At 39.2% G+C, this 144,179-nt stretch overlaps 4 protein-coding genes across 8 annotated transcripts in view; 2 read left to right on the top strand and 2 right to left on the bottom strand.

The window, feature by feature from the left end:
• Positions 1 to 60,813, top strand: part of LOC136759131 (DNA topoisomerase I, mitochondrial) — a 61,644-nt gene extending 831 nt beyond the window's left edge. Inside the window, exons 2-23 of one of the 3 annotated variants that reach the window (XM_066713990.1) lie at positions 1,533 to 1,688; positions 2,146 to 2,207; positions 4,868 to 4,909; positions 5,505 to 5,636; positions 7,214 to 7,292; positions 7,602 to 7,654; positions 11,440 to 11,559; positions 12,334 to 12,430; positions 13,560 to 13,696; positions 14,425 to 14,540; positions 17,291 to 17,412; positions 26,559 to 26,681; positions 28,275 to 28,462; positions 32,718 to 32,862; positions 39,182 to 39,325; positions 43,229 to 43,414; positions 45,958 to 46,026; positions 56,073 to 56,187; positions 57,450 to 57,577; positions 59,366 to 59,460; positions 59,988 to 60,137; positions 60,400 to 60,813. In XM_066713990.1, coding sequence (XP_066570087.1) covers positions 1,620 to 1,688; positions 2,146 to 2,207; positions 4,868 to 4,909; positions 5,505 to 5,636; positions 7,214 to 7,292; positions 7,602 to 7,654; positions 11,440 to 11,559; positions 12,334 to 12,430; positions 13,560 to 13,696; positions 14,425 to 14,540; positions 17,291 to 17,412; positions 26,559 to 26,681; positions 28,275 to 28,462; positions 32,718 to 32,862; positions 39,182 to 39,325; positions 43,229 to 43,414; positions 45,958 to 46,026; positions 56,073 to 56,187; positions 57,450 to 57,577; positions 59,366 to 59,460; positions 59,988 to 60,137; positions 60,400 to 60,502 — 2,475 coding nt within the window. In that variant the 5' untranslated portion in view covers positions 1,533 to 1,619 and the 3' untranslated portion in view covers positions 60,503 to 60,813. Of the gene's footprint in view, positions 1 to 1,532; positions 1,689 to 2,145; positions 2,208 to 4,867; positions 4,910 to 5,504; positions 5,637 to 7,213; positions 7,293 to 7,601; positions 7,655 to 11,439; positions 11,560 to 12,333; positions 12,431 to 13,559; positions 13,697 to 14,424; positions 14,541 to 17,290; positions 17,413 to 26,558; positions 26,682 to 28,274; positions 28,463 to 32,717; positions 32,863 to 39,181; positions 39,326 to 43,228; positions 43,415 to 45,957; positions 46,027 to 56,072; positions 56,188 to 57,449; positions 57,578 to 59,365; positions 59,461 to 59,987; positions 60,138 to 60,399 lie in introns of those variants that run through there. The other 2 variants (XM_066713991.1, XM_066713992.1) reach the window with 2 other exon arrangements.
• Positions 60,814 to 63,065: 2,252 nt separating this feature from the next.
• On the bottom strand, positions 63,066 to 65,561 carry hsbp1b (heat shock factor binding protein 1b). Its single transcript, XM_066713994.1, has 4 exons — positions 65,377 to 65,561; positions 64,419 to 64,485; positions 63,760 to 63,854; positions 63,066 to 63,398 (listed from the first exon to the last, which is right to left on the bottom strand). Exons 1-4 carry the CDS (start codon positions 65,419 to 65,421, stop codon positions 63,387 to 63,389), a joined length of 219 nt encoding a protein of 72 aa, XP_066570091.1. The 5' UTR covers positions 65,422 to 65,561; the 3' UTR covers positions 63,066 to 63,386.
• Positions 65,562 to 66,218: 657 nt separating this feature from the next.
• Positions 66,219 to 112,526, top strand: LOC136759130 (solute carrier family 66 member 2). 3 transcript variants are annotated; one of them, XM_066713989.1, is made up of 5 exons: positions 66,219 to 66,636; positions 73,812 to 74,097; positions 74,860 to 74,993; positions 98,995 to 99,211; positions 99,622 to 99,736. In XM_066713989.1, exons 2-5 carry the CDS (start codon positions 73,880 to 73,882, stop codon positions 99,704 to 99,706), a joined length of 654 nt encoding a protein of 217 aa, XP_066570086.1. In that variant the 5' UTR covers positions 66,219 to 66,636; positions 73,812 to 73,879; the 3' UTR covers positions 99,707 to 99,736. The 3 variants fall into 3 exon arrangements, with proteins under 3 accessions (XP_066570086.1, XP_066570084.1, XP_066570085.1); XM_066713987.1 differs by lacking the exon at positions 99,622 to 99,736 and adding an exon at positions 110,454 to 112,526 and having other exon boundaries at positions 66,231 to 66,636; XM_066713988.1 differs by lacking the exons at positions 66,219 to 66,636; positions 99,622 to 99,736 and adding exons at positions 68,335 to 68,482; positions 110,454 to 112,526.
• Positions 112,527 to 125,330: 12,804 nt separating this feature from the next.
• Positions 125,331 to 143,690, bottom strand: kcng4a (potassium voltage-gated channel, subfamily G, member 4a). Its single transcript, XM_066712521.1, has 3 exons — positions 143,308 to 143,690; positions 141,109 to 141,939; positions 125,331 to 126,437 (listed from the first exon to the last, which is right to left on the bottom strand). The coding sequence occupies exons 2-3, from the start codon at positions 141,856 to 141,858 to the stop codon at positions 125,643 to 125,645; spliced, it is 1,545 nt and encodes a 514-aa protein (XP_066568618.1). The 5' UTR covers positions 141,859 to 141,939; positions 143,308 to 143,690; the 3' UTR covers positions 125,331 to 125,642.
• Positions 143,691 to 144,179: the final 489 nt, after the last annotated feature.

Below are 144,179 nucleotides of genomic sequence, written 5' to 3'. Positions count from 1 at the left end.
GTTGTAAATACCATCCTAAATAATCAAATTGTTAAAGACAAGATGCCATTTCATGTTGACCACCTAAGCACAAACTTGTTTAATTAATTGATATGATGTTTTTGTAATTAACACCCTGCAGACCTCAAGGATGACAAACACTGTCATATCTGACTTGATAAAAGTATGACTACATGTAGTATTATTATTAGGAAGAAGAAAGGAAACATTATACTGTAATAACATTCTTCCAAGTTAAAGATGACCCTTCAAATCTGTTTCTCCAATAGCTTGGTGGACCAGCCTTGATTAAATGTATCAATTTTCGAAGCATTTTAATATGTAGTTAAATAAATGTTGCTTTGAAAGCATATTATTGTAACTATTGTATTTCTCCTTCCCAAATATATATATTTTCCTGACATGTATTTAATATCGTCACTGATGCATTACAATTTTTAATTGTCCTAAATTATGGAAACGTTTATTTTGCTGTATGGTTGAGTTGAGGATGTTTTGTAACCTTTGGCCCAGTTGACTAGGGTATTATACCAGCTTCATTCCAGACAGTGCTATTTCTAGAGGGTATCATTTAGCATCAGTGGAATCTGCAACATTAATTAGTGTGGTCACAAATTCTGACATTTAGTATCCAGACAATACTGGGGGGGGGGGACCTAATGGCCAAAGAAGGTACACAGATGTACTTATGTGAATCACTGCATGTCATCATGAGTCCACAGTGAGAAAGTCATTTGAAAATTAAATTTGGGTTTGATACAGATACTGATGCAAAGTTATCTCATGAAATGCATGGATTTAAGAACCTGTTACCACCATTGTGTTTTAGGGGCTTGTAGTGGAATTTGAAAAATCACAGTTGAACCATTATAACCATAATGAGCTGCTGCCTTAATATACACACACAATATTAAAATACATTCCATCTCTAAATCGTTTCGAGATATCTGCAATTAATTTAGATATATTTAAAAAGCACCTTAGATATCTCTAAATGGTTTGCAGATAGCTCTAAATGATCTGAAGGTATCTTGAAATGATTTAGCGATATCTCGAAATATTTGAATACATCTTGAAATGAATTAAATTAAATAAATGAATGAATTGATGATGAATAAATCATAATTTGGCTTGCCATAGTCGTTTCACGCATTACTTAAAAGTGCCACATATCATTTGTAACGTTTACCATAGAAAAGGTGCAGAGCAGTGTCAGTGTTCATATCGTTCACGCATTCATTTGGTTTGCCAAGGTTTCTTAAGTCTTAGCTTCACAACCTGGTTAATTAGAGTCAACTAATGAATGGTTTTATGACGCAGTAGTGTTCTCTAAATCACACTTCGATGCCAAATCCATTCCCGCAAGTTCCATCAACGCGATTTGCTACAGTAAACACGATCGTTTACTGCAAATCAAACCGTGCCGTTTACACTTTGCTTGCCCTCAACAAAACCCTATGTTCGTCCCTGAATGAAACCACAAAAACATCGCGTTACAGAAGCATTTGCATTTCTTCACTTGCCATTTTCAGATTGCTCATTATTAAAAGAAAAACTCGCAAGAAAGTCCCGCTGGCAGTGTGGACGAAGTTAAATGCCACGCCCACCGAGTAGCCCGGATGACGGAGCAAAATCAGCCTGAGCTGCTGCTGGGGAGAAGAGCCATTGCAAGATTCAGCTTTTTGTTGGTAGGTAAACGCCCTTACGCTTATCACAGTATGCTCTTTTATTAGCTATAAGCATCATGCGTTACAAAGATAATTGACTCCTGACTTGATGGCTTTGAAATACATTGGAAAAGTAACCAGTGTTTCTTCAACGATCAAACGGATACATTCCCAATTAGCCAGCTGATGCATTGAATTACCTGTTTTTAATCAATGAACTCGTGCACATCATTGGCAACACAACTGAGCATTTAAACCGTTCAGATTTCAAAAGTGCAGTGGTTTTATTTTGATGTCTTTGTCCGCAAGGACTGAAACAAGTGGACAAGTGAGTTTCTTACTTTTTCATACTTCTATATGTACACACGTGTAAAAGCATGCCCGTGTTAGGACTGATGTGAACTGGGATTAAGAGAGCTCTGTTGTGGGGGGAATGTCACGATTCTTATTTCTTCAATGAATTTTTCTTTTCTTTAAGTTGTATGAAGCTGCCTCTGTAGTACTCAACTTTGAAGTGAAGGAGAGGCGAACACCACAAAGGTACATGGTATTGTATTGTGATCTAAGTTTTTTTTTTTTTTTTTTTTTTTTTTTTTTTAAGATCTCATTATTAATATTTTAAGATAGAGGGTATGCTATTGAAACAAACCCCAATTTAACAATATTGGAGCCTCTTGCAGACATTTGCATCACTTACAACTGAATATGTCAAGGTTTCAAAGAGGTTGGAATAATCCTCATGAAACTGAGATCCAATGATAATACAATCACAATCCTCCATAAAACAACACAATAATACATACAAAAAAAAAAGTAAAATTATATATCATAAGGAACGATTTTATTTATTCGATAGGTTAAGAAGTATTTCTCTCTCTAGTTTTGGGGGGAAAGTAGCATATTTCACATTACTTTATAAGGATTTGGATGCATTAGAGTGCCCAGGTTCTTGAAATGCACATTTCCTTAAGAAGTAACTCAAATACTTATCACATCCATATTTAGCATTGAATTTAGTGAAAACTTAATTCATTAACACAAACCCGAAGGTACAGGATGTAAACACAATGGAAGTGAAGTAACAAGATATTAATGTATTATGTTTGGTTTTGTATAACTTAAGGAAGATGCATGAAATAGGTAGCTCTACTAAATACAAATTGATTGATTGTCAACACATTTTTCATAATCATAGCTGCTCTATAGAAGTTTGTCATTGTAAAACATGTCAACAGCAGAAGGAAACATTTGGCTTGGTTATTGGTTTTTATACTGTTGTTCCATCATAATAGTTTTTAATTATATTAATAAAGCCCCAGAATAACTAAACCAATGTTGAATTTGCCATTAGTAACAGCTTCTGAAGAGCAAGTGTGCGGTCATGTGGCCTGCTGGGCTCGTTCTTTTTGTGAATTAATCCTCTGCATGCCTGCCCCCCACCCCCGTGTAGCTCGGTTTATGAAATACCTACTTGAAAATGTAGGATCTAATTTTATCTGGATGCAGCAATAACTCCGCAATTATGATGTTTAAAACAAAAGCTGGAAGGCGTCAGTAAAACCATTTTCTTGCACTTCGTTAAGCCGACCAGAGACAAAACCACCACTGTAATTAAACCAATTAAGTCTTTGTCAGTCAAATAGGGATTTTGGCATTGCATAAAATTTACAGCACAATGGTCTCATCAACACTTACAATGCTTAGTTGGAATTTGCTACTAATTACCCCTTATTTAAACATTATGTTAATCCAAAATGTTAAAGAGTTTCACTGTCACCGTTGCAGCGATAAACAAGAAGCCTGCTTGTGAAATAGATAAATAAATACATACATACATACATAAAGTTTCTAGTGTTTGATGAACACAGATTAATTACCTGAGCAGTTTAGTTTGGAACAATTAGATAGGTATGTGTAATATTGAAGCTAAGCATGGCATTTGAAGGTTTGCATATCTAAAATGGCTTACAACACTTTAACAAATCTCACCTGCATACCAGCTGTTGGAATGTAGTGTTATTGTAGGAAGATGTTTAAGATGTGTTAAAGACTGACAATGGAAAGTGAAGGACAGGTGTGGTTTTATTTGATTGTGTTAAATGTGGAATTGCATTCTTTTCATTTGCAACAGGGGTCAATTTATTTGTATCCTCTTGCACAGGTACATTTCTCTAAGCCGAAAAGCCCCCGTTCATATATTTTGCCAGCTTGAATGTACTTTATCCCATCGTCATCGCTGACTTTGATGCTAAATAGCCATTTTACAAGGCACGTGTCTCTTTTTGCTATGATAATTTCTAGTCAAGGCATCAGCACAGACACGACAGCTTAGTAGGTGGTCTGCTCATTTCAAGGACAAGACTCCATAGATTTATGTATCCTGCATTTGATTAGCATTTAAATAGTAGGTGTATGCACTGAGGTTCATTCAGACATAATTGCTGGTATTTTAACAGAGAACAAAAGGGTACCATAGCCTTAGTGTTCCCTTGTATCGAAGTTGAGGGTGATGTATATGGATTCATACGTTTGTCTCCTTAGGAAACAGTCGGGAATACATTTGACTAGCAAGGCAACTAGAAACATTCAAACGGAAAATTCAGATTTCGGGTTGACAGGCTAGCCTGTTATGAGAGGAATGCATAAGGTCAGCAGCTTAATGTTCCCTTTGTATTAGGACTTTGATGCGTCTCCATAAGACGTTGAGTCTGATTACCGTTTGAGAAACTGAATCTCCAGCAGCAGTAGACTCTGATAATTAGCCCATGGAACATCTGTAGACTTTTAATATGTATTTATTTTTGCTTTGTTTTGTTTGATAGAGTAGGAAAGCTGTCATTGCTGAGGTGTCCTTTATAATACTCCTGATCAGTCATTCAAAAAGCCTACAGAGATCAAGTGGACAACTATTATCTTTTAGTGGTGTAATTAAGCTTTACCGAGAACAAGCGCTTTCAAGTAAGTTTGTTACTAACAAACAAACAAAACAACAACCTGGTAATTAGCCCTCTTCCACAGCCACAGCGTGAAAAGCTTTGGTTTGCCGGACTTTCAAAAATGAGGTAGTGGAAATGAACATAAGATGTTCAGTTTAAGTGTCGGGCAAAATAATCCCTCTGCCGCTCAGAAAGGAGAGGTTTATTTTTCGTTGTATTGTCACATGCTGTAATCTGTGTGATGGGCTAATTTTAAACTTTCAGGGTCACTGACTACAGCCACTACACAACGAGGCTTATCAAAAGGTAAGTGATCCATCATGAGACCGCTTATAGGCCGCTTGCTCTTTTGTCTTGTCAGGAACAGACACCGCCACTTGTCAGCAAACACCTTTTCATCTCTCCAAGGTCCAGACACTATGCTATCACAGTGTACATTGTCCAAAAAAGCAAGCCATTTGAATTGGTAACTCTGTGTTTCTTCCTCTAGGCCATGTTGGAAAGTATCCACATGATCAGGCATTATACAGCTTTTTGGGTTCACTGGTGATGGTGTTTTCTCTACTGGATCTCAATTTAAAAGGCCTGTAATCTTAGCTGTACAAAATCAATGTTGCCTTTGTAGCCATAAAAGCTGTTACATTGTGGATGCCATTGTGCAGTCTTGCCCAAACCAGTAAGCTGCCTTATTGCAGCCTTAATGTGACAGGATATCAATGGCAATATTTAGAGTGAGAAGCAGTAACAGACGAGTGTGCTCAGATGCTTCACCAAGGAAGTGATGTGGTGATGCCCTTGTGCCTGTCGGGGTGTTTTTAGCAAAGCTCTCTGCTGGGAATGTGGCCTTGCTGGATTGTTTGTGTTAATGCCAGCCTTTTTCTGTGTTTACCTTCATCTGAAGGGCAGCATTAGAGATGGCAGGTGAACAGAAAGGCAACAAAGGCAACAAAGGCCAGAAAGCAAAACTGAAGAAATCCAAGGACAAGAGATGTAGTGACAGTGACTTCACAGCCAGCAGTGACACTTCAAAGAGGTGTGTGTATATAGTGAGATATATGTGTGTAGAGTGTTTTTGTGTGTGTGTGTGTATATATATATATATATATAGGCCTATATATAAGAGACCACTGCAAATGTTTCTTAAATCTGCACCTCTACATGTATGGCAGCCATTCCATTCATATTTTTATTTGGAATTTGGGAGAAATGTTGTCAGTAGTTTATACAATAAAACAAAAATGTTCATGCCTATAAATAGTAAAACCAGAGAAACTGATGATTTTGCAGTGGTCTCTTCATTTTTTCCAGAGCTGTATAAAATAAATTTCCCTTACTCTGAAACCTTCCTACATTATACAAACTAGCCAGTGACAGTTTTAGGTGTTTCACCACTAGTGTGTGATTTTGAAAATTGAGCTGATTGTGTATAAACAAAACATCCTAAAATCGCTGGGGACAAATGGGCAAAGCTGTAATTCTAATCCAGGATGTGTGTGTTGCTTTCTTGCATTTTCTCAGGTTCCCCTGGAAATGCATTAATTTCTAGGTTGCAGGAGATGTATTTCCTCTTCCATCCCAAGAGCTAATGGCTGTGGGGATTTCGGTTTGGGAATGGGGGTAATTCTGAGCGATGACAAGACTTTCCTTCGTTATCAGACATAAAGACTGTAATCTGAATCGACTCCATTGGGCATTTTAATTCAGATGATTTTTCCCAACAGTGACAGCTGTACTGTCAACAATAATAATACCTTTCAGGGAGAGAGGGGGATAAAAGTACCAACCGCAACTGTAAATCTAATAACAATACAGAGTAGGAGGGCATATGCTCATTATACAAAGTAGGCCACTTCATCTTCATAAGAATAAATTAATTTACATTGATATCTGCTGCATTAGAAAAAAATAGTTGTACAGGATCATCCATCTTTCTTATTTCTAATTAAGCAGATGAAAGAGAATACAGACAGTAACTTTTTGACATCCACGCATTGGCTATGATTATTGAAAAAGGTCTGGGTGAACACAGGCAGGATACATCAAGATAGTGGTTTTACCGAGGGTAGGCAATATAGCACAGTTTTTGGAGTGAGCTTTGAGTTCACAGGATTTTTTGAAGTGTCTCAGGAACTGCAGACATAGTTTCTATAAAGCACTACCAAATTCAATTTGGGGGGTCAATACCAAGCACAAAATAACGGACTCACACAAGCAAAGCATTTGTCTCGTCTGTGATGTTCTGTTGAAAGCAAGTCAATTACATATTACAGTATGGTAAAGCTTAGGAAAGTGTAGATGTTATAGACCTACATTAACCTCAATTTCCTTGCAGTCTTTGTACTATATTTATATATTTTTTTCTAGTCCCCAAACTAGTCAAATAAAGGGAGGATAGTCTGGAAATTTAGATCAATTGTCATGGTTTAACAAAGTGAAATCAAGACTTGTGATGGTGTACTAGAAATTGCTAGTTCAGTGTGGAACAATAGGACACTGGACTAGTATTAAGACTAGTATTAGTATTAGTAATAAAAGCAATACAAATTAACTTTTAAAGGATTACCATGGGAATCTTGATTTAACAGGGTATCTATCGATTTTGTTTGCTAGTAAAAAAGGCAAGAAGGATGCAAGACATGCAGAGGAGGTTGAAAGGAGGGCAAAAGAAAAAAAGATGCTGACTAAGAAGGTAGGTATTCCTTTTCTTTTCAGTTTGATTTGATTCTTTCCACACTTGAAGTTCACTTTTAAAGATGTCTTATAAAAAAAAAAAGCTGTCTGTATCGGGGATTGTGTAATTAAGGAACTAGTTTTAGTCGAACAACGCGGGAATGTTGCTTCAGCGGTGCTGCTAACCTGTTTTAAGGGAAGACAAATTATGCCAAATTCCAGGCTGCTTATAAACCCAATGCTTCCGATTCTGTGCGTTACATATATGATCAAACCCTGTATATCTGTTGTCAGTTTGACTAATCGTAACATTTTCTTTTTCCTTCAGGTCAAGTCCACAGAAATGGAGAAAGAGGTTGTTGGAGGGGAGGATTTTGTAAGGTAGGCACTTCTGGCTCCTTTCATTTAGATTAGTCTGTACCATTTTATTTTCCTATTTCATTTCATACTTTTTACATTGGCTACAATTGTATATTTTCATATTTACTTGTATTTCTCTCTGATTCTAATCAATGTTGAAAGAAAATAATGAGCGCTTATGTATTTCAATGGATGGGTGCACAAATACATTGGAATAGCATTGATTGGTCTTTTTAATATAGTACTGGGTTCTAAAAGGCATACGATTTACTCGCGGAACATTTTCACTTACTTCACTTACTTCTGTGCCGTCCGTATAAATGGGCCTGGATGGGAGAGTGCACTTACGCGTAAAGGGAGGGGGTTGAGATTTATTGTAAATGAAATGTATGGATATATAAATATAATAAGAACATGTTTTGGCCGAAGGAAATGTAATGTATTACTTAAATGGTTGTGAAATGGGTATCCGTTAATTTCTGTTATTTCCTTGACTTATTTATGGTTGTCTGATTCAGTGTAGATGGCATAACCAAATGGAAGGAGTTAGAGCAGAGAAAAGTATAAATCCCAGCTGTATTGGCAAGGAGGCTGGGGATAGATACAGATCCTCAAACAACCTTGTGTTCTTTGGGTAAATCCTAATTGTGCCATACATTACAATAGATCATCTCGCTCAGAAGATAGATTTAAAAAATAAGTGTTTTTGTGCTTTTTCCTTTCCATCTCTTCATTGTGTCCATTGTGTAAATACAATGGTTCTGCTTTTTGTTTTGCACTACCAAACTAATTGTTGGAGACTTCCTTCTACATTAACTGCTTGATACCCCAACAATACCCTTGAGTATGCATTTGAAGTTCCCCATCCTTTGCTGAAGGAGATGCGATAGAAGGTGAAACGTTTTTTTTTTATATATTATTTTTTTCTAAATATACAATCCAGACGTGCTCTCAAAGACTGTAGAATATCTAGAATGAATTGCAAATAAGTAGACTGTTGACTGTCAAAGTCCTTTCAATTGTCTGACATTTTTAAATGTATAAATATATATTTTAAGGTCTTTGATAATGTATGGTTTACTGTATCGCTTTGGCCATACTGGGTTTTGTCAGGCTGTTATGGGCTGACTTATCACTGTTTTTAACTTTTTATTTTTTTCTCTCTAAAATCTAATGGCATTTTGAGTCCATTCAGTCCCTTTTTGTATCACCTGTATGTATAAAATTAGGGCTTTCATTTTGTTTTCCTTTTTAGCAGTACTTGTATGATGAATCAATTTTCTTTCCAATTCATCTGGCAGGTCACAGTAGTTTTGTATAAAGGGCATATGAAAGGCCCTCTTTATGAAATTAATGGCTTCTACACTGTATTGTGAAATTTCAGTTTGCGTATGAAAAAATAAGACCCTCGGGAGTTCATTTTTAAAGTTGTCCTTGGCCTCGAGCATTTTAATGTCTCTGGGAGCCCCCTAGGTGGGAAGTTGTAATTTAAAACCCATCAGAAAAGATGCTTTATGGTTACACAACCGAAATAATAAGCTTCCATTTTTTATATGAAGGAAAGCTGTTGGCATGTGGCTCTTTTATAAGGGCTTTTTTATGGCGTTATTTTTCAATTACTGCTTGCATCCGTGCAATACAACAACAAGGCCCAATTGCTCTCCGTTTTTACACCCCCACTGCCTGCACCTACCTCCCCACCTTTCTGCGCTCTCCTTGCTTCTATTTATTCTGTATTGTGCTCCGACGAAAGCTGCAGTAAAGTAGGCATGTGGAGCTGCCTTGGGGTTTGGCACATCTCTAAAAGAAACTGGATCGCTGCTAGATGCCAGGAGCAGGTTTCCATCCTCCTCCTTTCCAGCATGCACTCCTTAAGATGATGACTTTATCTTCGGGAAACTCTATCCCTTATTATCCCTGTGCAATCTCTTCCCTCTGCATTAAAGGTGTACTGGGGTTTGAGAAGATATCTATGGGAATTTTGGAATGACTTTTGTGTTTTTTGGGTGGTGTTTACGAACTCAATGGTCGCCACCAGCAAGGTTACATTTGCTGTCTTAATTGGAAATGTCTTGGTCTGGGCCTTTTTGATTTTTACGTGAAAGTGGACAAAGGCTGTACAGTAGAATTTATCGAACCCGATTCCTGTTGACGGCCGTCACTGTATGCATCTGTTTTGTGCTGTGTGGACGCTTACACTCCTAACTGGAACACAACCGGCCTAATGTCAGCTTTTCCAACTCAATTCCTCCAGGGCCCCAATGTCTTTCAGCCCAGCTCTCGGCTATTTAGTTGCTCTAAGTATGTGATTAAAACAGATTAATTTAATACCTCTGTCCCAGCTGCCAAATGTTTGGCGTGTACTGCAGTCAACACACTATTTGAATCTATCGATTTATAATACAAACTATGTATGTAGAAATTTTGAAGCCTAATTGAAAAAATAATTTGATTTCGTAATTAAGAGCTCCGTTAAATGTTCTTAATCTCATTTGGATAATTAAAGCATCCATGTGTTCATCCATCCATTCATGCATCCATCCATCGATACATGCATTCATCGGTTTGTTAATTTCACTAGATTTAAATAATGTGGTTTGCATGCTGCTTTATTGGTTTTGGTCAGATTTTGTACTCTCCATGCATAGAGTATTTCAGCCAAAACTAAATTGAATAAAGACTAACAGTGACGTGGCACAGCTGATGACTTCTAGCACTGCTCTCTGCTCTGAGGTTCATTGGAGAAGGAATGTGCACTAGAGCCTGTTCAGCCATTACTTCCCACTGCATTTCATCACCTCCATTTATATCATTGGACCAGCTTTTTCCTAGAGACGTTTTTGCTCAATAGTCAAGATCACTTTGACCATTCATTCAGTAGAGCATTTGAAATGATAGGAACATACAGAAGCTGGCACAGTCTCCTTTAAGCAACCATTTCCCTTTCGAATAACTCCTTTTTTTTTTCCAAGATCATGTTCATGCGTGACACACCTTCTCTCGGTTCACGGTGTGTCATTGACCCGTTTCTCTGCAGTTCATTTACTCAGTGATCTTCCAATCGGTGTGCACCCTCCCAGCATTTTAATCCCAATCAATCCATCAATTAGACTCCATTTGACAGCCATCAGGCTGCATCTCTGGGGTTGTCCATCAAAGACGGCGACCAGGAGGGCTCAGATTGCCACAGTTAATTACACTAGTTGAACTAAATATGTCAGTCCTTTTGACATTCCTCTCAGTGTATCGTTTTTTGTTGTTGTTGTTGTGGAGTTGCTGGTAACAAAAGCAGCTGCACACTTTCCCATTGCAAGTGTGATGGTGGTGATTGCTGAAAATGATGCTTCCTAATTAGAAAATGTACAGAGCCTATTTCAAGGTGAAAGACAGCCATGTTATTTTTATAAGCAGAATCTGCTTAACACGAGTTAAGTGTGACAGTTTTTTCCAGATTTTACCTACGTGCTTCTATAACTCTCTATAATTGCAAATGATTGATCATATCTTTCACAGCATAAACCTGGTGCACAACACCAACACACAATGGAAAGTTGAAAAATACATGACCTGCCCACACCCTCCCAATCTTATTTTAAAATCGTTTGCAAAATTAGGTCCCAAAAATTGCTTTTTTTATTTTATTTTCTCGGTGACAATGAAAACCGTGTTCAAGAACTGATTGCCTGACATCTCTCAAAGGGATTCGCTCACCCCATTAGATGTGTTTTTACCAAGACTCAGACCATCACTCCACTGGATATATAACTTGCTCTCTCAAAAGAGTGTGCTCATTTCTTAATCTTCAGTGTCGTTCAAGTAAAGATTAAGAGAGAGCCAGAAGAGGAGGGCTTTGCTGTAAACAAGAAGGCCAAAGGGAAGAAAAGACTCAGGGAGGAGGAACTGGTTGAGGGGCCCTCTTCTGAAACGTGAGTAATTGATTGACATGAAAGGGAAATGACCATTAAGTCCAATACCAGATGCCTTTAAAGGAGGTCACTTGTGTTTGCGTAGTTCTCTACATCATAATCCACATTGCAAGGAACCTCAGTAGATGTGTGTTAAGGATCTGATGAAAAGTAGTAGGACACTACGGTTGTACTGCTCATGGACAGCTCACTCCACCATTTTGGGCCAAGAGAGGAGAGAGAGTGAGCCTGGGCAGTCTGGCACTTAAGTTATGTCTAATCAACATTTTAGAGGAGCAATGGAGAGGGCAAGAGGGGATATAGGGAGAGACCAGAAAAAAATAAGGAGCAGTAAGAAAGGTTAATGGAATTTGCTTGACATTTCATTGTCCTTAGTTAATTAATATGAAGTATTACATTGTCCCTTGAAAAGGCAAGGGCAGGTAATACATTAGACAGTTTCCGAATCCATGTATAAGTTCACGGTTGGCATCTCCATTAAATACTTATTCAATGTCTGAAAGGGTAATACAGACTGTCCCAAGTGTATTGTATGGTGAGATATTACAATGCAAAATGACTTCCTAGGTGCATCGTAATTCTTGGGCAAATGTCCACATTCGCCCAGTTTGCTATATAGATGTATGCAAAGCCATTTCGGTCTTACCTAGGTTGTGTAAGTTTCATTGGGAGTTGAAAACGCACATCTCTTTCAAAGGTAGAGGATATTATTTCCTTAATTATTTGATTCAGTTTGATTGCTTTATGAATTCTACTTGTTCAACTGTTTTTCAGACAAGGAAAGAAAATCAAGAAAGTGAAGATGGAGTTTGAAGAGGGAGAGCCAAGGCCAGAAATGCAGAGTCAGAAAATGAAAGGAAAGAAAATGAAGGTAGATAAAGATTGGTGGATAAAGAGGTTTATTTCACACTCTGCTGTTTCTGTTTTGAATACATGGTAAGACACAAGGGTGGATCCAGTCTTTCAGGCTGACCAGGTCACTAAATCCCCGAAGATCCCCCGTGATCAACACTCAGGTGAAAGAACGCACTGGGGAAAAGTTGTTTCAGGTACACACATTGTATTTTAATTAGTACTTGGAAAAACAACAAATTTAAAACCTGATTGTCCATGATTTGTTTTGTTTTTTGGAACCTGTGAAGCAGTCTGTCTACTTCTGAAACATTAATCTGTAATTCTCTGTGTAGCATATTTGATACATCAATTTTGGAGCCCTGTATCAAATCAGTACTTTTATTTTCTTAAATAATCTGCAACAGTTGTGCTGCCGTTATACGGCAAGAATGTCCATTTGTATAGTAATGCATAGTACAGTCTGTTTAAACAACAGGTTGGTTTTCCACATTCTGGCATAAAATCTGTTTTCTGTAGATCACATCTTTTATGAGAAATATGAGAGATGGGTCCTACCAAAGGCTTGAAAAGTGTTGCATTCTGGCTACTCCCCGGATGTGAATGTAACTGTTTTGAGTTATTCCAGATGGGATCGTTTAAAACCATAAATGTAGAAGAGTTTAAATATTTATTCCAAACTACAGTGCAACATGGATAATTAAGGGTTTATTAATAATTTAGCAAGACAACCGATTCATTAGTTTGACTTAAATAATGAATTAGTTGTTTTACCAAGCCCAGGGAATAGTTTCACTTTTAAATGATAAAAACGGCCTTTATTGTTGAAGAAAATTATAGAACGAAGATTTGAACTTCCTGCATTCTCTTTATGTGTTAAAACATGCTTCCCCCACTCCCCCATGACATATCAATGGCCTGCTCTAATGTCCTTTTACATTTTAACGCCAAGCTCCTCTTCTCGAGCGTGAGGATTGCCTGTCATTGTGGAGATTGACACTGAATGGACCACAGGCCTTGTAAAGATGTCATCTCCAATGAAACTTTTGAGGTGACAGTGTTAACTCTGGAACAGGCGTACAGAGTACCCCCTCAGAACAGCACGGTGAAAAGCCTTTGTGTGTCTGTGTGTGTGTGTCTGTTACAAGGCAAAGAAAGAGAGGGAGGAACAACCACTGTCTCCCAGAGGAGGAAGTAAGAAAAAGAAGAGCAGAGAGGAGATTGTGGCAGCGAAAGCTTTGAAGATTAAAAAGAAAGAGGAGGAGGAGCAGCAGCGCTGGCGATGGTAAGGATGGATAACACTTAATTTGTCTGATGAACACAGAGTTTCATAATACAGCCGTTTCTTCATTAAGCACAGCTAGGCTTGCTATCCGCAGCTACACGTTTGGTAGGGTAATCGTTCCCTTTATCTCTGCAGTGCATGTAGGTCACCCTGGTGATGCCACGCTAGGGATGGTAGCCTCTGTGGGTACCAGGCCAGCCTGAGCAAGGTTCACTTGACCTAGGGATTTGAGTAGCAAATAAACTGAGGCATTATAAACATTCTACTAAATGCTCATCAAGGGCTGTTTCAACCGGGGCGCCCATTTCTGTGCATGACAGCTCTTTATTTCAAATGTATGTCGTGTTCAGCTAAGACCGTTTCACTAAATTGGATTAGTACTGACCGCGTTATGTGAGAAAAGGATTTTGTAGCAAGTTTTCCTTAGCTGGATTTGAGCGGATCTGGCTGGCATTGGTAGATTCTCCCACCCCACAAATGGTAGAAAATGGGTGTTTTTCCCAAGACGCATTTAAAACATAAATAAATACAAGTTCCCAGGTTCTAATGGAGATGAATGTGGTCTCAGTTTGCTAATTTAATTCGGCAAAGTTGCGACTCCACTGGAGTGAAAGGGTCTGGCGTTTCTGCAGTTCTGTAGAGGAGTGTCGCTATGTGCTTCTCCGAATCCTAACCTCTGTGCTCCCCAAGGCTACCGAGTGGCTCATCTGCAGCGTGTTTTTCTGCAGGTGGGAAGAAGAGAAGTATGAAGACGGCATCAAATGGAAATTTCTGGAGCACAAAGGACCCTTCTTCCCTCCCGAGTACCAGCAAATTCCCGACAACGTGAAGTTTTATTATAATGGTAAGTCATTAGCCCTCAAGAGCAGCAAAGTATCCCTCTCAATAGCACGCACAGTGGGACCCCTCTTGGCATAGAGGATCTTAGTCTGCTCGGGAGGCCTGGCCACAGTGCATCAGGGAACAAGTTGTGCAGAAAATGTCAGTCACATCTGGGTAATGCTTTTTCTGAAGGATAATTACATTCCTTTTTTTTGTCCTTCTGTTATTTCTTCTATTGCAGTTTTACCTCCTCAGAGGTATGCACAAATTGCAGGTCTGTATGAAAAACATTCATTTTTTCAAGGTACAATTAAACTATACATGTTATGCAAATCCATGTATTTACTGGTATAATAATAGAGAGGGAGGAAAAAATACTTCTCTTAATAGGATGGATGTTGTGCCTGCTTTTTGCTCATTTAGTGGAGTCTACACATTATAGTGGCATAAAAAATTGAGCCTTTACAATTGTATAATATACTCGGTATTGCCACCAAAAAACCCTTATCGGACACTTTTTTTTTTTTTTTAATGGGTAAAATGTATTTTTATATATATTTAAGGATCTAATAAACTTTTGCTTCTGTAAATGTAACAGATTATGCTTGTCCTTGTCTCATTCTAATGGGGGACTTGATATTTAATTGTAGCATAAACAACAACATATACAGTTAGGTCCATAAATATTTGGACAGTGACACAATTGTCATAATTTTGGCTCTGTACGCCACCACAATGGATTTGAAAGGAAACAATCAACATGTGCTTGGAGTGTAGACTTTCATTTTTAATTTGAGGGTTGTTACATCCAAATTGGGTGAACGGTCAGGTAAAAGTTGATCTTTGTCTCAGAATGCTAGGAAGAGAAGAGTATGGAGAAGGGAAGGAACTACTCGTGATCCGAAGCATACCACCTCATCTGTGAAGCATGTTATGGCATGGGCATATATGACTGCCAGGGGAACTGGCTCCCTTGTATTTATTGATGATGTAACTGCTGCCAAAAGCAGCAGGATTAATTGTGAAGTGTTTAGGGCTCAGATTCAGCCAAATGCTTGAAAACTAATTGGACGGCACTTCACGGTGCAGATGGATAATGACCCGAAGCATACTGCAAAAGCAACCCAAGACTTTTTTAAGGTGAAGAAGTGTAATGTTCTGCAATGGCCAAGTCAATGACCTGACCTGAATCCAATTGAGCAGCATTTCACTTGCTGAAGGCAAAACACCCCAAGAACAAGCAGGAACTAAAGGCAGCTGCAGTACAGGCCTGGCAGAGCATCACCAGGGAAGAAACCCAGCATCTGGAGATGTCTATGGGCTCCAGACTTCAGGCAGACATTGACTGCAAAGGATTTGCAACCAAGTATTGAAACTCACAATTTAATTCATTAGTTAGTTTGTCCAGATACTTTTGAGCCCCTAAAATTGGGGAACCACACATAAAAATGGGTGTAATTCCTACGCCATTCACCCAATTTGGATGCATCTCCCCTCAAATTAAAGATGAAAGTCTACACTTAAAACACATAGTTTCCTTTCAAATCCATTGTGGTGGCATACAGAACCAAAATGATGACAATTGTCACTGTCCAAATATTTATGGACCTGACTGCATGTATATATTCTTATGATGGTCCTTTGTCTTTTTATACCCCCAGTATTGCTCCCCAAAAAAATATATGCGAGTTCACAAAATCTGCATCAAAAAGTGTCCTGCAGATGCCTTGTTCTTCCAAACTCACTGTACAAAATTCTTAAAATATAAAATCAAGCAAGAGAGGACTTGTCTTCGAGGGGGCAGGGTGTGGAAGAAGGGTTTGCCTGTTTTCTTTGGTGTGTAACTATGGTGCATTGTACTGCAGCATTTCAGTACTTTATCAGTACTGTTGTAGTGAATTTGAGTTCAGAGCAGTGTTTTACTGCTGCTGTCGGAGAGGGTTCAAAGATCTACAGTACTACCAATGCCATTTATAATCACGCAGAGTAATTAAAGACCTTAAAAGCATATTCCACATAACCAGTTTTTCTGTAATGCCATTATATAATATAGATCGTATTTAAATCTAAACATTAAAATTTAATGTGGGAAAAGTTCAGCCTAGTTAGATGAGATTTTGTTTCGATTTTAGTAATATTTTAAAAGTACTTTTACCTGAATTCCTTAAGAGACTGACTGCCTTTAAAACTCAGTTTATGTGTATAAAAACTGAGGAGCAGGATTGGTGGTGCTCTGAGCTGTGTGTCAAACCCACCACTGACATTGCAGGGATGACATTTTACTTTAAAGAAAGGATTGGTCTTAAACTATATCTTGTTCAATGTATTCTATTCTATTATATGTAGTTACTTATTTATACCATGCAAGAGATTCTTTAATCAGTTTAGGTCAGCTGAAAATATTGATCTTGCAGAGCGAAACTCTATTAAACTTTTCCTACACTCCGTTTATCCTATGCAGCAGAGTGAACAGCCATACACGTCACGTTAGTTTATTCAGCCTTCCTGTGAAATGTAGCACAAGTTTAAGACCAAATATATATGTATTACAATCCTCAGCCTGCCGCATAGGCCACATTTGCGTGCCTGCTGAGTTCAGTGAATTGCTAAAAGACGTCAGAACCAGCTAAACTAAGCCGGATTTCAAAGTTTCATCGTACGCTTCAGTAGCAAATAGAACATTCCCAAGCAAAGGCTCTGCGCTCCTCATCGCATTAACACAGTTTGTGTTTTTCTCCTCTTTTTCTTTTGTTGTTGCTTTCATCTCTTCAGGCCAACCCATGCCTCTCAGCCGAGCCTCTGAAGAAGTGGCCGTCTTCTTTGCGCAGATGTTGGACCACGAATACACGACGAAGGACGTGTTTCGGAATAACTTTTTTAAGGACTGGAGGAAGGTGAGTGGACCTTGAACAGATGTGTGTCTGGCCAATCGTTGAACCCCCCCACCACCCCCCCGCCAACAACTGAGAATCTCCCGCTGTAAGTATATATGAAAAAAAAAAAAAAAGGATGTATTGCCCTCTACAGGAGCAGATGTCTCCGGCTGCACATTTGCAAGAAAGCTGTTACTCTTTCCCCGTTGTTGTTTAGACCTAATTACCAGCACGTTAATTGCTTCCAAGTTTTTTTTTCCAAGGCACATAAATGACTTTGCTCTGGCACTGTATACAGCCCATGGTGACTGAAGCATATGTTGGGATGCAGTATACAGTGTCTAGAAAATTGGGATCAAATTTCAGCACAATCTGTCTTTTGTTCACTTAATACAAGTATTTAAAAATGCAGACTTTTCTATTTGAAGTCTTTATTAAATGCATAATAAACGTATATAAAAATATAATCTTGATAAATCGGAAAGAGACGAGATTTGAGTAAGGGAATTATAATAATCTGTAGTGGGCCACCTGTAGTATTTTGCAATATTGCTTCAATTGATATGAAGTCTGGAGCTCATGATTTGTACAGACTTGTTCATTTTAAAAGAATCAAAAATGTCACAAACTAATTTCATTATTGTCATTATTAAGTAGAAATCTAACTGCGTTTTGTAATTACAAATGGTGGTAGCTTTGTGGGAGTGAAGAAGCCAAGGCTTTTGTTGTTTGTAATATAATGTTATTGTTTCCTCTTAAGCTCCAGACTGGGTGCACAATTGCCCATTAAATCAATCAATCAGTCCGCTATTGATAATTCAGGATATTCCCCAGTAATTCTTTATTGTGGGATATGAGACATTTTCCAGAAGGCAGAAATTTACCAGGAAACATTTTATGTAGCGTAGTGTTGGATTGTTTTCAGATTTTGATCAACATTTTCCCTAAAACGAATCGGTTATCTTTAGTCTTGCACCACTTCTACCTTTAATTTGTAAATGACTGAAAGCAATCATCTGCGTTATTAGTATGTCTGGGGATGTAGAGAGAATATTGTCTAAAAACTATGTGCATCACTTGTGGAATCAGGAGACGTGTTTTTTCCCCATGTGCTGGCACCTTGTCTATTTTTTCTCATTGCTGTGTCTTATTATATAGACTTTATTTTTTCAGCAAAAGAATAAATAGAAATCTATGTGGCAGCAATATATTTTTGTACACCATCTGGAGGGAAACTTACTTTTAAAAGAGTACGGACAATACTACGAATATTTAAAGATTCATAATTTGCAAAATGGCACATAAGCATAAATTGTACTTTAAATATAGATGACATTTACACTGTTTTACATACTTAACTAATTTTCTGGTTGAGGGTTCTGACTTTTTTTAAATAACATGTCACAAAGGTAATGTGAATAAATTACTAATTTGGAGTATTCTATTGGATTATGTTAACAATTATATTATAAGCAAGGTAATTAGTGTGTGTGTGTGTGTGTGTGTGTACACCTAGATATAGATCAATCTATTTATATCTATCTGTATCTACCTATATCAGCGGAGGGTTGTGAGTTCAATCCCAGGCGGGGATGCTGCTGTTGTACCCTTGAGCAAGGTACTGTACCTAGATTGCTCCAGTTAAAACATCTGTATAAATTGATAATTGTATGTGTAAATCAATTAAAAAGTGATATATTCTAACAATTGTAAGTTTCCCTGGATAAGGGTGCCTGCTAAGAAATATACATATATATATGAGAGAGAGAATTACTCGTACAGGGATTTGTTTCTTTTTCACTTAAAAATGTTTTTGTTTTCATGTTCATGATTGCGTTGGCTAAATAATACAACAATAGAGGGCTCCCTTTGGACTGAAATTGTCACTATTTCTTGTCACTGTGTAGATGTGTACAGATCATCTTGGGGGGCGGGGGGGGGGAAGTGGGTTGGGGCAAAGGTATGTGTGGTAGAGGGGTGAGGGAGGGAGGGTACGCTCAGCAATAACCTTCTAAGTTTAGAATTAATTCTGTATCATGCCTTTGGCTCTGTGTGTAGCTGGGAAATCATTTCTTGCTGCTTAGCACTGAATGCTCTTCAAAATACGATTTGTGTAAGGCATTGATATGCTAATCCAGACAACTTGCTCCCTGCAGATGAACAAATCCAATTAAACTATTTTATTATGAAAGAAACCCTTTCCTTGCTTGCTCTGCTGTGCGGTATTGCCGGGCTGTCACTCTCTGCAGCGAGAGCGAAAGCAAGTCGGTCGTTGTCTGTGGTTCTCTGTGATTGGCGTTATCTGCATTGGCATTCCTCAAAAATCAGATTATGGATTCTTACAGAGGACTTTAACAGGTCAAATGGATTTTAGAATGTGTCTGCATTGTCTCTTTTCCCTCTCTTGGGTTTGAATTGTCTCGTGGGCCAAAAACAAGGTTCTCAGCACTTAAATCCAAGTAATGAGGTGACAAACCGAAAAGAAAAACGTTGAAGCTTAATTAGACAACATAAACGTTTTTTTTTTTTTTTTCCTTTAAATGGTGACAAATTGTGATCGTTAATTTTTGTGTGTTTAAAGGAAAAATATTTCAGAATACAGACAGACATCTTAATGGTAATAAACTTAACATTTTCACTAATGCACTTTTTCCAATGGTTGATGAATAGTCTAAGTGGAAGTTTGTCAGATTGTTTTGTGCTGGAGCTGAATGGTACTGGCAGACAGGCTTGTTACCACATTGACTAAAGAATGCAGACTGCCTGGGATGTCCATAATAGGCAACTATATGCATCCTTGGAGCTCTACAACAGGAGTGCTCCTCATAATATAATCATAATTGAGCAACCCTGTGGTCAAAGCTTCCTGGAATTGCTGCAGAACAGTAAATTCTATTCAGTTGGGATAATTTGTGCTCACAGTCATTCTGTTTTGCCTGTAGCTGTGTGGGCACCTGTTGCTGGATATGATGATTCAATAAAATTGTACTTCTACAGAAATCAGATCCTTTCTCTGAAACCAAAAGTAAGTAATGAAAGAGTTGTTATGGGTCAGGATGTGTAATATGCCTGTCGTCTTTTAGGGAGAAATACAGAGATCCTGGTAAAAGGTATTCTTTCATCAGTTGGATCAAGTTGAATTCCTCCCGAGTGGCTATAGAGAAAGCAACAATGATTAAAGAGGATTAAGAACGTAGTTCTCTGATCTCAAAGGAGAGGTGCTCCAGTCTTTATGACCTTCAAATGGAAGACGTATTTGACAAAATAGGTGTAAAGAGATGTTTTGTCTTCTGTGTTTCTCAAAATGAGAGGGCTGCAGGGTTGCATCTTGTTCTGACCTCCCTTCAGCTGCTTTGAAATAGTCATCCTCAGTCCCGGAAGATGTTTTAGTGAGTTAACCATGCCGTACACAGAAAGCAAAAGTTCTTGAAATGTTTTTGTAACTGCTCTCCAGAATTTGGAAATTTAAAAATCCAGGGAAAGGCTTCATGTGGGATCTTGGGTTTCACAACATGACGAGTAGGCATCTCCTGCTGTGGTTACCCATGGAAGTCCTCAATGGCTATGAATATCTCTGATCGAAAATGCTGTTGGCTTAGTGGGATTTTTGAATAGAGCGAATACCAATCATGAGCTGAAATGAATGGCTTATGCCGGGGTCACACTACATGATTTTAAGCCCGATTTGGCCCTCACGACAAATCGGCCCTGATCATCACGACAAGCAGCCTGGTCGGGCGCGTCCCGCTACCAATGGTCGTGTAGTGTGAGACGGGCTGCGATGCCATTGCTCGCCATCCGATCTGATCATAAACTGGTCGGAGCCCCTGCAATTTTATTAAACATGTTTAATATTTACAACTCGATCGGCACCGATCGTGGAGAGTGACGTGATCAGCAGCCAATGAGAGCTGAGCTGACTGAAGAAGACAAAAAAAACGGGAAGAATAAACATGACAGGAGAATAAGATTTTCATACGTATTTATTACCAATGGTTGTTTCGGGGCAGGTTATTTTAAAATACTATAATACAGGGAAAATATTTTCAAATACTAATGCCAATTAGTATCTGTAATTGACCCAGGTCTACGTAAAATATCGATCCCTACAATACGATGCTCACACTGGGATGGGTATAGCCTGTGTGACGAACACGAACAGCAACAGCGGCTTGTGGTCGCGTTCTTTCTGCAGTTTTGCACAGATCTGCAGAAATCCACTGATCCCATTGGTGGAGCAGCACAGATCTGCGCGTAACTGCGGATGACTGCACTATATGACAGTATTCTGACAGTATATCCAGTTGCCAAAACCTCCCATGCCACTCTACTGTACTACTGTTCTCTATAGTGCAATATGATTTTTAAGGACGGCTAAGTGGCTGAGGCACAGATGCAGTCTTTGGATTGTTATGATCTACCACCTAGTTACTGTAATTCCAAATTCTTTTTCATCGTTGACTTTGAAAGCATTTCTGCTCCCTGCCGACCTTTCTTTTTTCATGTGTGTAGTTAAATTTGTCAAACATCAGCCCTTTTTGAGATACGATCATAAACTATTCGGTTCACTCGTATGTTCATTTAAGTTCTTTTAGTTCTCTGGAATTAAGTTATCTTGGCCACCAGTTGTAAAAGTAGTGTGCTAGTTCCTTCTGGAGGTTAACAGTTAGATGACTGTGTTGGAATGGAAGATCCTATCAGTTTTTTTTAAATCATATATATACACACACGCATATATACATACAATAATTAATAATTAGAGATATGTAAATCTGCCTACAGGAAGAATTACTGGGGAAAAAAATTTAATACAAGCTTTGGATTGCAAAAGAATTGAATTGAAACTGTGCTTTATGCCAACTTAAAAAGATCTGAATTTATATGTTACGCACATTGTGAAGCTGAGCTTGCAATGAAAAATTATAGGCATGTTGTAAATGTGATTTTGTCCAAATTGTACCATTCATCCAGTTATTGCTTGCTTTTTGTGTTTTCCCCTATGACTGGATGACAAATAGTTGTTTTCATATATTGGTGAAAGTAATGCACACCGTTACCTTGGTTGGTGGCAGTGATTGTGGGGGTTTTCTTGACATTTAATGATTGATTTAAAACACACACAAACATGATAACACTAACTCCTACATACGCCGTCTCTGTTTTCGCAGAACCTTGACAGTTGTCATGCTCGTCATTGGTTTGTTTGTCAGTTGCTGTTGTTTTTCACTTGAAGGATTTGTAGTTTTGCACAGAAGATATAAGTGCACATTCAACTGGACAAACTCCCTTTTGGGGATTGAATGGCTTTAAATTATACTTAACTGCATGAATAAATGTGCAAACAAGGTCAATGATCGAGTAAATTAGCATGAACGCCAAAGAGCTTTTTTTTTCCTTCTCTCCAGTAAGCTAACCAGCCAAATAAAATGTTATATAATTGATAAAACATTTCTAGGGAGTGACACTGGAAATGCAAAAGGATTCTATTTCCCTTATTAGAACCAGGCAGAGCCTTCATTTAATAACCTCTACAGAATATACTTTTTGTATTGGGTGGGGGTTAATGGGATTTTTAATTGGATATTCTTTATCCAGAAGTTGGTCTGCTGTAGCTGCAGGTTTAATGTTGATTGTAACTTTATGTGACAGCTTATACAGGCAGCTGATAGGGAGGTTGGGGGGGTTGGGGTTGTATGCTTAAGGTTTGCGTAACCCAGAGAGTGCTACAATTATACAGAGAGGCTGGCTTAATTGGAAAGTTAGTGTTTCCTAATGATTGCGGGTGCTGATGTTTTCATACAGACGCTAGTAGGTATCTTGTCTAAAACAAGTCATAATCTTCTCATATCTCAACTGTCAGAGCATTTGTATCTGTAGCAAAAAATGTATAGGCTGTGTGCCCTACACCACTGTCATATGTTAGGGGTGGAAAGCGCTAACCGCCGTGTCTCTCTGAACAAGTGTTCACTGTACCGAGAAGGCCGAGAAATAACCTCTGCTGTAGTTAGGGCCCAACAGTGTGCTAGCAGACTCCTGATCTGTACTGGCTGGCAGTGTTACAGCACCGTTGATTTAAGGTAATGACGTGTATATGGACAAAATTTGGCATCACGCTTGTACTTAATGCACAGGCGAAAGCAGACGTTTTGAACTGAGCTATATTTCAACATAGGATCTTCAGAATTTTTTTACGGCTGACCTTTTGCATTACTGATGATTTTATGACGGCTTTAAAGCAACAGGACTGTCTTAGACACCAATCAGGAGCTGAATTATAGTCTAACGGAAGCCTGGAAGAGGCCAGTTTGGATTTATGACCCAAAAGTGCAGTTAAAAAGGTAACCTGTCGGACATTACTGGCTTAAGGCATTTGGTTTTTAACAGACATTGTTACGTTCATTAAACTGGCAGGAAAATGAGAGAGGATCGTATATCTCCCTTAGTTGGTTTAATTGGGGATGGAACGGAACTGTGGGTCTATAATTTGCAAAAATAAAATGAGCTGTTTAAAAAGCATTTTCACACTTTAATTAAATCCGTGGCTTCTCCTGTTGGTTCCTCATTATGGGAATTCCACATGGGATTAAAAGCGCAAGGAAAGTATGAAAGCAGTGACAAGTATTTGTCCGAAGAGTTGGTGATTTTCACCCAGTGTGAGGCCTGCCAACCCCAGAGCCGTGTAATGAAGAATATTGTTAACAAAGGTAACTTGCGCTTGGCCCCACGGGAGTAGAAATGGCCCTCGAGTTTTGCCTGGTCAGTAGTCTAAGCTCAAATCCTGTGTAAAAATTGGAATTGGTAAGCAGATTGTCAGTGTTCACTTAGGGTCTGTTATTGCAGGGACTGTTCTCTAGTTGGGACCTTTGTTAATGGTCATGTCTTTTTTTTTGTGTGTGTGTTTTCACTCCCTGCTATTCTTCAGCTCCATAATGTCACCTTTTTCTAATTCTGGTTGTTCAATTTCTAGTCTACAGAGTTTAATGGATGGATGCCTGGTGTTAATGAACCGCACTCAATTGTGTGGAGGGTCTGTGGAGAATTGTGTAGTAGTTGCAGTGTGGGGTCTTCAGATGGTTTAGTTTACTCCCAGGACTCACAGGATCAGAGAGAGAAGATGGGCTAAATTGTCAGTGCTTATAGGTCAACTCAGCAGGATTTAAATTAATAAATAAGTAGTCACCAACACTACTAGTACGTTTAACTATATTGTATTCTGGAGCCCCACTTTCAATTTGTAAGTAAGGTCCACTCTGCAGAAGTGGCACTAAGATTCACCTTTTACTGCCTGCCCCTGAACCAACTCCTTAAAAGAGCAGCTCTGAAATACAGCACGCAAATGCTAAAAACACAAGATCAATTCCTTCAATAAGGTCTTCCCCTTTCCTTTCGAGATGTCTGTTGCTTGGGTCCTGGTTTTGTTCTAGTCGTTCTTCAAATAAGCCAGTGTAATTTAAACGCAATTTTAAAACCAAAATTACCTTCACAAAAATCAATTCGATTACAGGCGTAGGATACAGCGGGCTTTGTTTTGAAGTTAAAAACTAATACTACATTTCATAAAGTAGAAGCACTAAATCGGTGGAAAATATAAAGCAAACAATTGAATGTAGAACTCGGATCTTTGTTGGAAGGGAAAGCAAAAACAGTATTTTTTTTCTGGATTGAAATGTTGCTATACTGGCTGTAAAAAATAAAGAAAAAAAACAGCCCTATTTTAAGCCCCGGAGGGAATGGGAGAGAAGTCAGAAAGGAGTAATTTTCTTGGTGTCTACCTGTACTTTGCCGGTTGCAATGTACTGGATCTGTTGCTAAAGCCAAGTGGTTCTGCTCTTTACCTGCCTAATTGGTTTGCTGTAAAACAAGTAATAGGTATCATATTTCAGGCAGTGTAGCAGGACGGCTGCGTTTGCACTAATTGTGCTGGCGGGCTTTGAATTGCTAGTGTAGCGGCTGACCTTTTGCGGACCGAGGCCCAGATGGCATCCTCTGACAAAATTGGGTATTGATCCCTTTGTGGTGTGCATGCATTGTTTAATTTGAAATATCTTGGCCCCTGCGCTTTGGTCTCGTATTCTTTTTCTTTCTATTTTGTCTTGGCCGGTTGAGAGGGCGCACTGCTCTCTCGCTTTGAGAGCAAGAAGAAAGCTTTCTGCATGGCTTGCTTTCTCTCCATTGAGGCAGTAAGGCTGTGCTGGTGTGAGAAGGGGAAAGAGGTTAGGGATCAAGGCAGCAGTGGGCCACGTGGGATTTGTAAATGAACTGCCAGAGCAAGATCAAGGGATCCAGCACAGAGAGTAAAGAACTTTATAACTTGTCATCTGGCATATGGGTGACGGTGACATTTGGGCTTTGAAAATCATGCTCTGGGCTTTCAACTGCAAGCAATCTCCCATTCCCCGTCAATAGGTGTATTTTTATTTTTATTTTTTTCCTTTCTTCCTTCATTTTTTTTTTTTTTTTTTTAAAGTACAGTCATTGTGAAATTGCTATGGATTACTTTTGGAGGAGGTCAAAAAAGAAAAGGACTTTGTATTTTTAGATGAGTGGTCCAGAAAAAAAAAAAACACACTGCAGGTTGCAAAGCCCCTGAGAAGAAAGAAAATCATTTTAGGAAAGCCAATAAAAATACACCAGCAAAATCTATCAAAATGTGGTTCCCAGTTATTGTGAATTGAATCCTCTAAACCTTCGAGGCATAACAAGAGCATTCAGTGGTGACCTTTGCCTTGGGCTAATTTGTTCAAGTCGTTTCTAATAATATGAGTACCTTATTGCATACCTTTGGGAGCTGTAACACTGTAGCCAATACATAAAGACGGATATTTAGGTATTGTATTTTTTTGGAAACTATTCAGATATTAAGACTTGTATTCACCTCAAGTTCATAGGAGCAATGTCAGGGGAGAAGAGATTGTGTTTTCAGCATAAAAAGTTCTTTGAATGTATTGTATGTATTACATTGAATTTTAAATTAACCTAGAGGCTATGTGTGTGTGAAAATTGGACTGTCGCCACTCCGCACTCCCTTTATCCACTTGTGTAACACTTTTGTAGATGGCACATGGTTAAACATAAGGGTGAAACGGGTCAATAGGTCCTCCTTGCCAGTAAACAATGTTTTCCTTGCAAGTAAAAATGGGTCGGGCATGATATTTCTGTCTTTGTAGGAAATGACTTTGGAGGAGAGGATGGTGATCACAGACCTGGAAAAATGTGACTTTGGTGAGATTTTCACAATGCACAAGGAGCGAGTAGAAGCAAGGAAGATCATGAGTAAGGAGGAGAAGCAGGTGAGGGATGTGTCACAGGGGACCTGAGGGGTATGAACAAGTCTTCCCGAAATCCTCATTCAGATCCAAAGGTTGTGAGTGGGTTTTAGGAGTACTTTTTTCTTTTGAAATCCGGTAAACACACCTGCTGATGTTACAGGACCAGAAATGAAGACAATTGCTAATTGCTTGGCAATCAAACAAAGGCTTTATTGAGCTATGTATCTGCATACGTAGCCATTTAAATGACTATTTAAGTAAGTACAAACAGAAGAATACTTTTTTTTACATTGACAAGGGTCTATTTTATTCACATTAATGATAATTCTAAGAAAAAATTTCATTACCATAGTTTGAGTACAATGCTTAAACTAGAAAAACCTAAACTTAATTAGCAGCTAATTTTTGTATGTGGGGCTTTGGCCTCTAATCAGTCTGAATTTTCCTATTAAATCATGCCTCTGTTCTACAACACATGATGGTCAGAATGCAGGTAGTCATTGATTGAACTCCTATGGACATTGATAGGGAGAAATGCATTTCCAAACTATTCACAATTTCAGCCCATCTATGTGTGTGTATCTGTATGCGACTTTAATTCTTCAATTCCTTTGCTTTTGTAAACAAGCAAGAACGCAGATAATCTTCTCTAATATCGAAATGGCTTCAAGTGTGGTTCATTGAAATGCATATGTAATAGAGCAGGACGCGGGTCTGTGTGTCTTTTATGCTCGAGAGAGCTCTCTCTGGGGCCAAATTAAATCCGTCTAGAGACTGGATAGGTGACACGTTGCAGCAGGCAGCCATCTCCCGACTATTTCCCCGATTTGAAAAGAACGGATTCAAGCAAATTATAATGGCAGCCTACACCTTGTAAAAGGGGAGTAGAAAATAACCATTATATTCAGAAAATCATAGCAGGTGTACATGTGAAATGTATTCAAATGTTCAAACAGGGCTTATGGTCTTTTGAAAAGAATCCCGGAAATCCATAAACCTTTTCTCTCCCCTTTTTAATGTATATATTTTTTACCTTTTGATTTGTGTTTGTTTTAAGATCCAGACAGCAGAGGCAGGTTAAAAAGAGTAATACCCAGCAGTGTGCCTGAGAGCTCATTTATATCAGTGCATCCTGTAGGGTAATGAAAATGTGCAATGTATGAATGGGTTTTAACCAAAGCGCAATTAAAACTCTATAAAATCACAAAGCAGGAGAGCATTGTAAGGCGTGCCATTTAAGTGGCAGTGATTATAACCTCATACCAGCAAATCAAACTGATTGTTGCACATAAATAGGTTGTCACTGTTACCACCTACTAATTGCCTGAATGACAGCTCTGCTTGCGTCTGCCACTTAATAACCAAAGCTGAAGTGATGGAGGATTTGCTGGTATTTTTATTTAACACTGAAGAAAATTACCATATGAGAGACTGTAGTTCCCTATCTTGATTTGGCCCACCTGCCCCAAACTGCATTACAGGTGCAGATATTCTTGGATCTCACTATATATCTGTATGATCATTAGCAGATCTTAGTCCACGAAAACCCCTCCACGACAACTAACTGAGTGCAGAACTGTAACTGTACTCTGCACTTCATGTTTTCCCTGGTAGATAATCAAAGAGTCCAATCAAAAAATATTGGAGATGTATGGCTACTGTGCTTTGGATCACCACCAAGAGAGGATTGGGAACTTCAAAATTGAACCCCCTGGTCTGTTCAGAGGCAGGGGGGACCACCCCAAGCAAGGCATGCTAAAGAAGCGCATCCAGCCGGAGGATGTCATCATCAACTGTAGCAAGTAAGTCGCATCTGAAGCCAAGATGAGAGATGTGGATGCCATCGTTGACCCAGATCTTTCTTTTGAGCAACATTTGAGAAATATCACTTATCAGTGTTTTTTGTTCTTCTCCATCTTGCCAAAATTGGGAAGCATCCTTTCCTTCAGAGAAGTTGTCACACATCTTGTCACAGCCCCTTTCTGTAATACAAGCAGTCGCGTTACATCTCATCTGCGACGTGAACTAAATGCTGCTCCCAGGTCTTTAAACAGAAATGGATACATTACCTCGGTGTTTAGCTTTCTTTTTAAGAGGTTTCTTTAACTCACTAGGCTTTAAATGGCCATGCTCCCATCTGTTTCAGTGCTCTTTTAATCCCTAGTCAAGCACTTAGATTAGAGGATGCGGCAGACTTGCTATCCCAAGGATACCGTTAAACAACACTGACTGCAGTACTGACAGTAGTACTTTAGAGCAGTATGTAACATTATTAGTTTTTTTTTTGGTGTACGTGTGCTTATAAACTGTTCTTAAAACTACATTACAAACTAGTTTTAATAATTGTTATGCAGAAAATTGTCTGTAGGTGTAAATTCTGTTGCTTTAATATGTATATGTATGTTAGTCTACTTCAAAAACATTAAAAAAAAACAAAAAAAGAGTAAATAATTTTGACTTAGGAGAGCAATGGAGAACCTGAATGATTGCTGCAGCCCTTATTGAAATCTCAACAACTCCACGTGAACTGAAATGCTGCTGAAAAGTCTTCACCTACTGACAAATGGGTGTCTATTAATTGAACAAATGAACATTAAGCACCAATGAAGCCTCCCCTGGGTGACTCGGTTTGAATGTTGCAGTAATTAGTTCATTCAGCAGTTCCTGTGATCACCCAAAGTTGTAGATGACGGATCCGTGTGTAACCCACCACTACTTTAAGGCTGCAAGGTGAGGTACTCGTCTAGGTCTGGGTCCGAAGGAGACTGGTAGGCAGGACCAACATCCACCCCAAGGAAGAATATTTTTGCAGGTTGCATTATTTAAAGAGATAATTTAATCAAATAAATAAATTATCATTATCATTATCATCATTTCACAAAAGGTTCATCACATTTCATTGCTCAACACACATATACAGATCAACCTACTGGCCAGTATGTAAAATAATAATAATAATAATAATAACAACAATAATAATACATAATAATGAGATTCATTTAAAAAGTAAATAAAGTAGCAACAAAAATCTCTTTGAATTGTCCCTGAAAAATCTACCACACATTAGAGCACAATTAATTTAAGTAATATAACAGCTTTTTTCTTTTGTTAACTACTTACATTAAATCAGTCACACTAAACAAATATCTAAACAAACACGGTTCTTTCTCTCTCTCTCATATATATATATATATACAGTGAGGGAAAAAAGTATTTGATCCCCTGCTGATTTTGTATGTTTGCCCACTGACAAAGAAATGATCAGTCTATAATTTTAATGGTAGGTGTATTTTAACAGTGAGAGACAGAATAACAACAAAAAAATCCAGAAAAACGCATTTCAAAAAAGTTATACATTGATTTGCATGTTAATGAGGGAAATAAGTATTTGACCCCTTCGACTTAGTACTTGGTGGCAAAACCCTTGTTGGCAATCACAGAGGTCAGACGTTTCTTGTAGTTGGCCACCAGGTTTGCACACATCTCAGGAGGGATTTTGTCCCACTCCTCTTTGCAGATCCTCTTCAAGTCATTAAGGTTTCGAGGCTGACGTTTGGCAACTCGAACCTTCAGCTCCCTCCACAGATTTTCTATGGGATTAAGGTCTGGAGACTGGCTAGGCCACTCCAGGACCTTAATGTGCTTCTTCTTGAGCCACTCCTTTGTTGCCTTGGCTGTGTGTTTTGGGTCATTGTCATGCTGGAATACCCATCCACGACCCATTTTCAATGCCCTGGCTGAGGGAAGGAGGTTCTCACCCAAGACTTGACAGTACATGGCCCCGTCCATCGTCCCTTTGATGAGGTGCAGTTGTCCTGTCCCCTTAGCAGAAAAACACCCCCAAAGCATAATGTTTCCACCTCCATGTTTGACGGTGAGGATGGTGTTCTTGGGGTCATTCCTCCTCCTCCAAACATGGCGAGTTGAGTTGATGCCAAAGAGCTCGATTTTTGTCTCATCTTTAACACTTTCAAGCAGTTCTCCTCTGAATCATTCAGATGTTCATTGGCAAACTTCAGGCGGGCCTGTACATGTGCTTTCTTGAGCAGGGGGACCTTGCGGGCGCTGCAGGATTTCAGTCCTTCACGGCGTAGTGTGTTACCAATTGTTTTCTTGGTGACTATGGTCCCAGCTGCCTTGAGATCATTAACAAGATCCTCCCGTGTAGTTCTGGGCTGATTCCTCACCGTTCTCATGATCATTGAAACTCCACGAGGTGAGAACTTGCATGGAGCCCCAGACCGAGGGAGACTGACAGTTATTTTGTGTTTCTTCCATTTGTGAATAATCGCACCAACTGTTGTCACCTTCTCACCAAGCTGCTTGGCGATGGTCTTGTAGCCCATTCCAGCCTTGTGTAGGTCTACAATCTTGTCCCTGACATCCTTGGACAGCTCTTTGGTCTTGGCCATGGTGGAGAGTTTGGAATCTGATTGATTGATTGCTTCTGTGGACAGGTGTCTTTTATACAGGTAACGAGCTGAGATTAGGAGCACCCCCTTTAAGAGAGTGCTCCTAATCTCAGCTCGTTACCTGTATAAAAGACACCTGGGAGCCAGAAATCTTGCTGATTGATAGGGGATCAAATACTTATTTCCCTAATTAACATGCAAATCAATGTATAACTTTTTTGAAATGCGTTTTTCTGGATTTTTGTTGTTGTTATTCTGTCTCTCACTGTTAAAATACACCGATCATTAAAATTATAGACTGATCATTTCTTTGTCAGTGGGCAAACATACAAAATCAGCAGGGGATCAAATACTTTTTTCCCTCACTGTATATATAGCTTTACCTGCTCTGTGTGTTGTGACTGGTTTTAACACATGAATTAACTCACAGTACATCAAATAGTCTACATTGAACAATAACCAGATAATAGTGCAAAGCAAAACTTACCGAGATTCTCATGTGTATAACTTATTATTGGTAGAAAACAAAGGGTAAAAATATATATTTCTAGCGAAAATAAAATACTACTTTTCCACAGATAGTTAACTGCTTTAGTAGTTAGTTACAATAAATCTATTAATAATGATAATTTATTTTCAGTCAATCAGCGACAGTCATGTATTCACCACTCAAGTTAAGTAGATCACTCGCTTAGTTAAGTAGACTCCCCTCGAAAAGTGTTAAGGGATTATTAATAAGGGACTATCTACAAATTGTAAAAATAACCTGGGTTACACATGTCTGGTCCTTGTGTGCCCGAACACTTCTGGTTTTCACACCAGCTCGGTTTGTAGATTGAACTAGTTAATTTAACTGAACCAATTAACACCTTACTTAGGTCTAATGCCAGTAATGATCAAGAGACCACACCACCTTGCTGGATTGAGTCTCTCAAGGACTGCTGTAGAGGCACCTATGGATCACGCAACAGATTTTGTACTAATGAATCGCAGCACTTTTTATATGACGCTGTGTGTTTTAATATAAATGTTATCAAAACAGTGGGTCCATCATGTAATTTGTCTGATTGACCAAACAAGGTTGACTCTAATTTAAGAGTTCTCCTGGTCCAGCTAAACATTTCACCAAAATTTCAGCAAATTTAGTGTTTTATAGCTGGTCTTGGCTTACCCCTTTGGAGCAATTCCCTAATCTTTGGGGACTCTATGTAACCCAAGTCCAAGGAATTGAACCAGTGATTTCCACACACAATCTTGTGCAACCTTCACACTTTTCCCAGTTCACCCTGTGGCAATTCAGTCCTGCACATTGTGTATTTGTATAGTGTGATTAATATCCATTCTAGAAATAAAAAAGCAACAAAAAAATTAATGAATAAAACGTGATAAAATGCATATCTGTCGGTGCAGAACTCAGGATTGCGCATTGACTGGAAGTAATTATAGATGACAACTGACAGACGTTAAACCCCCAAACGCTTAGAAGCATCAGTCTCTTCATAATTGCTCCAGGGTCTCTAATAGACTGTGAAGATTATGCTACTGTGCTAAGAGAAGTCATCAAGTTGGGTGATAAATAAAGTACTTACTTGAAGGGTAGATGATGAGAATGACTGTAGTTGCTGGCCTTGCTTCATCCTGACAGAGATTCAAAGATCCCAGAGCCGCCGCTCGGGCACAAATGGAAGGAAGTGCGCCACGACAACATGGTTACTTGGCTGGCAAGTTGGACAGAGAATGTGCAAGGATCCTGCAAGTATGTCATGCTCAATGCCAACTCCAAGCTCAAGGTAAGCAGTGGAAATGTAGCTCAACGATTTTATTTTATCAATCCTTGGATGAAAGTAGTTGTTCATTCATCTGTACCTCTGTAAAATGCTGGCTGAATACAGGATTAGTCCGTTATCCAGTGGTGACCAGGATTTCCCAAGCACTAGTGCACAATATGCTATAAATGTTGAATGTTTCCCCTGCATGCCACAAAATAGAAACCCACGTAAACTTGGCTGGCCAGAGTCCTGCTCACCTGTCAAATTATCAGTGGGGGGGGGTGGTTCAGCCCTCCAGTTGATACTTCAGCTGTGCTGTTTGATATATGGACTTGCAGTGTGATAATAAGACCATGGCCTGACACTGTACATTTTAAAGGATGCATGCATGTTGTCCTCATTTTTCCTGCATCAGTATGAGGCATTTAAAAAAAATCCAAAATGCTATATCAATATCTATAAATATTATATTTGATATACATCTATATATAATTATATCTTTAGATTTATAATTTGAAAATGTTACTATGGAAATAGTGTGATTACTGCACTCATAATGTAACTGAACTCTGCATATCATCTTGTAACACTACATTATACCATCATAGTGTTTCACTCTGTTGTGACTTCCTCTAGTGACCTAAAATCAATTCTGCTTCAGTGCAGTGCATTACAGCGGTTTACATCTCCATAACAAGTCACCATAGAAGCAGTATGACATTCATTAACCTTACAAAGCAAAAAAACGAAACGACAGGAACAGATTGAGGCGTGATGTTCTCTGGGTGACAAACTCTTAGCGCAGGATAAAGATACGCGTATGCATTGCAGTGTTTCGGAGAGGGTTCTAACGGCTGTGCAATTTGAGAGCTCTCAGCATAATCAAATTGTTTATACACGAAGCTAATCGCAGGCTTGTACTCATTATCATATAATTTAATACAACTGCAATTTGTGCTGTTTTGCGAAAGGAACACCAGCGGTCAATCCTAATTCGGGGTGGGTGCGACTCTTGCCACAGTGGCGGAAATGCTAAAATATGCCTCCAGACAACCCCTTGAATTCAACAGCCACTCAAAAGGTCAAGTTAGGCTGGCAATGGAAATCAAAAATGCTTAAAGTTAATCTGACAATATAAAAAAGAGCACCCTTATCTGAATTCTGTTGCTAGTCTGATTTATTGTTTTTTCCTGTAGAATTAGTAGGAAATGGAAGCATATGGTGCAAACGGTTAAAACTATTTAAACATCGCAGAGGTCAAATCAGTTTAAACTGCTTAACTGTTGATCTTTATAACCAAGTTTTTCTACCCACAGAACTCCTTTCATATAGAGATCATATCATGATTTTAAATGACAATTTTTTAACTTTAAATAGGCTTTACGGTACACATTTTGATTCCAATCATGGAAAGCATTAGGACTTAGAGAGGAGGACAAGATTAAATAAGTCCTATCTCCATAAACTCCTTTTTCATTTTCATTTGTTATGGATTTACTTAATTGAACGGCTGAATTGCTCTCAATGCTCTGGTAATCTTTTTTCCCCTTAGTAACAGACACTATGTACACAAAGACAAAGGGAATATACACCACTAAGACACTGCGATTTAAATGGTACTCTTTCAGTTTATTTATTCTTTATAAACTGGATTCTCTCTCACTCGCTCTCTCTCTCTCCTGACCTTCTGAGTTATAGCTAGTCTGCTTTGTTAATGAAATGTGACAGAATTAGTGTCCAATCTCAACACCTTTTGGCTGTGCCTTATATTTCTTAGGCAATTTAACAAATCCATAATTGTTAGAGGGTGGAAATTAATACCATCTCTGATTGACTTTTGCAGGGGGTGGGAAGGTAGATTTAATAATTTTCCCTTTTCTTTTCAGCAATGAAACAGACATGTGTTCATTACTTTTTAATTGCTGCAGATTTGGCATATGCAGTCTATTAAGAACTCTGACTGACTGGTTAAAAATGGTGCAAAGTGTAGTTTGAGGCAGTTCGCCCTCAGTTATAACAATCTTCAAGTGTAATGGAAATGTAGGCTAACAGAGAATTGTATGAATATTCGGACAGTTACTGCACTGGGTGATTGACTTTCTGCTGAAAGGAATACAGTGAGGGGAAAAAAGTATTTGATCCTCTGCTGATTTTGTACGTTTGCCCACTGACAAAGAAATGATCAGTCTATAATTTTAATGGTAGGTGTATTTTAACAGTGAGAGACAGAATAACAACAAATAAATCCAGAAAAACGCATTTCAAAAAAGTTATACATTGATTTGCATGTTAATGAGGGAAATAAGTATTTGATCCCCTATCAATCAGCACGATTTCTGGCTCCCAGGTGTCTTTTATACAGGTAACGAGCTGAGATTAGGAGCACTCTCTTAAAGGGAGTGCTCCTAATCTCAGCTCGTTACCTGTATACAAGACACCTGTCCACAGAAGCAATCAATCAATCAGATTCCAAACTCTCCACCATGGCCAAGACCAAAGAGCTGTCCAAGGATGTCAGGGACAAGATTGTAGACCTACACAAGGCTGGAATGGGCTACAAGACCATCGCCAAGCAGCTTGGTGAGAAGGTGACAACAGTTGGTGCGATTATTCGGTCTGGGGCTCCATGCAAGATCTCACCTCGTGGAGTTTCAATGATCATGAGAACGGTGAGGAATCAGCCCAGAACTACATGCGAGGATCTTGTTAATGATCTCAAGGCCGCTGGGACCATAGTCACCAAGAAAACAATTGGTAACGCACCACGCTGTGAAGGACTGAAATCCTGCAGCGCCCGCAAGGTCCCCCTGCTCAAGAAAGCACATGTACAGGCCCGTCTGAAGTTTGCCAATGAACATCTGAATGATTCAGAGGAGAACTGGGTGAAAGTGTTGTGGTCAGATGAGACCAAAATCAAGCTCTTTGGCATCAACTCAACTCGCCGTGTTTGGAGGAGGAGGAATGACCCCAAGAACACCATCCCCACCGGGGATGAGGTGGAAACATTATGCTTTGGGGGTGTTTTTCTGCTAAGGGGACAGGACAACTGCACCTCATCAAAGGGACGATGGACGGGGCCATGTACTGTCAAGTCTTGGGTGAGAACCTCCTTCCCTCAGCCAGGGCATTGAAAATGCGTCGTGGATGGGTATTCCAGCATGACAATGACCCAAAACACATGGCCAAGGCAACAAAGGAGTGGCTCAAGAAGAAGCACATTAAGGTCCTGGAGTGGCCTAGCCAGTCTCCAGACCTTAATCCCATAGAAAATCTGTGGAGGGAGCTGAAGGTTCGAGTTGCCAAACGTCAGCCTCGAAACCTTAATGACTTGGAGAGGATCTGCAAAGAGGAGTGGGACAAAATCCCTCCTGAGATGTGTGCAAACCTGGTGGCCAACTACAAGAAACGTCTGACCTCTGTGATTGCCAACAAGGGTTTTGCCACCAATTACACCAAGTCGAAGGGGTCAAATACTTATTTCCCTCATTAACATGCAAATTTTTGAAATGCATTTTTCTGGAATTTTGTTGTTGTTATTCTGTCTCTCACTGTTAAAATACACCTACCATTAAAATTATAGACTGATCATTTCTTCGTCAGTGGGCAAACGTACAAAATCAGCAGGGGATCAAATACTTTTTTCCCTCACTGTATGTGATCTTTTACTTATTATTTTTTAACCAACCATTATGTTGCAGTGTTCTACATGCACTATTACTCTAGCAATGAAATGTGTACAGGGTGCTCAAATATAATGTATACACATTTACACACCATTAATATGTGCCTGTGTGTGACGGTCTGTAAATAATCATTCTCAGAACTCAAGGTGGGCATGAAAATGTGTTTTCTAAAATACATGTTGTACTTATCGGACACACAATCCAAGTTCCTCTCAAATAGATATATCGATGAGTACAGAGTGCACTTTTTATTGCAAATCCCTGTATATTAGACTCACCTGTGTGTTTGAAATCACTTTAGTAGATGGTATAAAATATACATCTAATTTTCAGTGGGCTTTTTTGTAATATAGGAGGTATGTCTTTGATTTTTTTTTTTGTTTTTGTTTTTTATATGTAAAAGTACACTTCATTTCACAGACATCATTGTAGATGGTGATATTTAAGTTTTAGTTAATCTTTTGTGTGCCATTATGTCCAGTAATTGGAGTGACCGCTAACTAGCTACTGTCTAGTTTTATCAGGACATTTTTTGTGGATCTCCTAACCCAGGATCATTAAGCAATTCTCATTTATTTATTTTTCTTTCAGCTCACACACACACACTACTCCGCAGATGGCACTAATTACTCAATCTTGTAATAAAGCCCTTTGACGTCCTTTATCATCTTCTATAGTACATATGACATGAAAGAGAATATTTTTATGATGAATGCTGGAACTGACCTAGTGCCTGCCAGTGCTCTGCCCTCATCTTCTCCCTGTGTAACTGAAGTTCATCTCAGTTTCTCTAAACACGCACTTTGGACACCGCAGGCTGCGTGTGAGGGACGGGGCAGAAGTAATCTGACAAGCCCCCCTCCCCCCCGCCATCGCCCCCTGGCACACCTGGCACCCAGCCACCTTTTCAGTTTCCATGGCACATGGTCATGTCTCCAGGGGAGGAGCATTATTAACAGTTAATTATATCAGCCCAGGCTTGTGTCAGTTCCAGTTCCCACAGGTAACTCGGTCAAAGCAGGAGACGTAGCGCAAGAGTAATGGGCCATGTAAGAAAGGGCCCCATGACGGCGGAGCAACAGATTTCTCCCCTCCATCTGCTTTTGAAGGTTATGTTATTCCAGGATGTTAGCTGTGACATTACTGCCTCGCAAAGAGAGCTGGCAGATGAATGACTGTGAGAAGATGACTGCTTTCATAAAGAAACAAACCAAACTTCTTTTAGTTTGCTTTTGTTTTGCTTTTGCTTACGACTGCGTGTGAATGAATCGGACGTTATTGACGGGATTATGCAGGGGGATTTCCTTGTGATTTTGCATTTGCTTAATTTCTTCCACAGGGTTTAAATATGCTAGGGCATCTAACTAGCTCAGATGTTCATAGCAGGACTTGGCGCCGTGTCTATAGAGTTGTGTGGTGGGCTGGTTGGAATCCAGATTGGAGTGAATGCCAATGCGAAGTGTGGGAGCGCAAATCTGGTCTGTTGTTTTCCTGCCTAGTTTGACACTGAGCCCCAGCGAAGCCAAGCAGCCAGGCAGTAATTTCTTGGGAGGAACTCAGCTGGTTACACCAAAGTTAATGTCATAGTTTATTGAGCCCATTAGCTGACAAGGGATTCCACCTCAACAATAACTTTCATCATCAATTTTCCTTACCATGCTTATAAAAGTACATTTGATCTGGTTTACACAGGTTCAGATCCAGGCATTCTCTTTTAAGACACCAGTCTCCTAATCAGGGTGGAATTGGATTTTAGTTGGCATGGGCATCCCTGGCATACCCTGAAACACCCATTGTCTTTGGTCAGGTTCTTTTGGGAGCAGTAGGAGGTGTAAGCATCCTCCAGCTGGCACTTTTAACTGTTGTTTTTGTCTTTCCAGTCTCAGAGATAACGAGTTTTGGACCTGAAACTTCTATACCTCCAGAGATGACTGTGTAACTCTAAATATTTAAATTTTTCGCTTGTGTTTGCCATATGCTTGCAACACAATTAGTTCCATAACTAGACATTTCATCATTCCAGGCATAAATGATTGCGTGGTGGAGAGCACAAACTTAGGGGATGTACATGTTTCATAATCATGTAGGCCATTAATTAAACTCTACAACCATAAATATGAACTACTTTTGAGACACCATTTACATGAATTTGAGAGCTTTGCATGAAAACCACTTTCTTAATGAGGGGAAACATTTTTGTCTTCAGTGACCAAGATGAAATGCACCAGCTTGGTTCTGTAAAATATATAAACCATAAAAGTTTCTTGACTTCAATAAAATATTTTATCCCCCCCCCCCCTTTCTTTCACAGATGTATTATTTATTCATTTCAATTCCCATTAAACCCTAATTTTAAACAGATGGTGTTTTTGTTTTAAGGGAGTTGAAGCAGAAAAAATATATTGGAAAGCCTTCTCAAGTTGTGAAAAAAAATCGTATTTTAATATTCAGATCCACATTCCGCATAATTTATTTGTCAGTCTTTTTAAAGGAGACTTTAGTAATTCTCAAGGCTGTAGAATGTGCTGGGACTAATGAGCTTAATGTTAAGGAATGTGCTTTTGTGTGGATGACACGTATAACCTGTGATAAAGAAGGTAAATGCACCAGGCATGTGTTACTAGACATTTACATGCCTCTCTCTCTCTCTTGGACAGGGAGAGAAGGACTGGGAAAAGTACGAGGTGGCTCGGAAGCTGAAGAACTGCGTGGAAGCTATACGGGCACAGTATCAGATGGACCTGAAATCCAAGCAGATGGGCATCCGCCAAAGAGCCGTGGCACTGTACTTCATAGACAAGGTGAGGGGCCCGGTATCGTCTCTGGGCGTTTCCTTTGTGGTAAACTTTCACCTCGACCATTACTCCTGGCACTCGTGTTTATCTCGCAGAGCTGTCGGACTTGTTGGTAAACAAATTCCTTCCACCCTGAACCCTCAACCGAAACCACACTCATAAATCGTATACAACCAATATTGAGGACGTTTTGAACCCAATAGAGATGATGACAGACTATTGCTGTTGCATGTATGTATAGTCAAGTGCTGAAACAGCCAAGGACACAGTATTACAGATGTCTTTTTACACATAATAGATGCAGAATAAGAAATAAAGCATAATCCTGTCAGTAGACTTTTGACACTAATTAACACTGAGTTGAAGGACATCGACAGTCACAAGAGTTGTCTCTGAACTTCATTGATGGCAGTCAAATTGAACTTTGTCCTCCCGTCTTCATAGAGCCTTTTCTTTTAAATGTAAACTCTTTGCAGACTCTTTAAGCAAAGGGGGATCTTGTAAGTTATGATTGCATGCTATGTCCTAATGGGAGCAGAAACCCCTTTTTATCCAGAATTGTAAAGATTACAGTATCTTGAAAATGACTTGATTAGTCCTTTCTACGTTTTCCTGTTAACCATCATTAGTGTATGCCGGGTGGTTTCTTATACATGACATGACTTGTAATGTAGTAATGAATCCAGTTGAGGAACAGCTAGCATGTATAAATGCTTAAAAGAAAATTACAATTGTAAATACAAAGAAATATCTCCAGGTTATGTGTTCATTTTCCCCCTGCCGCTAACCTGTCAAAATGAAAAATGTAGAATGAGAATACAGAAATGGAAAGGAAAAAAAAAATACTATTTTATTGCTTTACCTTTCTCTTATCTCTTTGTGTTCATGTTGCAGTTATTTTTGCACTTGCTATGTTTCTCAGAGAAGCCGCAAAGCCAGCAAAGAAGCCTGTTATTCACTTTCACAGGTCAACTGAACAGTACTGCTTGAAAATAAATAAAACTTGCATTGAGACTGTTCTGTTCCCTTACTCGTATAAAGATGAGGTAGTGTTTGCTTGATAAAATTGCACTCTGGAGCTGAAAGTTGAATGACTTGTAAATAAATAAATGCTCGCCATCTCCTCTCTGCTCAAGCACTATTGGAGGACTCAAATGTAAACAAAAGTGAACCCTTGGCATTTAATGAGTTAAAATCAAGAAATGGGGGGGGGGAGTTTGTTTGAAGTATGGCTGATACAGAAGCAGCAGGAAGTGTGCCGTGACTTCCTTCCCAAGTGCTTAGCCGTTTCTTTACCCACTTGTTCCTTTCAGGGCCTAGACTCTATCTGCAGCTTTAACAGCATGCTATCTGCAATCCTCTGGGCTACCATACCCAAGGGAAGAGTGGATATGGAGATCTATCAGTGCCTGTGAAACCAGAAATTAAACTCTTCCTTCATACTGTACCTCCTGCCATAGTATCTTTTAAGAGGACATGCGTTCAGTAGAGGTACAGCCAACAAAAGAGAGACCCTGACGTCTAAATACAGGCCTTGGATCTGTAGGCACAGGAGCTAGTGTTTGAAATGGATCATTGTTATTTGGATTGAGTTTTCTATGCAGGGAGGGTTGATTTTTTTTTTTTTTTTCCTCCTCTCTCCTCGGCTTGTTGCTTCACATAAAACTGATTGGAAACTTCTATGAAGAGTTTTCTTCCGATTTTTCACCTTCTAGATCAGAGTGGACACAAACCACTTTTATAGGTCTCTCTGCATCAATACCTGAAAACTGGGAAATATTGCTAAAATGGTCAACCTGTGCAGCCCAGGGAGGAGTTAAATTGGCTAGTTAAGGGCTCAGTTGGCTGTTTTGTTCTAGAAAATTACTCTAGATCATGCAGATGTTCTTCATAATTCACTATAGTCCAGGACCAAGGTCAATGGGATTTGGACTGACTTGCTATGTGTGTATTCACCTCAAGCTTTCAGCAAAACTAGTCTTATAAATTTCACAACCCTACCTACCTTCAACCACTCTCCATCCAGAATGAAGCCGCCTAAAACAAAATTACACGTTGGATTGAAGCGATGTGGGGGGGTGTGTTGGCATCATCGGGTCATTTTCAATTTAAGATGGAAGGGCTTTAAGCAATTTAGATTAGAACCACTTTGAGAATCACATCTGTCCCGCTTGATGTCAGTGCTGCAAAAGTGAACTGAAGAAGACAAATATAGTGATGTACAATGATTGTGATACAGACGTGGCCAGAAGTGTTCTTTCCAGTATCTTTTAAGAGGACGTGCGTTCAGTAGAGGTACCACCAACAAAGGAGAGCGAGAACCTGACATCTAATTATAGGTCTTGGTCAATTACTGGTCACAGATTGAAACCCCTTTAGATTGAAGTACTCAGCACTAATGGTGCTTCGAAAGACACTGAAAAGTAGATGAGAAACGCTGACCTGTGTTGTCAGCCACTAAACCCTGCTGTCCATCTAGGTCAAGCTACCGAGGATGCCTGCACTGCTCAGTTTAAGAACATGTACTCAACTGAGGAGTCGAGGAACTGCCTCTGACACCCATCACGAAGACCTTGTCTCTTATTTGAAAGGCAGGTGCTTATATTGCAAGAGTCATCTATTAAGCCAGTTCCAAGTTCTCAAGACAATGGGAAGTGACAGTGTCAGACACTCGCAGCAAGCTAAGGTGTGTTAATATTCAGAGGTCACGTGTACTAAAGAGCTACTTGCTTCCACTTTATGGGCGTACGCATGATTGTGGCTCAGTGTGTGCGGGGGAGTGGGCTTTCAATTGCTACACACAGGCCTTTGAAATGCATCTGAATAGGCCTGAGGTTCCTTTTTTGTCTTACGATCAATGGTCTCCAGCCCTGGCCCCAGAGATCTAGCGGTCTGTTCATTTTTATATCAACCAACTGTGTTAAATAAGAGAGCCATTTATTTCTGTAATAAGTGAAAATTAAGCTACTGATTTTAAGACCTGTAAAGCCTGCTGAATTAAAGCTCTGCAGGTCTTGATTTGAAGATCAGTGGTCTTTTGTAATCATAATAATAGCTTTGCAAATATGTCTTGGCAAACACCCTTATCTAGGGTGCCTTACACAGGTCACAGAATTTACATATTTCAAAAGAACATTTTACAAAAGAGCAACAATGCACATTGTGGTTTAGAAATGTGGGAAAAGTAAGTTAAGTTGATTTGTACATTTTGTATTTCGCTGTTATGACCCAAAACATTGCCACAAGGACACTAATGTTACGCCATGTGTCGCAGATTGCCAAACTATTATTGAATGAAACTTAATAATTGAATATAAATGTATAAAACAGTTTACAGCTGTGGAATTATTGATAGTCAAAATATTTGTTGTGCACGTCCCTAGAATTAATACTTTTCAAATGAGAGCAATAGTAGGGAGCTCGAGGTGGGGAGAAGGTAACGGCAAGTTAAGGAAGTAGGCGTACATTAAAGTTTAAGTTCCATGTTGTCCAAATGGGGATGGCTGAGATATTACAGGTCATCTATGAACAGGTGCATCTGGAGCAGACACCATCAATCAGCCTTTCAGGACTAAAGGCAAAAGGTGTTTAAGATTATTTATTTTTTATATATATATGATCACGGATTGCCATGTAACAAGGTATTGCAGTTTAGGAGATTTTTGGCTGTGTTCACCTCTTTCTCTTTCCCTTGTCCAAGACCTATCTGGGCTCAAAGTACATCAAATATTGCATCCACCTCCATTCATCGTTTTGCCCCCTCCCTATGAACAGATTACTTTGATTCAGTGAAAAGTAGATTTGAAGCCCTCACCTTGTGCTGTGAAAGGGATACATGTAGTTGCAGATGCATTTGAACCCAAGTCTGGTTAGCGGTGCTCAGTTGTCTACATGTAATGTCTCCTGCAGCTGGCGCTGAGAGCAGGCACGGAGAAGGAGGAGGGCGAGACAGCTGACACAGTGGGCTGCTGCTCCCTGAGGGTGGAGCACATCACACTGCACCCAGAACTGGACGGAAACCAGTACGTGGTGGAGTTTGACTTCCTGGGTAAAGACAGCATCCGCTACTACAACAAGGTCCCTGTGACAAAAACGGTGAGAGAACAGGCCCTGGTCTGGTGGGAATCTTATTTTTTTATTTTCACAGGATTATTATAATCACATGATTAAGGCTAAGGCAGAAGCACACATACTCGCCCTCTTGCACCCTCACACCCACTCGATGACAGAACATCTACAGCATGTTGTTGTTGTTAGGAAAAGCTATAACAAAACTGTATCTGTATTGTCAAGGGTATGGGAACAATATACATTATCAGAATATAGCCCCCTTTGTGTGAAAATGCATCTCGAGAGCACTAGGAAACCCATTTTGTGTCCACTATGAATAGGTGATTTGGTGAATAGGAGTATTTGTCAATTAAATTTACCTTATGGACAGGCATTTGCCTTTTATTTGTTTCTTTGTTAATTTTTTTTTGTGGGGGGGCATAATGTTTGCATTCCAGATACACTGAAATTGAATAAATCCTCCTTATTTAAGACAGGCAAAATCAGTCAAATATATATATAAATCATTTCACGCATATGAGAAGAGATTACATTGAAAATTCTCACTCATGCAGTCTTTTGTAACCCCCAGAGAATAAAAGAAGGAATTAAGGCCAGGTTTACACCAATCTGGCCAGGCAGGCAGGCAGGCTTTAGATTGACTAAAACAAACACTATTATAATCTGCTCGTGTACAACAGGGGTGCTGAGTGGGTGGCTTAAACTGTACCCCTTAGCAATATTTCCTTTCTGCCCACACAGTGCCACTACAAGTCCGTTCAATCGGACTGAGCCTTTCATGAACGCAGCGTGCTGGCGTTTGTGGAAGAATGCTTATTGTTTATCTAACGTATAGATTTGCTTGGGAGTTTGTTGCTCCTCCTGGTGGAAAAAGCTAGACTGTGGCTTTCGGGCCTTTCTTTTGTGGAGCTGACCGTGGTGCTGAACCTGTGTGAGAGTACAATTAAAAGCGGTTAGTTTAAAGGACTGATTAATACGCTTTTTTATTTTTTATTTCAAGCGCAAACTATTGCATTGTAGCATTAGTGTTAGTTTAGAAATGCTCTAAAGCAGTGGGATCTTTTTTTTTTTTTTTTGCTGCTGGAGAGACTCAAACCTCAAGGCCTTCTAGAAGTCTTCAATCGGTGCCTTGATCTTGAAGGCCAATAATGGGCTCTGCAGAGTTACTAAGAGCTCAGCTGGAGTGAAAATCAGAAGACCCTGTAGCTCACCAGCAACAGTGTTTGAAGAACCCTACACAAAAGTCAGAGAAAGGTATTAGTAGTTGTTGTTGTTGTTTGCATCTCAATAATAGCAGGTGTTTCTTTGCATGCAGATTGTGTTAATGCACTGCTTTGCTCTTTCAGTGTGAATCTCTTAACGGTATGAAAAATTATCCTAGGCGATATCCATTAGCTTCTACTAATTATATGCACACTTCTGTAAAAAGCATGTTTCAAGAAATAAACAGCGCAATCATTAAAACTTTCACTCCTGTTTTACTGCTTTATGGCCTTATGTCACTAAGTGTTTTTATTTAAATGAGATTTTAAAAGCAGCACATTTAACATGGTAATTTATGTAATGATTATTGTATGGATTCTAATTATAATAAAAAGTAACCTTAAATGTAAAAAAAAAAAAAAAAAAAAAAAAGGCTGTTTTGAACATATCCAGTAAGTATCCAAAACATGTCCAAAACTCAATCTGTTTACAAGCCTTTTGTCCTTCTCAAACTATAGTTCATAACCACGGCTTGTCGTACACAAATTTGAAATTGATTGCTTTACATTGATGAGATCTGTCATTGTGAAGAAAGGACAGATGGCCAAGTTGCTCATACAGGAGTGAGACAATGGTACAACAGGTGATTTGTACACCATGATTGATGTCTGTTGTCACTTTGTAACTCTGCTTTAAGTTCTCTGTGTGTGTAGATATGACAGTTGCATAGCTGCACTTGTTTGCCCACTCATCCATACCTGAAGCAGTCCTCATGCTATAACAAATTCCCACAATGTCTATGGATCACTTCTTCTGTACCGTTGTTCTGCTACAACAGGAAAAACCCAAACCAAAAAACAAAAAAGCTCTACTTTGAAAACTTCACAAGCCTAGGTTCACATTGAGTGTATTTCCCATGTGAATCGAGTTTGGCAAAACTTCCATCCAGGCTCTTTGTAGAACCGAGAAACCTTTAGAGGTAGACTATGATGGATACAGGGCTCTGTGGTACCCTAGAGAGAGAGCCATTCGTGGTGTAGCTGATTTATGTGCTCTACCTGCTGTCTTGACTAGATGGAGGGCTTTAGTTTCCAGTGGCACATCACTGTATATCACCCTTTGCAGGTTTACCACATGCCAGACTGCATCAAAGACAGACCAAATGGCAGCTCATAAAAAAAAAAAATCACAATTGAAGTGGTGTAAGGAGCCATGGTTTAACCTCTCACCTCTGAGAGAAGATATGCCCACCATTTCAAACTTTCTGTTTGGTATAAATACAAAAAGGCACTCAAATACAAAATCTAATCTTTATTTTTTTTACTAGGTTTCTTTAAATGACATTGGGTTTGTTTTTTGTTCAGGTCTTCAAAAATGTGAAACTTTTCATGGAGAACAAGGAGGGAGGTGATGACCTGTTTGACAGACTGAATGCAAGTATTCTTAAACCACTTATACCGGGCTAACAGGCTAGAAGATTATAGCTTTTCTTCCCAAGTAATAACTGCTGTTATGCAAACCTATTTTAACCATTTCCTTATTAGACTTAACCTTTCTTCTCTGGAGGTAAAAGAGGTCAGTTAGGTATTATATAAAATTTTACTTTTTCTTTAATCACAGTGATTTATGCTTCATTCATAGTAACCCATTTGTACTACTGTTCAATGTGTAAAATGACGTACAAAGGCATATTTAATTGATTTGTATTCTTGCAAACTTTAAGGCACCTTGGATAAAGGCATCTGTCAAAAGGAAATATAATTTGAAAAAACTGAATATTGTTACAATGTCCAGGTGCCTGGTCAAGGAGAACTTGATGTATTTATGTTGAGAACAATGGATAATGTGCTTCCCCCCCTCTGTCTATACAGCATTAAGTGGTAACCTATTCACAGTGGCTTAGAGAATAAGGGGTTAACAATGTTCAAGACAAAATTAAGAGATTTCCTTGCCAGGTTCTTTAATAGCCATATACATAAAGCTTATATTTCTGAAACAAATCCCTAAATCTAGAACATAATAAGAACCCAGGGGTGCAATAAGCCTATGTATTGTGGAGTCCACTGGATTGGAATGGAGGTACAAAATGGCTCTATTGAAAACTCTATAAAAAGAAAACAAAGGAGACATTTGGATACTGAAGACTGGCACTTTTTGGGAGAAATGTTATTAAAGCTACCTGTAGAGTTATTGGTTGACTATTTTCAAGGTCTTTTCTGAGGGAGTGGATTTGAGCACAGAATTGACAATTCATAAGTGCTTTTCCTTCACAGTTAAGACAAGTGATGTAGTTTACAGCCGATGTGCAATTCCAGCTGTTCAGAAGACGCTTTCTGTGCCTTAGGAAATGAAGCCAAGCAAGACCCGGACTTGCTTGTGCAGCAAAATGCCGTTCCAGGCCTATAATTACTTTAATACTGCAGCAAAACAAGTAAATAGCCAAACAACCCACTTGATTGCAGTAATTAAGTGATTAAGTGCTCGGTATTCCTGCTATAAAACAGAGACCCAGAATGTCAGATCACTGAGCCTGCCCCACACACAAGCAAAGTGGTTAGAGACAAGTGCGTACATTAACCCTCCCTGTGTGTCACCCTCTTTTATTAGGGAGCACTAGTGAAACACAAGTCTCCAGCTCATGCCCTACATAGCCAAAGTCTGTCTGTCTTTCTACCCTTCAGTCCACAGGGATCCACGTTCCCTTAATTGTACAAGAGTTGCTTCATTATTCACTTGTCAATACAGTTGGTTATTTGGGGTGACCTGCAAAACCATGATCTACAATTTTAGAACGCAAACCTTGAAGGTATGAGGTGGCACTTAAGAGTTAGACTTGAGCAGACTGGATACAGATTCAGTTAAAAATGGATGGTTATATTTGAAGAATATACTACTTGCGGAAATCTGTATCAAAACTTATGAAGTATGCAAACAAATATCAAGAGAAAGAAAATGTTGTATAGTGCATACAAAAGGGATAGATAACATGCCACAGGTTAACAACCAGTCCAGTCAAACCCTAAGAGAGATCAGGATAAATGAGGAGGAGGTAATAAAGGGACTAGCAGAATTAAAAACAAACAAATCACCTGGGCCAGATGGTACATTTCCAACAGTACTTAAAGAAATGAGGGAAATTATTTATAGGCCACTAACTCAAATATTCCAAATGACACTTAGAACAGGGGATGTGCCAACTGACTGGAAGACAGCAAATGTCAAACCAATCCACAAGAAAGGGGACAAAACTGAGCCAGGAAATTACAGACCAATCAGTCTCACCTGCATCACCTGTAAAATGTTGGAACAAATTATTAGACAGAAAATAGAGGAGCATATTAATGAAAACCATATTCTTGGAGATAGTCAACATGGGTTTAGACGAGGCAGATCATGTCTTACTAATTTATTAGTTAATACTATTAATGGATTATGAACTGGTTGATGTATAGGAAACAGAGGGTGTCGATTTAGAGGAGTTGCTTCTAACTGAAGTGAGGTTGTTAGTGGAGTTCCACAGGGATCAGTACTAGGGCCTTTGCTTTTTCTAATCTATATTAATGATCTGGATTCTGGGATAGTTAGCAAACTTGTCAAATTTGCAGATGATACTAAAATAGGTGGCTCAACAGATACAATCTCGGCGGCACAGGCTATTCAAAGGGACTTAGATAATATTCAGTTGTGGGCCGACACCTGGCAGATGAAATTCAATGTGGACAAGTGCAAGGTAATACATGCAGGTAACAAAAATGTCCACTATAATTACACTATGGGAGGAACAGAACTAGATGAAGTAACGCATGAGAAAGACCTAGGAGTCTACATGGACTCCTCACTTTCTCCATCCAAACAGTGTGGGGAAGCAATAAAAAAGGCAAACAGGATGTTAGGGTATATTGTCAAAAGTGTAGAATTGAGAACAAGGGCAGTAATGTTCAGACTGTACAATGCACTAGTTAGAGCTCATCTGGATACTGTGTACAGTTCTGGGCTCCACACTTCAAGAAAGATATCGCTGCTCTAGAGGCAGTTCAGAGGAGAGCAACCAGACTTATTCCAGGTCTGAAGGGAATGTCCTAATGAGAGACTGAGGAACTGAACCTTTTCAACCTGGAACAGAGGAGACTACGTGGGGACTTGATTCAAGTCTTCAAAATCATGAAAGGCTTCGACCACATCAAACTAGAGGAGCTTTTCCAGATCAGCAGGGACACACGGACCCGGGGACACAAATGGAAATTGGGCTTCAAGGCATTCAAAACGGAAAACAGGAGACACTTCTTCACACAGAGAGTTGTCACAATCTGGAACAATCTCCCCAGCAATGTGGTTGAAGCTGAAAATTTGGGAACATTTAAAAAGACTGGATAGGATCCTTGGATCACTTCGTTATTAATGGCACCAAACGAGCACGATGGGTCGAATGGCCTCCTCTCGTTTGTAAACGTTGTTCTTATGTTCTAACTGTATTGGGGACTTGGTTTGAGTTTTGAAGCTGTCATTTATAAAATGAACACACTTAATTCTCTTTGAAAGCCATTAACTTTTTTTTTTTTTAAATGTAAACCCTTACAAATGCAAGGTTCTAAATGTCTTATAATGAAGCTTCGGAAAAAGGTTTACATTAGGTGTAAGAGAGAGGGCAACCAAAACCCGTATTTTTAGCTGTTTTCTTCCCTCTCTTCTGAAGCTCCCTGCTGTTCACAAATTGGTTAAAAAAATAATCACTGACATTTAGAGCCCTGCATTTTTCATGGAGTCTAGTTAGGAGTTCTTCAGCACTGCTCAGCACCAAGGCTGGTACTGTACACCTTGACTAATGCGCCCTGCTTATCACCCTGTGCAGTGACATTACACCGCCATTCCCCGCTGTAGTTCAAAGTTTTTTCTTTCCTGGTCGATTTTTCACAACCTCAGCGCTTCACTGTAGCACGGGCAAATTGAGAACAAATATATTAATGTTGCAAGTCAGGTGCAGGTGTTTACATCTCTTAAAAACAGTAAATAAAATGACCCCTACTGTTTGTATATTGTTTATAGACTGAAGCAGTTTGAAAAGAATGGAAGGAAGCCAACTTCATATGTAGTCATGGTGAATTGTGTTCACATTTTCTATAAAATACATGCTAATTAAATCACTTTGATTTGTTATTGTACTACAAACAATGTTCTTGTGAATCGAGGAATATATTAACAAGGCTGTATTCCTTGACGTATGTGTGTGTGTGTGTGTAAGTATGAGAAATGTATAGATTTCTCTGTGACACAATTCCGCATAGGGCCAATATTTTTTCTCCCGTTATCTCCCTCGTATTTCGCTCTTTCTGATTATCACATTCTGAGTTGCAATTCCATTTCTGTTTGCCCAAGAGAAGCCACTATTTCATCCTCAGCCCTCGCTGGTATCTCTCACACTCAGATAGCGTTTGATATCAGCTCTCTTCAGCTGATCTCCAGAGCTTTCTTAGAGGTCAATAAAGTAATGCCCTATATCTTCAAAGATAAGAAATTGGGCGTTGGTAGAGGGGAGAAAAAAAAACAAAAAAAAACTCCAGGGGTCCCAGTCAGGGTTAAACCGAACAACAATGCTTCTGGCTACCGTCTAGAGTCTGGTGAATTCAAACCCCCTCAGTTTGTGTTCTTCAAACAAGCCGCCTGCCCCCCCACCCTCCACCCCAACTCTTCTGACTCACCCTGAAGCGCTTCTCTTTGTGACACACAGACACCTGTCACGAAGCCTGACAGACGCTGACGGGGCAAGAAACTGATTTATAAAATAGTTTTGTTTTGCTGTTTTCTTAAGCCGCAGGTAGGGGCCCCAACCTTCACAGGAGGCAGCCACACAGCACGAAGTGTCCTTGGAGCCAGGGGTTAAAAGGAAAAAGTTACTTTGTGAAAATGGCTGAGTGGATGAGCGTGCTATCAAACTGATCAAGAAATGTCAGAGCCGCGTAGGAGAGCCTCAGGGGCTGTTATGGGATTGCTTTGCCTCTCTCTCTCTCTCTCTCTCTCATCTCCCTCTCTCTTGCCTATCCCCCCCAAGAGGGCTTTTCTTTGGAGCATATTCTTCCACAGTCACCTTTGCAGTAAAATTCAGGGACTGTGCGTCTCTGATGGCAAGTTACTGGATAACTCATCTCACTGTACTCTCGTAGCTTATGTTGTACTTCTCCACTCTTCAGGTGTCTTTAATGATGAATTGATAACTTAGGGTGGGTTTTTATTGACTTCTTATCCAGTTTGGGACAGTCATCTGTACCCAACTGCCAGTGCACTTCAGCACTTGCCTGGCTTCTGTCGCTTCTTTCTGCACTAACATCACAACATCACACAATGTTCATCAATTTGCTAGGGTCACAGTCAAGAATGTTTTCTGGGTTGCTTTTCTTCATTTAGACTCCAAAAAGGTATTAAACGGCTTCAGTGCAGTGAATAATACGTTCGGTTAACTAATCGAGAGCTCTGGAATGAAAGAGCCCTGTCCGTCGGTGACTGGATTTAAAGATCACTAGTTTAGCAGCTAGAGAAGCCACTGCTGAGATGAAAACCCGACCGAGTGTGCAACACCCAATCCTGGCAAAGCTGCTTTAAATTCTTTTGATGCCCTCTTGGAAAGCCAGTTTGAACCAGTTGTAGTACATTTCCAAGTACAGAGGTTCCCCAGTCAGCGTTTTTTTTTTTTAAATTCATTCCATGAATATAGAGCGCTATGCAAAACCACACACATCTAAGCATATTTTTGCATAAGAAATAGTGTAAAATGCATTAAATTGTTACCACGGTCTACAAAAAAGGGACCCAAACAACATATATTTTTAAATTGATCAAAAAAAAAAAAAAAAAAACACAATAAATCTAGTTAAGACTGGATTAACTTACATTAAAATAAAAATGGATAAACCGGTTACTGTTCAAAAGATCAACAAAAACGTGCTTCGGGGTCTGCACTCATCGGCTCATGGCAAATGTATGCAGCCGAGCCCAACACTCAGACCTATCAGACCAACACCAGCTGCACCCTGGTAAATCCTGCTTCTGGCGTTCATATAAACCTAGCCTTAGACTGAATGATCAAAAAACTCTGCAGTATGTGATGTTGATTGTGATCTTCAATCCAAACACTAAGTGACCTTTCCATGTCAACATTATTGTAGACTTAGCTCAACTTAGCAGCAGGGAGTGGGATAGCAGTTTCTCAAACTCCTTTATTTTATCAGCATTTTTAATAACTGTACACAAATGAATTTCTTAAGAAAACTATAGCTACATGAAGTGTGCTGTAGCAGGGACAGGTTAAGATTTAGGATGGTTTTGTGTATGCCATCTAATACTATTGCATTGTATTAAGTATCAAAATACAGTATTTTGTTGTACCTTTGCTAGCAGTTAGTAGAGATGCATCCCAATGACTGAACTCTGCGTCTGGGTTTCTCCATATGAACGGATTGTGGTTGAAAAGCCTAGTAAAGCATTGCTTTATTTGGTGCCCTTTCAAAGGGAGGGAAAAAATAATAAACTGCACAAGGAAATAGCTATTTCTCAGTGGAGCTTTTAGTTCTTGGTGAGAATGAGTACCTAAGTCTTTATAGTGTTACTGGAGTGCGGACACAGGTCCCCAAACAGGGAAATTGTATCACAGCCAAGGCTCGGAGGTTAAATATTTTTGCCACAACCAAGTGTACACTTAATATTAAGCTGAACAAGCAAAGGGTCTATTAAAAAGCCAGTGGAGCACAGAAATAGCTAGACCTACCTGGCATTTTTGCCCCAAACTGGAAAGAGAAATGAAATCTTTTGAGGTTACAAATCAGGAGAAAGCAAGAAAAGGCATTACTTACGTTAAATCTTCTACAGACAGTTGGCTTTCATTCCAGGAAGGGAAAGGAGCCAAAGGGGGAAAAGTGGAGAGTGAGGGTGGAAATGTCATTTTCCGACTCGTTTCCTCTGTGCATTTCTATAGCTGTAAACATTTACTCGTCGTTTCATAATACAGTGTTGGAAGAATGAGCCAGGACTCACGCACGTCACAAGACATGTCAGAAGGCTTTGTTCTTGCCTTGTTTCTTATTTGTTGTAACAGTAAAGTGGTGTCTGCCGACCCACCGCCGATCCTGAAAGATGGGCTTTTAATCTTCTCGCTTAGGTTGAAGCTTGGGAAGGATGTTTTCAACCATTAATCCCATTTAATTATTACATCCAAACAGATAAATTAAACATCCTGTCTCACAACCTTCAGTACTTCAGTTCACATCCCCGTATAGCGCCGGATTACATTGTTAGTCTAAGGGAGGATCTGTTTATTTGATTGGAAAAAGAGTTTCCTATACTACTTAGCTCAGTGACAGGAGGCTGTGCTGCTTTACCTAATCAAGAAGATTTGCAGTTCTAATAAGGCTTGTGTGTTTATTGGCTTTCCACAGTCTGAGAATGGTGTGCATCATTGAAAGAGGAACAAAGTCCAAGTCTCTAAGGCTTGGGAATTAAGGACACCCACCAGCTCTAAAGGTTGCTGTTAAATATGGCTTCTCTGTCGAAAGAGCAACAGAGGACACTTGTAGACCTCTGTAACTTGCACTTTTGGCAGTGTTTCAGAGACATTTGATTTGAGTTTTACCCAAGACCATGCTTATTATAATAATGTTTTATAATACCAGTTTGTACTTGCTATGCACCTAACAAACTTTTAGTTATCTGTGATCTAGAGAGGGCAAAAGCAGCTCTCTGACACTGCAGGCACACAGCTACACACCACACCTCAGAGTTGCATTAAAACCCTTGTTGACTTTGAGGCCACCCAACACGGGAAGTTGTAACCCAATTGTGCATCTCAGGCCTTGGGGAATCATAGTCATCGGAAACTAGGAAACATCTGGAATATGGATCCCAGCCTGCTGTAGACTGGAGGTGATACAGCCTTCTGCCACTGGGGAGCGCCAAATTCTTTTCAGTATAGCTTTCTAATACCTTCTAAAGGGTTGCAAAAGGTGCTCGGTGAAAAGGTCACAATGGCTCGCCTTTTTGTGCGAGAGATCGGTAGCAACTGTGCCCAGGGGATAAAGAGGTCCTTCAAGTCCACTTCACACATTGCAGAAGCTGCCACTAGACAAGGAAGGCACCCTCATCTGTTACCGTGCCACATCTGCGCTCTCGGTAAAGCCTGAATGCTAAAATCCACATTTTGAAAGAAATGACTGGAGGGAAACGCCGCACCTGACGGCCCTTTAGTATGCATAAAGACTCGTTCGCTCCAGGTTTCTTGCGATTTTTTTTTTTTTTTTTTTTGTGCTCGGTACAATGCAACGTTTATTCAGAACGCAAACTCCTGTGATTGCATTCCATTTTTAATTGGTTCCCCAGGGAGTTTCCGTCAGGTTAAACCTCTTGTCACCCCGTCAAGAAAACGACTAGCATAAAAATGTCAACGCTTTGATTGATCGGACTCCGAATCATTTGTGATGGAGGGAAGGGGTTTGGTTAGGGTCTGTGTTTGTTTAAAAAAAGAAAGATTAAGGACAGATGCAAAAATCAGAGGCCAATTATTACTGAGCAAAGAAATAAATATCTGGGCTTTATAATGGTGAATAATAATGAAGCTAGATTTCCTTAGACATGGAACATCCTTTATGATGTAATAGCTGTGTGAAAGGAATTAATAAACCAGCATCCAGTGTCAAAAGCCCCTGCTATAAACCTATCAGAGAACCTTTGCAAAAGCTTGAATGTCTCTTTGAGATATTGAATGCAAAAATAAACATATTAAAACACTATAATAAGCCATTTAATCCAAATCTTCTGAAATAAATAAACAAACATGAAAATAAATATTGAAAGGAGGTTTTGATTGCTCCTTACAATGGAAAGAGGAGGAGTAGAGTATGCCAATGCAACAGCCCCATCTAGGGTTTGCTAACACTAGTTGCAATGTTTTTTTTGGCTTTGCTCACTAGGTTTATGTGGTAGTTGTACTGTACAGGCAGCAACATTTACTATAAGGGATTAAAATGGACTGTTCGGCCGAAGATTTCTTGACTTGAGAACATAAGAAGGGTTACGATTGAGGGGAAACTGTTCATGCCTTGCTTGCTTGTTTATCCCAGAAACCACATGTATAACTTTGTTAGATTTTAGTGAATTGGCTTCCATAACAAGGCTTGGTAATTTGTACCGATCAGCCAAAATCTGTTGTAACAATCTATATTCACCAACATGAATGCTGGCTTACTCTTAGAAAATCTATTCAGGTGTGAATAAATGCTAATCTGTTTAATAATATCAAGTTTTATTGTGCAAATATAATATAGGCTATACACTGGCATTTGTTTTATATATTTTATATTTGAATTATATGTGTGACCTTGAAAATGTTTTTATCTTGTATCATGATGAGGGTTTATTACCAATGTGCATAAACTTTATATATTCAGATGCAGTGTTAACCTATCCCAGGGAATTTTTTGACAATATACATTTGTCCATTATCCTTTTGTACCTGTATCTGTTATACACAGCATTTCAATTTGTGTGTGTGTGTGTGTGTGTGTGGTTTTTTTCAAAACTGAACCTCTTCCACACTGAATTTCTAAACCTGTAGCCCCCATTTCAAGGGACCAGAACTATTTCCTATTCCTGTACTGTACTGTGTCTTCTCCTTTTTTTAAATGGAATAAGAGAGTGAGATGGCAGAATTGAAATTAATCCAAAGAAGTTAAATCGCTCTCTGAAGTAGAATGAACATCTCTGCGTTCGTATCTCACCGGAGCGCTTTTTCATTAGACTGTGTAAGCAATGAGGAGCCATGCTTACTGCATCTACAAAACACCTGCATTTTTATACCAGGCCTTTCCTACTGAGGGATAACCGAACATTGTGAGGGATTTAAAGACAACACGATGCAGGGGAGAGAGGATAATACACCGGTTAAATGAAAGCACTTTGAAGATGATGAATTTTCAGTTTTGATTTAAAGGTGTCTAAAACTAAGGGGCGTTCATAATGTTACTGCAGTCGAGCTCCACAGTTAGGGCGACAATCTAATTTCACTCATAACCTCTTTTGATTGTTATTCAGGTCCATTCTAATGAATCACAGAGGATGGATGCTGTGCTAGTTCTGTATACCGGCTGTTTGCAAATTCTGTGCACTAGCTTTCTTCGCTTGTTGCCAAGAGTGACTGGAAAGGAAATGTGAAAGCCAGAACAAACGGACCGGAACTTGGGATTTCCAGTAGCCAATTTCCTATTCCGAGTTCCAGTAAGGTCACAGAAAACTTGGATAAACTTGGAAACTGGTAGACGTCTTGGAAAAACAATCTTCTAACACCTCTTATTATGAAGATAAAATAAGTACCACAGGAATTCAAAACCATACTGTTTTTCATTTTTACATTGGCAGTATTCTACTGATGAGCCGGTTGCGTGCCAGTGTGTGTTAATTGGTAGCAGGCAGATATAATCATGTGGTACTTTGTCTTCCACAGACTGCGATGTTGAACAAGCACCTTCACTCTCTGATGCCTGGGCTCTCAGCAAAGGTTTTCCGAACGTACAATGCCTCGGTCACACTGCAGCAGCAGCTTAAAGAGCTCACCACTGGTAGGAGTCTTAAAGCTGAGTTTAAGTAGATTGTCTAGGTGGTGGTGGTGATGTTTTGTACTTTTTTTATGATTTTTTAAAGGGAAAGTTTGGGCATTCATCTCCATCTGTGGTCACCTGCACTTCGTCTAGAACAGTGTAGCATGAAAAAACCCTGAATCTGCTCTTCAAGATGCAACTGACCAGCTGAGATGGTTTTGGATCAAATAAACCAAATCTTCCAAAGAGTCTCTGCACCATAAACCATAGGCTTCTCTCCCGAGTTTGGGACTGATTCTGACCCCTCATGTGGTGGTGATCTCTGGCTTATCTTACCATTACAGAGAACAGATTCTTGGTACTTGTCCATAACAGGCCGGGGGGGGGGAAGCGATTGAAATGGGTGGCTGTAGGAAGCGCTCAGAGCTGCAGTGAAAAGTCCTCAAAGCCGAGTTTTACATCTATTCCATCACACATCGGGTGGTGATTACAGTAATGCGGATAGATCTGTAAAGCACTGTTGTATTACAAATTGATATCATAATGAAGTTAGTTCCGATACCAGCTGAAGCGCTTTCGCAAACGTTGTATTTGGTCTTTAATGGAAGTGTCAGTGTTATAGATTATTCCTCAGAGGAAATTGGTTTAAGATCGCCTTAATAACCTCTAATTAAATCATAAGCAAATGCTCCAAGGACCGAACAGACAAGTAAATTGATGCATACTGTACATGATTGAAAGTAGCCCATGAACTTTTTTTTTTTTGGTTTTGTTTTTCATTCATTAAGGGGAATTATAAAGATAACTTTAAGGAAAGAAAGTATAGGGATCATACGTTTTTGTCTGAGATAAGTACATCGATTTGATACAAATCCCTAATGGAACCTCTTTATTACCTTATTATGTGGTGAGTTTGACTTCAAATTACCTTAGATGTGGGCAACATATTGAGAGCACAGTTTGGAGAAATATGTTTAAGACATAAGTGATAAGTGTATGTATATTATGTATTCTAATCTTGTTAATGAAAAGCTAGGTAAAAAGGTAAAACCACAAGGGGAAACAAATACTGTGCTGTACTCTATCCTTTCAATTACACCTGCTAATCCACATTTCCTTCCTCAATGCAGAGGTAATCACATGAGATCCACTGAGATCTCAGCCTAATTGCTGGCTTGTGAAACTCCCTTTTTGGGCAGCCCATGTGAAAAGCCTGAATTCAGGTTTTCATCTTGAAATAAATGGACTGAAACATCTGGACACCTTTTCTCTCCTGTACACAGTGACAGATAATGTTCCTGAGAAGATCCTGTCCTACAACAGAGCTAACCGGGCGGTTGCAGTTCTATGTAACCACCAGCGGGCTCCGCCAAAGACCTTTGAGCAGTCCATGGCCAACCTTCAGTCCAAGGTAACACTGGGTGTAGGACGGCCAACGGTACACTCCTGGAGTAAAGGGGGTGGGGGATTATTATAGTCACATTTGAGTATGCGTTAAATATTTCAGGAATGGAAATGATACAAGATGAAGGTATGTCCTTAGAAATCTGCTTAATTAACATTGTAATCGAGATGAATAGAAACTGAATGTTACTTGTTCAATATGAATTTTGACGCGAGTATCCCTTTGTCTGCTTACTGTAAAGACACTGCTTTATTCTCTGTCCATGGCTATTCACAGCAAGATAAGAGCCCTATGTATAGTACTGGGTAGGGGGGGTCATTCCACAGTTCCTTGCTAGTTAACAAATTGAACAGGTTTTGATGTGTGTTTGTGTCATATTGCTAGTTATAAATATAATGTATCCAAACAAAAGCCCTCATTTGCAAGTGTTATGAAAGGTGTTAATTAATTCTAGCTTGCACTCCAACACTAAACAGTTCCATTGTTTCCTTAAAGAAAATGTGCATTGGCAGAATACAGGATATGGAGTTCCTAATAGGTCATGGCCTCATGCCTATCACATATTGGTAGTAATAATTCTGTCAGTTTCCATGTTGAGAGTCATGGATGAAAGTAATCCTGTTTATAAAAAAAAAAAAGTGGTCCTATAAAACTATAAAATGCAGGCTGGCTGTTGTCTCTTTGCCCCTCTGCACGACTCTTCCTGCCGTCTCTGAGGAATGCTAATTCTGTAGGGCCAGGTTCTCTGTGGGAGAGCGATTTAATAAGAAAATGCAGATACCAGGTGCAACCCAAAAGGGGCTTTGAAAGCTAAACACTGAAATATAGCTGCAAGGGAATTCAATCAATACAAATTAATCCACCCCACTGCCAGAACCCAACCTCATTAATGACTTTTCCTTACGAGTCGAGCACGCTACTTTTCTTTAAATTATATTATAGACTAATCTAGGCAATGCGGAGTGACGGAGAGCACTAATAAAAAAATTAAAATGCTACGAAATGGAAGATAATTACGCTGCTGAGCATGTAGCTGTCTTCATCCAACATTGCGCTGAGGTATTCTAATAAGAACAATGTGTGTCCATGTAAAGGAGGCAAATCTGAACCCCAAAAGCATTGCAAAGCCTACAACAGTCACTGTGCATTCAATGGTCAGTTTACACTTGCAATATATTACTAGAAGCATGGGTTATAATGTGTTTTAGGGGCTTTTGTATTTAGGAGCTTAATGTTGGTGACCAATACAAATATTGATCAAGATAATAACTGCCTGAAGTTGGGCAGACATCTATGGTCAGGACTCTGACTATTTTCATTGATCATCTCTGGAATGAACTGGAATGACGATTTAGGAAGAGATGGCACCAACTGGCAGATGTAGACCATCTATATCAACAGTTGAGGTCAAGAGTAAGCCTTCACCCAAATTAATACTTTGTTAATAACTGTATTCTGGTATTTACCTGCTGTCACACTACTTTTAGGTAATTTAGTGATTCCAATTGTAAATGCTTAGTCTTGTTTTTTGCTTTAGTATTCACAAGACAGTCACTTGTGTTTATCTAACTGAAACTGCTTGTGGACATTAGGGCACTTGAAGTGTGTACTATTGTGTTTTGTAAATGCACCTCTGAAGCCTCATGCTTAGGTCAACGATTCAGACGAGCCTACAAACACTCCACCGCCTGCATGTGAAAATCTCTCGTTTTAATGGTCATAGTCGGATCCGAGACTGTCCTCCCCCTCACTTGTTAAGCTGCTTAATAACAAGTTCTTCTTTTCCCCTGTCAGATCGAGAGCAGGAAAGAGCAGCTCAACTTGGCAAAGAAGGAGCTGAAGCAAGTGAAGAAAGAGGCGAAAGGCAATTCCGACAAGAAACTCTTAGTGTGAGTATCCACAGTTAGTGGAGAGGGAGGGGGAGGATATGACGAGAAGCAGGTTGTTGAGTCTCTTGAAGGTGCCTGAACTGCAGGATTGTGATTCTTCAATGCTTGATTTGAGGCCAGTGTCACCGTTGAATGTGAAGAAGATTGACGTGGGAGGTGTATCTTTTCTCATACAAACATATGCCCTAAACAATTCAAATTCAGTCGTTTTTTCAAAATCCCGTGGTATAACTAACTATTGGATTACCAAATTCCATCTTGATGAGCCTGAGCAACACTAAAGCATTTTAAAAGCTGAGTTGTTTAAACAATGAAATTAGATCTATTTTTCAATAAGTTTTAACTTAAAAATGTTTAATATTTAATTAAAATGAAATGACCACTTTAGACTATAGCATTTAATACCTAAGTGCAGAGGTTTATCTTAAATGAAGTATTAAATAATAACAGGACTAAGATGTTCATTGAAACCAGTGGAGCTGAGAGCCCACAGAATGGAGGATTACGAGCTTCCCTGTGTCTTGTAGGACTGTGGAGAAGAAGAAGAAAGCTGTTCAGAGATGTGAGGAGCAGCTGATGAGGATGGAGCTACAGGTGACGGACAGAGAAGAGAACAAGCAAATCGCCCTGAGCACCTCCAAGCTAAACTATCTGGACCCCAGAATCAGTATAGCCTGGTGAGCAAAGCATCCAAATTTGTGTACAACACCATGTGCAAGATATTGACCATGTTTCCTGAGCATGCCCAACCAGACTGAATGGATGGCAGCTTTATAAAAAAGCTGTTCTCCAAGGAGGCTCTTCTCCTACACTTTCATTTCTTAATTTATTTCAATATTTTATCTGGAGATTAAAAATAAAATGGAACAATTAAGAGGTTTTGGACAACCATGTAAGATGTGCACCTAAGATGTACAGAGTTCTTTTGTTTTCCATCAGGTGTAAGAATGTGGAGGTGCCTCTGGAGAAGATCTATAACAAAACTCAGCGAGACAAGTTTGCCTGGGCCGTAGACATGACTGAAACCGACTTTGTGTTCTGAATGAAAGCAGCTCTCGCAAAGACAACTGCATGGTGAAAAAACTGTGCTTTTAAAACGATAACCTAGTTAAACAAGCTTTTAAAATTAGTTTTATTTCTAGTCTGTGTGTTTAAAGTGAAACTCAAAGCTTTCCTTTTTTCTCCTCCTCCCGTTATATTTGAACTGCTGTTGGCAGTATGTCGGTCTGGTGACCATTACACTTTTTATCTTGCATGTTTTAAACTGTATTTTGTAGTGGTGCATTTATAAAACTTTAATAAACATATGGAAAACAATATTGAAATGAATAAATTTTAATGATAGATTAGATACATTTGGTATCCTTAATTATTAGAATATGTTTGTTACAAATATATTTGAACTGCTTGGGTGCATGTAAAACTGTACAGTGCTCATATGGGCAAAAGGGAGATTGTGTAGTACACTTGGTCCTTAAAGCACAGAGTTCCCCTGCCTTGTGATTCACTGTGGGGTAAATTCTTCATAAATGCCACATCCTTGAAGTGAAATGAGACACCTCTCTCTACATGTCAGTTTCTACATTTGAAAGGTGGGAATTTAAGAAATGATCCCCATTAATGGCTCTCCGTGAATCACTGCAATACACATGAATTTATTATACTTTCCATAACCATTAGCTTAGCTGTAGTGCTCGAGGAAGGCACAAATAGTTGACCACTGCATTTCATTGTCAGTCATTTATAATAGATGCTGTACATTTAAAACAACCAGAAGTACCTTGAGGAGGCCTTCATCGAGTAGTGGCTCATTAAAAACTGATGGTGAGGAGAGATGTATATTTAAACTAAAATAAATCAAATTTCGGTAGGTGAATACTTGAAGACCAAACTTATGTCTACCTTGGACAATAAATCAGCACATATGGAGATATGATGGAAGAAATCAAAAGAATGAAAATGGGATGAAGTGCATTCGGGGGGAAAAAACAGCAGTTTTAGCAGTTGCCTAAAGAGAAAAGTGTTTGATCACTGCATACTACCAGTGCTCACATGGATCAAAACACAAAACCATTACAGAAACTGCAGACGGCACATCGAAGCATGGAAAGATGTAAGCTTGGAATAACAGAAATGAAATGGAAAAATTCAATGAATGGATCTGAAAACAAACAACATTGTGACATCAACGAATGAGTGGAAAATGTTAGTGGCAATGGGCCAGATGCATTGGAAGAAGATCAAAAATGAACAAAGGAAGCTATCGATTGGATCCCAAGAGAGGAAAAAAAGATAGAAGACGACCACATAAAAGATGGGAAGATGAAATAAACATGGCAGGTGTGACTTGGAAGAGAAGCTCTAGCTCAAAACAAATGGAAACATCTTGAGGAGGCCTTCACCCAGCAGTGGATTGAAATATGCTGATGAACTATTTATTTAATCACTGTGTTGATTGCTGTTCAGCTTTTGACTTACAAGTATCTTTTTGATCTACCTTATTTTTCTAGAAGGTGGTTATTTATGTATGTGTGGGGGTGCATATATGTGTAGCATTGCATCATTAAAATTATTACAAGCTTGGCCTTTGCCAAAAAAGCACCCAGACTTGTTTTAAGCATTTGTCTAATTGCAACAGTACCACTTAAATCTAGTCTCCTGGGGAAAGTTGTAAATTCTAACACATTAAAAAATAATAATAATCCTAGAGCATTTAAGTCATAATGACATGTATATGTTGCCACACACAAATGTATACTATGCCCCTCTCCACTCCCCTCTAGGTTAATTGGAATTTCATTAAACCGTTTCCTTTTCTGTAGTTATATATAGGAAACTTTGTTTCAATTATTAATCTTCTCGCCTCCGGGAGCACTGCTTCATTCGGAAGGAGATTAAAGGTAAGAAATCGAAAAATAAACTTGAAACGGACCAAGGTGGCTGAATAGCAAGAGGTCACCCATTTTTTTAATGAGTAATTGGCTCATTAAAATTAAAAGCTTAATTACCAGCTCCAGCTCCTTTTCTTAATTTCGACATCTTTGGGTTATCTTCTCGTGCTGCGTAAAATTAATGAACAGTGCTGCGTATTGTGGCGACGGCAGGGAGAGCAGCTACCTGACGAGCACGGTGATCTTTTCATTGCGGTGACACAATTGCTGGCAATTCAGGTGACACTTCCCGATTCACCTTCTCTAGAACAGATAAGCAGTTAGAAAGCCATCTGTTAGTTCATTCATTGCCCTAGGTGGGATTTAGTGTATTTATTTCTGGTTTGTTTTAATTACCTCAGCAACTGTTGGTTGGCTTCTGGCGAGCTGATAATAAGCGAAACCATTTTCTAACACTGCACACATGATTTACCCTCACACCAGTGTCATAATGCCCCCCTTCCATTTAGTTCTGTCCCAGATTTGGTGGTGTGCAGGATTGTAGTCTGATCAGAATTTTCTCCAACATCCATGGATTCATAATCTCAATCTTTCCCATCCATTGTCAGGCAGTGGGTTGGGAATACGTGGGGGAAAAACAGATCAAATATCTCATCATTTTAGTTATGCATTCTTTATGCATCTATTTCTTCTCACAATAAAAGGAGCACAACCTTTGTAGGAAATTGCTTTTATTTGAACAAAATGGAACCTTCTCCACTTGGCATTTGAGTAGTGCTGTTCACATTACTAGCGTCAGCTTTCAACAAGTTAGGGATTTTATATCTTAGGGTTTTGAAAAGTTCTGCAAAATATCCATATAAGAAAAAAAAAATACTAAATTACAGTCAGTATGTCAGGAATGCAACCATTATTACAAGAATCAATATTAAAAAAAAAAAAAAAAAAAATTTACACATCTGATTTGAAATAAAAAAAAAATCAAAATACTTTGAAAAAAGTTATCTTGTAGAAATTGTTCTGTACCCTGCTGTGTTATTTGGCAACCTGGAAAAAAGAAGGATTTTGTAAAGGTTTTGATCTTTTAAAAATTCAATAAAATCCTAATTAGTTTATATATGCAAATTATGATCACTCAAACTTTTTTTTTTTTTTTTGCAGCCTTGCTTTCATTAAACACTGAAGACTGTCTTTTTCAGGGAAGTGTTTTTGAATAATCTCAAATGGAATGTATTTTAACAATCTCATCCACAGATCTCCATTGATTAGTAGACTGCTAATAGTGTCATAGATGCTAAGACATTTCCACTACTTTATGAGCATTTAATATTAAAGTTAGAATCAACAAAGTTCTGCAAAACAGTTTGCAATGAAAAATTCCCCAGTGAAAGGTCCTGTCTGCACTCACCTTTTCTCCTCCCTCTATCTCCTCCACCCCAGCCTGGGTCATCAGGTCTGCGATATTCTTCTCCAGGTCATCAATGCGAGTGCTCATCTCATCGAGTACCTTTGCTAAGGAAAGCTCTGTACCGTCAAAGGGTGGACAACAGTTTGCAGCACATATACACCTTGTGTTATACTGTCAACTGTTGTCACATAATTGTACTTGAGCAACATTTGTTTTTTGTAATTAGAATGTAAGTGAATTAAGGTTTTGTTTGCATTACTATTCAATTGAAAAGGGCAGCAAAGTACTCAACTAATGTTTACTGTAGTAGCTGGCATCTAAGGTTGTTTGATTTAACAGCTGTTTTAATTTTTTTTTTTCTGAATCTTCTAACGTGAAAAAGGCACTTCTGATTTTTAAATAAAGCCAGAGGGTAATGTCATGTGGCCATTAGCGAAAAGTGTCATGGTCTTATACAGCCACTATTAAGAACTTACAGGGTGCCTGCCATTAGAGTAGTGAAATCAAATTTAGTTTTTCCACCCTGTAAACACACACGTCACTAATAGATCTGTTTGTGGCAATATAAGCCTTCATGTAAGTCAGTTATGCACTGCACACTTTACTCTCAAACTTAAAAGCAACTACGCTTAACTCAAAAATAAAGGAATGCAGGATATTTCTTCCGATGATCTGGTCTGACATAGTCTGGAACTTGTCCTGCATCTGCTGAAGCAATGTCTGAACCTGAGGAAGCAGAAGAAACAGACCCCATTAGATTCGATTAGATGTAAAAGGGACAATGCAACTCTTTCAAAGCTCATCCTGCCTTTAAACTATGCAGTTGGATTCTCAGAACAGTAGGCGTCATTGCATATTGACTATGAAACTAATTGGAGACCTTCACTTTTCACTTTCGCCATAACTGCACCAGATTCAATCAGAGCTTCTTAATGAATGAATCAGGTAACGGGTTTAATATAGGTTACTAAAAGCACCCTCTCCTCAGACTGCAGGACATCATTTTCTCTCTATGCTCTAGACCAGCACAGTCAGATGTACAGTGTGGATGAGGACAGCACTGTGTCCATAACCCCGCTGCACAAATCCACTTCAACAGTCTCCATCGAGCGGTAAGATCACACGGCCCGGAGCCATGGTTACGACGCAGGTGACGTCGCGCAGCCCGGGTTCAAAGACAACCGCCGCCACAAACACGGTTTCAATGGGAACAAATATCATCATTTCACTGAAGGACAATGCACATCTCCCTCTGTAAAACTGAATAAAATACAATGGTGACTAAATGCACCTAGCTATAATTTAGGAAAATAATTCGAATTCCTTTCCACCAAAATGACTCGATCAAAGCGACGGCTGCGTTCACACTAGCGGCAGTAAACGCGTGTCTAATTGAATATAAACTGAACTGGATTAATGAGATGGGTGCGCACTAGACACAGCCCCGCGTCTGAGCGCTGTCTGCAGGCTGGCTGACACAGGCATGTCGCTTCAACACGACACAGACCACGAAGTAAAGCGGCCACCATGTTCTCCCCCCTCCGCACCCACAACAAGGCCTGGCCGGCGGAGGCAGGGCAGAGGAAATGCCGTGCAGCAGCCGGCCGTGTCACTCACCACCGCCGTGAGGTCTTGCACCGACTTGGGATCCGTTTCTGACATGTTTTTGGACGAGGTGTTTCCGGGGGTCTAAACAGTGTCAATAACCGGCACAGCGTTGGGTTTACGTTGGGAAATTAGAGAACGCTCTCCGTATCGCTAACTAAACTCCCGACGCTGCGGCGCAACATCTCGCGAGATCGCTGGCGAGCATGGCGGCGGAGGCTCATGGGACATGTAGTTTTCGGAAAGGCGGCGGTGCCTTTTAAGTTTTATCCGTACGTACGATTTATACAGTTATTGCAATTGGTGAACATAATTCATGCCATACGTTTACAAAAAAGTAAAAGACTGTAGATAAATAATAGTGTGAAGTGAATGTTTGCAATAATAATAACGACTAAGTAACTTAACACATGCATATAAACTGTAGGCATATTGGATACAATCTGTCTATAACTGCACTGTGTGGATAATACTAGTTAGAGAGATAAGTGGCTTCATGGGGATGCAGAAGTGTGATCATTGGCATGAATGAATAACCAAAGTAAACAAACTAGGTGTAGTTAGTACAAACACTAGAAACTGTACAAGGGAGGAAACATTTATCCTGTTTTTTCCACGTTACTATGGTCGCTTGGTGGTAAATCAGCGCCTTTTTTGTAGTATTATACAGAATGAGTGAGTTTTTATTGCAAAGTGTCAATCAGCGACCACTAGTGCCGTGTCGCTGTAGGTCATTAGTGTAATTGCTGAAATGCGTCCATAGGCGCACTGCACACTTGTCACTCCCACGCAAGGGTTTGTCATGCATGTTGCAGGAAGGGTGGTACCTCCTGCACAGTCATCTGCCAGGACTTTTTCTCTGCGTGGTGCAGGCTCCCCTAAGCCTTTAACTCGACCATGATTAAAATAGTAAGCCTTTGTTAAAACGTCCCCAGGATAATCACATGCGCACTGCAATCCTATGAAGTGCGTCTGCATAGACTTACTGAGACATTGGTTTGGATGACGTTAAAAAGCCCTGACGATGTATTCGTCGATCACGTCCATGTGTCCATCTCCCGATCCGCCGCTATAACTCGTATCAGCGCCCAGCACTCAGCGGAAAGGTGCGCTAAGGTCGTTGTTGTCGTAGCGCAGATGTCCGCAGTTCTGCGCAGATCTGCAGAATCCCACCGATCCCATTGGTGGAGCGGCGGAAATCTGCGCAACGCGGACACGGCGGTGGTGCTGGCGCAGCTGCAGAGCAGTCAAAAGAGACTACGCTGGACGGAGGTAAGAAGTGTTGCTATGAACTGCGTTTTCCCTAGCAGCATTGCAAGCCTTTTGGAGTAATGCTTACATCAGAAGGAGAGACTATTTTAAGAGTTTGAGATTAAAAAGTGTTTAAAACATGTCTTTTGCAAACCGCGTGATTTTACACAGTAAGTAGTTTTGAAGTTCAACACGTACCAGACAGCAGCTTATCGCAGAGCAAGCGTACTTCTACTTTCAACTTGCATCTCCAGAGATTGAAGTATTGGTTGTTATTTTCATATTAAGTCTAGAGACCTTGCATATGTATACATCGTACACTTTTTGCTTTGTGGGGTAACTTGTTCAGATATTGCTGCCTAGATCTTAACACACACATCTTGTTAAAGACAGGGGGGAATAAAAACACACATTGTTGTGCTAATTAAATAAATGGCTAGTGTATTTCGTATGATTATTATACTGTTTTTAAATCAAAGGTACCATACAGCCGGTGCTCCTATCTCTATCAGTTTCAATGCTTTCATGAGAGACTCTATTCTTAGCTCCAGCTCCATTGCTTGGGGGATTACTGCACATTTCAAGACTGTATCTGGTTTCTTCCTCTCTATGGGGCAAGCCTATTGCATAATGAGCAACGAGCTCTCCCCAGGCTCACAGTTGGGGCATGTGTACATGGATGCCTGTGGAGCATGAAGAATGAGCAAAGACACCCCCATCTGTGATTCTGCAAGCATGAAGACCACATCCATATATGAGCATTCAGACTGTTCCAGTGACCTCTTGTTCCTGCGGAGGAATTTGCTTTGTGTATGGTTTTCACAGTTGAAGCCATCCCATTAGCACCTAACCTAAGCAGCCTGACTGTAAGCTTGAAAAGCAATGTTAATGTATGTTTATTACAATGAATGTTCTGTCACGATATACAACCCTTTATTAAGAAAGTCTTCGATAAATCACACCACTTTCCTGCAGTTGTTTATAGACCAACGCAACCTATTGAGATTGTAGAGGAAGAGGTTAAATCTTACTCTCGAGTACAATGTATGGCTTTAGAGTTTTCTATAATGCTTCCACAGTATAGAAGGGACCCAGCCCTTATTCCACCTAAGGCGTGAACAATAAAATCTATCTTATATCTTTGGTATACCTCTGTAAGAAGCAGTCCACAACGTGTCCAAGTTTCAACATGTCTCTTACATTATCACATTTGAAAGCCAATGGGGTCTTTCACCGAGAAGATGAAGAACAATATTTCAAAGATTTCAATTTTGTATTCTAAAGTTTGGTTCTAAAATGACATATGAAAGTATTTGATACTGGAATGTAAACCAGAAGAACAATGGAGGGTGTAACTCAAAAAACAAAACAGAAAATATGTACACATTTATTATGTTGCTAATGGCCACATCCAAGCATGTCCATTGATTATAAACACATTTGCACAAAGACAAATATCTCACATCAAAGAAAACATATATAGTGTAGTGTATATAATGTAGTTTACTAACATACCTGTGGAAACACAGGTAATAATGTAACATCAAAAGTGTTTGACTAAGAAGGTTAAAAACCCATGAGTATATTCTTCTCATAAAATGGGGTTCTTTTCTTGGCAAAAGTAATTTATTATGCCCTTCCCTGTACCACAGTTTTCATGAAAGTAAATCTTGTTGAGACCTGTCTTAATAGGAAGCATGTCTTTTGTAACGGCAGAAAAATGGCGCAGGAATGCTCGGGGAAGATTAGAATTGCAGGATCAGAAACAAGTTTGATAGGCTGAGATGCATAAAAGCCAGACTTGATGTGGTGCTGCAAACTACTTTTGAACAGCTGGAGTAGAAGTCCGTCATATAAAGCTGAATAAGTAAGATTTATACCTGAAGATGAATGCATGTGTTTGTAAGAAATGTATTTGATCAATGCAATTCTGATGTTTGTAAATGTTCTACGGAGCGCCCAGCTAATCCTCTTTTAGTTTCTCCAGTGTACGATTGCATTTTTTTCAGGTAATGCAGTAAACCACTCCGTTCGGTGTGCATGTGCAAGGTTAGTGGATGGTGATGATTGAGTTGGGGCCTTTAATCACTTGGCAGGTAGTGATATATTTGCAGGTGGTACATCTTGGTCCACTTTACCTTTAAACCTGTTTTCGCATTATCTCTTGCTTTTAGGTTCTTGTGGGTCTTTTTTAATTAAGTTTTACTGCTTATGAAGGTGTTCTGGAATGCTTCAAAAACTCCATTGCATTTCAATTGTAGTTGAAAGAACAACTAGCATCAGCCTGGAAAATAAATAGCCTGTACATGACTGAAACATTTAACTATAAAATATGCCTAGATCTTAGAATATGTCTCTTTCCCCTCTCACTGCAGGTCTACATCATTAATCTTTCCCAGCTAGAATTTAATCATATTTATGATGCCTCCATAACCATTATTAATTACAGCTTCCCTGATAGCATCCTGAGCTTTGATTTATAACAGGACTGCTCATGTAACATTCCTACAGTTAAAGATGTTTTGAGACTGCCTCTTCACGTCGAAGTGTAGTGAATGTCAACATGACTAAAGTATGTCAGGTTGAAGGATTTTGACTGGTGTTCAGATGATCTTGCCAAACCTTCAACTTGTGTAATGAACAGTTGTCCTCTTGACTGTCAAATGGCCTAGTTTCCATAACATCCTAACAGAAGTTATAGAAAACGAGCTGCTGTAGTGTATATGGAGATGCATTGTTGGAGTTAATGACTGAGGTGTTTATACAATTACATTGATCTTTGAGCCTGAGTGGAAGGTTTGGCTGAGATTCAACAATGACCATCAGCATCCAGTATATAAATAGGACACTGGAAGTGAAGAGGGCTGAGAGCACCAGCTAGGACTCAACAGACGGCAAACATCATTTTGTTGTGAATGTGTTTGGAATAACTTTCAAATCATTATCATGGGTTTGAACTCTGTTTGCTATTTTATGCATGACAGTTTAAGCTAATTGTGGCCCAGTGGGTATTCCTAACTAAGCAAAGACAATCAGGACTGGGAAGAAAAAACAAAAACATAAGCCATCAAAAAATATAGTTAAGTCTGAGGCCTTATCATGTCTCACAAGATGTACAAGTATTCATATCTTTGCTTACATAAGTGGCTGATTCAAACATGACTGTTTTCTTATTACTGGCATGGATCTAACTGTAGGAAGGAAGTGAGCAACTGCTTCTTGAAAAAAACAACAACAAAAAAAAAACATTAAACAACCTGTTTGTGCATGAAGATAAAATAATACTGTGTCATGTGTGCAGTTAATTTTATGTTACGTTCTTGTTTTAATAATGATCTGTTAGTTACTTTAGCTGTGCAGTATAATTTGTGGCGTGGGTGGCTCGATTTGTGTATTGTATTTTCGTTTCTGTTATCTCTGTAGACTCAATGTAAAACATTGTTGTCGGACTGTGCTGCAGGGCCAGAAAAGGGAAGTTTAAACAACAGTCATTTTGAAAGCCTAGTCAGCATTAAATCCCTCTTGCAGTATAATTACGTGCTACTGTGATAGAGAAGTCAATTCCATTTCAGCACATTTTGAAGGATGAAACGTTTTTTCCAATGCTCAGACGTTCTTATATTTTCAAAATCACCGTATGATTTTCACGAATGTTGCAGTGGGTGTAGAGGGAGCAGAGTGTCACAGCGAGTACTATGTCAGCACTAAGAGGAAGTGTTAATTTGGTTTGCCAGTGTGACATGGTTTTCAACTACAGAAAATAATAACGCAAAATGTTTTTGACATGAAATCTCATGTTGTTGGGAGGCATAGTTTGTGCCCCACGTTGCTCAAAGTAAAGTGTTTAACACAGGCTATACAACAAAACTGGAGTCTCCTGTGGTTGTTCAGTACTTCATTTTAGTGCTGTTACCTCCATTCTTTTATACCTTTATGGTGGATGAAAATGCTTAGTCATAAAGCCTCTTGGGTAATATTTTCAGGGAACTACTGTTCACTAGGACTAACAAGTGAAATGTAAAATGTTTGCCCTCAGGTCTGTCTGTATTGAGAGAAGTGGTTGTCATGCCTTTGCTTGGAAAGCACCACCAACACTCATTCAGTTTGGATTCACATTACATTAATGTAACTGCCATATTCCACTGTGACATGTATTGCATGGTTATTTAAGGAATCGGCACACATTAACAGTCACGTGTGCATGTTCACTTGACAGAATGCCTGGATTTCATGGTTTTGCCCTTGAAAATTGAGAGTAAATGTATCCTATCTTAACCTTCTGCATGACTGTTCATTTTATCCACAAACAACACTATCTGAAATGTGCATCTATAATTGAGTCATGTGAAAGTAGCCACCTAGGTCAACAGTGTTGTGTGTGCTTGAGACCAAGCTGATACCTGTTTCTGAAGATGTTCACCATAGAAACTAATTTCCTGTAGTGCTGGATCAAGCATTTGCATGTAGGCTTCTATTCTTAACAGTACAGTGCTCTGAAAATAGCCTAAAGCTCTCGAACACACTAGTCGTGTATGTAATGAATATGGTCAGCAAGTAATTGTAGACCGATTTGTTTACATGCACTAGGTTAGACTCATGAAGATATAGCAGGATTCTAGAATGGACTTCTGACATTCTGTATGTGAAGATATGCAGCTAAGAAATAATGTGACATTGATACTGTGAGGAATTTGGTTTAATTTACTAAACAAATCCAGTGAACTGTTCAAATTATTTTCCCACTCAAAGCTAGTGTTGAGAGTTTGAAATTGTGTTTGTTATTAGTTTTAGAATCATTATCCATCATGTTTCCTGATCTTTATATCTGACATTCAGTGAATAAGGCTATTGAAGTGAATCAATATTTTACAGATTAAAAATAAATACATACAGTGAGGGGAAAAAAGTATTTGATCCCCTGCTGATTTTGTACGTTTGCCCACTGACAAAGAAATGATCAATCTATAATTTTAATGGTAGGTGTATTTTAACAGGGAGAGACAGAATAACAACAAAAAAATCCAGAAAAACGCCTTTCAAAAAAGTTATACATTGATTTGCATGTTAATGAGGGAAATAAGTATTTGACCCCTTCGACTTAGTACTTGGTGGCAAAACCCTTGTTGGCAATCACAGAGGTCAGACGTTTCTTGTAGTTGGCCACCAGGTTTGCACACCTTGGGAGGGATTTTGTCCCACTCCTCTTTGCAGATCCTCTCCAAGTCATTAAGGTTTCGAGGCTGATGTTTGGCAACTCGAACCTTCAGCTCCCTCCACAGATTTTCTATGGGATTAAGGTCTGGAGACTGGCTAGGCCACTCCAGGACCTTAATGTGCTTCTTCTTGAGCCACTCCTTTGTTGCCTTGGCTGTGTGTTTTGGGTCATTGTCATGCTGGAATACCCATCCACGACCCATTTTCAATGCCCTGGCTGAGGGAAGGAGGTTCTCACCCAAGATTTGACGGTACATGGCCCCGTCCATCGTCCCTTTGATGCGGTGCAGTTGTCCTGTCCCCTTAGCAGAAAAACACCCCCAAAGCATAATGTTTCCACCTCCATGTTTGACGGTGGGGATGGTGTTCTTGGGGTCATTCCTCCTCCTCCAAACACGGCGAGTTGAGTTGATGCCAAAGAGCTCGATTTTGGTCTCATCTGACCACAACACTTTCACCCAGTTCTCCTCTGAATCATTCAGATGTTCATTGGCAAACTTCAGACGGGCCTGTACATGTGCTTTCTTGAGCAGGGGGACCTTGTGGGCGCTGCAGGATTTCAGTCCTTCACGGCGTGGTGTGTTACCAATTGTTTTTTTGGTGACTATGGTCCCAGCTGCCTTGAGATCATTAACAAGATCCTCCCGTGTAGTTCTGGGCTGATTCCTCACCGTTCTCATGATCATTGAAACTCCACGAGGTGAGATCTTGCATGGAGCCCCAGACCGAGGGAGACTGACAGTTATTTTGTGTTTCTTCCATTTGCGAATAATCGCACCAACTGTTGTCACCTTCTCACCAAGCTGCTTGGCGATGGTCTTGTAGCCCATTCCAGCCTTGTGTAGGTCTACAATCTTGTCCCTGACATCCTTGGACAGCTCTTTGGTCTTGGCCATGGTGGAGAGTTTGGAATCTGATTGATTGATTGCTTCTGTGGACAGGTGTCTTGTATACAGGTAACGAGCTGAGATTAGGAGGACTCCCTTTAAGAGAGTGCTCCTAATCTCAGCTCGTTACCTGTATAAAAGACACCTGGGAGCCAGTAATGTTGCTGATTGATAGGGGATCAAATACTTATTTCCCTCATTAACATGCAAATCAATTTATAACTTTTTTTGAAATTAGTTTTTCTGGATGTTTTTGTTGTTATTCTGTCTATCACTGTACTTTTTTTAGTTTTTTAGTTTTATTTAGGAAACATTTTTTGGGAGATCTCCAATGGTTAAAGCAGTGTTGTATATTTATATATATATAAAAAAATATATAATAGTTATTATTTTTTTCAGTAGTGTGGTTCAGGTGCCTCCACAGGCTTAATCCAGAGTGTGCTGTAATTTTCCTTTCAAAGGAGGTGATTGCATATGAAGTGGTATAAAGTACCTCAGCATGTAAAGCTTTATAATTATTATTTTTTACATCCCATTCTGTGTTTTAAAAGCTTGATAACTGATAGACAGTGCTGATTTAAATATTTATGAAAGGGAACACTAAAGTTTTCATGTTGACAGAAAGGTTACAAGTACAAACAGAAACTAGTCATCAGGAATTAATTTACATCCTACCCTTTTTTCTTTTTTGTTTTTGGAAAAGAGTGCTTTTCTGAATAATCAATTTCCTAGCATTTAAACCTCCCATTCCAACACTGACTAACTTATGTTATGCAAGCTCCCTCTAAGCTCTAACAGCGGAAATCTCTACTTATCCTGAGAAGAATGTAGGCTACTTCTTAATTGACATTTTTTGGCAGTTATAATGAAGGGGGGGAAAAAAGGGTTTTCTAAATCAAATTTCAAATGTGTTGGTAATTAAGTGATACAATCTGAACAACATAAAAAAAAAACAGTGCAGGAAGTATGTAGGCTCAGAGGTGGGTGGGCACTGCTGCTGTGAGTGCTTCATGCCAGATGCAGATGCAGATTAGGGGACTGTGCAATAGTTGGGAAGCCCTTGACCAACAATCATGGTGCTGCCTTCTGTTTCAGCTGGATGCAACAGATATGAAGAGACTTCTCCTTTGAGCTGCAAATCCAGTTGATCAGAAGATTGGGCGATGGATATGGAAGTGGACCTAGGCGTGGATATTGAGGGGGACCCCGAGGGATCCTGGTCTCTGCTGTCATGGCTGGCATCCTGTGTCATGGTCTTTGGGGGGGTGGTGCCCTACATCCCCCAGTACCAGGAGATCCAGAGGACCTCCAACACTGAGGGCTTCTCCACCCGCGTCTGCCTTGTCCTGCTGGTGGCCAACATTCTCAGAGTCTTTTTCTGGTAAGGACAGATCTTTGCACTAATGAAGATATCAAGACTTTCTACTGACCCATAACCGCCACTTCAGATTATGTGGGTTTTTATGCTGCAAAAACAGATCTTTTTAGAATAATTGTTTGTCTGCAGCACTTATTCTACATTTCTAAACACAAAGGCACACTTGTCCAGATATATTTTTGTATGTGTCAGCCATTTGGAATGAGACTCATGCATTACTTGTATCCACTTAGGTCTTACTATGGTCTCTGCAAAGATTCATTTCTTTTAAGCTGTATTTTATTTGTTGTTGATTCGTTTGGTCTGTGTACCCCCCAAAATAATGCTCTTATAGGTTTGAGAGGAGAATCTATATTCAGAGAGATTCTTATTCTGCCAGACTGAGGCCCAGCCGTCGACTCGGGGAATAGTGTGTGAAGATTCAGACAGATTTATCCCTCCTTCTCTTTCATTGAAACCTTGCCCTCTGACTGAGTTTGTCATGATTGGTGTAAAATGAGCGAGGGCTGTGCTTTTTGTGTTTTATAAGGAATCGCACTGCATTATGAAGGGGGAGAGTTAGCGAGGGCAGTCGATCTGAACAAATAAATTGAAATCAACAGCTTTCTAAGAGATGGAAAAAAATAAAAAGCATCTAATTGCATCAATCCTGTGGGAGCTTCACTCTGTAATCTGGTGAATTAGCATTCAATATATATACGCATACATACATATATAAATGGACTAATGTATTTTAAAGGCAAAATCTTGTGTTGCGCCCTTCAGGATTGGGAAGCAGTTTGAGCTGACTCTCCTGCTGCAGAGTCTGGTGATGATCGGCACCATGCTGGCCATGCTCAACTTGTGCTGTACAGTCCAGACCAGCAACCGAGTCTCCACCAAGCAACACCATTTCACAGGTACACGTCCCTTCATTGCACTCTCATGGAAAGTCACGTCATAAAAAGTCAGATCCAGTAGGGTTTTCCACTTGCTCCAAAGAGAAAGTATGAGAAGAAGAAGCCTGATATTGTGTGAAGGAATAGAAACTGTTCTCCTGTTCGCAGATCCTTGAGATCGTGGTTGATTTCATGAAAGGTTTGTGTGTGTGTTTCTGATATGTATATGTATACACATTTATAACCCAAAACTTTGCAAAGAAGGTGTCATTGCAACCAACTTGTAGTGTGAGAGGAGAAATGGACAGTAAATCCCCACAGCTGTTTGCAAAAGTGTCTCTAGCAAAAAACTGGTTAAAATACCTGCTACTGAAGGAAGATGACAACTGTATCAGGGCTGCTTTGGAAATCTGGACCATTTAAACTCCTTCTCAACACAACAGGGGTTTTAATTATGACTTATGAACCTGGATCTTATTTCGCAGACATTTGCTTACTGTTCTCTTTTCAAATCTCATCAGTAAACATCTGTTACTTGTTCGTATGGCCTGGTTTTTTTAAAAGATGTAAAGAGCACCGAAGTGTATAGAGAGAAGTCTGTAAACAATTGTGTGTAAACTAGGAGCTAGCTATTGTTTTAATTCCACATCACGGGAACTTTATCGGGCTGCCCTTACAGAAAATACTTCTTCCCTGACTCCATCTTATTGCTAAAATAAATTACATCTGAGCTGTTTCAGTCAGCGGTATGTGTACACACATTGATTTTATACCTCGTAGTTTAAAGGTGCAACGCTAGCAAAAGACAATATAGATTTGGATGAAAGTAATAAATCTCTTTTTACTTGGTTTTGGAAAGTCTCTGGAGCTAGAAAAGGGAACAGATTCTGTGCTGGTGCAGACTCCTGTGTGAACGTTATTGCACAGGCTCAATTGTGAACTTTAAGGTCCTTTTGATGATCTTCTCATTCTGCCCGCTGTGATAGAACTTGCAATGAAAGCTTTGATCTCTGTGCAGGACTTACAGATTGATCCCTTTTGCAAGAAATTGACTTTCAGTTGAAACACTTACTGTGAATATGAGGATTTTTTTGTAACCCTTTTTTTTTTACTTTAACCTTTTGGGTAAAACGAATTTGATGTTTCTTTTATAGTCGTTCAGGATCAGATGTCTATATAAAGCAATAGATAGGTGCTGTTTTTTTTCCTTTTCAGGTAGATTATACACAGGGATATTTTTCAGAGTAGTTTTTAGGTGAACTTATTTGCAGAGGTTTTATGTGATACCAAAAGAGGGGGCCATTGGATTAGGTATAGGAAAGTGATCTGAGAGCCAGCTCAGTAAACATCTACTGGCTCTCGGAGACACACAACTCTCAAATTGTGACTGAGAGTGGCAAAAGATATTATCAATGATGTCAAGATTTCTGCATAAAGGTTAAATAAAGCCTTTTTAATCTTGAAATTACAATTGTGTTGAAGAGATAATAAATACTTACTGGTACATCGTTTACAGTGGTGATGAAATGGAGTGGGTTTGTTTCAAATGTTACGTCTTATGTTGGAAAAGGTTAGTACAAAAATGTGCCATAAAGATTTTTACATTTGCAGTTCAATGTACTGTACAAGGAAATAAGTGTTACAGAAAATGCTTGTATAACAACTTCTTATACACATTTCTGGGACTCTGCTCTCAATGCAGGATAGTTGAAAGCATGTATTATTATTTTATTAAATTTGAACACTTTAAATATTCCACTTTGAATTATTTTTGTATATTTTACTCAAGAATTTGTGAGGGGTGTTGGCTGAGAAAAGTATACATGAATCATAAATTGTATTATAATTTAGGCCTTGTAATTTTGAGTGAGTCGTAATCTAATGTACTGTTAGTGTATTAAACGGTTTAAATCCTATTGATAAGGCCATTTCCCTGAAGCAGTGTAACTGAAAGGCCATGTTGCCTAGTTTTATTTTAAAAAGAGAAGTCAAAATATATTTCATATGCAGAAAGCATTGAAGGAAAGACTTTGAAGTACTTTTTCTCCAACTCATCTTCTCTGAGTGCTTTGAATTTTGATTCTTCATTAACAATTCCAAGTACACCCACCGATATGTCTTGTGACCAATACCATAAAACGGCTTCAGATATTTTTTCCTGACTCGATGCTTGTCTCCTGGAGTGAGGAGTGAGGAGTCTTTGAGTTCCTAACACTTCACTCTGATAAAAGCCCTGTCAGCGCAGAGGGGAATCTCAAATGTAATTTAAAGGCATACAGTATCAGAAATACAGTAATGCTCTGCTTCCCCCCCCCCTTCATTAATGTGGATGTTTTTCGAGACCTTGGCTTGAAGTTTCAAATCAAACATTGCCAACATTTAAAAGAAAATGCAAACAAACAAACTGCACTTTTATCCTTTAAGGATATGTTTGAAAATCTAACGGAATACCGCTTATAAAAAAACAAGTTAAATTTACTTTTCATGTTCGCTGCCAGAGTACAAACTGGAGCCCATGCTGATTTTTCATTTGTATACATTATATGTATCTCTTTCTTAAATCCATAAATGAGCCTTAATGAATAGCAAACTGTGGGAGGTCTTTTGAACTGAAACTCCAAGAGGAAAAAAAACAACTGCTTTTTTTCCCCCTTGATAATGAAATCTCTGATGTGTTGGATTTATAGATTTTTTTCAGAAGAGAAATAAGCATCTTAGGAAAGTGGCTTTTTAGGGTATGAAAGTTTTTTGCCAGCAACCTCTTTTTTAAACACTTACACAGTATGATGTCTTACGTGGCTTTTGTCTATTATTAGTAGTAGTACTATTACGTTTTATAATTATAAGCAGCAGTAGTAGTAGTAGTTTAACTGCACACTACATTTATGACAAACCAGTGCTATTAAAGAAGAGCAGCTGTAGTATTGGCAGTGTTCAATGCTTTGTCTCTCACTATCTGTAGTTAGGTTTCATCTGCCATATTCACAGGCACTGTCATCACAATTGATGATAATTTGTACTGAGTGTGAATTGCTACACAATATTAGTATGTATTTATTTCCCTGTTCTTTCAAACAAGTGGAAATGCCAAAATTATAGAGGGAATAGGATGGGTCTTACCTGCAGTTATCTTGTACCGACTACTGCAGTGGTACAGCGATTATTAAGGGGAGGAGAGAGATGGAAAAGTTAGCATTATGTGGAAATGTCTGTAATGTTTTGTACTAAAATGTTTTTAGGCGGGTCTAACTAACAGGTGACCCGTCTACATTTATTTTGCTTAGTTTTCCAGCTTGAGTTTGTGGGTTAAAGGAAGATTTTATATAACCTTACATGTCTGTAGAGCATGTTAGGTTGTATTGTGGAACAGTGTCGAAGAGATCTTTCTTTCTTTTTTCTGGCCCCTTTCTTGATTTGGGAGCTGTCAGTGTGTGTGACGGCATCAGTTCCTCTGAAGAGCAGGCTGGTCAAGTCCGGTATAGCAGGGCAGCGACTGCACAAGCTGAGGCCTGTCAGTTTTAAAATGTCACAGCAGCGTGGGGACTGAATGGTGAAGTCCCTTCACATCGTAGGCCTGGCTGGTGCTAAATTTAATGTGTAACCTCATTGCTTGTGTGCCTCTCTTATTTTGCCTTGGCTTCACTGCAGCCTTCAATAAAAACACTCTAGAAACGTAATGGTTTATTAACCTCTGCAGTCTATTCCAGGCAAGTTTACACAATACTAAATTATGTGAGCAGGCAGACCTAGTCAAGTGTGTGGGTTACATCCAGGTCATCTTTTGGATCTGGCACTGGCATAATTGAATATCGATTTTATTTCCTGACATCAAAAGTTATTTTTTGGGGAGGTGAAATGTATTTATGTGATGTACTAATGTATTTAACCTTGTTGTCTAATAGCTGTTTTAGGGTTTTCCAGAACACCACTTTCCTTATGTGTTCAGACCTTTGCTTTGTTTTTATTATTTACAAATATTTAGTTGTCCTTTTTACTTAAACATTTATATACAGCTATTTGTATTTCTTCCTGTCTTTCTTTCATGGGCTGCAGGGGCACTTCTGTTGTACCCTTGAGCAATAGTACTTTACCTAGATTGCTCCATAAATGGGTAATTGTATGTAAAAAACAATTGTATGTCGCCCTGGATAAGGGCATCTACTAAGTATAATAGTATTGTCTCTTTTTTTTTTTTTTTTTTATGTATAACCCCATGGTCCCGATTCTTGTAGCTCCTACATAACTACATTAAATTAATATAGGATTTTGAACAATCAACCCAAGTGAATGTAGTTAAATAGATTGGCTAGACAGAAAAATGAATCTCACAACCTCTGTCCTTGCTTCGTAAAACAATCCAACTATTAATTTTACATTTTTGTTTAACAATACAGAATGTGAGAAAAACTTAAATGAGAAGTTTCACCTTTTTCCTATCTCCTGTTCTGTGGAAGGTCTTGTGAAGGATTCTGTGTTGATGAGGCTTAAGTTTCAATTCAGTGCCCTAGAAACCTAGAAAAATAAAACTAAACTCACTGATTGGCAGAAACGGTACACGGTATACAAATAAATCACACCCTGGTGAAATGATCACTGTCAAATGCAGAAATCTTACCCCATCACATTTCTGGACCGTTTTTACAAGTGGTTTGCTGGAAGAGTTAACTGCAGAGACAAACAAACATATCAAATATTATTTGAAACAAGCAAGAGGTCTAAAAGAAAATCCAGGTGGTCTAACCTATGTTCCAGCATGACAAGGTATTTCCAGTAGTGTTCCCCAGGAGGTGGAGAGAGAGGGGATGAAGTAGCAACATCACATGGGAACTAAGATGCTCTAAGAACTTAGAATGGCGGTAGGATTTTAGGGGGAAACAGGCAATAGGAGGCTTTGAAGGGAACTAAAACATATTCTCAAAGCATGATTAGATACCTTCCCACCTCAGCCATCAAACAGGAGCCCAGTCAGTGTCAATAATATGGCTAGTTTGCAGGGGAAGATCATTGTAATGGATCCACAGCCTGGGTTGTGTCCCTGTGGAGGAAGCTATCCAACACCTCTTCAGGGGGAAAGCCCTCATGCTATAAGTCTTTCTGAAGGGCAGTTAGGGCTTCAGGTTACAAAGTGTCAGAGGGAATAGAAGGGCTGAGAATAGAAAGTAGGATATGGACGCAGGCAAAAATTAGACCTTATCGTAATGTGTGTCCAGGCACTCCAAGCCAACATCCCTGGAGCGTCACACTAGTGCATTTGTCATAATCGTTGTCCTTTTTTTCCCTTGCACTACAAGTGACAACATTACAAGATGTCTGTCATTCCTGTCTGTTTCATATTCAAATAATATGAAGACGAGAAGCTGAGTTTGTCAGTCAGCTCAGGAGATTTAGCGGTTTAACATTACGTCAATTGTTGCTTCTGAACAGCTATACATGGTACTGTGTAATCAGCGTGATGGAACGGAAAATGGGTTTTCTTCAAAATCAATGGTATTGTATTGCACACCACTGTGTAAACTGGTCAAGAACGAGTGCATTTTATTATATTGTGAAGAATTGTTCAAACTGGTTTGTTATAAAAAAAAGGCTTTATTTGTTGTTATTTTCTTTTAAAAAATGTACTGTTTTGTGTAAATTCCCTTCTGTTTTAAACCTACATAAATTGCTTAATCTACCCATAGGCCCTCCAGTCCTGTGTGGCCTGCATAGGGTTTGCATTTGACGATATTTATGTCACAGTTTGGGCCAACGTTCATCAGGATAACCTTCAAAAGCATAATCCCCCTTTAGCACAAAAGACTTCCAGCACAGCAGACCAGCTGATCTGTACTGGCAATCAACTAAAGTTGAAGTATTTTCAATGGAAAGCAAGTGTGCCAGGCTAGACAGGTATTGGAACACTTATTTAACATTTATTTTCTAAAAAGAACTGTCCACCATGGGCAAATTTGAATGTCGTGTTTTCCTTTAAGTTTGTTTTTAAATTACAATGTAAACTAGGCCCACATAAAATGCAAACTCTGACCTTCCCAGATTGCAACCTGTATCCTATTGTGATTGAATGTATTGTCAGAAGCCACTTGTATATAAAGCTATAAAGTGATACAGGTTTGACATTTTTGATTTGTTGACAAGTTAGTCTTGACCTTAGTGTTCTTACTGACAGAAAGGAAGTTGGGCTTTTAGCTTTGGTATTTATTTGCTAAGCGCTTTTGCAGCTGTTTGAGATGTCAATGCCCTCACTATAAAATAACCCATTAGTTAGATTGTTTTTCTTATCTGGAAACTTTAATTGCTATAAAATTAATTTAGAAAGTGACCCTGTCTTTCAGAGTATATGTAAACAAGGCCGCTCACCTACAGTACTTTAGCAAAAGAAATGCAAATCAGCGTACATTCAAAACAATATTACTCTGAACAGGCTGAGACGGTCCTCATTGATTGTGTTATAGAGACCTCTTCTGGATACCTTGGGAAATTCATTGTTTGGTGTCCTACCACTACTTTAAACCTCATATAGTGGCATAATAGGTTGTTCTTTATTTTATTTTCTGAAGGGGAGAACACGATGGTTCAATTCATATAATATTGGAGCTTCCACCTTTTGAAAGGAGTTTGAATTATTATAGCAGTCGATCTTTATGGTGGCTGCTGGCATTAGTTTAAATCTAAATGCTAATGAAAAGCTGGGATGATGCCATTAGCCTTCTGCGAGGCTGTTGTTCTGCCGTTAAACTTGATGAGTTGGAACGTGCAGTCACGAAGGTCAATCACATTCGCCGAACAGCGCTTTATTGACAGTTATGAACAGCAGTTACGGTGAGCACTGAATAACCGAGAAGGTTATATATAGGAGATTATTACCCTTGAAGTGTATAATCATTACGTTTGAAAAAGAATGGAAATTACCAGAGGGTGCTGGGTTTAGCTTTGAATATTTGGCATGTGATTTCGAGGATAAAAATGTAAATTGTAAATTCTTTCCCTTCCTCTCCTTTTCTAATCCCTGTGTGGTGCTGTATAGTGACCTCAAACGTTGCTGATGTGCCAGGTGTTTTATGCAGGTATCAATATGTATTCATTTAAAACATTTCAAATGATTTAATAATGACTGATCTATCATCACCTTCACGATCCATAGTTGCTGATATATGTGCAGGCCTTTGCTGTTGCAGTATTTTCAGTGTCACATGCTCTTGTGTGCGGTTGAATCTTTAAACCATCAGTGCTTTTTGTTTACCCCCCTCCCATCTCCCCCTACCTTTCCCCAGAAATCCAATAAAGGACAGCATACCACCTGCTTTGTAACATTAGACCACCCCTGTTGGAAGTCCAAGTCCTTCCTAAAATTTGTATAGAATCTCCCCGGGGGGAAGAGGGGAACTTTCCATTTCAAAAAAGTTTCCTTATAGTCACCACTACCACTCAGTGCCTCACCTGCATCCTGGATTCCGTCATTTTCTCCCATTTCGCTCCCCGCTGACTCTCCATTAGTTTAACTTGGTTAGTATTCCACGGGGCGTCTTGGGAAGGCAAGTCTATTACGAATGAGATGGAGTTAGGCTAGTCGTGTGACAGGTTGCCACAGCACCAGTCCCCTGTGAGTGAAGTGTGTGTTGTCTTTCCCCGGTCCTCTTGCTCCCTGTGTCATCTTAATCCCTGATAGGCGCATCATTTCTGCCATTGCCCATTAGACTTGTTTTAAATGTGCATAATATTGTACCTGTAATTTGCTAATGCACTTTTTGGACTAATATCAATTGTTCAGCTCTTCCAGTTTTGACCTGAAGCCAACCCTTTGTATTTAATATTCCCCTGCCCTATTTATAAGGGACTTAATGAAATCAGATGATTATTAAAGGTTTTATTTGTTATCTGGAATGCATTATTTCCTTGCTTGCTTTAATCAATGAAAAATATTGTTTTGTGTAGAAAGGAGAGGGGTTAAGTATTTTTCACTTCTGGTATCTCATTATCTTGTATTTCAGCCTAAATCGGTTAACATCCTGGAGAAACCCTGTATAGTGTTTTATATTAATACTAGCATTAGAAATACAGACTGAGCAAATTGGATCTATCAAGCTAGCAAAAGTCTGTTAGAAATTCCTCTCTGATAAAAGGACCACACAGTGGATAGGTAGCCCGCAGTTTGCTTGTTTGTTAGGATGTTTGTGGACTTAATTGTTTTTCCAGGCAGGAGAGGTCACATCATAGTGATTGATTGACAGTTTTTAATGATGGCTGGATTTCTCGGCGTATATCAAAGGAAATAATCTGGTTTCTGCATCCTAGACCTTCCCCCAGGAAGACAACTGCAAACATTGCAAGGCCAGATACCTGACCCCAAGGCTACACTTCATACAAACACGTGACTGACCCTGCCCGCAGAACCACGTCATGCTTTCTATAAAGGCGATTACATTTTGTTGTTCAGAGAGACTCCGCTGAGGCTGGGGAGCTTCCATGTCGGGGCCTTCCAGGCTGGCCATGTTACATAAATATATTGTTCTCTGCACTTCAAGTCTGCTGTTTTAAAAGAAGGGTTCAACACATCCCACAGATGAACTTGGGCTGTATGTGAAATTGAAAGTCCTGTAGCCAGAATGTCTGTTTTCCTTAGAATAGTCATTTCATTTTATTTATAAATACAACCTTTGCTCTTATATTTTGTAAGTATCCCTGGACAAGGGCGTCTGCTAATAAATAAATAAATAAATAAATAAATAATAATAATAACCATTGTATAGCAAAGGTCTCTACTGTGATGAAGATAATGGCATTCAATTGATATAAGAACTCCTAACACAATCAATAACTGATTATAAGCACTCCGTTAAATGTAGTATTTACTCTACAACACAGAAATGCCTATTGAATATTAGAATATTCCTAACCTGCAACTGAAGACAGTCAGCGAGTTAAATCTATTTAAGCATGCTGAAGCTGGCATCATCTATTGATCTGGAATAACTAATAAATTAGCAAGTTAGCAACTGGACTGGGACCTCACTAGTTCTACCCTATTGATAAATCCTACTGTTTACGTTCCTTCCTGGTTTTTCTTCAAATCTGTATGGCAAGCCGTTGTGACATTTAATCCATAATTGCTGATATCAGCAATTCATTGTACACATTTAATCCTTAACTGGATGTTAATTAGTATGCATTTGTGATATCAAGAATACAATTGCTGATATCAGAAATACAATTCTTGATATCAAAAATACAGTTGCTGATATCAAGAATTAACTGCCAATTGTTTATATCAACAAATGTATTTCTGATATCAAAAATTGTATTCTTGATATCAAAAATTGTATTCTTGATATCAACAATTGTATTTTTGATGTCAAAAATGCATACCAATTAACATCCTTTGACGTGTAACTTAACCCTTTACACTCCACCCCATTATTTTCAGAACATTATAAATAAATGTATCAAATAAGTTTATCAAAATATAAATCATAAAATATAGAAACTAGACACCAGGAACTTTCAAACAATGTCTGACTCGCGTATGTAGGGTCTTCCTAGCCTGAACTACAGGCTGGTGAAATCGAATAGTGTACAGGACTAATGTGCATCTGCTCAAGTTTTTGTTTGTACTCTGTCAGCCAATTAGCCCTTCTGTTTTCTTCCCCGATGGATTTCCAGTGAACAGTAGAACAATAAAAGCTGTAATAAATAAACTGCTTTTTGAAAAGGATCTGCACTGCCCTGAGAAAATACATCCAGGTAAATGCAATCAATTTATCAGTTTGTCAGTTCCTGCCATCAGAGCTTGAAAGTAGGACAACCCTCCTCCCCGACCCCATGATTCCCGAAAAAGGAAATAAATTCCAGTTCCCAAAAGGTCAAAATGCACTACTTCAAAATCATCACACCACAGGTCAGACAGGAAGGTTTGTGGCTATGAATAATTAAAAAAGATATAGACATTGACATCTGGTGGAGGGTGAGTGAGGGGTGGTGAATTTGTGCAGCTGATTAACGCTGTAGTGGCCTCCCAGGGTTAAAGGACTAGACTTTTCAAAGCATAAGAACCGCAGAGTAGTGTATTCCACTTTGGGACAGATCATGAATATATTAATATGAAATCCTATTTTCAATGAGTTCTGCAAAACTTTATTTTATGTCATGTATTTAAGATTATTCAAAACCAATTATAAAGTACGATTTGGATCTTAATTGTGAATTCTCTTTTATTTGTTCCTCATTTGACATAATTTTTTCTTCTCTTTTTTTAAACTCAAAACTCGTGTTTTTTTGTGAAGCTGAAAAGTGCTAAGAGTTTTCACAAAATTTTTAAAAGTTATGCATACTTACATAATGCCAGCTATACAATAACAGCATGATCTACCAAGCAGCACATCCCATATAAACATCTCTTTTGCAACTTATGGAACATAATTGGAGATTCTAAAGTGAATACAATAAAATTAAAACTGAAGCTTGACAGAACAAATAGACAAATGGATGGATACTGCCTATACTGGGTATAGATGATTAGATGTGAAGGTGGAAAGTACATATGCTTCCCTGGGTGTCACACTCAATGTAAATACTATTCAGTCATAATGCATCTTTCTCTCCACTCAGATCAAACATTTCTTTTGATGCGATTTCGCCCTGAGCATTCTCTCATTCACAGTACGGCACTGACTGGCCCACAATGCAATATGAATGACAGCGCCGCAGCAGCAGAGGCTATTTCTCGAGAGATCTTCCTGAGAAAATAATGTTGCTCTGATACAGTTGAATGGATAGATATATGATTATTTCTTTGGAAGATAGATTGGTGTTTTACCCCAATATACACCAAGTGTATTAATGTATTTTACTCAAAACAAGTATAGCAATCCAATTTGTAAGACCCTAAAGGCAGATTCTTTCTGATCTTTTATTCAAGCTTTGTAGAACATCATAGGGGAAGACACACTGTAAGCCATGTGTTTTGATATTGTCTAGGTCTGCTTGGCACTGTTGATGTTTTTTATGGGGTTCTCCCTTGGCATTCAGCTCTGTCTGTTTGATTGGTAGTTTGAGTATTCAAGAATGGTAAGTTGGCCCCTCCTCTATAAAGGTGTATTGCTCCAGTAAAAATACAGCTGGTTAATTGTATGTAAATATAATGTGATATATTGTAACAATTGTAAGTCACCCTGGATAAGGGTGTCTCCTAATAAATATATAATAGTAAAGGGAAGTGGTAATGTCCTACAATGTCATGTCCAATCCACTTATTGTTTTCAAAAAACAGGTTAGTTATTAATTAAATAAGTCACATATCTAATTAAGTGAAATCCAAATTACGATTTTGGTTTATTTACCAAAACGCTGGTTAAATTGATCAGAATTAAGTGTTTCCAGGTCTTTGAAGAACTTATTATGTAAGGGTAACCTATTAAACCTGCAGGATTAGTGATCTCCAGCCCTAGGTTTGGACAGCCCTCTTCTACTATCAAGGACTGACCACTGTTAGAGTGATTCAGTGCCCGTCTTCCTGTGCCAACACTGCTCAGTCCTATAAAACCTTGGCTTGCCCCAACACTGTCAAACTGTGTATCTGTCAGAAAGGACATATTATCTTTATCAAGGATGACATCCACATGGAAACTGCCACCAGTATTTATTCTGTACTGCCAGTGCAGAACAGCTTGCTGGGATATTGGTTCTACAGTTTGGACTGTAATGTGTGTGAAATGTGTATCCAAATGTGTTGTAACTGCTGTAGATAAGGATATCTGTCCATTGCTTTTAATTGGGATAGTGCTGTAATTGCTCCTGCTGGGCTTTTAAGCATTACAGCTATGATTAGTCTTTCAGCTGCACTTGGTTTGAAAATATTCAACAGACCCGTCTGCTTCTGTGAAATTTACCAATTAATAATGCCAGATGTTATGGACTATTCTTCTGTTAGCAGCAAAGTAGCAACGTGTTTCAGACTGTATCTAATTCCTTTTTTTAATAGAATAGAATAATGAAAGATCATTGTTACATCTGGGTAAATGCAGGAAAATGTACAATTCCTTTTACTGCAACGGTGTGTATCATGAGAAGTTTAGCTGATCGTTTCACTTTTGTCTGCTGCATTCCTGGATTTTGTTTGTTTGTTTTTCATAAATGTTTTTGTTGGCTGCATCCAATACAAAGGTGTCGTGTCTTTGAACATACTCATGGGGTGCCAGATCGAAGCGTTTTCCATCTACAGTGTGCCGCCAAGAACACAATATAAAACAATACAGCATAAAGTTGCACATCAGTAACAGATGTCGAACTTGACATATGTTTTCTCACTTCCAGTGTTTTCTGCAGAAATCAAGGTGATTATTCAAAGCATCCCATGTTGCACTGTCAGCTCCCAGGACAGTCGGGCAGCTTTTAGAGAGCCAATTACTGTATTGAAAAAAACCTTATTCATTTCCCTTGCATCTTTTTCCCAAAGGATGGATGCTGTTTTGAATAATGGAAATAAGAGATGGCCTATTGTCAAGAGCTCTGCAAATTTGAACCAAAGGAAAGCAGGGCTTTGCTTTAAATCTCTCCTTTACCCAGATGTAATGTGACCCATGCAGAGAGAGGGCAATAGGTTGATTTCCAGTCTCTCCCAATGCCTGGGGCTGGACCTGAGGCAATGAGCTTCTCAGAAAATAGACCTTCAATGAATAAAGCCTGACCACAGTTGGTGAGCCCACATCCCGTCCATTGAGACCAACAATGGCTTCAGGCTTGAAGCCAAGGAATATATTCTGCTTAATTATGGATACACACACTTTTTGTGTTTGTTCTGTTTGATTTAACATGTTTTCAGTGCCAGAGAAGAATTCTTTAGCTTTATTATGTGTTGAATGCTAGTTCTTCCCATTGCCTAAAATAATATGTGAGTGATGCCACATTTTTAACCTCAAAATAGTTTTTCAAAACAACCAATGCATCCATTAATGAATGTTATGAAAGGCTAGAAAAAAAAAATGCTGCATAAAGACTAGAATAATTCTGTTGATTAAATGCACGTAGCAGCCGAAACACTGATTTGATTCTGTGAAAGTCGATGTAAAAAAAGAAATATGTAAAACATCAGGATTTAACTATCAGTAAAAAATCAAAGGATGACAGGGGAGAGGGCTGAATCTTATGAATGAATCGGTGAGTAAATTTTTATGGTATCGGGATATTTAGATCCAAATTCCCCTTGCTTAAAACCTTACTAAGATCAGTGACTGTCAATAAAGATCAAACGCTACAATATATTGATAGGTTTAATGCATTCGATCTGGCTTACTGTACTGCATGCTAGAAACACTTAGATATATAAGGCGGTTATTGCAGATTTTTTTACAGTGTACAAAATGTGTAATCAGTATTAATGCATTTGTGTTTAATATTCTTTTCCATGTGGATTGGATTTCAGGGTATTATTTTTGCCTATACATTTCATGTCTCACAAGAGCTTCACTCTATTTGATACAGCCCAGTTTCAGTGCATAATCTTCATCACAGGAGATTTTAGATTTTTTGTTTTGTTTGTTTGTTACTGCCGTGCTAACTGGTAATAAAAACATGTTGCCTTTAGTGTTACCTTTTAACAGTTAATATTTTTTCTGTATTATTCTTCAGCGGGTTTGAACAATATCATGTGTTTTCATGTGCTCATCTAAATTACTGTTACTGTAAAAGGTGACTTTTTGTTATGAATAACGTCCCTAAAGTAAACGTATGTTGTGCCGTCAATCTCACCGTTATCAAGGTTAGTTCTTTGTTTGCTAATACTAATTACATCAGTTAGGGCAGATTCACAGATGTAAATATATAGAAAATACAATTTAATTAGAAAGATGTGAAGTATAATAAAGTTAAAATAACTAATCTCTGCTTTCAAGTTCACATCACAGACTGTGCTGAGCAAGTGTTTACTAATTGAGCATTTCCAACCTAGTTGGTTTGTGTACCTCAGTAATTCTAGCCTGAACACTTACATCTGCAGATAAACAGGCTCTTTCATCTGTAAAAGTTAAATAGCTGAGATTACTGTGCACTTAAAAAAAAAATGGGAAGCTGTGTAATAGAAGTATATAGCTTAAAAAAATAAAAAAATAAAATAAAAAACACTTTCTATCCACACATTAACTGCTCTTCATTAGGAAGCCGTGTGAAAAACACAGATTTACTAACAGCAGGTATGATTAGTCTCAGTGAGGCACATCTTTTTTCAATACTGTTTTACTCTATTAACCGAGAGCCCTATGGCTCCTGGGCTACTGGTCCCCAGTATGAGATTGAGGCCTCAGGTAGTTCCAGGCTGTAAAGTCCAGCCTAATCACATACATTGAAGCCCGTCTCACCTCCACGCACTGCCCTATCCCAGGTGTGCTGTACTGCTGAACTATTGCAGCTCCTTTTCTACCCTCGAAACCCTCTGTCGAACAGCACAGAGGGCCTGGTTTGAGACTAATGTCCTCTTCGTCACTCTGTGACAGCAAGATGGATGCTCATGAGCTTTTTTTTTCTTTTTTTTTCCCTTCTCCTTTCCCCCCTCTTCTTTTTCGCGTGACTTTGAAGGGAACAGAATGTCCCCCATTTGAGGTGGTTTGACAGCTCTGAACCAGGTTTGCGAGTTTTACAATGGCGTTTACCCTAAATCTCAGCGCGCACAGGGATTTCTGATAGAAAACAAAGCTGTCAAATGTAACCTGAGCGGTATTGAGACGTACTGTCAGGCTCTGCCATGCTAGTGCAGCTGCAAATGCTTTCAAAGTAGAGTGTTGAGTCTGGAAGTTTCAAGGTTCCTGCTGCACTGTTTCAATGTACAAGCTCCTCTGCCAGCTTTGTAGCCTGTCCCTACTGAACCTCCGAAACTGAAAGAAACATCCAATTTAATCAAATATCTGAAAATAATGAATTATTATTATTATTATTATTTGAAGTGAATGGTTGACTATAAATAATGTCCTGATCAATCAGAGGCGTAAACCTTGGTATTATGAAATAGTTATTGTGATTAATACTGTTGCATCTGCCCTCCTGTACAATATTAGTGTTGTTCCTTTCAGCAGGGTAGTGTCCTTTATAATTAATGCATTCCATAGGATCTGTGTTATGAGCGAGAATGCAGCATGCTGTGAATTTGTGTGCTGCTGATCACAGATGAAGCCGATTAGGTGCTAAGTACAGATCGTGTTGTGAGTAGATAATGCAGATCAAGTGCTCCGAGTGAGCTTTGCATACTAAGAACATAAGAAATGTACAAACGAGAGGAGGCCTTTTTACCCATCATGCTCGTTTGGTGTCCATTAATAACTAAGTGATCCAAGGATCACATCCTATCTATTTTTGAATGTTCCAAATTGTCGGCTTCAACCACATCGCTGGGGAGTTTGTTCTAGATCGTGACGCCTCTCTTTGTGAAGAACTGTCTGCTGTTTTCTGTCTTGAATGCCTTGAAGCCCAATTTCAATTTGTGTCCCCGGGTTCGTGTGTCTCCTTGCTGATCTGGAAAAGCTCCTCTGGTTTGATGTGGTCGATGCCGTTCATGATTTTGAAGACTTGGATCAAGTCCCCACGTAGTCTCCTCTGTTCCAGGGTGAAAAGGTTCAGTTCCTCAGTCTCTCAGTAGGACATTCCCTTCAGACCTGGAATAAGTCTGGTTGCTCTCCTCTGAACTGCCTCTAGAGCAGCGATATCTTTCTTGAAGTGTGGAGCCCAGAACTGCACACAGTATCCAGATGAGCTCTAACTAGTGCATTGTACAGTCTGAACATTACTGCCCTTGTTCTCAATTCTACACTTTTGACAATATACCCTAACATTGTGTTTGCCTTTTTTATTGCTTCCCCACATTGTTTGGATGGAGAAAGTGAGGAGTCCATGTGATGAGAAAGAACTTCATCTAGTTCTGTTCCTCCCATAGTGTAATTATAGTGGACATTTTTGTTACCTGCATGTAATACCTTGCACTTGTCCACATTGAATTTCATCTGCCAGGTGTCGCCCACAACTGAATATTATTAAAGTCCCTTTGAATAACATGTATGTTGAATGCTGAGAGGATCATGGGTGCTATGCAAAAGTGTGTAAACTATGCATGGCCATCCTATTCCATTGAAGTCAAATGCAGTCTCTCTCATGTTAAGTCTTTCTAAGCATGGCTTTCAAGTTGACTAACACTAGCGTATGGATTCTGTCTGAACTTCGCGTTCAGCCGCTTCCTTATGTTTGCATCCATGTGATTCCTTTTCCAAACCATTTATTAACCTTTTTTGTCAATAAGGGGATTGCAAGGAATTACTTCCACAAAGGCCCACAGTCTACATCAGCACAGATCATTTATACTACAAGAAAAGGTGCCCTGCTCTAATGAAACCAGGCTCTTTTAGGTCATTTCACAGGAGGCACAGACCGGGTTTGTTTTTCTATCATTATTACTTTTGCAGTTATGACCTTTAAAAGTTAGGATGTGTGCAAAAAAAAATATATATAGAGATTCTGGTACACCTGACTTTCAAGTTACCTTGTTTGTGGCAAACCGTTTTTATACATCGCTATTAAAGAAAATCCATTGGGATAAAACATCTCCTCCGACTCTTTCAGCATAGTCAATAGTACTAATCTAAAACACAATCAGGAGAGACAATGCCCCAAAGAAACAGCTTAGTATTCAATATAGTTTTATGTGTTTATAGGAAGGGCAGTTTATGTAGATTTTGCTAAAATGATCTGGTCTTATAATATTTTCAGTTAAAAAGTATGACTGGTAAAGTGTATGTTTATAGATACAATATGTAATTTACCTGAGGAAAGAGTATTCAGGTGCCAATTGCTGACAGACACATTGCTTAAACAGGTCAAGAGCTTCTCTAGGCGGGCCACACTGTCACCTGCTCTTTTCTGGAAAACATCCGAGCAAGATCATTTGGAAAAAAAAAAAAAAAAAAGGTCTAGAGGCAAGACCAGTGGAAATTCATAACCATACACAAACTGACACTCAGCTTATGAATAGCAGTAACTCAAGGTGCAGCATTGTTTCTGACATCAGGCTAGAGAACTGACAGCTCATTATATTTACACTATGCTGGGGCTTTCAGAAATTTACTGAGATGCTCTAAATTTTACCTCACAGCAATAAAATATTAAAAGAATCCACAGGTAAATTCCACAGATAATATCACAATAACACAAATAGTACTTTAAATGTACTAGTTATCAATGACCACATTGTTATTTTACTGCTATTTACATTATAGTACTCTTTATAGGGTCAGTTAAATAGAAAGTAACTTCTTGACCTCTTGCTTAAGTGCCTTGGTTATTTATGTAGTGTAGTTCCTGGAGCTTTTTGCATTATTCACTGTCTGTGCCTGTGTATGAAATCTGCTATATTTTTAAAGTGTTGCTAGGAGTACCTGTGTGGGTGTCAATCCAGAGAGTGAAGGCAGCCAGCTCACGAGTTCCTCTGTGTCCTGAATAAAACATGTGCCTGAAATCTATCACATCGGACAAAGGAATCAATAATTTTATTTTGAAGAAATGGGACATTGATTGAATCTGTGTGAAAATCACACCTCCTTGATACATTTTGTTTGACAATTTGTAAAAGTCAAACCCAGCAGGTGTCAGCCTTTCTGATGAGGTTTTAAACTGATGCCTTAGTGTATAGAAAGTAAGAGCGGGAGGAGAAGCAAGGCTTTTCTGCAGTTGATCATTTTACTGAATGGCTTTTGGTAATGTAAAATATTGTACAAAGGAGGAGGGCTAGAGGGCCCTTTTATGGCATAGCCTAGTTCTTCTGGAATCACTGCTGGTATTTCACTGAAGTTCATTGAGACCTCTTTTTCTTTATTGCTGTCATCACTACTATAAAGGTTTTTGTGGAATTCTTCCACTCTTCTGATAATCACATCTCTGTTCTTCATTGCCGTGCCATCATCCTTTTTTAGTGCAATGATTTGATTCTTTCCTATTCAGAGGCAATGTTTTGCATTTTTGATGTTGCCATTATTTCCAATGGTTTCTTAAATTAGGTGGTAGTTAAACTTTCTTACATCTTCAGTAATACCTTTTCTTTATGGTTTTCCTCATTTCAATGTAATTAACATTTGATTTAGGGTCTTGTCTGTATTTTATTTCTCTTCTAATCTTCAAAAGTTCTCGGCTCTTGAGAGATCTTTTTATCTTCTTGTGTTGTGTTGAGTCCTCCGAATTACCCTGCAATTTCCATGCTGTCACTCGATATCTTATCACATAACTGTGATGAATCGAGGTCTTCTCGTTGGACATAAAGTACACTAAATCAGTTCTTCAATTCTAATTAACTCCGCTTGACGATTTCAGAGGTTCATGATGTTGATTGGCTTGTTTGGTTTCTTCATTACTTTTCTTCTTTCCAATTTGGCATTCAGATGAATTCTCCACCGAACCCTTCTGTGGTCGCTTCCAGTATTGAATCTGTTCAGCATCATTCAGTCTTCTTATATTATCTGTTTACAGTTAAGATGTAATCTATTTCACTTTTTCCTCCATTAGGACTTCTCCAAGCCAATTTTCTTGTTGGCTTTTACTTGAAGAGAGAATTTGTGATAAAAATATTTAAGTTTTCAGCAAATTCCATTATTCTATCACCTAATCTATCAATCTATCTTTAATTCCTGTCTCTATATCTATATTTACCTGTGGGGAAAGTGCGGAGGGCGAATAGGCAAGTGAAAGTGAGTAAATGAGAGAGAGTAAGAGGAAAAGACTGACTGACCGCCTGGGTAACAAGTTTTGTCTGACAAACCCCTTGGAATACAGACATGGAAAGACTATCAATAACGACACTGCCTAGCACAAAACGACCACGTATAACACACATATATGCACATATATTTTAAAATATGATACTGGGTTCCAAAACTGTAACATAACTTTTTGATTTTGCTCATGTACATCTCAAACCACAATACATTACAATACCTGTTTATGGTATATATCAACAGAGCATCATCTCAAATCATGTTCCGATGCACTTTCCATACAAAAACATCTGCTGGATGCCTGTTTTGGGCTGGTTTTCCCGGATTGGCATGACTGGTCACGCTCGCAACACGTTAAATAAGGCGAAAGACACGGGTTTCATTTGTGTCAGACCGAGGCTCAGTTGCCTCATTTTTGCGAGTTGTTTACGTCATTAAGGAATCCCCTGTCTGGGTTGCCCCATGGTATCATTCCAACAAAGGTCCGTTTTCTTTCGATTTAGTATCAGCCATAATGTACGTAACTAAATACATTTCTAAATTTAGAATATCATTGTATCACCAGAGATTGGAAATACACTCACAGCTACTTAATTAATTTTGCATCCAAGGCCCTGAGAATTAACAGTGATCAGATCACATTATTCTGTGATCACTAGCTGTCTGTAGGTGGAACTGAACGTTCGTAACCGGCATGGACATGTTACATAATTAATGTTACCGGTATTTTGTAATATAATTTATCTGATTCTGATTAATTAATTGGCCATTCTCCAACTATATAATTAGATTGGTTTAAGCAGATGACACACACATACAAATTCAGTCTTCTGTATGTGTCAACATATTTCTCAAATAACCATAGTCAGGAATGTCACACCATTTTCATTTTTAATTTTGAACATTTTCTGTCATATTCTTTTTAATAGCAAGAATAAAAACACTACATTTTCGGAGATGTATCTTTTATTCATATGTTACCTAGAGAGACATAATTATGTAGTACTCACCTGCACCAGGGCTGTAATAACGGGACAAAAATTTCAAATGCTAAGACATACATATCAATGTTCTGGTTCCTTATAAATGCTTTTAAATTAAATTAATCTGTTCATTTCGGTTAATTTGCATCCATTGTTTGTGTGGGAAAAAATTATTATTTTAGAGCTCTGAAGAGTTATGATAGAACTGTTCAGTGCTAGGAGAAAAGCACACAGAATCCTAAGAAAAGCATAAAATAGCACATAATGGATTCAAGCACTATAGGTATTTTTCAAAATGTTAATTACCAAGCTGTTAAAGCAGCTAGTGAATTTAGTAGCTTTTTATTTCTTTCTCTCTGCTTCTCATTGAAAGCCTTATGAAAAAATAAAGTGTAAAAGTACTATATAAATAAGTAAAACATTTGTTTTGTTTCTGTACACCAGGGGTGCTCAATCCTGGTCCTGCTAGCCACTAGCCTGCAGGTTTTAGAGGTCTCCCTTATATCACCAATTTATAAACACCTAGAAGTATTTCATTCTGATCAACGAAGCAGGTTGTTTGGTAAATTCAGTCCTTTAGAAACGATTGCAGCAATTATCTGAATACCTGCAGCCTCCTGAGGACAGAATTCCCTTGGTTAATTGATTAATAACTCGCATGTGTTCCCAGTATTAAGAAAGTGGTGATTTAGGGTGACCTATAAGAGTAAGTGGATCGGGGCTCTCCAGGACCCGGATTGAGCACCCCGCTGTACACTTCATTATTACCAGCTCCAGAACTAAGACCCCTAGCAAGTAGAGCGGGGATAGCAAGTCCTGGTCCTGGATAAAACAGATCTTCAGCTTTTATAGATCGTATTTAATCAAGTTTTCATTTACCAAGTAACTCGTGCTGTGAAGTCAGGAGTATTCAGCTCTAGTCCTCGAGAGGCTACCAGATAGTATCCATCACATAACCATTCGGATGATTTCGAAATTATCTCTCCTGGAAGATTTCCCCAGGGCCATGCTCATAAACAAGGCTACACCTCTCTCAACCTGAAACAGCAGTCTCTGCGAGTTACCACTCCCATATCCTTCAGTCTTTTATTCTATCCAGTTCATAGAGCTCATTTTAAATGTAATTATTTTTCTGAACAAGAAATGCCCTGAAGTCTCTGACAGTATATAAAGAGGTTCGCAACCCAAACAACACTGGACACAATAGAAATGTCACTTGATTACTCTGACACTTCTGTCTAAGTAGCAGATTATCCTAAGCACAGAAATGTTGGGAGTGCTGAATCAATTATGAATGAAGGAGCTGAACTTAACATTAAAAAATATACATAAATAGTATGCTCTGAGGGTCCATCACGTCTCCTGAAATAGCTCCCGTGTCCTTATTCTGCATGGAGCAGAGGCTCCGACACTGCAGGCTACAGGCTCTGTCCCTTCAGGTGCTTGTGCAGAAGTTACATAATTATGGAAAGAGCAGCAGCTGTTTTTAGATCCCATTACACCGCCAAAATGTATGCCTTTACACAATCGCAAGCTGTTAATATAAAATGACCGTTTTTAATTAAAGCTCTAAACATTCTTTAATAGCTCGCCCGTCAACTGTGAGCATGAATAAGGAATACTGATTTTTACACCTTTATCATGTTCAGTTATTCTGTTTATTGTGTGGCCTGCAGAGACCTGCACCAAGACTCAGATGCTGTGTAAGCAATAAAAAACTGAAATAAAACAGAACTGCTGTCATAGAGGCTTAGTGCTCAGCTGTGAGACAATGATCTTTGGCCGAGGTTCCAGGTTTTTCGGTTTGATATAAAACAAACTCAAATATGCCCCGTTCTGACTCACTCAGTTCAGGAGGGATGTGGAAAGTTTACCCTTGAAGGAACACAAATACCTTGAACACGGTGTATTGTAATAATACCCAAGTACCCTCAAGAGAGCAGTGTTAATGTGTGATGGTAAAGGGACAAACCTTACATTGACAGGATGTGACTTTATGTTACTGCATATATAAAGCTCCCAATTTATGTAATAATCTGGTAAATACTACAAGAAAGGCACTGTGGGTCTGTTGGAATAAATTGAGAAAACTAATACATTTCATCTAAAATTTTAAATTAATTACAGTAGTATTCATTGCTTTTGATTAATTTAGTTCTGGAAGTGGCAGGTGTTCTCCACACAAGTGACATATTTGTAATTGCCTCATAGTGTGTGTGTGTTTTATTTGTGTTACATTTGTTTGTGCTCTTTCAGCTGAATTAATACAAGTTTATCACTGCTTCGATTGGCTTTGTCTTTAGGTTCTTTCTGTAAAGTAGAGAAATGCTTCAATGAATTTTCAGGTTGAACTGAACTCACTGAGAAAGAAATTAATAACATTTCCTTGACACATCTGCTACTGTCAGCTACTTTTCAATTTTATGAAAAGGGAAGGTTCATTTTTGCTTTTGCTAAAAGGCATTAAAAACTAAAATGCATCCAAAATAATACTTTTTATTAACAGAAATACTTTTGTCAAGAAAAGAAAAGACCCTGAAACTTCCATTCAAAAATCCATTGGCCTTTTTCCAGCCTATGCAGGTTGCTCCCACTTATCAGATCCCAGCTATGGTACGGTTCACTCCTGAAAGGCAAGTAAATGTCTATTAGTTGATAATCACAACCATTAATCAAATTCCAAATGCTGTTTAATCTTCTTCCTTTCATTCACTGCAGAAGAATGAAAAAGAAAGCCCAGTGATGGGGAACAAGTTTATTGTCCAGCTTTTGACAGAACAGATATTACCATTCAAAGGACTGAAAAAAAATAATCTGAATAGATATTTCTAGCGAAATACCCCCAAAGTTAAAGCCAGTCGGGTCTCTTTAGTGTTGGAGCATATCGTTTTCTGAGCAGCCTGTCACTCACAATGTCTGAAGTAACAGTCTTGGTTACCTCTTGGTATTCGGTAAATTACGATTCTATAAGATGGCTGATTGCTGGTAGATGGTGTGAAAGAAGCTATTTATTTTATTTTATTTTAAGCCTGGTAGGTGAGTGTTGGGTATATGTTTTCCCTGCAAGAATGCAAGCTGACATCTTGAAAGTGATTGCCTGAGACATATAATGTATAAGTTTCAAAACTTGTCAGGATGTGAACAGCAAAAAATAAAACTTACAAGCATGTTACTTCATCTGTTGAAGTAATGCGCGGTGATGTGTAACACTGTTGTTGCTGGAGCCTCAAACATTGCTCTTTAATACCTGAACCCGAGCTTTTAACCAGCGTTGTGTTTGAAAGTACAAATGCCTTCAGTCACTAAATCTGTACGTCAGCTGTTAACCAGACATGGCTCAGCAGTTCAGACAGAGCTGTGACTTTCATGTATCCTGCTGGTTAACCATGTGTACACATCAATTTAAGGAGGAGAGCTTTAGGTAAATCCTTATATTAGAGTTGTAGCCGTGCCGCAGTGTTGGGGAATGTGCCGTACAAAATAATTCTGATCTTAATCAGTTACCTTGCTTTCACTTCTGCTAGTCTGCATACTAATCGTAGATCCTCAGTTGTTGGTGTTTTAGATGATATGTTCCTGATACTGCATTTGCTGAATGGACATATTTACATTTTGATGTACAGACTTTTCTGTGCTGTTATTTAAGCCATACAGTAATTGTTGTAATCATTCCTAGGCCACATCATTTTTAATTATTGTTCCTATTGACCTGAATTTGATATATATGCCACCATATAGGCCTATATTTAGTTTGATTTTACTTACTACTGTATAACAAAAGAATAACTGAGTCTCTCACATAGTAAGACAGATCTTATATTGATGGTAATAATATAAAAGATACACCTCTAATGAATGGGCTATTTTTATATAATAATAATAATAATAATAATAATAATAATAATAATAATAATAATAATAATAACCAATAACTTACAAAATCATGTAAAAAAAAACGGCAGGAAAGATTGCATAAAAAACTTTGAATTAACAAATAAATTAAATATATAGTTTCCAGAGAGAACAGAGAGGTGCTTTTGCTTATTTTTAATTGCATTTATATACTGGAGGGGTTATTAGGAGCAGCTGTATACACACTAAGAGTAACACTAGATACTGATGCAATGGGGGGAAATATTGGCTGGATTCTGCATTATATTTAATTAATGTGGTCTGTACCATACAAATAAGTCACACAATAACTAAATCTATAGTACAGAACACGTATGTATCCCCGATTACGGTGCATTGTCATCATCTTTCCCCCCGACGGGGTCTGACTCAATCTCCATTGTTGTGTCTGCTGTGCAGATCTGGACATCAGGTACTTCTGGAGCTGGAGCCGCTTCGAGGACTACCTCATGTTCTGCTTTGCCTTCACCGTGCTTTGTGCCTTCATCACCTTCCTCCTGCTGGACTCGGCGCTGTTTGTGGAGAGTCTGGGCTTGCTGTCGGTCCTGACCGAGGCCATGCTGGGAATCCCGCAACTGGTCCAGAACTTCCAGAACAGATCGACCCGGGGAATGAGGTAGGCCTTGTCACCCTCGTCAGGGTTCAGCTGTAGCGCTGCAGTCAATGACCTAAAACACCTTAAATACTGATGCACTTAAGTATTACAATTTGCAGCTTTTCCCCTTAACCAGCATATTGACTCGTATTTAAGTAGTTTTGTACAGCACCCTTAAACTTGTGCAAACTTAAGGGTAAATCTAACCCTGCACTTTTTGCCTCTAACGCAGCCAGAGAAATTGACTTCTGTAGGTCCTTCCATCAAACACATCTTCACAAATGTATATGAGACACATTTTAGGGTTGCCTCCTCTGACTTTAAAAACACTTGGCCAACAGAGACATTTTGTTATAAAAAAAAAATACTGTTATTAATCCTATCTACAATGGTCTGATGTTACATTTTCCTGTATTGTCTGTCTGTTTCAGGTTGACCTCTTTCCCTAAAATAAAGAGGACTGTTATAACTGACTTTACATGCTACCTTAATCTACAGCCCTGCAATCTACAGTAATGTTAGGCAAGGTAGAACACCTACAGATTCCTTACAGGTCTGTCAATTGCTTCAATAAAGTTTTGTTTAACATAAAAAGACCAGCTTTTTCTTAGTATGATGTTGGAAAACATAACTGAATAGGTAAAGTATGGACATTTATTTTAGCATCTTCAAATGCTATTTTAAATGTGGAAAATCTAAAAGTACATTAAAAAATAATGTTGGATAGGAAAAATGTCACTCTCTTTACTGATTTGGATTAATATTATGTTTTTATAGATTTTTATTATGTGGATTAGTAGAGAAGTGATAACTGTTAATCCCATGGGTGTACGCATTATTTTAATGTTTGCCAGTTTTATTAATCATGGAAACTTACTTGCATTTTATTCTGTTATCTCCTGTTACCAGATTAGCCCTGACCATTATTTAGTATAAATGGCTTATGAATTTAACACCAAGGGCAAAAGCATCCTTTCAAACGGTAATTAAGTAATTATAGCTTTCATAAATGAAGCTGGATATATCTTGAAGGAAGCAGCACTGAAATTAGGTCTTATGTTTTATTACTTGTTAAATGCTATTCAGGTAATTTTGCTCTAATCATAAAGCTGCTCTTTTGCCTTGAATAAGATGCCAATGGGCATTAATTGACCTAGGACATCTGCCATGGAAGTTACTGTCAATCTATATAAGTCATTCTCTTGTACTGCTGTACACTCTCATGGTACACCTGAATTGAAGAAAGACACAGTTTTCCCGCAGAATAGTAGGCATTTGTAAGGATTCTTGTACCCAGTATACTGCAGGATTTCACTTGTATTCTTCGTTCCTTAATGCAGGGTGGTAACAATTTTCTAAGCTTGAGATCTCTGATCTTGCGAATGTAAAATAAGACCCCGAACAGAAACAGACCCAAAAACAGGGCAGTCAGAATGCAAAATAAAGCAAATATTGTTGCTTTAACTTGTTGGCATCTTTTCTTGTAAACCTCACAATTAAGTGTGGGTGGTTAATGCGCAGGATGACTTCTATTTATTTGTAAAAATTGTCTAGTAGACAACAAAGTACACTATTTATTAACACCAAAGTTTTTGTGAATTTTGGGCAGCCAAGATCCTTGTACCTGTATTCCACACTAACGGCACCAGCTGCTCTGACATGGAGTGTATCTCTTCTCTGATGGAGAAGTCTAACTTGTTTTCTCATCCTTTTCTGTGAATATGCCCAGCTTGTGTGCTTTATTTTGCAGGGTTTTTTAGGAGTTTGACTTTTGACTGCGCACTGTTGTACCTGATTTCATATTTGACCTAATCAAAGATATCAGGAGATCAAAGGCTGCAAATCCGTGTCCCTAAGCAATCACGGTCTAGCCCCAGCTTATCATTGCTCTTCCCCACAGCCCATAGCGCTGGTCACAATGTTTGGGCAGTGGACAGAACATTACAGGGTCGAGCAGCGAGTGCAATCCAATTAATCTGCAGAGGAAAGCAGTGTGCCACAACCTGCAGATCTAATAAAACAGGTAGATGTGAGACTACACTAGTTTATACAGCTCTGTTGCAATATATTATCCCCCAAGTAAACGCTAAAAAGGTGTTTTATTTGATCACAAATCTAAGTGTAGCCTTCATTTATTTCCCCCTTGGTCTCTCCTCATTTACAATGTATGTGCAACGGAACCCTCCAGCTATTGCTTTATTGATACAAAGTGCGTTTTTCAAAATGCTAATTTAAAATTAATCAAATTTGTTATACCTAGAATCAATATTTCAGAACATGGTATTTACAGTCAAACTGCTTTTTGATTACAGTGCTGGCATTGAAGAATATGTACCTCTTTCTCTCACAGACGACATAGGTCAGAATAGGGGGAATTATTTAAATTAGTATACACATCTTATTTGTGGGGGGACTTCTGATTGTAGAAACTGGTGATTTGATTTCTGTTAAAAAATGTTGAACAAACAGGCCAAAGGACCTTGTGTGCAGTTGTGCATCTTCCTCTGGTTCATTTTGCATAAGGTCCTATTTTGATCTAGACTCTCCCTGTCTTCCCACAATACACACCTACGATTGGTCCTTAGTCACACCCGCGCTGACTCCTGGGAAAGCCGGGATCCCTGTCACAGCGCCCCCTGCTGGTGAGGACTGACCCCGTGCCGCGGGAATAGATGCATTACTCAGATCTCTGGCCATGAGCGCAGTTGTCACTGTTGGCTACATTTGAGATCTAGTACTTTGCCAAAAGCCTCGTGCTCCCCCTCCCCCTCGTTCAATAGTTACAGCTGTCACCAACGTTGAAATACAGCCGAAACGCACACAGAGTGGGAATGAAGTAGAGCAGATGCTATAAAAAAAACAACAACAAATGTACTGTCTTTCTTACTAGCTATTAAACGAGTATCTTGATACTTCTAGACTGTACTAAGGTCTTAGTCTTAGGAACAGATAACAAAATGTAATATGTATCAGGACTGATTTTATCATGCGGAAACTCAGTCTAAAATTGAAATATTTTCAGCTACACACGTGAGCTGCTCTTTTGCAACTAATTAATTTGGTGAGATTGGCACATAAATTATATTATAATACAGTAAACGTGTATAAATGCATGACTGTGTAGGTAATTTTGTGGAAGAACCTGAAACTGAAATAACTCATAAACTGAAAAAAATAGACTCTCTTCTCAGCACTAAGATCTTGTATCTTATGGTTTTACACACCCACATTTTGACATTCGTTGCTCTCTGAGCGACGCCCATTGCCTTACATAAAAGAAAGGCAGTCAAGGGCAGCTCTAATATCTAACCTCTCCCAATAATAGAATCTTCTTTATGGTACAGTTAATAAAAGGGGACAAAAAACATTAATGCAAAAGAATAATGAAGCAGGATGAGGGAGTATAATTTAGTTTAGCAGGATTTCAAACCAATTTAATCACTAATGAAAGGTGTGACAAGGTCCTTAATAAGAACTCCAGTGATCTGATTCTGTGAAGTGAGGGTAGGGAGCTCATTACCAATGTGCCTGGCATCTCTGAGGGGAGAAGAGGGGAAAAAAACTGGCAGGAATTCAGGACAGTCCATTTTTTTAAGCAGTGGGAAATTGAGTTCTGATGCCCTGCCACCATTTGTCTGTTCTACGAGAGTCTGTTAGTGTTGAATGAACATTTGTAAAGCTACCCACCCGTTCGAACATGCCAGCCACGGTACAGCCTAATAAACTGAATTTGTTTGGTGTTTATTTAGACTCTGTGCTCTCTTTCTTACAGACGTGTATTCACCGTTATAGTTTGCTGAGAGACTCCTGAGAATAAGATTCACTCAGACTATTTAGAGGTGACACTGAATTTAAATGATTTTTCCAGTACATCTATTAAAAAAAAAAAAGTGTCCAAAGCAGCTGTTTATAATTTCGCCAGCTTGCAAAATATATATTGAATGGCAAACATGATACTTGCTGCACGCTATACTTTTTTATGTTTGTGGTTTCACATATAATGGCTTCACAAGATCAGATTTGTGGTTGTAGATATATTAGGACCTCAAATCCTATGCTAGTGCTTCTCCATTTCACTCAATAAACCATTTTTTCATTTTTGCATCTCAACTATCTTTTTAAGCAGCACTGTTTTCGCCAGAAAGTCTGCTCATGTAAGATGATTTATTGTTTCCTGCCTGTGTATGTAGTTTCATATTTTATATTACATGTAGCGGCTAGATACAGCTATAGATTTTCATGCAAATAATATAGTTCTGGTCAGTGGCAGGTGTTGCAATGGCCAAGACTACTGAGAGAGACCTGTAAATGTTGGCTCTTTGCCTGACAGTGCATTAAACAGTTAAACAGACAGCAGCAGCTTTTCCCAGTCTTCCTTTAATTTAATACCAAAGACTATAGAAATAGTGCATGTGTGACAATCCATGAACAAGGATGTGACTGGAGTGTTGAAGGCAGCAGACCTCTGGAGATCTCTCACACAGCCTCGTTAAGGAGAGTCACCCATCCACTTGTCAATATATATTAGCATCTGTGAAGTTGTGCGGCTCACACAGTGGTGATACAGCATTGTACAACCCCCCCCCCCCCCCCTTCCGCTGGTGTCACAACTTCTGAGCGATCTCTTTCTTGGACACGAAAAAATCCTCCCCAGTCTCGCTGCAACCCATTGATATTTGCTGTTTGCTTTTCTGCCTTCATTGCCCCTGGAGAAGCTGCAGTGCTATTTTTAAGCAATGTTCAATGTTCTTTCTGGTTTAATCTGCTGATATAGCTGCAATATCTCTATTCGACAAGCAGGAACTTGCCGCCTTGATTCCCTAGCGACCGAGAAACTTCCCATTTAGCCTTCTGAGGCATCTCCCCGTCTCTGTTGTCTGTATCAAAGCGACAGGCACCATAATCACCAGCTCGGTCTGATTAGCCTGGGGAATGTGCGATGGAAGCCAATCTTTTAGGAAGCTATTTATCTTTCTTTGTCCAAGTGTATTCAAGTAACTTAAGGATCAGGGGGATTCATGCTTTACGAATCATCACCCCTCCTCCGCCTGATCTTATTTCTGAACAATTCCTCTTTTGCATTCAGCTCACCCGAATCAGTTTCATTAAGAAGGGAATAATCTCTCCCTACCTACTAAGCTTGTAGGCAGAGACTTAATTTGCTTTTTAGTGTCCTTATCTGCATTCTCTTTAGAAGTCATGTACATATGGCAGAGCAACATCAGGAGTAGCATTAGAGTGTGTGTGTGTGTGGGGGGGGGAGGGGTGGATAGAAGATGAAAACTCGTGTATTTTCAGCAGCTTTGTCAATTTGGAAGGGTTGCCATTTTTTCAGAGATGGCACATCCATGACAATGAGAACACACTTAAATATGCTGCAGTAAGGTGATCATTCTCAGAGTAGGAGTCAGCTGAGCCTAGCTGGAGTTTTGCTCATGACCATCTGTGACAGGAGGAGTATTTGTAGTAATAGCTCTCAGGTCTAACTGGTGTCTGTTTAAAGATATCATGATTGAATGGTGGGCTGGCTTGGTAACTTTGGAATGCAATTACTGATTGGTTAATTAATCAATTAGATTGCTGACATTGATTGATAGGAAGAGGTGGGGAAAGGAACCCTGGACAAAACATGCACACTGGGATAGTGTCAATTGTCTGACACTGTTTTTAAATGGGAAGGAAAGTGTTTAATAAATCCTTTACTAATTACAATTATTTAGATTGTTCGTGTGTGTGAATCATAGTGTGGTACAATCACCTGCAAATGTTTTGTATGCATCCTTTTGTCTGTAGCAGTACATAACTTTCTTTAAAAGAAGAGATATCTGGCTGGGAACCTGCTGCCCTGTTAAAAAAACTTAAATGTAAAAAGCAGAATTTATGAAAACAGAGTCCATACAAGTAATTAGATTGTCAATCAAGAAGCTGTCAATAAATCTCCAGTCACGCAGCTGTGTTTTGTACAGCTGGACTGACAGAAGTTATTTTGTAAGATCTTTTACAAAAGGCAGTGATCTTTGTAAATGAAAATTAGCTGGATGTATTTTCAGAATTCTTGCTTAGACCACTGCATTTCCCCCCCTCATTCATTATGTTTCAAAAGTCATTAACTTCCAGTGTTGGCCTCCAGTCTTTCAAATGGCAGTGCCTTTTATTTCTTGCCCCCGTGCTGAACCAAAAATTAAAAAGGCTCGGGTTATCTTTGTTTTACCGCTTAAAGTTTTTAAAGACCCTCAATTAATCCCCCTGGATGCGTCATATCTAATTGAAAACAACAAAGTGTCTAAGCTAATAATCCCACTCACTACTTTGCCATGCATTACGTCTCCAATCAACCTTGAATTCAAAATGGGCACGGCTTGTGCGACAACCTGGCTGAAAGAACAGGGATCGTTTAGAAGGCAGAACTGGGCACGTCCCCCGGGTCAGCCTATGAATAGAGCTTTCCAAAGTCACCGCCAGCCCCAAAATAAAACAAAACATTACCATTTATGGTCCCACAGTTAAGAAGCCCCCAAGGTTTTGTGTTCTGAAATGTGTAGTTTGTAGTTTGGCAAATGTTAAAAGGGATAAATAATGAGCATGCCAGCTTTTGCTCGTGCTGGGCTGTGTTTGCAAAGAGCTGATCTTTGTCGAAAGGTTAAAGGCACTAAACTAGGGGACTAAACTGTTCCCATACCGTACCCACTCACCTCCTGATGATTCATTGTTCAAAGGGAGTGGAGTGATTCAGTCAGGGCCCTGAAACACAGTGGCTTCTCTTGGATGGCAGTGGATGAAGTGGCAGAACAGAAAGTATCAGGATTATTAGTCCACTCCAGCATTGTTGGGAGGTTGAAAAGTGTCTGAAAAGTGTTAAGGAAAGTTTGTTTTGTAAATGATGTTGTTAATTGAGGCAGAAACATAGAAAGAAAATAACCTCATGCCTAAACTTCATACACTTTATTTCCCCATCTTCAATAAAAACTAAATAAATCTCATGACTGGCAAAGATTTGTGGCCCAGTCTCTTTCTTTTCGTTCTTATTTTTTTACCTTTAAAGTTTGCTACAAGATGATTCATATGAGTAAAATATTTACTAACTTGTAACATTTGCCAGGCAGGTTCATGTACTCTACTATAGTACGATATTTCCTAATCAGATCCAAGCTTTTTTCATTTAACTGTATACATTGTTTGTGTCTGTATTAAACATATGTTCTGCTCATCAGTGAAAGCCCGGTGCCTTGATTTACTTCATTTAAGCTGTCTGGCTTTTAAAAAATGTCTTTGCATCTCTGTAACTACTCCATTCTTCCTAGCTCTTGGGCCTACATGCAGGTCTGGGGAGGTGACCAAGCTCCTCTGAAGAATGGGGGTCGATGACCAACTCTAGTCTTTCTTCTGTACAAAATCAGCATTCATCCTCATGGCTAGAGTCATACATTATTAACGCTGGGTACTTTGAAGTGTGAGATTTAAATGCTTCTCCATCATTCACATTTGTGAATGTTTAATTTGGGTTGAGAGACGGTGTCACTGGCTCCCTGCCATAGTTCAGTTAAATTACCTTATCCAATCCTGAACAGTTTTAATGATGGGTTTCTATCTAAGTGGTGTATAACGGTGAAGGCAGAACAAGATGCGCATTAATCTCCATTTCTTCTTGGTTACACTACATTGCTGATGTGTAAAACTCTTTTTTTCCTGACCTTGTTATCAACAATCTGATTCCTGAGTCTTGCATAGGTGAGGAACGAGCTTTGAAATAACCCTGTGAATTAGCAAAGCGGTAAAATGGAGCTGGAAATGGTTGTTCAATAGTGTTGAACGTTATCTCTCCATTTTTTTTTATAAGTGCTAGGGGAATGTATTCAGCCAAGAAATAAGTACCTCTTCACTTTCAAAAAGTCCATTCTTCTCCTTGTTTTGCTTTTATGTATCCCATCAAGCAGTCTAGAAAAAAAAGTGAATCTGCAAAGTGGTAACTTTCATAATTAACTAAAGCATGTTTGCGTATCATTCATTGCTTTTGATTTATTCTTGATATAAGAAAAGTTGGGGAAGCAGTTCAGTGGTTTTCTGACAATTTAACTGCTTACTGACATTTAATATTGAGTCGTCGTTTTATTTCCCCCAAGCCTCTTTAGTCTGGGCTCCTGTTGAATGGCCCCATTTTCCAAGGCAGCAATGAAATCATAAATCCCAGCTTCCTTATCAACATTTAGATTACTGAAGTGGAACTTGAACAGGTCTTCCATCTTCGAAAGGTCCGGTCCGAGCTACGGGCGGCGCGCCAGGTTATTTGGCGATGTTTAAAAGCGCATTAAAATCAGCCATGCAGTGATATGTCCACAGATTGCAGTAGGGTCTCACAGATTGTGTTTAATGGCTGCTACACACCTACAGTGGCATACATTGGGATCATTAACTTTTATGTGTTAAATTCTCATCTTTGGCAGTCTACCCATTACTGTCAACCGATTATTCATAATTCTTATAGCATTTTTATCTCAAAATAAGGCTTTCCGGTGGAACACTAAACAATTTGATACTTCTTGAGCACTTGAATGGAGGCATAAACCACCCTGCTACAGGGATCATAAATACATGATTGCATTTAGTATGATCCAGATTGCAAAAAAGGTTTGTTAGCCCTTCCAGAATAAGAGAAGTGTGGTTTGATAATGTATACAGAGAAGTTTGAATAGAGGGAAACATTTGTGAATAATGGACTTCGAAATTGCTTATTAATACGTGGCTGTAACTATACAGTTAAATACATGAGTAGAGATGTTATGACCTTATGTGGGACATTTCGAGAACATGGTTTTACTTTATTCCCTTTCCATGTGAACATCAGACTTTTGTGTCCCATACTTCTGTGATTGTCTAACAAAGTCGCTGTCAGCATTCAATCAATACAAAAGGTGATTAGCAAGACCCCTGAAACAATACGCTCTCTAAACCCCACAGGGCACTTCACATCAATACGAGTCTCTCTATGGATACTATCTTTCAAAGCTGTGAAGAATAGATACACTGATTCCATAAGTTTTAAAGCTGACTCTTCAGGTCAGTCAGATATTTCATTCACTGTGTACTGAGACTGTCCCCACATTGCCTATCCTACACAAAGGACAACAGTTATCTTATCACCAGTTTGGTAGCAGACAGATGTGGAGAAGTGTGGCCAAGGAGGGAATGATTTCTTCACTTTTTTCCATTTGTCTTTTTCTGAAACTGTTTTTGTAGGCTAGGTTTAGAAATGGAGAAATCCGGATGACATTTTTAGTTGATCTTAACTTTGACGGGAGAAAGTGGAGGACGTTTTCACCTTAAGCAAAAAAAAAAATTGAATAAAGTGAAATAGTACAGGTACTTTGCCCTTCAACCACCAGAACAAGGCAACCAAGGCATTAGACTTGCTTCAAATGTATATTTAGTTGACTAAATTCAGCCTCTCAATTATGGGCACACATCATGTAGGTTTTATATGAACTATAGTAGGCCTTTTACTGAAAGAAGACCAACTGATACGTGAATTTCATAGAAGAAGTACTTGAGTACTTTATATTTCAGAATAACACAGGCACTGGGTAATTTACATTTAAGGTGTATTAAGTCATTATAAACCTCACTGTAGTTAGTTCAGAGTCTGTAATATGGGATTTGCTGTATTACACTGTGATCTAATCAGAGTAATGAGAAATCCAGTGGTGTCGTGATCTGGTAGTCCAGTGGGAGTTGAGTGAAATTGAAGTACCGCAGGCATTTCACTGTACACAAACATCCAGGCAACAGAAAAATGACTTGTCCATTTAATTTTGTCAGCGCTTCGATGTACTGCCGCCCTGTTACAAATGGGCAGCTCATAATCATTACCATGGTTAATTTTTCATTGACTTAGACAGAGCTTGGAGCTTTAGAAATAAATGTGCGACTGTGACTGCTCCCAGTTTGCGCAAGAGGCCGAGGAATACAAATCGCTACTGTGACTGTGATGAAATGTGATGATTAAGACTCTGTGCTGCAGGAGAGCATGGCCAGAGCTGGAGGTGAAGAGCATAGCTTCCAATCAAGTGTTGTAAGATTTCTTTCATACAAATAAATTAGTAAATAAATCAAGCAACCAAGGAACAAACATTCAGAACTTGGTCGTACCAGTGTGCCAGTGGTGAGGTGTGGTGGCCAATCAGCCAATGTCTGCTCACCTGGTTTCATATCACTGGATGCTCTTCTAGAAGGCTTGTTGCAACCATAGGGACAGGAGACTAAGAACACATAAACAACTGGATACTAAATCATGTTTGTGTTATGAATCTGAGCAGTAACAAAACCTCTGGTGGCTTTATGATCCATTGCTGGTGCTGGGGTTTGATACTTCTAGCTATGGCTAAAGCATTATAGTCTCATCAAAACGTACAGCTGCCCAGAAGCGTTCAGAACCACCCCAATGGAAACCCTTTATAAATATTAGATTCCTTCCCATTACGAGGAGGTGACTTTAATAGTTAATACATTCACTAAACCTATTCTTGAAAGACATTCTCTTGCTGTAGGGGGCAAAAAACTATATGTCTAGCTAATAATGTTTTCAAGGAGGCTGTAAGCATGAATATTTGTAACAGTCAAATAGCCTTTGGTGGCTTTGTAAGGAACCCCACACTTATCATTCATCAGGGCATAATTATTCAATTAATGACTGACATTTTTCAGACCACTGCTGCTTTTATTTGCCAGAGTGAAGCAACTATTGAATCCTGACTTCTTTATACTGAGAAAAGCACATAAGTAGTCTTTTCAGAAGCAGAGGACAAATGGGTGTTTCAAACTGTACACCTGTCTCGGGCAGAACATCTTTTAATAGGTTGCCACCCAATAAATAAATTGCTTTGTGTTCTTCACTCGTATAACTATTTGTATGTTGTACCTGAAAGCCACAACAAGCTAGAAAACATCTCTGTGCTGCCAAATGTATGTAAAAGAAACCCTGTGTTTCAAAATCAGCTGACAACAGAAGGTCCACAATCATCATTTGGAAGATTTCCAAATTATTTTGAAGGGTAAGCTACTTTTGTGCCTTAAAAAGGAAGGCCCTTGAACAATATGTGCTGCCTATATTACTGTGCGGTTGTGAAACCTGGACTTTGAATACAAAATATACAGACAGGACTAAAGTAGTATGGAAAGAGATTCTCAGAAAAATAAAAAGTCTAAGATAAACGAGCTATGACTTACCGAGCTGAATAATTTGTTGTTGGTCTGCTTTTGTGTTTTTCAGTGTGAAGATGGTGTTGCTGTGGACGGTCGGGGATGTGTTTAAGACAACTTACTTTGTTGTCAATGAGAGTCCGACCCAATTCTGGCTGTGTGGTGCCACGCAGATCTGTATCGACATCGCCATCTTGCTGCAAGTGTGTTACTATGGACAGGAGGGACGTCCAAAATATGGATAATCTTTAGCTACAAGAAAACTGATGACCAGCAACTTTCATTTCATTTACGACCATTGTTTTAACCCCAGTCTGGTCCTCTGATCCAAGAATATATCCTCTCAGGGGTCCCTAACACCAAGCATTATGTATGTTGAAAGATAGTTCTGAATCATGCTGTTGCATTTCACTGAAAAGATAAATGCTGGAAAGTTGGAAATTATTCCTCCACAAAAGCCAGTCACAAATTATGTTCCTTAAAAAAAAAAGCTAGTTTTATATTTATTTAAATATCTTAAATATGTTCAATGCAGTTTAATACACATGCTCTATTTCTTAGAGCCACCCAAAATGTATTAAAAGTGACTTCTGTCTAGTTTACTTGATCTTCAGCACTCTATGAGAGATTAACTTCTCAGTAGCTTCCAATGTAGCTCTTCAGATTCATTGTATGGCCTGTATTTAAATAGTTCAATGCAGAGCTAAAGAAAACAATTCATAATATGAAAAGAAATGTGGAAACTGAGACAGAAGTCATTGTTATTGTATTGATGTATTTATTTAGTTAATTAGTTGGATAGTAGACATGTTTTTAAATAATAGTATAAAATGCTGTCTTCAATCAAGTTAAGTCATGAACTTGATGAAGGTAAGTTTTATAATTACATCTGTTTTATGTAGTTAATTTGGCTTTTTGTATGATTAGGAACTTGGGAATCTAAGATATCCTGTGTAAATGGCCCACTTTTGATCTCATATTTAAAATAAATAAATACATAAATTTGGCTGTTGTACACATTTCCAAAAGTATGTCTCAGGTAACAACAAATCAAGGCTGTTATGAATTGACCTCCAAAAATCATGATATATTATTTAAACTTTCCACCTGATCCAGTGAAATTTTCCACTGGTGTATACTTTGTGCTGTGGCAGACACTGAGCAGAAACCATGTCAGCTCATATTATGTCCCGTTGATGACTTTGAGAATGATCGGCACACAGGGTACTCGATCCAATCTATTCTGCCACACAAACTCAGTGCTGTCTAAAAAGGCAGTGTTATTCAGGGGTTGTTCTCTGTTTTTTTTATATCCTGCCAAAAACACTCGACTTATTTAACTACATACACAGCTTTGTGTTACTATTGGTTATCCTGTTTTACAATGTCTTACCTACCTTTTAATTTGTGTAAAATGCTAATGTACACAATGCATCCACAGAAAGTGTTTGCGTTTCTCACTGATTGTTCTTGGATTTCGGTAGTGCCCTGCGTGGAGAGTTGGGGCCTTTGATTTGTGTGTGTTTCCCTTCAATGAATGGGATATATATTAAACTTACTTTAAAAAAGTTGTTATTGTTACAAGATTAAGTACTAAATACATACCTCATTGGAACACATTGTTATTGTTACAGTCTACAGTATTAATACGAATAAAATATCACTGTCCTTCGTAGTTTTGATCTACAGACTGTTGAGTCGTCTTGAACAGTGTTTTATCCTGTTTAATTTCCCAAATTTGTATAATACAGAGTACCAAACCAAAGTAAAGATCATATAGTTATAATCAACCATTACATGAAGTACTGATTACCTGTTATATTTCCATACCCTACATAAAACCTTATATATAAGAACAAAATTGCAGATTTGTACAATGAGCAAACATCTTCACAGTGGAGCTGTTTACTGCACAATTAACAACATGAGTCATGGTTACATTTTCTCATGAGAGAAAGAGGGGCCAAGCCATCTACAGATTAACTGATACAGGGGGCTCCACAGATCAAATAACTCACCATCGGTGTTTTGAGACCTGCTGTCTGCATGTACCTTCATCAGAATAACTGTCTGCTTTTGTCTAATGAGTGATTGCTGATCCATGATTAGGTTTTTATAAATATTAAATGTATTTTTAAAAATCTCCAGTTGTCTGTCTCTCTGTCGGGGTGTGTGTCATTTTGTTCAGTTTGAAGGATCAGGAATTGTTTACCTCTCCGAGTCAAACCTGATATACATTACTTGCGTACATTACTTCTGTGTTTTGAGTTTTTTTAAGTAATTACACTGATTTTGGCTTTTCTTCAGTTGACAAGATTTGAAGTCTCAAGTCTGTCAGCAAAAAAATGGTAATTGGAGAGTGAAGATGGACGTCAGCTAATTAAACTGAAGGTGAAACGAGGAGTCAATGCTTAACTTTCCCCTGCTTTATTTCCATTCTCCGTAAAAAGAGAATTTTATGTGCCATAAAGCACATAAAGCAATACTGCAGGGGGAGAAACCTGATAATAAAATACCATGCTCTTCTCTTAGGAAGTCACAAATTCTTACCTATTCAGAAGCCTCACATTCAAATCATGATTATTTCAGTCTTACCTTACTTATCTGTTTGCCTTTATCAGTTCTAGAGTGGATTATTTCAGTGGTGCTCTGAGCAATCTTCTCAAGGAGCAGTGGTATATTGAGAAAAATTGAGTGAAATATATTAATTGTTTAAAAAATGTTACAGCTTAAGAACATTGAATAGTAAAGCCTTTTCTTATGTTACCAGTTTACTTACGCCCTTTATCCCTACACGCAATGTGTTGAATCCATTCTGTTCGCTCTTTCTACTTCCGTTCTGGTCTGTGTTTATGCACCCAGACTTTGACATCCCTTGCCTAAGCTTACTTGAGTTTCTGAATTAGTAATAACATTTAATATGATTTAATTTAAATAATTTCCCATGAAATGGCTTGGTAATTGCAGCAGTTTTGTATAGTTACGTGCAGATTGATTGTTTTCCTGATAAATCAATAAAGCAACTCTCTGGTAGTTACATTGCATTGCATTGAAATGAAAAAATCCAAAGGGAAATTCAGTTGTTACAATATTATAGCCACAACACAGGCTCGGATAAACATTGTTTTCTAGTTGTTTTTTTGTTTTTCATTACATAATTTGAATCCAACCTGATAGCAAACCGCACAATACTAAATGTTTTGCATTGTCTTCGAGCCTTTGAGAATAATAGAAAAAAGAAGTCGTCTTATTTATATTCAAATGCCGAAGGGGTTAGTATTGAATTAATGCAGAAGAAAGGAAGAAAGACAAATATCTGACCAACAGAAATGTACATTAGTGTTCCCAGTGAAATGATGCTAGTTACCCATCCAGGGAGAGACATTAAATATTAAGCCTGAAACCTAAATTATGGAGAAGGTATTAGTCTCTGATACCTTCAGATTTTCCATAAAATTGAATGGATATACATTAATAATGTAACACCACGTTGGTCCCTTTGGAGATATTCTCTGTCTTCGTGCTGAAGGCTGTCAGTGCCTCTAGGTTATGGCGCCTGGGTGCTTCGGTTTATGTCCATAACGACATTGACTGCAATCTTTGTTCTTGCACATTTTTCCCCGTGCCTGTCCATTGTGCTAATGCCAGTAAGACACAAAAGGAGTTGTGTTTGCCAGGTCTAATGTATGCTTTGTGGCTTTACAAAGTTCTGAGCTGCTGTTCAATGATACAGCTGTGAAGTACTGGTGAAGTCTTCTATGCCTTCAGATGAGTTTTTATAACACAAATCTGAACCTCCAGCGCATAGCATTGGGCACACTGACAACAGCAGCAGAAGGAGAACTAGGTTATGTGACCTTGCCTGTAGTAACAATTCAGTCTGCGCTTGTTGTATTTTAATTGCAGTGTATCTCAGGTGGGCTAAAACATTGTGTCCCCTGTTTGTGACGTTGCAATGTACATTCTAATTTGAATGCTCCACCATGGCATCACAGGAGATCAGAACAGTTTTAGTCAAATAAACTTTCAGAAGACTGAAGAGTGAAAACACCTCCGTTACACTCATGTACTGAGACACATCTACAATATATTCATAGACTTGAATGAGACTACCTACAATCAAGCGAATGGACAAATGTAACGCCATAGGCCAGATACTGATGTTGAATTATATGGAACATTTAATCTGAAACCACCAGAAACCAAAGATGGTTTTGTTTTGCATTTTCTGGCAAGGAATTCCAAGACTTCACTGCCCTGAAACTAAAAGCTTTTTCCCAGCTCAAATTTGGGTTTTGGTGGTCTATAAGTGGCCTTGGTTCTGCTGTGTGTTACGAGAGAGTATGTTTGACCCTATCCATTTAATTGGCTATAGTAGCTGGTCTTTCAGAGTGGTGAATTTTATGAAAAAGGATGAGTATATTGCTCGGTAACATTTCTATGGCACCACTTTGTATTCTGATCAAATGCTGAAAGCCCGTGCCGGGTTTAAGGTGTCATTTCAGTCTATCCATGCTATAGATTTCTGAAAAGAATGAGATCTAATGCATAGTAGATGATGGAGATGTTACAGGCTATGTGGTTGGCCTCTTTTTTGGCAAAATGATAATGAGCAAAACATTTTAATCCATTAAATAAATTAAAAATACACAAAGCACAATAGCGTGCTTGGATGTGGGGAGAGGGAGGGGGGTGGAAAGTAAAAAATAAATAAAAGAAATACGCTAATCCCTGGCGATATTTTTAAGCTGCATAAAGTATTTTTATGATTGCTTCGTGTTTTGTTCATCCTTCCTAACCTTCCTACAGCAAAGACAGGATCCATTCGGAAAACTATGCCCAGGGATGCACAGTCTTTCTAGCTAATGTGTATACAAAGCAAGGATTTATGTAGTATGGAGTCAAAGTGTGTAGTTTTGCAATGGAAGTATCAAAATACAATGTCTTACCTGAGAAATGAATCCAAGGCATACCTATCTGATGCTCTGAAAATAGGCTCCCCTTAGGCATCCCTTTACAAAAATACTCCTGAAAACTTGCTGGTTCAGTCCTCATGTATACAGGCCCAGTGTTTCCAGACATCCCTTAAAGACGCTTTTAATTCCACTGCACCTTTACAGGGCAACTCAGAGTTGGATTAACTCTCAGAACCGCTGTCTGTCTCTCCTAGGTGTCCAGCATTGACTTGCTGGAGGAATATTGATAGAGCTTCCTATACACAAGAAAACGTTTAATTTAGACGTACGGAGTCAAGAACATGGCCATTCTGGGTCTTACTCTCGGGGGGCGGGGATGTAAAGAGATCCATTAGATGCAGTCTTAATATGCTGATCAAATAACTGAAGGTCGAGAGTCAGCTGATTTTTTAAATTATTATTATTTTATTTCCCTGCAGGTGGATTTCAAACATAGTCAAATGGTCTATCAGAGAATTTTCTGCCGATCTTATATGTCCGCCTGTGACTGTCTGACTTTGCCTGTGCTATTCCAGCATGAATGAAAAAAAGACTAGTAACTAACTCTCAAATGTTCCTGACATTGTTATTAAGAACAATAGACCTTGGGGCAAAGCTAGACTGAACCCATTTTCTCTTTTGAAAGCTTGTGTTCCTAGGGAGCTAAGTTCACTGTTTCATGGCTGGTTTCACAGACCTTGCCTCTACCTAAAATAACATTGGGTAGTCCATGATTAGAGATAATTTGTGTCTGTGAAACCAGCCTATAGAGTACATTGTAACTACTTAACTAAAAATATGGTCAGCTCAGTTTAAGTAATAAGAGGTCATATTTAGTTTTTTTTTATAAATTGAGGTTCAATTGAGTTCTGTTGGTTACATTTCTTTGACAATAATACGTCTAAAGCAGGGTATCCGTGCAACCCAGGACTGAGCATGGAAAATTGCTTTATAAAAAGAACAGCTAATATCCCAAATAGTGCAATTAACAGGGGTTTAATTATGCTAGTTGCTTGATTGTGAACCTGAGGTAAACACTAAAATGTCAATAGAAAGCAGCCAAGAATATCATAATGGATCATGAGACATTGTTCCAGAATGATTCACCATTGGGAGTGACAGCTGGTTTCAACAAAGTGTCTGAGCAGCCCAGTTGTGTTAGAGCCGGAGTCTGCAGCCCTGGTCCTGGAGAGACACAATTCTGAAGGTTGTACAGGTAGCTGGAAAAGGTCAATGAGCAGAGACCTGGAAAATATGTAAATGTGTCCTACTTTAGTACATAATGAACTAATTCGCAGCTCAGCTGGATTCAAAACCAGAAGACCCTGCAGCTGTTTGGGGGCAGGGTTGCTGGGGCTGGGTGAGAGTGAAGGTCACACATCAGGAAAAGAGGTAACACTGGGGTGCATTGAAAATAGTGCATAAGCATCCATGCTCCACTTATGTTGCAAAATTAGTCCTAAAGCCAGACAACTAGAAAACGGGGCTTGGAAAAGAACATCTAAAATCAGAAAATGAATGATGTATGAGTTTTCTTACCAATAGTTATGTAAACATGAGAGGTTTTAATATTAAAACTTGAACCCCCATGCAACCCCATTGGGAACAGAATTTCTGAATATCTCAGTAATAGAGCTGTGAGTGTATTTAATTTGTAGTTTTATTTTTTATTTTCCCCTTCTCCATCACCTCAGAAGTTTTCTAAATCTTATTCCAATGCGTAATAGCCTGGAAAGACATAGATGCCGTTATTATACATGATATATATTGTACCCAGGCACTATTGCAATCAGCGTACATAACCCACACAAAGAAATCCAGAATAACAGAGACAGTATACAAGTTCCTAGTGGTTCCCTGTCATTTATCAGCTTGTTGCCTTGTAGAGGGTACTATTAAAACAACAAAACCAATTGTGTTCAAGTTTTTTTTAAGCCTTGGGATTTGTCTTTACTATAAGGTTATGGTGCCACAAGTCTGGCTATGCCATTAAAGACAACAATTTAAATGTAGACTGAATGTTCGCAGATTTCCACAGTTAAAGCACACTGACAGTCTAGTGGTGCTAATTCAAATTTCAATTAATCGTGAAACATATTTTTCAGGTGAATGCAACTCGACGTTCTAGAAACTGGATATCAATTTAAACGCACAAGCTACTAGCCAATACAGTTAGTTATATTTTACTCTTGGACTGTAACCACATCGAGGCTAATGGCTTTTGTACTTAACCTCAGTCACCTTGTTCTATAATAATCACAACAACGAGGGTCCATAATTGGATATACAGAACATATACTGACATAAATGTGGTTCATATTTGCCATCCTGATTCTGCAATCACTTAATGTGCATATTCAGTGTAACGTGTAATTTTATCTGCTGACACTGAAGAGTAAGCTTGAATTCCCATATGGGAAATAATTCTTCCCAAGTCCACCTTTATTCACTTTAGCACTACAAGTCTTTATGTTCTTCAAGTCTTACTGCATGCATAAAAAGGTGTTTTATTTCTGCTGCTGGTGTGAATGGGCGTTATCGATGATCTCACCTCCGGACCTTAAGGTGCACAATCTGTTCTCCTTTTGACATGGTGTCAGTTAAAGAGGCTACAATCAATTACTTTTAAGAATTTCTGGGAGAAAGATCTCCTTTTCAGTGATGATAACACCTACCTGACCAGATAAAGGTATTGATCGAAATCAGGAATCTACAGCCCCATTCCCAGAAGGCAACAGTGCCTTCCCATTCACCACCATTTCTCATTCTCACTGAGCTGTGATTGAATAAATAGACGCAATGATGTGTGTGGTTAGTGTATATTAACATATAGGTCGGCTACAAACCCTACAGATTGTTAGTTTCACCCTATAATATGCATATTTTTATATTTTGAGCATGATACTTAAATATTCCTATCTTATTTTTTTATTTTATTTATGTTTTCCCTTTTTTTGTGTGAATTATTTATGTTACATACTGGAGCCAAATAATGACTGGAAAGTTAAGTTCTCCCATGAAAACATTTTTCAAAGATGTTTCTTAACTTCTGTCATATTTTAATATCATGAATGCATAATACATCCGTTGGAGTGTACGCAAGACCAATTATATTTGACTCCATTTTCAATAACATCACCAATATTAATTTGAAGCTATTAAGTAGAAACGCTAAACCAGATGAATTTCATATGCAACAAAATCTTCACTCCTGTGCTTTTATAATGGGATAATAAATCATTCATCTTCTAAAGCATCCTTTCAGACTTTTTTTTCATAATGCTACCTATATCGTTTTCCAAAATAACCTTGCCAACTTGTGCTTCTGAAAAATTAGTGAATTTAACATAAGATTATTTGTCATGACACTGATGTTATAAAACCTGCTATACTGCCTCTCTCGGATCAGGCTCCTGATTTAAACCCTTAATCTGCCTCCATCTCCTTTAATCTTCCTATTGTCTCATTTTGCAAAAACTCCTGCCTTCATCTTTTGTGTTAGGCTTGTTACTGCCATTACGGTGCAGTGTTACACAGATCTGCGTTACATCAGCGAATGTTCTATAGCACAGCGTCCCCCTGCTCTTTCATGAACATAAACACATTTCAGGGCCTTTAACCTTAACAGTACATTTCTCACTGTTGATGCCAGGGCTAGGACAGGACCCCTTGAAGAGCAATGCGTAGGGGTTTGGCCGTTGGGTTCACATTGCCTGTATGCTCTGAGCGATGAGAGTAGCTCAGAGACAAGATTAACTGTTTTGGGTTTTCATGGATGTGGAATGATTTGTGAATCTAGAAAACTGAGTGGATGGGTGACTAGTAAGACTGAACTCCAGTGAGAGAAGTCAAGCCAGGAAACAGACCTCAAGCTCCTGGGGTCTACTGGCTTCACTTCTCAACATGGATGCCAGAGCCTCTCTTTCACTTGGGTAACCGGACTTTCAAGCCAAGAATACGATACGCAATGTGAAAAGTCTGCACCTTGAAAGTTGCAACTGTTCTCATTTAAACTTCTTTAATATCCTTGCCTTGTTTTCAACTTCTTCCCTTCTTTGCTGCTCCTTTTCTGTGCTTTGGTGCTAGGAGTTCTGTAGATACAAATGATTGCTAAGGGTGAAGATGGTATATAACAGCTTTGCATTTTTCCTTCACCTATACCAGCTTTTTTCCCCCAAAATAATGGTTTGAGCCATCCACTTGCAGTGTTTTTTGTCGTTGTTGTTGAAAACTATGCATAGCAATGTGCAACCAAGCCACCATAAAGGCATTCAAATTTAGTCTAGGTGAACTGTCTGAATTTAAGCAAAGTATATTTGGAGCACAAAGGCAAAACCAGGAAGAGATGTATGTTAAATACAAAGCAGACAATAACCATGTAAGGGGCGTGATCATTCATCAACTCCGAACTGTAACAGGAACCCGAAGACGCATGTATAACTAATGCTTTCATTACTGTAGCTGTAGCTATAATTTATGCATAAGAGCTGTCCAACAGAGACCTGGGTTCCTTAATGTCTTCTATCTCCATATCTTGAATTATGCTCAGATGCCCAGAAGGGCTTGTACTTTGTAAGTTGTAGTCAGTTGTTGGCTGTAAATGACTGTGTGCTGAGGGGCTGAGCTGATACATGGTGACATTTTCAATATTATTGCACAGGAGAAAATGTAGCACTTAGGGATGCATGTTTTAACCTCTAAGTTCAGAGAATGTATTGCTTTCAAGTCACAAGATACATTGGCCAATAATGTCAATAAGTGGATCTGATCTTGGGGGGCCTTTTTTCTTGGTATGATGAAACATTTTACCACCTTAATTATTCAGGTTTGTATTCTGTGCTTAAGGATAGATTGTACTTTCTTCTTCATTTCTGTTTAGTCAGCACATATGTTTGGTGCAGCATCAGAAATTCTCTTTACAAAAAAAGAGTAGAAAAGTGCCTACAGTCCACATAACAAAACTCGAGTTAAAGCAGGTAAATGCAAATTTCCACTAGTGTCATTCTTTGGATAAGACCAAGAAGTCATACGCATGGTAAACATACATACCCTCAAGAAAATAACTGTGGAGTTCACCAGGTAGTAAAAATGTAACAATTGTCTTTGGTAGTAGGAGGGTATTTTACATAGCAGACAGCACCGCAAACACATATTTGTATGGCATAAAAGTAGTGGCGTAGGTTGGGAGGGTTGGGGGGCTGCCACCCCTGATCAGAAAATAATGAATATGAATTAATATGTAAATGTATTGTACTCCTGGAAGTGTCTGATTTAAAAGCTTGTTCTGAATTTGATTATTTTTTGCAGACTTGCTAAAGGCGACAGACTTGAAAGTGTTTTAGATTTGCTGGTTCAAGCTGTTGCTTTGGTGTGAGTGGATGTTGGTTTGACCCAGGGGAAGAAACAAAGTGCCTGAATTATGGGGGAAATGTATTTTTCATGTCAAACAATTCAGTGACCTATAATGTTTGCGGAAAAGAAGTGTCATTGTGTTTAAACAGAAAATAGAGTGAAAGTAGAAATAGGGGCAACTTGGACGTTACACCTTCTGCTTCTCTAGGGATAGACCATGACGCTCTCTGAAATGCCAGAACATGTGCTGTCTGGGATAAGACGGCATGACGCCATGTGGAAAGAAGCCAGCGATAATGGAGTTCTTCTGTCCTCTCTGTCAGTGAAAGACTAACAGGAGGGAAGACCTCTTTAATGGAATATTAAATTATCTTTCAGCCATGCACTTTGATCTTTGATGTCCTATTCCCTTGGAACAGAAAAGCATATATATGAGTGTGTGTGTATGTATGTATATATGGAGAAAAATAAGAAAATAAGAGAAAATTAATCTTGAAAACTCAACATATTCTCAACACACAAAGACAAACCCCACAAACATGTGCCTATTTACAAATCTTTGGACTGTAGATTTCATCCAGAAATGCATGTGCAAGAAATTAACTATTATTTGGGATAACAAATCAGGTTTATTTATTTTTACATATATATTTTTTAAAGGGTATATTTTACTGCTGATAGTCTTCAGGAAGGGAGACATATTATGTTTCTGAAAGGATAGGATTCTTTAGTTTTTGTCATGCATATGACTCTACAACAGCTTTATAACTGTGAGAGGAAAAAAATAAATAAGAGGCTGATATGCACTACAAGATAAATAAGGTTTCTGCCCCACCTTACGCCTCTTCAGCTGCAAATAAAAGACTATGAAAAACGTACAAGTTGTCTCTTAACCATGTTTAATTCTTCATTGGCTGACAGATCGCTTTTCCTTGTCCTTGTCTGTGGTGATTGATGCTGGACCCATCAGCGTGCCAAATGCAAAGTGCTACAACATGCAATCAATTCGTTCTTTCATTTGGTGTGCAGTAGAGTGGAGTATTAGTTAGTGCTCTGGACACTGGAGCAGAGGGTTGTGGGTTCAATCCCAGGTGGGGGCACTGCTGTTGTACCCTTGAGCAAGCTACTTTACCTAGATTGCTGTAAATGCCCAGCTGTATAAAGAGGTAAAATGTGATATCTTGTAACAATTGTAAGTCACCCTGGATAAGAGTGTCTGCTGAGTAATAATAATAACATGGGTGGCTTCCCATTACAGCTGTTTAACATTGCTGTCTGTCCAACAACAACTTAACAGCTTGATGTTGGGCCTTACATAGTTCTAATGCTTTATGTATTTATTTATTGTTGAATACATTCTGAAAGGCTTATCAGTTGAGGAGTGTCTTGGAAAACGTCTGATAACCAGCAGTTTATGATTATTTCCACGGTTGGATTGCTCTGTTTTATCACTTTAAAACCCACACAGCTGTTCAACTATAAGTAGCGATACCACAGATTAATTCATTAATGTATGTTTTTCTTGTTCTATCTGATTAAAGCGTCTGCTGAAGCTTAGAAAGAAACCTTTCAGATTTAAAAGATTCAAGGCAAGGCAAGGGTAGGAGAATCTGGCAGACAAAAAGTTTGACTTTGAAAATGTGAGCTTACAAAGTACTGGCCTGTATCAGGGTTTGATTCAAAACTAAATACAAATAGTGACCAGCTATTCCTTCAGGCAGAGTAGATATTTTTATGTAGGGGTTGTGTTCGGGTACATGTTCTCCTTATTCAACATCAACATTTAACTAAGGGTCATATTTAGGACACACTTACCACCAAGCTAATGAGAAGAACATAATGCACATTGAAAATGACACTGAATTTGAATTCACATGTAGTTTAAATGTTACAATTAGCATACATTTTCAGCATTCAAAAATTCAGTCAAGTTTTCTGACTGCCAGATCCACAATATATTGTTTTGGTGAGCAAATCTAAAATCTAAAAGGCATTTTCCATGCTTCAGTAGAAATATTCAACATCCGATTATCTTCAGAAAAGCACTGAGGAAATCGAAATAGATTACAATTTGTATACAAAATAAAACGAGTGTCATACACTCATGATTCTTGGCAGACAATGTAGTTAATCTTAGTGGACCTTAAAGGCACTAACTAGTGTTTCCAGTGTTTCACAAATAAGATGTTTGTGTAATACCTGTCTGACTCTAAAGCATTTTTGATTTTCCATTAGCTCTGGTCTGTCCATGTCTTTATTTGTTAAGCCCTTAAAATAAATACATGAATTACATCTGAAGCCTAAGAGAATCTCAAATAAAACTGGATTTAAGCTGTACAACTGGATGTGTTCATTTGCTTGTGACGGCCTATCGCAAGTTTAGCAGTAATATTATACTTCTTTGAAGATCTAAACATCCAAACAAAAACAAATTAAACAAAAGCTAATATTGATGTCATGTGGGTGTCATAGCTTTAAGTATTAAGTATGCGGACACACCGCAAGCTTGAGCGGTTTCAAGTTGAGAGCAGCAGCAAGGAAAAAATGGTTGAACTTGGAAATAAGGGATAAGAGTGTAGTAGATGTGTTTTGAGGCGGTGCATGTTAAAACCGGTTTAAAAATAGCTTTGGCCGCTGAGTCACTGGGACCCTTGGTTTTCTTCTCAGAGCCCCACGTCACTCGAGTCTGTGTCTGTGGGGAGCTGCGGGACTGTGCTGAGCTTGTACAGGATGGTTGCCACAGTCAGGCCTACATGGCTACCTGCAGCTTCTGTCTGCTGGTTCAAAGTCTTCGTTACGGGACTGTCGGGTGGAAAGCAAAAGGAAGAGAGTAGCTTGAGAAAAAAAAGTATTTGTAACCCGTGTAAGAGGCCTTAAATGAGGGCATCAAGCAAATTAATAATAAAATAAATAAATACATGTATAATACTAAAACTACTACTACTATTATTATTACAACTACTAATACTACTGCTAATAATAATAATATTGAGGCATGTTTCTCTGAATGTTTTCAACAGTGGCTGCAAAGGCAAAATCTGGTATTTTTCCCAGTTTCTAAATACAAATACAAATGTTCAGGGCAGATGGGAAAAAAGAGATAAGCAAGTGAATAATGGTCTCTCAGTGAGCTGCACTGACTAAGAGCTGGGCCTGAAGGAGCAGAAATAACCACAGTGTCTGTGTGAGAGTGTGTGGATTAGGTCCGCTGACTCCCAAGAAGAGGAACGGCTGTAAAATGCTTAAATTGGCAATTTGTTCCCCCGGTTTACACACAATAATTACAGTGCTTCCAGCAGATAAGATGTGCATTGCAAAAAATCCACACCCTATCGCCATTTCAGTGAATTATTTCATCAATGTTACAGTGGCGGCCTGGCCCCACCGATCAATATTGAAGCATTTAGTTACCAAGAATCACCTTCCTAGGAAACCTTGACGTGCCCTCTGGTTGGAGGTAAAGGATGTTAATTTACTCACCATCTGTGATAGTAACAAAGTCCTACTGTCCTCAACACCACATGCAAGCCAAGCAAGGATTTAACAGTATCGGCTCAGAGCCTATACAACCTGTTATATCAGTTCTTTTGGATGAAAGGCGTGTTATTAACTAGTTTCCAGGCTGTGTAGGTTATCATTAGCCCTTTTTCCGCATTGTGAGAATTTAAAGAGAATGCAGAATTAAACCTCTTGTAATAAATACTTTTCCCCCTTCCTTTCCTTGAACAGTTCTCCAGCTCCATGGGATTTAGCCACACAGAAAGCCGAAAATTCAGTTCTTGGAAACTGGAAAATTCTCTATTTTGGAGCACGTGGTAAATAAATAAACTGTGGTATTGCACTCTGACCCAACAGTAAGCTACCATTTCAATTAGATATTTTCTTATTACACTGGTTCTTGTCCATTAAAAGTAATGCACTGATGCAAGGATGAGAGGGAAAGAAAAACTGATGTGAGATTCCATTCGGTCTCCCTCACCACTCCTCTTGGAACCCAACCCAGTCTCAGAAACCTTGAGGTCTAACAATGAGAGCAGGGCAACAATGCAGATTTTCACACAGAATGTCGGGAAGTTGTTTTGCAGCTGTTATGAACTCCTATTGGTCCAAAATTAAGTGTAATCCCTTGTCCAGCATGAGAACCATCACTTCTGGCAGCAAACTACCCACAGACTGCCCAGATTCTGAAAACAGTAATTCCTCAATCATAAGAGCTACTGTGACCTTTTAATTCTGCCTGCTTATCCTTCTGTGTAATCTTGTGTTCAGTGCATCACAAAATAAAAAATAACACACAGTGTCTAGGCCTTACTGCTCCACGACTATTTGCTTTTTATTTGGGATTTTATCATAGCCTGTGATCTTTATAATTATCCTTTGCATCTAGGGTCCAGAATATTTCCCATGCTCAAAGTCTCTTAAACATTATCTTAGTTTAAAAACAGATTCAAAGTAGGATGCAACTGCAACTACCACAAAATTAATCTCCTTGCTGTGAGACAGAATCTTGTATGCCACGTATTGATGGCCTAATCTGACCTGCTTTCCTAATGGGAATGGATGGAGGGGATAAAGTGGATGAAATCAAAGTAAAAGCACTTGTGCAGAGCTCGATAGATTGAATCAAGCATAAGCGATAATGTATTTCATAGGGTTTTATTTCATTATTGCACCATAAAAAGTTATATATCTCTTTTTATATTTGCCAACACATTATTCAACACATTAGTACTTTTTGTACCAACTTATTGTTCTTTTCATTGCTCTTATACAGTGTAGAGTCAGGGCTCTGGGGAGAGAAGGGAAGGGCTGGTCATTTTTCCATCTTTTTCATGGAAAGCAAAGTGCAGAATAAACCTTTCTGTCAAAGCTGCTGGAAGCCTGGCTTGGACAAGTCATGGTGTACTCACCAAGTTCTCACCAGGTTTGCTATGCTTGTTTGAAAATGGGAATCAGTGCTTCCCTGAGTTACTCCCTGATTCGTCGTATTCCAGCAGGGACTGTGTTTCCTCAGGTGCCCCAAGCTCTGCATCTTCCAAAGTTTCGCTTTCTTCCATCTTCAGGGCGTTGGCCGCACACATCTCTTCCTTGAGCAACCTTTCCTGCTCCACCCTGAGATCCTGGTAGGACCTTGAGAACATGTGGAAGATAGAAGTGGCTGGAAAGGCCATGATTAGAATCCCGCTCAGAATGCTGCTCATGGCGACGACCTGACCTGGGATGCTCCTGGGCACCATGTCCCCGTACCCCACCGTGGTCATAGAGATGATGGCCCACCAGTAGGACGCAGGGATGCTGGTGAAGTCCTGTCCTTTGGTTAGCTCGCTCTCGGCTAGGTACACCAGGGGGGAGAAGAGGGTGACAGCCACGCACAAGAAAAGCAGCAGCAGACCGAACTCCCTGGTACTGCGCCTCACCGTCAGCCCCAGTGTCTGCAGCCCCAGGGAGTGCCTGGCCAGCCGCATGACATACAAGATTCTCAAGGCACGGAGGATCCGCAGCACAAGCCCTACTTTCTCCAGGTAGCCTTTGCCTCCAGGCCTGTCGTTGGTCAGAGGCTCCTCCACCACAATCAGGGAGATGTAGTAGGGCAGGATGGCCATGGCATCGATGATGTTCAGGGGTCCCCGGACAAACTCCAGCTTGCTGCGGGCCTGGACAAAGCGCAGGACAAACTCCAGAGAGAACCAGCCCACGCACACTGTCTCCACGATGAACATGTTGTAGCACTTCTGGGAACATTCTCCCTGCAAGGGGACATGGGAGACAAAATGAAAAAGTAAGTTTAGTGACATGTCTTAGTCAATAGCCTTGTGCGATCTGGGAGCATGCAGAAATGGTTGCATAATCACATCAGAAACCATTTCTCAAAAAGGCAGATACCAAACTCCAGAATCTCTTAGACCCTCTTAGAATCTCTTAGACTGTTATTTTTCTAGTTGGAAGCACTGCCCAAGGAGGAGGGGTTTCTGCACACTTCCGTAGGAACCCGATCGAAAACGTTACTCTATCAAAGCTGCTATTGGCCCCTGCATACGTCACTTGGAACACGGCCCTTCCCACTTACTGTTCTATAAAACGTGACATCAGCGCAGGTTTGTCCTCTTTTGCTATTTTGCCTAGACCCGAGAACGTGAGCTTTCTGTGTCTGTGTGTCGCATTAGACATTTAAACGTCGTATTTCGGCTGGCTGGCTTCCCTAATAGTGTTGTTCACTCCCGTTTCGCTACATCTCTGTCTCTATTGTGTGTCTTATTAGTTATATTTATAGCTAATTCCGATCCTGGAGCTCGTAAGAGATCTGTTGTACGAGTGTCCCCAGAAACCCCTGGAATATACAGATCAGGTTGGTGTTGCAGTGCCCCCATGTCCATAAACGTTGCCGGGTGGAGACACACTTACAGTGGCGAGCCCGCTAGGTGCGCCACTTGTCGCAGCGGCATTTCAGTTGTTGTGTGCCCCCTGGTGCAAACACTGACCGGCGCCCCCGGTGCATGTTCCTTGTTCTCGCATGTGTGCAGTTGGCGATGAGTTTCTCTCACCCACGCCATTGCGCCACTTGCAGCCAACGTACTTTCCCATGCCCACTTCTCCGCTGCTGCGCCCGCTGCGGCAGGTGTGCCCTCCCTGCCTGATGTGCCAGTGATGCGCGCCGTGTGAACCCCCGCACAAAGCACATGAGCGACAGGGAAGAGTGTTGGAGCAACAGGCCCCCTCCCCCTAAGCTCCGGCTGTCACAGGCAAGATGGGTGCCTATGGCGGACAGGACCCATCTCAAAGATGCACCCATACTGCCAGGCTTTACTTTCGGCCCCTCAATGGAGGAGATGCGCACTCCCCAGGAGAGGGAACAGTCCCTGCAACTAGCCAGGGTCTACCCGGTTACACCCTCAGCCCAGCCTCACAGGCTGCCTTCAGGAGCTCGATGTCTCTTGACCTTGGCTCCCAGGCAGCAGTCCCGCCCCCCTGCCGATCTTCGAACCGGCAGGCAGGCACCCGCCACGGCAGCCTGTCCAGGCCCCCAGCAGTCCGGCATGGCATGCGTCAGGAGGATGGCTGGCAGACTTCCGCCCCCTTCTCCCCCTGCGCTTCGGCCCTGTGACATTCCAGCAGTCTCTGGCTCACCCATACACCTCCCAGCAACTCCAAACTATAACAGTTGGCTACTCCCTGTAGTTTCAGGCCCGTCCACCCCACTTCTGAGGCGTGGTGTGGACGTGATTGAGGGACCCATTGCAGTGTGTGGCACTTAACGTTGAAATCAACGCTCTCCTGGAGAAGCAAGCAATTTTTGAAGCACCCCCACTTGGTCAGCATGGGGGGTTCTACTCCCCACACTTCCTAGTACCCAAAGAAAATGGCGGTTTCTGCCCCATCTTGGATTGGAGATGCCTGAACCGCCACCTCAGGGTGTTGTGCTTCAGCATGCTCAACCTGCACACCATGTCCCAGGCCATCAAACCCAGTGACTGGTTCATTACGGTGGATCTGAAAGTCGCTTACTTTCAAATCCCTATTGCACAGGTACACAGGAAGTTCCTCCGCTTTTGCCTACGAGGGTCGAGCGTTCGAGTTTGCTGTTCTTCCCTTCGGCCTGTCGCTAGCCCCACACACTTTTTCCAAGTGCATGGACGTCGTGTTCATCTCCTTATGTTGCCAGGGGGCCCACGTCCTCAATTGTGCGCTCCCTCTTCTGACTGAGAGCTTGCGTCAGGGTGTCCCCTTGCCTTGCTCTCCACTCTGTACTGTTCAGTTGATGCTCCTGTGCTGTGCGCAGGTGGCATGAATGCTCCTGCTGCCACGCGATATATATTGTTGTTCATTAGTACAACATTGTAGAGCTGGTGTGGCCTCAATCCTAGCTGTACTAGTGGAGAAAGCAGCCAATGCTTCCATGTTATGCGGAGAGTGCATGAACAATGTTTATGGTTTGATTGTCATGGTAGAGCCTGCTGTTGTCCTGCATTAGCTGCACTAATAGGTGACAACTGCTCCCATGTTACGTGGTGGTGCATGATCTGCTTTCTGCACCCTGCAATGTGTATAGTTGTTATGACAGCACAGTGGAGCTGGCCGCTCTGTACAGTTCAGTGAACGCGATTTCTCCATGAGTGTTCCTGCTGCAACACTGTGTATACTGTTATGTCCAGCTGTGGCTACTCAGTTGACTAGCCAGCTATGTGTTATTCAGTGGTCTGTAGATCAGGGGTTCACTGCCACGTTAATGCGCAGAGGGCACACAAGTTGCTTGATTGCCCCGGCCATATATTGTGCCAGTAGATATACGGTCTCGATCCTAGATGGAGCAGTAGAGCAGCCAGCCTTGCTATTGTAAGCGGATTGCGTAAGAGTTTATCTCTGTAGCCCAATTTGAATATGCTGATTGCAGACAGTTCCCGGTAGAGCATGACTGCAGTCCTCGCTCCTGGGCAGCCCAGGTTGGCCCCAAGGGGCCTCTTTGACTCCTGTCTGGAGTTGTGTTGCCGAGGCCCCCTAGCGGTCACCTCGGGGCAGGCTCCCTTATCAGCCCGCTGCCTCCTCCCTTGCGACGGTTTGGTTATACAGTAACCACTCCCCCTTGGGCAGTGCTTCCGACTTGAAAGATAAAGATAGGTTGCGAATGCAACCCCGGTTATCTGAAAAAGGGAAGCACTGCCCAAGGGTTGCAAGGTCGTGCGGGAGTCCTGGCTTCCAGCAAAAGAGGACGAACCTGCGCAGACGTCATGTTTTATAGAACAGGAAGTGGTAAGGGACCTGTTCTGAGTGATGTTCACAAGGGCCAATGGCAGCTTTGATAGAGTGACATTTTCAATCCGTTTCCTACAGAAATGTGCAGAAACTCCTCCCCTTTGGGCAGTGCTTCCTTTTTCAGATAACCAGAGTTGCATACGTAACCTATCGTTATGTTGGCTATATTGGTAACTTTCCGTCAGGCATTAAGTTAAAGTGTGATTTGGAAAATGGTCTTGAAGATGTCTTGCAATGTGCAGCATTACAGAGCTAGTTAAAACTAGTTAAAGCCCCTGGCTCTGGAGAAAAGTTCTAATATTAAATTAAATGTGTGTGTGTGTGTGTGTAGCTAGTGCCTTATGGTGTAGGCAGATGGGATAGAAATGGAAGGAGAGTACAAAAGGAAAAGAGATTTTTCCTTAGTCAAAAATAGTATTAATGTTTGTTAGGCACCCCGTAATGAGCCTAATCTTTAATAAGCATGTATTCAAACTAAGAACATCAGCCTAACACTACTAATAAGCCTTGGCAAATACAGTGGTGTTGCGTATAGACAACTGGGAAGAAAATAAGAAAAACCTCTCACAACTGAAATAGTCCTTTGCACAAAAGCACTATAGAGTTCCTGCAAGGTGTGGTTGCTCATATGTGAAACACTACTTTGTTTTCAATATCCATGCTCTTAAGCTATTTATCTGTGGTTGCAGAACCATGCTAAACAATTGTCATCTAAATAACCTTAACCAGGAAAGGAAAGCAGGCTTCTCCATTGATGTAAACAGTCAGACTAAAAACAAAACCCTGAATGACTAGACTGGATTACGAGCTGGATGTACGCAATCTTCCAATATGTCTGTAATTTAAGACAACAGTCCTTTGGGAGAAACAACCTAATTATGAGTCTTACTGTGGAAAAAACCACACACACAACACAAATGAGGGCAGCACTTAGAAGGGCAATGGCTGGAACATGACGTGAATGAAACAAGACCCTTGGTAATCTTAAAGCCCAATGCACATAGGTAGGAACAAATATACACATCACTGAAACACTGCACCCTCCTGGTTTGTACAGTAGTGATGGAAAGACAGAGCAAATGTGGGGGAAACATGGAGGGAGAGACCAGTGTTTGTCTTCCTGCAATCAGATCACCAATCTATTATATATATATTTTTTTAAATGATCAATAAATACAAAACAAAAACACTGCAAGGCAGGCTTTGTAAAGCAAAATTGTGAGGTTTCCATTGTAGTGCTGGGAGCTACAGGGAATTTGGCACAGCTGTAAAAGGGACTAATTAGAAATATGAATTAGTCTTCCAGTTGGACCCTCTGGAGACTGTGGTTAAGGTCTTTCACACCAACTGCCAAACATAGATGCTGTAGGCTTTACAAATGTTGATGCTGTGATGGTTCTGCTATTGCAGTTTATTTAAAACACTGAAAAACAGGAAAGAAAGACAAAGTATTAAGAGAAGGAAAATCATTCCCCTTACCAACAACTACACAAGCAAGGTTCTTTATTCATAATTATATCTGTATTTAGCATGTATTAATGAAGGCTTAATGGCTTCCTTGTCTATCACTACTTCCTAGTGCAGGTGTACAGGCTGAATGTATTTCATAGTCATTATCATTACTGAAGTGATTAATTTCTGGATTGGGAGTTGTAATGATGAACAGACTATCAACATTACTGACATTAGCTAACTACTGAGCCTCTGTATGGAATAAGGTATTCTGAGAGGAGATCACTGCGGTGTAGTTGCGTTTCAATGTGACATGCTCGATGTGTGAGGAATGTCTAACCTGCGCTGCCACAGTCACTTGGTCTCCCTCACAATCAGTGTTGCTACAGCAGTCAAAACCACAACCTTGGAGACAGGCAAGTGAAGGGGGAGGGGAATGGAAAGCTGCTGTTTAAAGTTTCCCTCTGCACTTGGCTTTCATATAAGGAACATGCGTGTGAGTTTGCATATTTACATACAAAACATGACTTAAAAAACTTACGGTACATTCTGACTGGACTCAGAATATAATTTAATGGCAACAAAAGACCATCCCATTTTACTGGTTGCCTACTACAGACTATCAGCACCGCCTAGTCTTAACTCTTTGAATATTTTAAACTAAAACCTAACCTAGTTACCTTTGTCACTCCCAGTTGATTAGCTGGGACTGGTTATCCCATTGCTATTTAATTAATATCTTTGATTGTGTTCCAGTTTTGGATGATTCTCCTCAGATCAGTCTGCAATAGTGAGTGTTTCTGAATTTAAACAAGGTCTTAATGTTGATTTAAAAAACAGCTTCTGATGTTTCATGTGTCACTTCAGTAACATCATTCCATAATACAGTGTTTCGCTGTCGCACACAATTGCGTTCACTTTTGTCACTTAATAATTACCACCTTCTCACTGTACATGTGTCTTACAAGCAGAAGCACAGTTTTTTTTTTCTATAATCCATCACGTACCAAAGTCATGCAAGAATACAATGATGAGATACATACCACCATTGCTTTTCAAGATGTCAGTGCTGTTCACAGTGGTTTGTCAGTAAAAACAAGCAAATCTCTTTGAAGTTTAACTTTAAAATATTAATCAGCTTTGGATTGGACTAGGCAGGCAGAATATAAAACACTTTCCCAGGCTGATGTCTTGTGACTAAAGTACAATATCCATGCTTCTAATAAGACTACGTCTTCCTGTACTGTTCTCATTCCCTTCACAAAATGTCTATTTTTAAATCATAAACTTAAGACAGCAGTGGATGAAAGTCAATTAAAATACTTAAATGTAGATGTTTAAAAATACACAATCCTTCAGATTACTACCACACAATGTCATATATTTTTTCAAATGGATTTCCTGTACAGATTTCCTTGCAGACCTTTACAGAAATACAACAGCATATATGTACAATAGCAGTACATCCATCCAAGGTCTGTATTGTGTTATATTTGGCACATTTTTAAAAGGAGAAACAAAAAGAGTAGAACTATGGTTGATATATTGTTTTCTCTCAACACTGTTAAAAGGCTACAAGTACCTTACAATTCCTGAAAAGGTTAGGAAAGGTAGGAAAATTACAGCTTTCTTGATGGATGGAGCTGAAGATCTACAATTGGCTTTCCATGTAGGTTGCGTGTCTTCATTAGGGGCCGCAGTCTGATGGATGAGACATTAGTGACAGGCTAAGCACCACAGAGCATGTTTTCCTAAGCGTGCCATTGAATGCTTCCTCGCCTCTTACTATAGTACTCTGCAAGTCATCAGTTAAACAGCCAGACATTACTCCTTTGCCCGTTTCATTCCATTAGGTCCTAGGGCGACTGGCGGGTAATTTCAGATGTAAGAGAAAGCTGTGGACGAGTGTAAAGATGGGGGGATTCCTTTGTTAATAATGAAAATGGCTTTGCACCATTTAAACTGTAATCACCAGTATGGCACAATTTTCACACTACCTAAGATCACGTCACAAGCACAATGTTAAAAAGGTAATTTCAAAGCTTAGTTCGGAGTTTAATCGAACAGTTCTTTACCTTACTTGCTGTTCCTGTTATGTGTGACAGAGTACACTGCATTGTTGTGCAGTTTTTTATATTTTTCTTTGTACCCACTCACACCCAGGTGAGACTTAGTGTAATAGAGTAATAAAGTGTGAAGTTTTCTTTTTCGAGCCACTTTCAAAAGGGTGTCAACCAAATTAATAAATGAATACATACATACATAAATACAGAAACAAATTAATAAATCATACTGTGCGGAGGCAACACATTTTTCAAAACATAGTCAAACTGTATTCAAACATGACGCATCTCCATTTGCAATTGAAAATAAACATAAGATGTAATTTGTATCTGGATTACAGTGTGGTTAAGTCCTGGTACCAGAGGTTGATAAGAAGTCAAACATTGATTCATACCTACTCTACTACTACTGTTTTAAAGCATGCAACTGTACATACATGCCAGAAACTGGTCCACCTTCCAGATTTTCTTATCTTTTGTGGGGAGAAAATCATTGCACAGCTTTAACCTATCAATTTGTATTTTAAATAATGTCCTTCCTGGCGCATATATTTCTCCTTCACAGCAAATGCTTAATATTAAAACCAAAAGGCTTTTATATGTTGTAAGTCACCCTGGACAAGGGCGGCTGCTAAGAAATAAATAATAATAATAATCAAATTAAAGTTTGTGTTCTGTGCTACAATGACCATAGACTATAACATCAGGGTAATAAAACAGGGTGGAGGGATTTAGACGTCAACAGTTATGTGACTAACTCTTTTAGTATACAGTGGCTAGCTATAATTCTTAGTCATCATAATCCCGTGAAGCTGGGAATACTTTACATCAGTGATGAAGCATTAAAACAAAAGATAGAATCGGACTTATTTCTACTTAAATAGACGATTGTATAGTACTAGCCTCCATGGCATTATCACTGCTGGCTGAGAGGGCAGGCTGGGTCCACGAGTTCACGCAGTGCTGGTTTGAATCGGGGAGGCTGCAGTGTGGAACAAAGTACACAGTCTGACAGCACCTATATTGGAGAGCCTGCTTTTAGGCTAAGACTCTGGCATAGCTGGGATCCTGACAAACTAGTTTGTCAGGATCCCAGCTATGCCACAGTCTTAGCATTAAATCAAGCTGAGAGAAAACTAAATTAATGCCAATTCCAATTAATAAATACATATATATGTTCTATAAAAGGCCACCATACTTCAGTAATTGATGAGAAACTACACTACTGTTGCAATACCACAGATAACAAATAACAAACTCAGGCATTCACCGGCGATCTCTCAAACAGTCCTTTTACTCTGATCACCAGACTTAGAGGCACCAAAGAGAAATCTGACATGTAAGAGATAGTTACAGTGAGCACATTAAAAAAAGAACTAAATAACCACACAAACAAGAAACACACACTACTGTGTCATTTGGGGGAATTTAGTTGTATAAATAAAGATTGTATAAATTAAATGCATTGCAAGAGCAAGATTCACACATAAGCTCACTGCTTTATTTCTCTTAACACAGTCATTGTATTTACATAAAACACTGTTGGTTTTATATTAGGGACACAGATGGTGAATTTTAATCTGCAAGGTTGATCTAAAGTCCATTATGAGAGGTTCCTCAGAAATCCCGTGGAGACCTGTCATCATAAACCACTGAATGGGAGGGGAATTTCCATTTTTCTATTTCCTACAGCCTACATTATTTTCTGACCTAATTTTTACATTGAATTAATGTAATTTATGTTTTTTTTTTAACACAATGCTGTTCTGCTTTGTTGACTTCCTGGTAAGAATATTAAAAAACAATCATTTATTTTAAATGATACATGCAACTTGTCAACACCAAACAGAAAAAAGTCACAACAACTTAATGTAGGTGTTATTTATCATCTGGTTTGCTGGCACTCTCTGTCCCTATGTACTCTATGTATGTGAAAGCTTTATCTTCAACTAACTTAGGTTGAATTAGCTAGCCTGTGAGTTTCCATGTATGTTGTATTTGTATTTAACTTTTCACACACATATGACATTAGTTATTATGCTGTTTACAAAAAAAAAAACTCCAAGGAAAGTGATGTTTTTAGTGCACAGAAGAACACAGTTTTCAGATGGTATGGTGTTGACAAATATTGTGTAAACATTACCAAATTGTGTGTCTTGTCCTGAATGTTTAGTGCTTTTGTTTCAGTGCCATACTGTCTCTCCAAATGTCATTGTGGAGAATTGTGTTGTTACATAATGTTTCAATGATATATATAAAGTATTTCAGATGTTTGCTCCCAGGGGGTATATGGATTCAGTGGATTGTATACATTTTCAGGAGACCGAACCTCCAAATATCAGTGCATTCCTCTGTCAACACAAATGCAGTCTCACTACGACTTTCAAAGGGGACAAGATAAGAAATTGGTTGCAGGTAGATTTTTATAGGTTGGTATATCTCTAATGAAATCACACTGCATTCATATTTTACAGGCACAGAGGGTGAATACATGATACTTTCCCAGGTGATTCCAGCCAGGTTTCTGATTTCATCCTTCCATCTTCTATATGGTCTTTACTTGTGTCTTTTCAGATGCATTTAATTAATTCACTAGTCCATTTCCGATCTGTTCTTCTGGCAATGTGTCCAGCCCCTTGACTTTGTCACTCTATCAATGATGTCACACAATGTTGTTTGTCCTCTGGTCCATTTATCTGTTTTTCTATCACTTATTGTTATTAGAAGCATATAGCTTTCATATATTCATATACAGATTACATGATTGGGAAGCAATCTCTTCAAATACATCCCCATTTCCCAGCTGCCTTGGTCCCATAGAAAACAAGCTTAGCAATAGGTCTTGCCTTGTGACTTAAATGTGATTAATATATTGGAAAAGGTTTTGATTTGAAATGCATGTTCATGACATCTGTTGCAATCTGTTCATGAATAAATCTTATCATAGCACAGGGAAATATACTTCCTGTTACCTAAAGTAATTTCCTTCTAAACTACACTTCTCCCAAACAACAAGGGCGTCTGGGAACCGTGTTTCAGTCACCTTCAGGCTTTCCCTGACAAGTTGTTGACTGATTATAAAAGCATGAATAAGTCGAAAGTGGTGCTTAATAGGTATGTACCTCCAGAGAGACAGAGAAAGAGTTTTTCTGTGTTTTGTCTTTCGGCATCAAATCTCATACTATGAAATAGTACAGTCTGCTTCATTTTCTCCATGTTTTTTTTTTCTTTTAATGATGATGATTTCTTCATAGTCATTGTTACTTTTAGATTCTCTCTTTTGCAGGACTTTTCTTTCTATAAAGGAAATTTGCACAAAGTTGTGACTAATGGAGCCATTACTATTCCAAGCAACCCAGGCAGGTTTCTTTCTGGCTCCTTACATAAATCACATGAGTTGCAGTTTGTGGAGCTTTGGGGCAGGGAGAGTTTGACATTGTTAATCAGGAAAGAAAATAAGAAAAGGCTGCTTTGTGAACTGTAGCTTTCAATATGTTTAAAATAGTCATGGATTAGTTATTTCAGTTATTTCCTGTACCTTCAGACCTATAAATAATAATAATAATACTAAAAATAACACTGCAATGGTGCTAATAGACGGGATATATCACTAGGTTCAGTTATTTATTTGGATTTAATAAGCTCACTCAACAGTTTACAATGCTGGACGTTGTATTGTACTTCTGTGTATTGTGCAAAGTGTGTGTTAAGTCCATACCATTTCGATGAAAGCCTGGGGGATGCTTCAGGATAAGGTCAATGCGGCCCGTGAGGTTTTTTAGGAGGAAGCGAATTGGGGAAAGGGAACCAAAGTGAAACGATTGATATGCTGTTAGCATTCACAAAGCTAATTACAATGCTCAGAGGTATGTTCTTATTAATCTTACATATATGCACCGGAACGAAAAAAAAGAAAGTACTCAGAGGTGACTTACGGACTGAGATTTTCTGAGCAAGAGCACTGCTAGATAATCCCCCTAGTCTATGAGATACACACGTACAGCATTCCCTGTTCATTAAAACAAACTCTGAAGCAAAAGACTCCAAAAACATCTCTCTCTACCACAAGGTCCCAATACTTGCTTATAAAGGTATTAAAAATTTCAGAACTGGTTGAATTGAAAGCTGTAAAGGGAAAGCAAATCTATATTCTCAAAAGCAACTTGAGATCAACTGGATTTTGTTCCAATGAATATAATACTTGAGTGAGTAATAATATTCCTTATTGGCGTTCCCTGAGTGCTTTTCTTCATCCATCTAATATACGTCAGTTTAATTATGTTTAAACTGATCTATAGTATCAGGGGAACAAAATCGAATAATATATGGATAGCATTTTAATTATCAGTATTATTAAAGGTGCAAGGGAACTACTGTTTGATGACACTGTTTGATGTAGTGAATGTCACTCTGGTATATGAATGTATTATTAGCAAGCCTCTGAAAGAAACACATTTTCTATCCCTGGCTTTGTGAATGTGCTTACGAGTATTACATTTGTCATTGTTTTCCTACTTCAAACTCCCTAGAGTGGATTGGGGGGGGGACTACACAGGATATCCGAATAAGTCACAGATTTTATTCCTCTCTTCATTGTCACAATAATGCGTTTCTCAAAGCTACCCTAATCCGGAACTGAGAGGAACTGTGGAGAACATTCAATAAACAGAGCCTGCTGCATTTTTATTGTTATTCTTGCTTTGTGATTGTGATTTTCTTGGCTTGCCATTTGACCTAAGTCAGATTGCGGATTGGAAATCTAAAGGGATCACTTTTAAAAGCCAGGGACATCCAGTTAAAAACAAAGTTAAGAAGAGAACATCACATATGGTCTCTTGTTGCACAACTCAGGCCTAGAAAACATTTATTGCATTGGAAGTTGACTATAGTGGAAATATACTACTTCATATATGAGCAGTTCTGTAAATCGAGGTGTGTGATTTTGACACTTTAATGATCAAACTATCTCTCATGTTGTAGGACTTATCTACATTATTTCATATTATTTTTTACTTCACTATATCAATCCTACATTAATAAAGTTCAACAGAAGCTATCGTCCTCCTTGATTATAACTCGGAAATAATAATAATCAGTATGGAGTTGGAAGTACATTTATTGTTCTGAAATAATTGCTTGGTTAACTGTATAATGTGACTTTAAATAAATGATGCAAATTAAATGTTAAAATGCACCAGTGCCAAGAAATGATCAGTTACAGCATCAGAAACCAGACCTGGTATGTCATGAGGCAATTGGCAAATAACTAATTTATTTCCATTTAATTAGATGTTTCAGGGCATTAAACAGTTGCATTCAGCTTGACATATTTCCCAAACTAGGAATAATTGCCTTTAAAATGACACCTCACATATGCTAAGGATAATTTGGATTTGTTTTATTGGGAGATGTCTAGTGTACGCACATTCACAAAGCTGTCCATTTGTGATTCACAGCTCAGACAACAATCAAAACATTTAAAGATTAAAAAAGTAAAGAATAAAACAGAACAAACAAGCAGTATATACTGTCCATATCCATAAGATGAGATATTAATTATATGGTTTACTGATGAATTGATGTACCCTTAAAATTTGCTTTGATTTTCATTTTAATTGAACTCACTGCATTTATGCTGAAACAAATTAAGCCTACCTAGTGCATTATATGCAAAACAAAGCCATGCCTCATTTGCCACAGGTGTTAAATGGGGTTGTATCTGAACTCTGTGCAATGACCCCATTTGCTTGTGTACACAGACATACCTGCATTTGTACACACTGAATATAAGATCCCGATGTGTAAATGCACAGAGAATAATTAAATGTCAACCTTAAATAAGAAGAATACAAAATTCTCACATGGCTAGTCTTTTATGAATGAAGAGGGGGAGGGGAAGTCCATTAACTGAGGTACACTATGATGTCAACATGAACTGGCACAGAACGTCAAACACATAATTTAATAAGAATTATCAGCACACTGCGATCACGGACTTTACATGTCTGTTTATCACGGACATTATGTTTTTGCAGAAACACATAAATTAAAGTGTAGTATTTGAGCCGACCCACTTAGTACCCAATGATGTCTGCCGTGAAGGGAATGGTTGAGCAGAAGGGGTCACATTGTTATGGGTCTGGTGTGCATAGAAGAGGAAGGAAAGCTAAGACAAGACAAATTACTGACATCAGGTGGCCACTAGAACAGACAAATTGAATGTGACAAATCTCTAGAACAAACATGCAAACATGTGAATTATATCAAATATATTCTAATCCAACTGCAGTCACACTGAATTGATGTAAGTTTAAGTTCTGAGAGAAATGGTATTGGGTTTTAGGCTAAGCCCTGGGCTTCTCAAACCCTGTTCATATGTTTGTTCTTCATTTCTGGTTGCAAGAAAGACTTCTCAGTTTTCTTTCATTATCCCCTGTTGTCGTGACCTGTACAACCTGAAACTGCAGGAACCTGTAATTCCATTACGGCTATAGTGTAATGTCTTCCTGTGATTATATACCCAGCTGAGTTTCACTAAATTAGGTTTGAACTCTTAATGTAGTGTATAGCTATCTGACAAATGTCAAAGAGAAGTTACAAAATCCCTTAAGAACTATAACAATTTACACTGCACACATTTATCACCAGCCATATCATACGAATACTCAACAACAGTCCTGATTTTATTTTTTTTAACTGAAAAACATTTAAAAATTGTAAATCACTGTCTCCAACTTTCATGTCTCTAGTCAAAACACTGGGAAGATCTGGGGAAACAATATTTTCATGTTATGCATATTAAATGAAATATACTTCCTCACAGCATTTACCCAATGCAATTTGAGTATGCCACTGTACAGTCCTGCATATGAATCTGATCCAACATAATTATGATTTCACTGGATGTATCATTGACTGTATTTAAACATGAACGATTCTCTTCGAAGCCCAATAAGTCTGGGACTCGGGCTACTTGTCCTGTAATAGGAACTTTCAATGTTTTTCCTTCTGTGAAATCCAAACTCTCAGATGAGGTGTTTCATTTCACAAACAGGATCCTGGCTCGAATGCTCTTTACACCAAACTCCCTCTCTCTGGAAGAACCAGATGCAACACATTGAGAGCCTCTCACGATGCTAATCTTGAGTGTCACTGTCAATTACACACTTTCCAATGAAATCTGCCTTCGCTAAGTGATGCTCTGGAGAGAGAGTATTGACATGCTGGGATGCCTGCAAAGTTCAGTCTTAAGTAGTGATTAGAAGTCATAAGTACTCTATATATCTTTTCACTTTTCGTAAGTCAAAACAGTGGGATTGTCTGGGGAAGTTAAGCGGACGTTAAAACCACAGAGTCACCTGTTAGCCTATTTGAATAATTCTGCCATCTAAAGTGCAAAATTCAATTATAATCCGTTCATTTGTCTGTACACAAAATGTGGGCCCTCTATAGACAACCACTGATTCTCACATCCCTGAAAGGACCTTGTAATTAAATCAAATAAATGGTAAATGAACTACAAAAGACACTATGGTCTTTCTCCTGAGTCATAAAACACCAGCAATTACATATTTCTGCAATGACCTCTCTCTCAGTCATTTCCTTCTGCTGATGGTCATTTCCTTAATTAAATACGGCAGCTGTGTTCACTTTCTTTTGCAGAGCTGTGACTAATTGTTTCATTATTATATTTTCCAATAAAATAAAGCCACTGCAGATTTAGTGAAAGCGCATTACATTACATGCTGAAGAGACACATGTCTTCTAATGGGACACATGTATGCTCATTAAGACAGCCAGAGCTCCACATATAATGCATAAACTGTTTAATTTAATGTTATGTATTTATTTAATTATACAGGAGCAGTGGGGTAAAAGTCACAGGTGATTATCAAGGCGGAGACGTACGTTGAATAAAGCAATGTAAAGTCAGGCAACATATCCTTTACAATATTTCACAATTATTGTGCCCAGGATTTTCCCCGTGTTTAAGCCGGGGTGCTCTGCTTTGCATGGTTTGTATCATTATGTACTCCACCTCTCCATGCTTTACTACACTCTACTGTGATTGCGGTATACTACAGTAAACGTTTATACACCACTGGGATCAGAGAACAATTCAGGGAAGGGTTTGAGGGCGGTGGTGTGAACTCACCTTGTCCTCCTCCTCCCTCAAATCAGGCATGGTGCTGATGCAAAGGCTGATGACAGTGAGCGCCACGAACAGGACGGAGAGGCAGGCGAAGACCTTTCCGGGGAGTCCCGACTGCGGGTTCTCCACCATGTCCCTCAGCTTGCTCATGAAGGCCTGGTACTTGGTCTCCTCCACCTCAACGATCTCTATCTTCTTGCCCCGCCTGGCCTCCTCCTTCCTCTCCAGCTCGGCCATGTCCTCCAGACGGGTGTAGAGCTTCCTCTTGCAGCAGCGCTCCATGCTGGACGCCTCCAGGCCCCAGTAGGTCAGCTCCTCGTAGAAGGACAAGGTGCACATCTCACGGAGCAGCCTCAGCTTGCCCGCCGCCAGGAAGTTGAGGATCACCCGGAAAGCCGAGGGGCTGCGGTCGAAGAAGAATTCGTGGGCCGTCTCGTCGTAGTCGTCGCACACCTGCACGATCTCCTCATAGCTGCTGCAGGAGCGCAGCCTCCCCAGCCGAGTGAGAGGGAACTCCTCCAGGGTGCTCCAGGGAATGGTGTAGCGGTTGCCCCCCACGTTGATGATGACCTGGTGCTTCTGGTCCACAGCATAGAGCTGCTCGGGTCGGTAAATCCTCTGCACCCTCTGGTAGTACACCCCCTTGATTGTCTCAGGTTCAATGTCCTCAGAGAAGATCTGATCCAAGCTGCTGTCATCGCTCAGGCTTAGGTTGCTAAAATCCTGGTCAGCTGTTCCAGAAATGATGGGCATTATGGCATGGAGGCTGGGGTGGGGTTTCTGAATCAGCAAAGAGCGCAGTCAGGGGGGACCCAGGACGCCGGCATGTGGACACTGTGGGAAGCAAAGGCAGAGTTGAATTTCCCCAGGACCCCAAGCATCCAAAAATCTTTTGACTGGGTTTGTCGAAATCCTAATTAGAATAAACAGGATTTACTCTGGAGGACCTGTGCTAAGGGAGTACACATTAATTAGGATGTGTGCAAACCTGACCTTCACTCCCAGAGCTTTCATTGCTATTTAAAAAACTCATTAATATATTCACTCTGTAGCGGAGTGACGCTGCACACGACAAACCTAAAGCATGAGCAGGAGGGCATATTGCATTCAGGAAAAGGAATAAGACTGACAAATCTTACCACATTACAAATTACATTACTGGCTGCAACTCTTGTGCCTGGATATGTTGTGCATCAACAGACATGTGGATATAAAATCACACATAAAGTAAGTATTGGCTTTTTTGCTTCCTTAAGACAATTTGCACTGTAGCCTGCAACTCACAGTGAGTCCAGATTATTTTGTATAAAAGTCATAATGCCATCCCCAAAAAGGTGAATTATTATGGCCCATAAAAAGAAAACTGATAAAACCTTCAGAATGATATGATCAGGAATGCAGCACTGCACTGAAACAGCAGGGATTCTTCCGTGGGACTAGCAAGGGCATTTTAAACAGCTAGCTCTCAGGAGTAACTGAGTATGGATTGTCAATTGATTTCCCTAGTCATGTAGAAGATTATAGATGGTATATATAGGTTCTGCTCTTCTTTATCATCTTAAAATAATAATAATAATAATAATAATAATAATAATAATAATAATAATACAGCTTAGTGGCATTATTTTTGAAGTCTTTATTTGTATCCACTATATTCCCTATTTTGTTTTTAAAAAGACTGGTGTTCATTCAGATCAATCTAATGAATTGTATGCCGGGCACAGGCGCATTAGTTCTGCCTGCTCCACCTGCACTGCAGCTATTGTTGTGGGGTGTTTGGAAAATAAAAATATCCCAGAGGCAACGTTTCCGATAACTTAGTGAAAAATACATTGCAAGAATGATTATTCTGCTTTCTGTAGTATATAGTGTATAGAATATGCAAATAGGCAAGTGACAAATGCGTTACACAAGTACTGTACTTGAATTAACCTGCGCTCAAATCTGACAAACTAACATGAATTAGTATTCAATCTATACTGTGGTACAGTTGGAAACATCACCTCACTTGACCTTAGATACATACATCCTACAGATCAATATTTGATCAAGAATACATCTAATGAATGAACTGAGGAAAGTTTACGGGGTGCGAATACAGCATGCACCGATCCAAGTGACTGCAGAGTGGACAGCTACAGAAGAACTAAGTTTCCTTATTCTCAGCATTGATAAAACAAGCAAAATAAAGTTTGCACTTACCATATCTCAGAGAGGAAACCGGGCTGCAATGAAATCCACCAAACCGCTCTTTCTGCCAACCCCTAAAACTGAGAAAAAAGCATATTCCTCAATTAATTGCGTGTCTCCAAAACGACCATCCGAAAAGCGTCCTTCCCTTAGGATACAGCCCAACATTTTGCGGCTCCAACCCAACTGCCTGCAAACTAAATCGCCCTTCCCATCCTCGCACAAGGACCTCTCTTCAAAAAAAAAAAAAAAGCAATCAGATCAGCAGCAAAGTGTTGGTGTGTTTCTCCACAACAGACATGGGGATGAAGGCGTGATGCAGTCCAAGTGGGTGCTGCGTGTGTATGCATGTGGATTTACCCCCTTTGACAGACGCACGTATCTGCCCATCTACCCCTCTTTGATTGCAGACTATGAGCGCGTCGCTCTTGTTTGCGCACAGTCTGCCAAAGCGCCGCAGATTAAACGCTGCTGAAGTAAAAGCGATTAATATTACCCAACTCCACTGCAGCCCTGAAACTCTTACAGCTCCACAGTAGCAGCTGTCCTCTCTGTGTTAACCTCTCCAGTACCGCTCACTGGCTGCTTTATTTAAGACGGCATGCAAGAGCTGATCTGCTTTTCTGTCCTATACATTAAACTTTGTGTTGTGTAACAAAATGAATGCATATGTAATATTTTTAGTGTAATGTTTCATAATTAGGTATTAACTGCTTGTGGTTGCTATAGCACGAATTACACCTGCTTGGCTCTTGGTGTATTGAGTTATTACCTTTCATTATATATTATGTATAACAGGTTTTATTGTTTAGGTGTTTTTATTTACAATGATATGTTTGCTCTGTCTTCTACCCAGACATTGTGCTATCTTTTCTGTTTTGCAT

This window comes from Amia ocellicauda, chromosome 9 (assembly GCF_036373705.1).
Source record: "Amia ocellicauda isolate fAmiCal2 chromosome 9, fAmiCal2.hap1, whole genome shotgun sequence".
Classification (NCBI taxonomy): domain Eukaryota; kingdom Metazoa; phylum Chordata; class Actinopteri; order Amiiformes; family Amiidae; genus Amia; species Amia ocellicauda.
This window is presented reverse-complemented; position numbering and strand designations above follow the sequence as displayed.

Coding starts and splice junctions, on each gene's coding strand:
- LOC136759130 (XM_066713987.1), top strand. CDS start 73,880: ATGGATATGGAAGTGGACCTAGGCGTGGATATTGAGGGGGACCCCGAG. Junction 74,994..98,994: donor CAAGCAACACCATTTCACAG/GTACACGTCCCT, acceptor TCTGCTGTGCAG/ATCTGGACATCAGGTACTTC. Junction 99,212..110,453: donor AGATCGACCCGGGGAATGAG/GTAGGCCTTGTC, acceptor TGTGTTTTTCAG/TGTGAAGATGGTGTTGCTGT.
- kcng4a (XM_066712521.1), bottom strand. CDS start 141,858: ATGCCCATCATTTCTGGAACAGCTGACCAGGATTTTAGCAACCTAAGC. Junction 126,438..141,108: donor TGAGGGAGGAGGAGGACAAG/GTGAGTTCACAC, acceptor GTCCCCTTGCAG/GGAGAATGTTCCCAGAAGTG.
- hsbp1b (XM_066713994.1), bottom strand. CDS start 65,421: ATGTCAGAAACGGATCCCAAGTCGGTGCAAGACCTCACGGCGGTG. Junction 64,486..65,376: donor TGCAAGACCTCACGGCGGTG/GTGAGTGACACG, acceptor CTGCTTCCTCAG/GTTCAGACATTGCTTCAGCA. Junction 63,855..64,418: donor AGACCAGATCATCGGAAGAA/ATATCCTGCATT, acceptor TAGCAAAGGTAC/TCGATGAGATGAGCACTCGC.